Source organism: Haemaphysalis longicornis, unplaced genomic scaffold, assembly GCF_048455015.1.
Source record: "Haemaphysalis longicornis isolate Haplotype H1 unplaced genomic scaffold, Haemaphysalis longicornis Haplotype H1 scaffold_9, whole genome shotgun sequence".
NCBI classification, from domain to species: Eukaryota; Metazoa; Arthropoda; class Arachnida; order Ixodida; family Ixodidae; genus Haemaphysalis; species Haemaphysalis longicornis.
Genome location: NW_027526460.1, coordinates 149607967 through 149715452, shown reverse-complemented (window position 1 = coordinate 149715452; position 107486 = coordinate 149607967). Strand labels below are relative to the sequence as shown.

General features: G+C 46.8%; 1 protein-coding gene across 1 annotated transcript; it reads left to right on the top strand.

Annotated features, from left to right (window-relative positions):
- The first annotated feature begins 11903 nt into the window (after positions 1-11903).
- Positions 11904-83163, top strand: LOC144151860 (luciferin 4-monooxygenase-like). Its single transcript, XM_077683017.1, has 10 exons — positions 11904-11990; positions 30833-31012; positions 35582-35783; positions 38193-38296; positions 53830-54035; positions 57108-57276; positions 58146-58421; positions 78922-79066; positions 82331-82588; positions 82972-83163. Exons 2-10 carry the CDS (start codon positions 30890-30892, stop codon positions 83097-83099), a joined length of 1611 nt encoding a protein of 536 aa, XP_077539143.1. The 5' UTR covers positions 11904-11990; positions 30833-30889; the 3' UTR covers positions 83100-83163.
- The last annotated feature ends 24323 nt before the right edge of the window (positions 83164-107486 follow it).

The following is a 107486-nucleotide window of genomic DNA, read 5'->3' as shown; positions in this document are numbered from 1 at the left end:
ACAGGTCATCCCTTTCAAACAGTTTACCGCCTTGGCAAGTTCGTCCTGTGTCGTGCGACCTTTCTTTTATGAAACTTGACAAAAATCGGGTACCGCAGGCTGCAATACTGCAGCACTTTCTGTCTCTGCAGTTTAAATACGCACTTGCAGAATTTTACAGTGACGCGTCTAAAACCTCCACTATGGTCTCCTGCGCTGCTCATGGTCCGAATTTCTGTGCAGCCAGAACCATGAGCGTCCACACAACAATTTTTTCAGCAGAGGCGTATGGGATTTTGCTGATTGTACGGCACATACTTGAAAATCAAATTCCAAAGTCTATCATCTACACAGATTCCTTGAGTGTTGTTCGCGCACTGTCATCGCATACACCCCCCAAAAACCACATAGTTAATCTTGTATTTAACACTATCATGTCTGTGTATGCAAAGAAGCATCAGCTGCTCCTTTGCTGGGTTCCAGGACACGCTGGGATCGCTGGGAATGAGTTGGCAGACGAGAGGGCTGCTGCTGCTGCACTCAGGAACACTGTAGACATAACAACCGTACCCTACACAGACCTCAAGCCACACATAAGACAACACCTGCGGAGAACATGGCAAACACACTGGGACGAACAGACAGACAACAAACTACACGTAATAAAGCCACACTTGGGACGGTACACAGCTGACTCACGCAACAGACACACGGAAGTCGCCTTGGGTAGGCTGCGGATAGGGCACACCCATGCGACGCACTCGTATCTGCTGACGGGATCTTCTAGACCCCAGTGCAGCAGGTGCGGAGATGCCCTATCCGTGGTGCACATACTAATCACATGCAAGGCACTTCACACCACACGACGCAAACACTTCCCACAGCTATACAGACTGCACGTCCCACCACACCCAGCGTTTTTCCTCTCTGATGATCCCATGTTTTCGATCAAGTGCGTTTTTAAATATTTAGAAGAAGTTCAATTTTTATACCTCATTTCATACCACGCGTGATCACTCCCTGGCCCTATACACCAGCCATGCTCATTGTCGTTTTGTGATTTTACTTTTGTTTTTGCTGACTGTTCGTAGTGTTTAAGGTTTCACCCTCATATATGACTATTGTTTTGGCGCTCTTTGCCCTAGTTGGCCTTGCGCCATAAACATCCAACCATCATCATCATCAGAACATTTTCCTTTAAATATATGCCCAGGAATATACCATATGCCACCCGAGACTTTCAAGTGCAAGGCATCACCATCCGCATCGTCTGGTCCCCGGGACACAAGCCTGGGGCACTAGCCAACAACAGAGCTCACACCGCCGCCAGGGATTGACTTGACACATCTCCAGTGGTTTTCAGTGCTGCGTTACAACATCTAGCCCGACCAGACTGGCAACTTTATCTGCAGACGTTCAAGGCAGACAGTCGCAAGAGGCTGCAATATACCACGCCGTTGGCTGCAGTAGGCCCGCTCAAGACGCTCACACGCTCGGCGGAGGTGATAGCTAATAAGATCTATGCTTACACGGCACTAACCCCTCGTGTAGTACTTACATGGACCCCCGGAGCCAGCTCGCACATCCAACGACGCCCGTATTTTGACGAGACGTGCATCCCTAACCTGTTTCTTTAATGTGGCACTGTGCACACTTTACGGCTTGTAGCGAGATACTATATTGGCGCTCGGTTCCCAACCACCCCATGAAGAAGCGCATTTGCAACGTAATCGAGCGGACGCCTCAGCGCTAGAAAAAACTCTAGAATACTCACTGACCAGTGGTCACTACAGGTTCGTGTGATAACCTGGACCGACCCCGGTCATAAACGTAGCACCCATCTCTACACGAGACCTACGAACTATATTGTCACGGAACCATCGACTTTAAAATGCCATCTACCATTTCAAGAGATTGAACATTAAACTGTGCTAGCTTTTCTATTATTCCCTTCCTTCCTCCGCTTCTCGCTTCTTCCCTACCAGGGCATTCATGCCACCTCTGACAATGAAACTATTCCTCCTCCTTTCATACATGGAAATAAAAACAAGCATGTGTAAAAGGGCCGTTCAAATATTTATCCATCAACTGAGCGAATCACTACCCCATTTATGTAGCACTACACCTACGACAAGTTGGAGACAAGACAAGACTCACTCAAACACAGGTTCTGCATAAAAAAAGTGCAATTTTGCCCAAAAGCAGCCCACCGCAAGTATTCCATCTCTGCATCGCGTTTAGACGCACATATTTCTTGTAGTTTTTTACAAATAAAACCAAAAAGTGAAGGGGTTGCAATAAAGGCTGACGATCAACATACTATAGATTTATACCATAGATATTATAGATTTATACATTTACACAGCCTTAAACTATAGGTTTTCCTCGCGCTCGCCTTTTCACGAGAGCTAAATTTAACGGCTACAGGAGCATAAGTGCGGGAGGTTGTGGGCACTGCCGACAGTATGGCGGGTTTTACTTATGACCTTACGAATCTGATTGCATCAATTTGAAATAAAATTTTTAACTTTGTTTTATCCCTCACGGCAGCGTTTCGTATAAGTCTAATACTTAACAAGGGATCAGCGCCATTTTTCTCTGCTCGACTTGAAGTGTCTCGCTACATGTGTACCGTAAAGATGTCTCAACAAATTATAGAAACCATGGATGTTTATAGCATCCTTAATTCACTTTTGACGAACGGTATAAGCAGTGTCATACTTGTGGTCCCGCTTTTTTATATTCCTATTCAGCTGCTTTCACTCTACTTCAAACTACACAATGAAGAATATCGAGTGTATCTACTTATACAGGAACATATCGTGTAAAGAACAAAAGTTACAGACTTCCTACCGGTCTTGTAAAACTGGTGATCATGATGTTTAGATTTTTATGGCACAAGGTCGACTGAGGGCAAAGAGCGCCAGAGAATGATTAGTTCATTTCAGTGAGGAGAGTAATAAAAACATTTCAGTAAAAGTAAACGTAAAATCAAACCAAAGTTAATAAAGATGAATAGTATAAAGCGCCAGGTTGTCATGATGCATGATGAGCAACGGAAGTCTCCTGAAACTGTTTCGGGAAAAACTTTGTCCTCGACCACAGCATCAAAAGGTTATGCTAAGTGGCTGTTCTTGCATTATAGCCATTGGGAAACGGCCATTCGATAGGGCTTTCTAAAGTATTATCGTCGTTAATCTTAACTTTGCGTCTTTCAAATTAGTCTTCAAAGCAATGCACCCACTCACCATATCTCGCAGATACTTGAGCATTTTAACTAATCTCTTTCTGACTGATTAAACAGAACTGTAAGCAAAGGAAGTACATTGTAAAGGGAACGCCACGTCACATGATAGAAATAAATCAACATTGATGTTTAACTAAGCATAAATTCCCCCGCAACGTTACAAAGTACTGATGCCGATTTAGAGATCTGTCCAAGCATATAAACCCGCCGATGTTCGTGAGGTAGGTAGAAACGCAATGTAGTTTTTACGGCGAAGCTGTATATGGCGTTTCCCACCCGCTTCCCCCCGCCGCTTCGGTTTTCATTTCGGGGAAGCCGCTCTGCTTGGTACCGCTTCTGTGCTCTTCCTGGCCACCACCGACGCCTCTTTCACAAGCTTCGTACCACTGTTTACCAGCTACGACGATTGCACCATTTTCGGAATGCGGTCATAACGTTGTTAGTACAGTCATCAGTAGTTGCACTTCGAACCCCCTTTGGGACGAATGCCTATCGTCCGCTCGCGCGAAAAAGAGAGGGAACTCAAGGAGTGTCGGCACGCACAGAGGCGGGAATGGGCCCAAAAACAACAGAAAACTGACGACGTAGAACATGCACTGACCGTCGTCGCCGCCTTAAGTTCCCCCTCGTTGAGTAGAGGGGAGTTCCACCCGCATAAAAAGCAGCTTGCCGCGTGGAACGCCTTAGGTAAGTCCGTTCGGAACGACATTGTTAACACCAGTTCGACATCAGTGCACGGGTGTTGGGGGCGGGGATGATGGGAGTGGAGGGTGCGCGGACCCGCATCTAGGCCACATACCGGCACTAACGCCACGGCCGTTGCGGTAGTGAAAGAGTTTAAACGTGGAAATTTGACGGCCCACTGCAGCCTATCTGATGTCCTACATGGTGGAGCGGTTTGGGCTATCGTGTTACACAGACAGTAACAGGTGTACGTCGTGGGACGGAAACAGACAGCTCATCGGTGGCCCCTGACTAAAACTCTAGCCGTTCCAAGTTTCATTTAGCTAAGTAGCTAGATAGTGTGCTAAAGCAAATAACAAACAAAAAGTGTTTTGTTTTGGGCACTCTTTGGAATGCGCCCAGTTTGGCTGGTGAAAGGCCAGAGCATATATTTTTTACTGCTGCCGGACTTGGAACTTGAGACGCTATCGCACATCCTTTCGCACGCTTTTTCTAGGCTTCATTACGTGGTCAATTTGCCAAACATTGATCATGTTTATAGCAAACTGAATCATGTATAAAAAGTTGCCGTTATTGTTTGAAAGGCATGCTTAGAATTTTATTCGCTATGTTTTAATTTTTAAAATTATAAAAAGACGAGTATGACGTAGAACATGTCGCATTGGGGGGGGGGGGGGGGGGGCGTGTTGATAGCTGCATCTAGAAAGATATAATCATGTCTAGCTGCTATTTCCTCACCACCTAAAGTTCTATGAATACGTATTAGCCATAGCCGTTTAATGTTCGCTGTCTCCTATCTCCCACCTAGTGCTGGGAACTCTTTTTGCAATGGCTTACATGGCTGTCTAAACAACGCGACTGTTGGGATTCCAAATGCATCTTGATTTCTGCTGGGTGATACCAACTTTCCCAGAAATTTGTGGCAAGATTCGGGCTCTAGCACCTCAACTGGGTCAGCCTAATCCCTATCTTTTGCTGATATATGCTCAATTTTTAACTTCTCCCAACTCGTTTAAAAAACCCACTTGTATAACTATCTCCACCACCAACATCGTTGACCTACTCTTAACGCTACCTGAAACTGATTTGAAGCTGTTCAGTCACTAACTGTTCGTCCCGGATTGGGCGATCACTCTGCTGTTCATTTCACAATGCCATGTCGCCTATAGTACACACTTTCTCGAAACTACAAAGAAGGGCGTTTTTAGGCCATCGTTGGTGAGCTAGGTGCTTTCTCAGATGAATTTTTCTAGTATTTCGTGACCGCTATCTTCATGAAAATTGGACGCTCTTCAAAACAAACGTTAACACAGTTACGGACAAATATATCCCCTTGATTCGAGTGACGTCACAGAGAGCTGGCATCCTTGGCTCAATATGTTTTTGCAGCGTATGCTCAACAAGGAAAAACGTATCTCTCGCAAATGTAAAGCAATCCAACTCCCATGAAACATAGACGGTTTATCCTTCTGCAGCTTAAAAATACACGCTTGCTTTTTTTGTAGCGAAAGAAAGTTGTTTTCATAACACACTTCCCTCACTGTTATCGAGTAATCGAACTAAATTTTGGCGTGTCTTCAAAAAAGTACTGGACGCAATATTTTTTTACATACTGCTAGCCTACGAAAGGCTTCGACAGGGAAGGGTGCAGTTGTGAAAAACAACAACGTACATTATCATCGGCACATTGTTCGAAACGTGTTGCAAGAGGCCTTGGCCTTGATTTCAATAATCATCAGGATACATATACAATGCGACAGCTTCACTAGAACAAACATCAGAAGCAAATGGCAAGCGTACATTATTGCGTACTTAAAATAATAGATTAGACAACCCTGACAGAAAAGTGTCAAGGAACGCACAATCAACAAGTTTTTGGGGTAACATATTTCACTCACTGATGGCTTGCAGAATGTAGGAGTACCTGAAAGTGTCGGAGGGAAATTGGCATTCGGGTATTCTTCATTGTGTTTAAAACTGATTGGGATTCTTCGGCACCACGTTACGAGTGTTGCGTACTTCTAAATAACACTTTTACTGTTATTTTTACTTCAGGGCAAAGGACTCTCCAACAGATCTCCAATTACCCCGCCCCGTACCAACTGCGACCACTTTATCCCCGCAAACGTCTTGATCTCACCTGGCCACCTACCTTTGGGCTGCCCCCCGCCACGCTTGCCTTCTTTAGGAATCCACTCTGTACTCTAATGACCAACAGTTATCTTGCCTTCGCAATACATGCCCTGCCCACACCAATTTCTTCTAATTTCTACTAATATATCCTGAACGCTTTCTCAACACGCGTTTCTTTACTCACCCACACCGCTCTCTTCTTGTTCCTTAACGTTGCACCTACCATCCTCCGCGCCATTTTAAGTGAAACCCTAAATTTAAGTCGTCCTCAATTTAAGTACAACCATTTTAGTGAGCCTCCAGTTTCTGTCTCGTAGGTGAGTACCGGTACGATGCAGTTGTCATACACTTTCTCCTTCAGGTACAATGGTACGCTGCCATTCATTATCTGAGAATGACTGCCGAATGCGCTCCACCCCAAATCCAGCGTTATAACAAAATGACTCCACTCGAAATATCGCTTTTTTCGAAATTTCTTCTGGTCCCAACCCAAGCCCACGCATTTTAGGCCGCAGTACTCGAAACGCACGAATAACGTGACCCGCTTAGATCGAAGTGGCGAGAGGAGGCTTCGTCGAATGGCAGCGACCCAGCGGTGAGTCCGGCTAAAAACAAGCTGGTGGTTCCCCGGCGATTTTGTCGAGCCCGTAATTCTCGATTCACGCCGCCCGACTTTAGTCCAATGGTCCAATGTTGTTCCTAGGCATTGAACATTGTCGTGGCCGCGATGGTGCACAAACACGGGCATTCGAACCGTTTACTTAGCAGCGTCGTTATTACGGGCCTCCGAAAAACTCTTTTTTTGCACACTTCAATGCTGCACACCTCGGGAACAAATTGCCCAGTGATCTTGCAAAGCCCCTAGTGCAAAACCAGCCAGTTTTCATGATTGCGCTGTGTACCCACAATGAGCGGGTAATCGTGTTTTTGAGCTCGACAAACGCAACCTCAGACTCGCGCAACAGCATTTGCGGAGCCTTCCAGCGCGAAACTCTCGTATCGCTCCGTGGCTTGCAAAGAGGTAGACGTTCTGCCAGTAGGTATAAGGTGACTTCAAGACAATTGCGTTGGCTGACGCTGCGGCTCCTGTGGTCGTCCCAGCGACGGATACGGAGATAGTTGACACTGTTTTTGGTGGCCCTGACGAGGACGTAGAGCCGGAGGACGTTGGTCCAGGTGGAGTGCCAACGGTGGAACAGACGCGGGAGTACCTAGACCTACAGCGAAATAATGTTGAATGCATGTGCGGCGGGTCAAATTGCATGTGCGGGTCATGTGAATGCATGTGAATGCATATGCGGGTCAAATTGGAGCAACAACGTGAAACATCGAAAGCTCACTGCCTTTTTTCCACCAGAATAATTTTTTGTTTCACAGAACACCTTGTGTTCTCGTTTCTCGCAGTTGTGGCGAAATTAAAGCAGAAATTGCTCCGCTTTTCTGGAGTGTTTCTTTATATCGAAATAACCCTTGTAACGAAATTTTTGGACATCCGATTGACTTCATTTTAACGAGGGAGTACTGTATCTCGGCCTTATGGTGGGGATCCGGGGTCATTTGGCCTAAGCAGATGTGTTTGGTTACCACTTCCACTGCCTGGCTACGTATCTCAAACGACTGTGATTGCTTGAGGCTACTGACCATTAATCTAGCTTTCTGCATATTATTTTAAAGCCCGCAATCCTACTCTGCTTATCCAGTGCGGTAATCATGCTTAGCAATTGGTCCCCCGAGTTACTTACTCAGGCAATGTGATAGCAATTCTAACCCCGCTGACCAAATCAGCAGGCAGAGATGGTGTGAATTACACATTTTCGACAAGTACCCAAGAAAACTCCTCCTTAATCTTGTCCTATATCTTTTCGGAATCATTGATGTGTGCCGCGGTGCCCATCAATTACGGAGGGGGAAAAGTCCCAGTCCACAATGACGGTGATACTCAGTCCCCTTGCAACTACGGGCCAGTTTGCTTAAACTTGATACCTTTCAAAGTTTTAGAACATAATATTTATGCTGATCTCGCAGACATCTTGAAGAGTAACTCTTTTTTCTCCAACACCAACAAGGTTTTCGTAAACAATACCCGTGCGAAGCTCAACTGCAGCCATTTACTCATGACATCATTTCTTCTCTCCATCGCTGATCATTTGATTGCATTTTAATAGACTTTGCGAAAGAATCTGACATTGTTCCTCACCAGTTTAGTTTTCTGAAACTAAGTAAATTGAACCTTAAAACCAGTGTCTTAAAACGGTTCGAACACTTGTATAATCGCACCCTGTACATTAGAGCTAACGGATACGATTCGGACCTTTGCCCATTAAATAGGAATAACGCAGGGCTCCGCACTTGCACCTGTTGTTTTCCTGGTGTATATGAATGATCTTCCTGACTTTAACACTTCGCATATAAGACTTTTTGGCGATGATTGCAGGCTCTACAGAGAAATCATAACCCTTCTGAGATTTCTGCTCTTTTACATGATCCTATAATAATGTGTCTAATTTATAAAAAATTGCTTAATGAAACTTAACATTGATAAGTGTCAACCAATGAGAACAAGAAAAACTAGCACAACAGGCCCAACGTACGTTTATAACCCAGTACCATCCGTTTCATAGGCAGTTACGAATACCTTGGCGTTAACATTACTAACGACCTCTCCTGGCATACGCACGTCGAACATATTACAAGTAACGCAAATCGCATGCTTGTTTTTCTTCGCCCCAACTTCCCACTTACACCAAGCTCACCAAAACTCCTCCTCTACAAAGCACCAGTTCCGTCCCCCTCGTCTGTGTAGGATCTGCAAACTGCGCCATTTATCCAAAACCAAGAAGCTGTACAGAATTCCATTGAACGATTTATTCTGTCCAATTACTACCGAACAGCTTGCACTCACTGTCAAAAAAACTTTAAAGCTTCCATTTTTAACTATTCGACGCCCCATTTCACGATTGTGTCTCTTCAACAAATTTTTTAGAACAAAATTCCAAAATAATCTCTTTTGCCCCCTTACATACCTTCGTGGGACCTTGACCATCATTTAAAAGTACGTGCGTCAAGCAGCAACACCAAACTTTATTTTGGCTCATTCCTCCCAAAAACCAGTGCTGAATGGCACAGCCTTCCTGCCGGCATCGTTCTCAATAATCTTACAAAAGAACGGGAAACAGCCGACTGTGCACTTCATATCATTTTTATTGAACCGTGCATTGTTTGCTATCTACATTTCTTTTTTTACCGCACTCCTCCCTGTAATGCCTGAGCAGCCCTGAGAGGATAATAAATGAAATGAATTATGAGGAACGCCACGTAATTCCCCTACTCTTTCAGCATTGCACGTAAAACATAACACCGCAAATTGCTTTGGAAATAACCCATTAGCACATTGGCTACACTAGACACTTAGCTAGCCTATAGCAGCAGCATCATGATCACTACTGCAACGTCTAATGTCGTCAGCATACGCGCCCCTCCATAATTATTAGCCAGCGCGCTGTTCTCGCGGGCGGCCCAGCCATGCCCACAGAATAAATCAGGCTTCGGTACCGGAAGGACGCAGGTTCGCCCCTCTTTTGCCTGTCATGCGGTCTACAAGAATAACAGATGAATGGTTTGGGAATTGAAGACAACTTGGAGTATTTAAGCAGAAGTTGTCGCGCTGGAAAAGGGTGCGCTTACAAGTTGTATTACGGTATTTAGAAAAAGCAATGTCGGGCGGCTTTTCCAAATGCCCCAGGAAGTCAAGCCACAACGGAACTTCGCCTTGCATTTAGGGGAATGAAATTCGCCGCGTATTACGCCAAAGCGGGTGCCTGTGCACCACCCCAACAATTACGAAGCTGCAAATATTGGGGTTTTGTCCGAGGGGAACTCTCACCATAGTTAACCGTCCATGTTCGGCGTGCTGTGTAATTCGAGTTAATATTGCGATAACACTCCGTGTTTATATGTTGTTAAGCCGGGAATTTTCGCATAAGCTTTGCTATAAATAAGTGCGAGATCTTGCTTATTGACGAGGTGTCCTAACGGCTAGCTTGACTTGTTTAAAGTGGCAATTGGCTTAAAAAAACCTTTTTTTAAATCAGCGAGCAATAATTTTTAAACCTTTTAATAGTTCAACCTAAGAGCTGTGACAGAGGGCTAGTTTTTTCCTTACTTAAACTCATCAGCACTGTCTTATGGCACGTGACGCCATCTCCGTTAGGTCAGGGAACTGTTGTACTGAGTAAAAGAAAGTTTGCTTCGAACAGCTTTCCGCCAATTTCACTCACGTCAAATTAAGAATGCAAATTATCCCTCGCTGGCGTTTTTATATGTTCCGCTTTTCAGCCGCGCCGGAGCACACTTTTTACTACAGATAGCTCTGGTCAAAAACCAACAGCGGGCGTATAAACATAAGGCTGTTTTATTGAGCGGCTTTTCGCACCACTTCTATGGTGTCCCCTGATTAGGCGTCTTGTCCTAGCAATTTCTGCTAATTCATACTCGCACCAGTTGGTTGTACAATTCCAGGGGAAATATTTTACGCCAATCAGTGGGCCATCGCAAAACAAGCAATGCTTTGTTCGAACATTAGCATGAGTTCAGTCCCATGCCGTCACACCAAACGCTGTTTTTCAAACTTGCAACTTAATTACAAGTGCGTCAGTAGTGAGTCAGTTTTAACTCGCAACTTACTTACAACACTTCACCCCGATGCAATATCTGTAGGTCTTCGAAAAGCAGGTGGTCGCGTGCACAACAATCCCCTAAGAATACAAGTAAAACCTAATATAAAAAAAATTCTCCCTACATACTACACGCGAAGCTATTCTTCTTCATTTGTTATTTTGCAATAACAACGTGTTTTCCTGCAAGTGAGATCAGCCCTGCATTATAGACCTGTTTGGACCCCGTTTAATCCGCAGCATTTTTTTGCCTAGTACCACCATTACCGGGACGGTGTAACGCCTTGCATTTCCACAATATTGCAGATTTCCCAAAAGCTCCAACTGTAATTGTTTTAATAGGGTAAATGGAGATGCATGTTCGAAAGAAATGTTGAAAAATGAGAAAATTAGAAAAAATACAAAAATTGACGCGAAACTGCCAACCGTAGAGCTTTGAATTTTCGCAATAATGCAAATTTTGCGAAAGTTCTACCTGTAATCGTTGTAATAGCGTAAATGGAGATAACTCGTTGGACGAAAGTTTATAAAACTGAAAAAAAGAAAACTTTAGAAACATTACGAAAAATGGAGAACCATGTAACGCCTCTGCAGTTCCACAGAAGTCGATATTTGGCGCAATTAACACCTGTAATCGCTATAGTGCGTAACTGGCGATAACTGGTCAGACAAAGTTTTAAAAAACAAAAAATTGCTGTAAAGAACCCACCGTCAAGGAAACGGCGCGAGTATGCTACGCTATAGTGGAAAATTCGGTGCACTTCTGGAGATTTTTTCGCTTTATCTTTCACGGCCATCGGAACAATGAGATGTCTATCTACAGGAGAGCCTGTCCATGATAGTGCAAAAACAATCTGACAGCCATTTGAAATTCCCGGGATTAAATGGGTCGAAAGATGAAACAGCTGTGTAGTTTTTATTCCTTCGAAGCATACGAGTGCTGTCACATCAGGGCCACCGCTGTTCAATGGGAACAGCTAAAGTGTATTTTAGATCTTTGTACAAAAACTATTTACTTTCCCTCCGTTCTGTCTGCTGTATTTCGCTCTGGAAAATGCTCTGCGGCATGAGTGACGTGCAGCGAGGCGCGCTTGAAGCGCGCGGATCACGGTTATCTCGTCAAGCGGGAGGGGGCGGGGAGAGGGGGGGGGGGGCTGATATTTGTATAAATAAAGGACAAGAATCGTTTCGTACGCCTTAATTGTCTCTACCTCTTCTGGAGTGCCACCTGCTTACCTGTTCAGTCACGTCCCTTGCCGGAGAAATTCACTCAGGTAAGTTTGTCACAAATTTCTTGCCCGTCTGTTTTACTGCAACATCAGGGTCATCGGATAATAATAATTGCCGCTCGAAAATCAGCATGGATTGAGGTAAAAGCGAATGTGCAGAACGCAGTGGCTTAAATTAGTAACTCATCTAAATGTACCATACCTAATGACTTTATGGTAACGGGAGATCTAGCGATCTTTCAAAAGCGCGTCGTTATCTGCAGCATGAACGCCTAACAAATTGTTTACAGGCCTAATCTGCAGAGAAACCGCACAGTCGAGAAATGCGTTGGAGGTGATTGTTTTCGGCCGTTATTTGCAAAGAGCAACGTGTGACTTGCATGCAAAGTGCAGCCGTTATTTGCAAAGGAAGGCTGACCGCAAGGCCGCTCTACCCCGGTTTCACTGTATATCATGTACGCAGTATATCGCCCCGCGTAACTCTTTTTTTTCGTTTATAACAAAAATATCTTTCGCAAACAACACGGGTGTTTGTCAACGATTGTGAAATTCATGTCAAATAAAAAATTTGAAACGAAAGTTATCACTACGCTGGGTAGGATGTCACTTTTTTAAGATTACAAATAATAGGGCAAAAGCCTTAAGTGGGGGACCGCGTAAAAAAGTTCGGGTTGTCCGGTCACAAAAATGGCCACCGTTGTATATGACAACCAAAATAAAGGACACACGTGTGATCTGGTGGGATTTGCGCCTGTAACTGCACAGTTTCATGGCAGCGCTGTACAAACTTTGCCAGCTATGATATACTCCACCTAATGATTCCAGTTTAGAACCGCCAACCAGACTGGGTGCGCAAGACTACTAAGAGCGCCATAAGTTGCAATGCTACTAAACTCAAGCAGACGCTCGCTTTTGCCCAAATTATATCTGATACAGTTGATTGTGCAACATAAAAATCTGAGCAATATAGGGAGACACCGTCATCGCGTCAATGTCTCAGTGCCTTGCAGTCATTCCGCTTCGTCATATTCCATACAGGCCCAGTAGCGCTACAAGGTAATTATATATTTTGGTAATTCTACGGCAGGAGCCGCAACTATGTTCCATGTGCCAAAAATCGCTTTTTTAAAGTCCTGTGCAGGACCTTCTAAAAAATGGCATTTTACCAGTTCATGAAGAGGTGTGGGTTCTTACAGTGGAGGGAATTGGGGAACAAAGTTACGAAAAATTGCTAGTTTTCATCCAAGTTTAACGGGTTGTGTTTCTGTGTGTAGTTAAAAACTTCACTGAGGCTGTAACTATGATCTTCTTTAGCTCTCAACGAACCCCTTTGACAGGGCCCGCAGTTTACACAGATTGATAAAATGGCACAAGGACAGCGTCTCTTTCAGGAGGGTAATTAAGGATTTTCTTTCAACCGATAACCAATATAGAATAGAAACCACACGCTCAAACGCCTAACAACCCTAGACTATTTTTGAATTATACTTTATAATGACAAAATTGCCATCACTTGACGATGCAAACAAGATGTAGTTTTAAAGAAGTAATATCTACCACCAGGCTTTCGCCTTCGGCACACGTAGTCACCTAGATGCTGAGGGATTTTAACAGAAACCTCCCACTTCATATTTTCTTCGCTTTAAAACCCTTTATTTAGGTTCTGCACGCTGCAGAGAGTGGGCATTGAACGCCCTTCTCGGTTTTGTTTGGTGGTATGTCCAGTTTGGAGTTTAGGCCACGTACATCGACTTCATTGCTAATAATGAGCTAAAAGCATTGTCGTCGAAACATGCCGTTCAATGCCTGCAAAGAGCAATACAAAGCTCCAGCCGTGCACTTCTCTAATCTTAACCAATCTCATTGCGCACAGATGGTTTGGTGCTTTTGTTGGTGACTGGTTGCGTTAGTTCCACTCAAAATGAGGGCCCCAGTGTGTTTTCACACTTCCTCCCTCGCGAAAAGGCAAGGGGAATAATTTTTACTCCAGCCTTCAGAGTCGTGGCATTAGACGGAACTGTTTTTGTCTCTAGTTAATGCGAGAGTTCTAGCAGTGCCACTTGTGAAGGCCCTGTGTGCAATGCCAGCGGGAATGAAAAGCCAAGCGACTGGCACAGAGAAGAGGGCCTCTCTACTGTTAAATGTCTCTTGTACGCAAATGGACTGGCTGCTAATGCCCGTAGCATGCGACGGGCTCAATAATGAAAAAGGCAAGTTATCCTCTTTGACAGAACCGTTCCTACCACTTCGTGAGCCGCCTCCTGCTAAATTCATTCGGTTTTTCCACAGCATAATGCTGAGCTCTGCGGCCGCACAGGGTCCCGGTCGTCAATAAATAGTGGGGATCCTGTAATCGATCCTGGACTATGTCTTCCACGTCTTCCATGCGGGTTCTTTTTTGTTCGGTCGGACATCTGCACCCACTCAAGTTTTCCAACCATTTTTCTGGACTTTAAGACCGTGGCATAATAAAGAATGGTGGTTCTCGAGATGGCTGCGGGGTTCCAGCGTTAGCCGTAGTGACATTCTGAGTTTCATTCATTAAGGCTGAAGTGAATTACATCGAAAACAAGATAGAAGAGACGATTATAAAATATTTGTTCTGTGGCCGGCGCATGAAAGAGACGTCCACGACAAAACAAGCAATGGCCCCATACCCTCGTTTCTCAGCTCAATGTAGAGGCATGCGGAGTTGCCGGCAGCCGTTCTGACAACTGTCATATTTGTACACACATTGGCAATAGCACTGCGCTATTGGCGAGGAGATCGTCCTATAGGTGGCGCCGCTTAAGTTAGGGGGCGCCACGGTAAAATTTCTTTAGAGGGGAAACAAACGACAAAAATACCTGGGTTTTTATAGGGGACTAGGCCGTCAAACAAGCTTCCTTTTGTACGGGGAAATTATGCGCAGTGGAGCAGTGGAAATCTACGAAATACACGTAAGCCATTAGCCTGCATTGCTTTCCGCTGCCGGAAACCCAACGCAAGCTCGGTCTGTAGCACACTTCAGCGCAGAGTGTTTCAAGAACATCTCAGACAGAAATGATAATAACAGCAGAGAAATCGCCACAGGCATGAAAAGCCGACCCAAAAGGCTTTAGAATCATTCGCGCTGGTGAAAAGACAGTGACTTAAAACAACAGCTGTTCTGTCAGACATCCTACCCTTAAGTACAACGCCAAACACGCTCCCAGTGCGGACGATCGACGACACGTAATCCGCACACATTAGGCAGCGCTACCCGTACCACGCACACTGTTGTGTGAATTCGTATCCATTACCTTGGTCATTACGTAGTCATGTCATTACGATCAAATTACGTCGTCGCACGAAGAGCAAGCAGCGCATATCAGACGGGCGAGCTGACACGCAGACCGTGATGGAGCAAGCACAGGGAATTGAAGGCAAACTGCGAGGTGGACCCACCATAGAGTTTCAAAACTCTATGGGACACGCGAGCTAACTCAAGGAGCGATAAGCGCACATTTCCCGCGCAGCCTTAGCACGTCGAGAAAACCAGTACATTTCAAAAAGCTGTCGCCGCGACACCAACACTCATTGGTCTAAACAATCACGCGACCCATGGCTGTCTCCAAATAAATACCTACAAAGAAAAAAAGACACGCTTGACATTAATGCAGAGAACGATACGGAGGGGGAAGCTGGCCGCCGCCTCCACCTCCACATATTGCTATTCTTTCCCCAGAACTCTGCGCTTATTGGATTGTAGGATTCAATACAAACACACAAACATGCGGGAGGTCACTGTTCTTTGTGTTTCCCTCTCCTGGAGGGCAGAACACGAAGAAAGCGCGGGCAGCCGTTACGGCACTTCGGTGGCTCCTACAGCAGCGCGCGATTAGCGAACTTGGCGAAGCTTTTCATGCGTATATAACCAGAGGTGCTATTCTATAAGGTCAGAGTTTCAGTAAAACTCGGCCAAGGCGGAGCAGTGGTGATAATAACAAGATCATGATAATATTTCGGAGCTGGGTTAAACACTTTAAAAATGCGATTCATGCTATTTTCTGATTATTGAGGTAGTCGGTGCAGGGCAGCGCACTCCAAGGATGCGCGACGAGGGTGTGGTGCATCTTTCAGAGCGTTCTCTCGATCCTCTGCGGCGCTGATGGCTAGTGGGGGCAAGCAAATCCAACTCCTCCGGAATGCAATTAAAATAGCTAAGCAATACCGATTAGTAGTCCTCGGCGACTTTCATGCACCGCACACTGCATGGGGCTACGCGCGCAATGCGAAATCATGAACGACCCTCTGGGATGCAGCACACCGTCACCGATTTACTCTCTGCAACATTCCCCTCATCCCGACCCGCCTTGGCTACAGCGTCACCTGGGATACTACCCCGGACCGCACATTTGTTCGCAACGTCTCTCAATACAGATGGCAATGCCTCCCCCATACTCTCGGAAGTGATCACGGCATCGGTAACCTCACCATTTCCGGCATAACCAAGACCCGACTAGGCGTCGCCCGCCGCACAGACTGGAAAGCCTTCCGAGATACTCTAAAAGCTACTCCACCCGCCAATTCGGACCTCGATGAATAGATGACCACAATTGAACGTGCTCTTAAAAAACACACCAAACGAATCCCGCTCACGACCGAGTAACCCGCCGTAGATCCGCACCTCGATCACCTCTGCACAGCCAGGAACAGCCTGGTAACACGCTGGAGACGTAACAAAACGAGCTGGCGCCTCAAATTACGCATAGCTCGCCTCACACAGCAACCGGAACACTACGCCAAACAACTCAGTCAGCAGAATTAGCATCAATTTTGCACCCAGTTACAAGGAACGCTTAGTACGCGCAAAACCTGGCACCTACTTCGATCGCTCATGGGTAGCCGAGAGAAGGAGACCAGCACTCAACACCACATCCGCAGACTCATGCATGCCTTCCCAGGAGATGAACAAAGCCTCCTCAACACCTTACGACAAAAGTACGAACTTTCTTCCCAGACTCATGTGCCTTCTTTTTCAAAGTATGCTGGTAACCCAAACGCAACGTTGGGCACGCATTTTACCTACAAGAACTCAAGGCAGCGATCCGCAACCTCACGCTGAACACAGCATTAGGATATGACAAAATCACGAATCGTCTAATACGCAACCTTCCTCCTGCGAGCTTCGACCAACTCCTGAATCTCAATAATGAACATTAGACACAAGGGACGCTTCCGCCAGCGTGGAAACACGCGGACATCTCACTGATCCCCAAACCTGGCTAACCAATCGAGAAACCCAACCTGCGTCCCAACTCACTGACTTCGTTCCTCGGGAAGCTGCTTGAACACATCGTTCACAATCGCCTTACGGCGTACATAGAAGATAACAACCTCTTCTCAGCGACGATGTACGGCTTCCGAGCTCAACTGTCTACCCAAGACGTACTCCTGCAACTCAAAGAAGACCTTCTCACTAACCTTCCGAAGCATGACAAGCCCTGTATCCTCGCTCTTGACATCAAGACCATGTTTGATAACGTTTCCCACGACGCCCTACTAAACAGCCTGGCCACTCTCCATGTTGGTAAATGACTATACAACTATGAGAGCTTTCCTTACCAACCGCACCGAATTAAGCTACCTGCACACTAAGTTAGTGCGATGGCCAGTTAAACAAGATAAACCCCGAAAATTATGAGAGCCGCGAAACCACATGTTCGATAAAACAGAAGTAGGTGGTTCTATCAAACGGCATTCGATAAAACTGCGTTCGATAAACTGTCTGGGAACCTACTAGTTGTCGTTTATTTCCTGTGCACTTTTTTTCTGAATCGCGACATTTGTCTCCAGATTTTTGTTTCTGTTTTTTGCGCAGGTAGTACTGCCATAACGAATCTCTTTGTGTCTCTAGTCCCCTCTCTGATCCGAAAGATATCACGCCATAGTGGCTTATAGACTAGAATGCCTCGATATGCTTCGTACTTTTTTGTGTAAACCGCTTTTGTGTCGGCAGGCGATCTAATTATTTCAGCCCGTGTGTTGTAGATCAGTAAGGCATTTCTTGGCGCTTGTGGGTTCAATGTCAAAAACCTAACTGGAAAGCTACCAACAGTCTCTCCCGATTTCTTCATTAGTAATTCATAATGGGCACTGAGCTCAGTTGCTAACAGATTACCAAGCCTTGTCCTGCTATTCTCGATGCTTCGCTTAGAACGAACGAACAAAAGTTAGTTACAAAATTAGTCATCATACTACCTTTAGAAGAAAGCAGCTGAACAGGGAATCAACGGACTAAATGTTCACAAAAAATGACAGAGACAATGCTGGACTAGCAACTGAACGTTCATTACAAAGTTCAAACATATATACGAGTTGTGAATGCTTATCACATAAGAAGATAGAAATCACCTGCTGCGTCATACATGTCCATTCAAGGCTGAAAAACGATATCGTGGACATGAGTCCTTGTCGCCCGATGAACTAAGTCTCGGCACATATCTGCCCAAGGTACAGCTTTTCCTTTTCGTTCAGCTGTACTGACGGGCTGCTCACGCACGCGCTGCCTTTTGCGTCTATCATAATCGCTTCCATTATTTCTCTCGACAGCTTGGGTTTGTTTTTTCCTGTGATAGCAATATCAAACAGGTTTGCGCTGCATCTGCACGTCGGCAATGCATACTCAGATTTCCTGAGGTGGCCGTCGTTTTCAATATTGCTGCGTGTTCTCTGGCCCTATCGTTCAGGCACCGGCCTGTCTGTCCAGCATATTCTCTTCCACAGGGTATCAGCGGTATGCTGTAAACAAGGCCTTCGACGCACTCACAATATCTTGTCTGGTGATTCGTCTTGCATATGCGCTCGTCTGAGGCGTTGTTTATTTGGCGGCACATGGTGTATGATTTCATGGGAGCTGAGCACACCACCTTTACACCCTGTCTTGCTGCAATTTTCTTTATATTGTGGGACAGGCCGTGCACGTACGGAACCACGGCGACCTTCTTTCTTTCTTCAGTGGGGTTCGTCGAGTCTTCAACCCTGCTCTCGCGCTTTAGTCTTTGCAGGATGGACTCGCACACAGCTGTTTTCAATTCGTCGGGGTATCCAGCCTGTCTTATCGGGCCAATAGACCCTATGCAAAATGCGCCCCGCCATCTCACGTCGACTCCAGTAACTAGGTCCGCCATTTTGGTACGGTCGTTTGAAACCGAAACCAATTAGCAAAACATAGAAGGCGGGCATTGACCGCTCTTGGTGATGGACTACAATGCCGGAGCATTGCTTCGTGCCGCAGAGCACGCAATGCGGAAATACCGGTTCAAATGGAGAAAAGGTACGTTAAGTTCCACGCTTTTGAACGAACTTTGTGACGCGAACTGTGCCGGCGCGAGCAACCTTTGTGACACGCTGGGCGCGGTGCGCTTGGAGCGAATATTTGTCGTTGGTTCGCTAAGCGCGGGGTTCCGTAGTCGCTGTCCGTATGAAAAATACAGCTGCGTTGGAATTCTGTTGTCCAGCCTTTGTATTCTAAATGAAGCCTGAGCGTGCGCAGCCTATTCACGTGACTGACAGCGGCGCTCGACCGTGAAAACAGTACCACACGTTGCCAAAATTAGGCTGTTTCTTTACTCGTCCCTGTGGCTCTGCGCCCTCTTCATTTCATTGTTAAATGGTACCGCTTAGCCCCTACACGAGCTTTTATCTTACCTAGGGCTGTAAACAAACTTTTCTTGCCGCACTACGCCGTCACGGCGCGGTTGAAAATTTCCTCTGTGGCGGGCGCGCACGGTATGGGAGTGTGTTGTTGGTTTCTTTACGTTGCATGTAGCCGCGTGTCGTTGCAGAAATGGCGAACACTGTTTTATGATGATCTAACGGTGGAAAATTCGAGCTTTTGCACTTGGTTCCTGATTTGCCGGGCTGAAAGGTTTGTTGTTACGCCTAGTTAACTTGGTGCCCATTGTCATTCAAGCAACGATGTATTTACTGTCGAATACTTTGCGACTAAAATACACACTCACTCCTCTAGTTTTGTCACATGCTGCATGCACGCCTCCGACGTAATGATAGTGGCCATTGATGTAGGTAGCTGAGACAATTTTCAAGTTTTATTCAAAAAGAAAAAAAGAAAACGGCCACAGTTGCACCAGGCCGCCGCGCATCAGCTTGCGTGCTTTTGCGTTTTTTGTACCCACAGTGAAAATCCCAGTAAATTAAACTACTTCACTGATTTATAGCGCCTGCAGTATAGCAAACTGTGGATATAAATGGAACAAAAAGAAGCATTGGCGCACCCCTGCATGTCGCGGTCTAGTAAACACGACGTTGCCCAGCCTCTGCGTGCTCGCGAGATGACCACGGCGAAATGTGCATGAATGCTTGCTGGTAGCTCATAGGTGACCCTTCAGGTGCCATGCCAGTCCTTGTTTCTGTCACTAAGGCGGGGGGGGGGGGGGCGGGGGGGAGGAGGAGCGGGAGGCCAGCACAACTGGGGCAAAAAACTCATTCCCAAGGCTACCAAGTTTTCTCCCAAGCGCCTTCACAGCACTTTGTTGCTGCTCGCATTGCTCCTGTACTCGACGTGCATCGAACAGACGCATTGGCAAGGGGAGGGAGGGGCCATTTTATCGCGGGCTTCTCCAGTCAATGTTTTGGACACTCGCTAGCTTGATGCCCTGCTGTCTCGGACATCCCCACTGTTGTGGCAGCTCAGTGCACGCAAGCTTTGGTGGCGCCTCTTAAAACCTTCGGCTTGCAAGATGGCGAGTAGGTGCACAGCAGCCTGGATGTGACTCCATGCTCCACTGCAACCCGCCGGGCACTCGCACGATGCCTCCCCGATCGCCCCACTGTCCGTCTCAAAGGTGAAGCACACAACACAGGGCCGGCCACTTTTCTTCTGGGAGCGAAAGCAGCTGCTGAGCACATGGATGAGGCCCAACCTGCAAGAACAGAGAGAGTATCAGTAAATAACACTCAGGGAAGAACAGGACTCGTCCGCTACTGTTTATGGTAAAGGGACAGAGCAGAAAGAAGTGGCCGCAAGTAACAGACTCAAAATGACCAGATTTTGTGTCTTGCTTAACACTGTTGCAAGGGCAATAATCTACACCCCAAACAGCAATAATGTCAAAATTGTTCGTCAAGTTTGAGCGTGCAAGTATCTCTGCATGCTTTGTTAATGCATTTTTCAAAAGAAGGAAGTTTAACATTTAAAAACCTGAGCGTGAGTAATGATACCAGTACCCGCATAATCGTGTTCGTCATAACTTAAGCAAGCAATGATATGATTATCTGGAACTCACATCCAGAATCTTTCGAGATAAAGAGGTAAACATTCGGGCTATACCGATGACCCATCGAATTAAAAAAAATCTTCTAGTTCAGCGAGTTCGAGCTAACGAGGTTTTACTGTATTATCTATTCGTGCACACCAAAAACATGCGCTTTAGAAACAAACACAACCACCCCACCGCCAAAAAAGGAGAAGACACACAAACAGATTTTTGCGCAGAACATGCGCAATAAATAATGAAAACACACAAAAAAAAGAAAATTCAAGGCGTATTCGCGCTTTTGTAGTTGACTTCGCCGCAAAGCACAATTGCTTTGCGGCAAACGCGCGGGCGGACGACCGTCACTGAAAACGGCCGCAACCTTTCCGTAAACATCTTCGCCAAAACTCATCCCGTAAATTCCATGTACAGCATTTGAAAATACCTAATCCACCCACTAGCGGTACGGTCTGGCGATTGTCGCTCTCCTCTTTCAGGGTTACTGCAACAGGGTCGCCGCTACGCATTTGCGTGGTAAACAACGGTGAACAAAGTGCTCTACAAATGCTCATACCGGTTAACTCACGTCAAGTAAAAACAAAGGATTTACTTACTGCGAGTCGCACGTGTTTGTCCGCACCGATGAAGGCGAGCAATGCGCCTCGGTGGCTAGGCGGCATGCCCTGCTCCGCTGCTGCTCGGATGGGTCTTTGGCGCGGCACCCCGAGTGGTATGAGTCTTCAGACACAGTCGGCAGCGCAGACAAGTCCTTCGTCCACAATCCGCAGTCGAGAGCTGGAAAACACCGTCCAGTTTGAGCCATACCACGTTACCGTCACCTACTCTTCCACAGTAAACAAAACGAGACTTACCGATCGGCGCCCGTACCAATATGGCCGACGGTCTCGTTTACATCAGTGTTGCTAGATCACCAAGCAATTTCGCATAGGGTCTATTGCTTGCCGAAGCTGACGCGCATCTGGTGGGGACAGGACCTTGGAACAGCTGACTTGAGGGCCGTGAAAACTAGGCCCCTCTTCACGTTCTATGAATGGGCGGAATCGTACGGGAGAAACCCTTTGCTTGAGCGGGTGTCGTATTGCCAGAAAACATGCCCAGGTCTGAATTCAAGCGTCAGGTCAAGAAACCTGATAGTGTCTCCATGTGGTAGTTCGTGCGTAAACACCAGCGACTTGCAACTGTCCTTGAAAGTGCGCAGCACACCGTCCTTGCAGTCATCAGATTGGTTCGATACGTTTGTACTGCAGAGGACTAAAAAGTCGTCCACATACCTGAACAGAGCTAGGACCCTCTCATCTTCCTGGCTGTCTTTAACCTTCCAGTTGCATGCTGCCATAAAGGCGTCGCTTAGGTATGGCGCCACACGGGATACAATACAAACGCCGCTCGATTGGATGATGTACTCACCTTGATAGCACAGGATCGTTGATTTCAAGTATGCGACAAGTAGCTCCAAGAAGGTGTCACTGGAAGTACCAGCCCAGCTTTGGAATGCCACCGCGCCTTGTTCTTCTATCATCGTGCGGAGAATATGCATGAGCTCTTCTTGTGGTATGGAGAAATACATGTCCTTTACGTCGATGGAAAAACCCGATACGAAGTCGGCACCCTTGTCGTTCAGAAAGGCGATTACCTCCTCAGAGTTCCGTATGCTGTATGGGTCTTCCACACTCAACTGAAATGACTGCCTCGCCAGGAATCCCTACAGATGTGCTTGCCTAGTTCCCTTCTCTGAGATTATGGTGCGGATAGGCACATCCAACTTGTGTGTCTTTGCGGACTTTCAAGGACAGTTGCAAGTCGCTGGTGTTTAGGCACAAACTACCACATGGACACAATATCAGGTTTCTTGACCTGACGCTTGAATTCAGACCTGGGCATGTTTCCTGGCAATATGACACCCACTCAAGCTGAGGGTTTCTCCCGCACGATTATTCCCATTCATAGAACGTGAAGAGGGCCTAGTTTTCACGGCCCTCAAGTCAGCCGTTCAAAGGTCCTGTGCCCACCAGATGTGCGTCAGCTTCGGCAAGCAATTGGCCCGATTAAGGCAGGCTGAATACCCCGACCAATTGATCACAGCTGTGTGCGAGTCCATCCTGCAAAGACTAAAGCGCGAAAGCAGGGTAGAAGACTTTACGAACACCACTGAAGAAAGAAAGAAGGTCGCCGTGGTTCCATATGTGCACGGCCTGTCCCACAATATAAAGAAAATTGCGGCAAGACAGGGTCTGAAGGTGGTGTGCTCAGCCCCCATGAAAGCATACACCATGTGCCACCAAGTAAACAACGCCTCAGACGAGCGCATATGCAAGACGAATCACCAGACAAGATATTGTGGTTGCGTCGAAGGCGTTGTTTACAGCATACCGCTGATACCCTGTGGGAAAGAATATGTGGGACAGACAGGCCGGTGCATGAACGATAGGGCCAGAGAGCACGCAGCAATATTAAAATGGTACGCTGTCATTCACTATATGAGAATGCCTGCCGAATGCACTCCACGCAATTCTTATTCTTCGAATTATCTCTGCCTCATGCTTGGGATCCGGGGTCACAACTTGGCCTAAGTAGATATATTCGCTTACCACTTCCACGGCCTTGCCACCTATCTCAAACCGCTGTGCTGTCTCGAGGTTATTAATCATTACTTTAGTTTTCTGCATATTGATTTTCAGGCCAACGGTTCTACTCTGTGTGTCCAGTGCGGTGGGCATGCTTTTCAATTCCTCCCCCGAGTTAGTTACTTAACAATGCAACGTCACCAGCAAATCTGGGGTTACTGAGGTATTCTCCATTAACCCTTGCTCCCACCTGTTTCCAATCCAATCTTCTGAATACGTATTGTAAACATGCTGTGAATAACATTGGAGATATTGTGTCTCCTTGTCTGACACCCTTCCGTATACGTATTTTACTGCTCTGCTTATGAAGGATAATGGTAGCTGTGGACCCATTGCAGATATCCTCTGGCATACTCATGTAATGCTCGTCTACACCCCGTTTCCGAAATGCCTGAATGATTGCTGAGGTTTCGACAGATTCAAATGCTTTATCATAACCTACGAAGGCTATATATAGCGAATGAGTATGCTCTGCGCATTTCTCTATCACCTGAGTGATCCTGTGCATGTGGTCCCTCGTTGAAGAGCCTTTGCGAAACCCTGCCTGTTCATTGGGTTGATTGAAATCTAAGGAGCCAGAAATTCCCTTAGCGATTACCTTGGTAAGTGCCGTGTAGACTACTGAAGTAGGCTGATGCTCCTGTAATTTTTCAAATATTTCATGTCACCTTTCTTTTAAATTACGATGATGATCGCGTTCTTCCTACATTCCGCTACGCTCGCAGGCATTAGGCATTGCGTATAAAGGTTTTGTCTGTTATTCTAGTACAATTTCGCCGCCATCCTTCAAGAGGTCTCCTGTTATCTGACCCTCACCAGGTGCTTTGACCCCTTTCATTTCTTTCGAAGCCTTACGTACTTCTTCTGTCGTTACTGGTGGAATGTCTATCTCCTCTGAACTACTTTCTTTTTCGGCAATATTCTGGATGTCCCGGCTACTGTTCAGATCTCAATGGAACTCCTCGGCTACTTCGACTATTTTATCCCTATTTTTGATGACACTGCCTTGCTTGTTTTTAAGTGCATGCATCTGATTTCTCCCCACACCTAGACGCCTCTTCACTGCTTTCAGGCTGCTTCCGTTCGTTACAGCATATTCGATCCTCTCCATAATAAACTTCCGTAGGTCACCTGTCTTACTCTTATTGATTAACTTCGAAAGCTCCGCTAGTTCAATTCTGTCAGCTGGGGTGGAGATCGTCATGCTTTGCAGTTTCCTAATTAGATCTTTCGTCTTCTGGGAAAGTTCGCGAGTATTCTGTCTTGCCATCATGCCCCGACGTCTAATGCACACTCTGTGATGATGCGTGTTAGAATGTAACTCTCTTTCTGTTTAACAACGTATGGGTATCGCAAGCTCTGTATCGCAAGCTCTGCTTCCTCGGCAAGAGCGGAATTTTGGTTCTGCAGCGTGATTCTGAACACTTCGACTTTACGCCTTACTGTTAGCTCATTGATCGGCTTCTTTCGTACTAGCTTGTTGCGGTCCCTCCTCAAATCTAGCCTAATTCGAGATCTCACCATAAGGTGGTCACTGCCCCTTACCCTTCCGAGCACTTCCACATCCTTCACGACGCCAGGGTTATCGCCTAATATGAAGTCAATTTCATTTTTGTGCTCCCCATTCGGGCTTCTCCACGTCCACTTCCGGCTCTCCCATTTGCAGAAGAAGGTATGTATGATGCGTAGAATATTCCGTTCTGCGAACTCGACTAGTTGGTACCCCCCCCCCCCCCCCCCGCTATTTCTACAGCCCAGACCGTAGTACCCAGCGGCCTTGTTTCAGCGGCCTGATTCTTGCCTACTTTGCCATTGAAGGCTCCCATAACTACGGTATACGGCGTTTTTACTTTAGCAATTGCCGATTCCACATCTTCGTAGAAGCGTTCAACTAGCTGGTCGTTATGGCTGGATGTAGGCGCGTAGCCCTGTACCACCTTGAGTTTGTACCTCTTATTAAGCCTAATCACAAAACCGGCTACATTTCTTTAATGCTATAGTATTCGTCTATGTTGCCAGCTATACTTTTATTGACTAGAAATCCACTCCCAGTTCTCTTCTGTAAACTACACAACGGTAACAGAGCACGTGCCCATTTTTCAGCACCGTAAGGGCTTCACCTGACCTCCTAACCTCACTAATCCGTAAGACATCGCATTTATTGCCCTTTAATTTCTCGAACAACACCTCTAGACATGCCTCGCTAGATAAAGTTCTCTCGTTAAACGTTGCCAGATTCAGCTTCCAATGGTGGCCTGTCAGGTTCCAGGGATTCTTAACACCCTCTGCTGCGTCACAGGTGTGACCGCCGCAGTGGTCAGTTGCTTCGCGGCGACTGGAGACAACAATACATATCTAAGGAATATTGTGCATGGGTTAGGGTGGGTACTATAGTGGTAAATTCCGTAGTATAAAGGAGGGGGACATGCATGCGTGAGTGCGATAAATGAAGACGAACAAAAATTCTAATAAAACAAAGGTGATCGAACGCACGGGAAAGAGGCCTTAACATATATATGCAGACTCCTGCCCGTAATTCACGGCCGAGGCAATGCCGAATGAAACTAACTGAAGATTAGGTTAGCGCAAAATCCAGTTAAACGAAATAACAACTGAAAATTACAGTGAAAACAGAAAAAGCACACTTTCGATAAAAAGGACATAGGCGGTGCGATAAAACGGCATTGGATAAAACGGCGTTCAATAAAACGGGAATTTTTTCGATAAAATGGCGTTCTATAAACTGTCTGGGAACCGTTCATAACAAATCAAAGCACGAAAGATGGGATAGGCAGAATAACCAAAGGACAGGCACTGACTCTCCTGTGGTTATTGTCTGTCCCGTCCTTCGCGCTGCCATTATTTATAAAATGAGGGCCATGAAGACCGAAGTTTGAAGTATGGCAAAAAGGTTTATGTGCACTTATTTACATTCGTACAATATAATAAAAAGGGGGGAAAGCATTGGGATGGACTACCAGGGAACGAATTCCTCTTCGGCGAAGCCGATGGGGCAGCGCACCGTACACAGAAATACTCAAATATTCGTCCTCTCGAAGGGACCAAGGCTACCCATATAGGTTGCCTTGGCTTGCTGAAGCTGCACGAATTGCAGCGGGGACCCGATCCAAGGGCGAGCGTTTCAGGCCAGCTTCCACGAAAGCAGGCGCCATGCACGTTCTTTCTCTACTTCCCTTTCGTCGAGAGGAATTCGGGGAAGACAGGTGGCTGACCCCCAGGGTGAACGTCCGCGCGGACTCCGCAGACCCTTCCGTGCAAAATATCGGTTCAGAATAAAAAAAACTACGGGTTTTAAGGAATTTTCAGTCCACGAACATATCAGTTTGTTTTTGTTTTGATTTGTCTTTGGACAGGATCTTTGGGATCTATTTTTTTTACAGACAGCATCTGTGCTCTTATTTGTGAATATTCAAGGCCTACTTATGAATCCGCATTCTTTTCAAGCGATTTCGCGTGTAAGTAATTGTTGAGGATAGTTCCTTGATCCTTGATCCCCTTTCATTTGTTTAATTTTCGCATAAATGTTCTTCGCATTGATTATTCAAGCATTTAAAAGATATTCCTTCACATTTTTCTGAGTAGCGAAGTTCTTTTTCACAATAGTACCGAATGCGAGCTTCAGAGGTACCAATCAGCCACGATCCAACCTCGTTCCTATTTGGGGACACTGCTTTGACATGATCAGGGGCGGGTCCAAGTTTTTTCTGAGGGGGCTCAGCTTCCATCAGTGATGATGATGATAATGGGGCGAAGAAGGAGAAAAAGCAGGAGGAGCCTTGTTTATTCACCGATATTTCGGAAAAGCAAAAATTCAATAAACAGAAAAAAATCATGAACGAGACCTTTTCTACGACCTGAGGAGTCATCATCTTGGGGGTATAAAGCCAAAAATTGAGGGAGGGGTCAGGACATCCGGACCCTCCCTCTGGATCCGTCAATGTGCATATTTGCTGCGGAAAATATTTCTTACGCACTAATCGCTCTTCCGTGCTGTTAAACTAAGTAAACGCCTATGTCATAAATAAGAACGAAATGGTTTAACCTGCAGTTACAAACAAATTATCAGTAGGAATAGTGGCGCTAAAGTGTTACACTGGATTTTTCCCTTATATCATCGCACACGCTTTTAGTTGCAGCGGCTCAATATAACCTGCAGCATGCCTGTTGCAGTTGGTACTTGTTTTTTTTATATCACGTATTATGTCGCGGGTACATCTGCTTCTGTGAACATCATTTTAATGGGTAATGTTGTGCGGCTAAAAAAAAGCAGTGATGATGTGGAGCTGCAGGTGACATTGGTCCTGAATAAATTCACCGGCCATTGAATGCGCGTTACCATAGAGGCCGCCACACTTTCAAAAAGGACATTGGTCTCAGATCACGAGCATATTATGGGAATTATACTCTGCGGCAAAACGCCAAGAATTACAGATGTGCAGTCTTTGCGAAGATGAATAACTGTATGCATGCTGCCAAAAACATTCCAGAGTGATTTAAACGTCATTACAAAGCATTTCCAACTTTTGATCAACAAACACAATAAAGCCGTCGTAGTCCCTGCTAACGACGAATAAGTCGGGACGGAAGCGTGCGGCAATCTACAATGGGTGCATTCCGTAATGCATTGTTAGTAACGCCTCAAGTACTTGCGTTATCAGAAGAAAGCAACGCACACAAATTCAGAATGCCAAGAAATTGCAACCTCTTCGTCATTACTTTATAAAATCACAGGTTCCTTTCCCCATGCGGTGGCAATCATTTGCGCAGCCGTTGTCGTAGAGACTCCGCCAAGTGAGAAAAGAAAATAGCTACTCCCACTGATTTCAGAAAAAAATGATAAGTCGTCAAGAAACGAGTGCGAAACACCATACTGGCACTGATTTGTTATTCGCAACTTCCCCCAACAGTGGCGCCGCCGCGCGGTGGCCGCCGGAACCACTCAAAAGATTACACGTCGCTGCGTCGGCTGCAAACGCTGTACACAAACATTGGTTCTTCTTTCTATATGTTTACGTTTAGTTGAGTGTGGCTTCGGGCTAGTTGTTGTCGATGGTCCAGGGTCTTCGTTAGCGAAAAAAGCATAAAAACAGGCGAGAGACGCAGGAACACAAGAAGCACAAACGTTGCGCGTGCGGTCAGTTGATGATAGTAAAAGTTCTGCATACCATAGTGCCGTGGCACGGCAAACCGTACTCGTTTCCGATTGATGTCCGCCTCAAGAAGGAATGGATTCTTATAAGATTCAAATTAGGAAGCCTATCAAGCACACATAAAAAAAAGGCCACGCTACGTTGGCAGGCACTGAGAAAGCTTGCCGTACTCGTCGCGCGCTGCATCGCATCGAACCCGGCACGAATGGATGCGCTGTGAAAGTGCCGTATTCGTGTGATGAAAGTGTATCGTAATGTTACACTTATAATTGTCGCACCATGCAAGCGAATCGCTAGTTGTCTCGCCGCATGCTGCGGTCCTCTCGTCGATGCCACCACGAAGGTAGGGACCGTGAAATGCTGCAGTCGCCGCAAACTGCCATTGTCGCGTGGGCCACGTCACAAAGGCAGGCGTCATGAGACGGCACCGTAGTCGTCACGCGTTCTCAGCACCAGACAAAGTTACCGTAGTAGTCGCAAGCTGCAGTCGTAAAGTCAAACCCGTCACGAGGGCAGGCTTCGTGGTCGCGCAGTGAAAGCTTAGCACAATATATGGTACCCTAGTCGTCGCGAACTGCCTTAGTCACGCCGATTCCGCCGCGAAGGCAGGCGCTGAGAAAAGCACCACAATATCACGACGTCTGCCTTCGTGGTGGGGTGGACGCGAAGTAAAAACACGAAGCGATACGGTGTCAGCGCGCGGGAAAGACAGGCAGTGTGGGCGGCACGCTCCACGGAATTTCTGTGCGACAAACCACGGCGAGAACAAATAAATAATGCGTATCCGCAACCAGAAGAAGTGAGCCTCCAAATAATAAATAACAACGCAAAGAAGCAGCGATACTTTGGCGGAGTGTGCGAAAAAATCAGGCATCTCCACACTCCGTTGCGGTAAAGGGTAGAAATCACGATGCAAGCCAGGGCACTGCCGACTTTCAGTCAGCAACATATGTAGCACCCAGCGTCACAAACGGTTCGTCCTCTTCAGGGCAGCGTTTACTTTTATCCGTCATATAGGCGTTAGTCGTGCGCCGCTACGGTGAATCGGTGGCACACCACTCTGTGCACGTCTAGCATACACTGCATACACTCCGTTCAGCCTTACAATCTCTCGAACGGCCATATTGGATTTCTCGGGGCGCCTTCTATAGCCGCTGAAATTGGCGAATATAAAATAGTGGTGATAACATGTCGCTAAAAACAAAATACTGAACGCTTAGGTTTTATAAATGCTATAAATATACCAGCTAATATTCAACACATAAACCGACGTTTTTCAGGCAAGGCCCTATGACCATCCCTTTTCTTGAAATAACGCATAATTGCGAACAAGAACATAACGCGCACAGCCTAACGAGCTCGCCAGAATACGTCTTTGTACAGAAACGCCCGTGTACCGAAACGCCCGTGTCCCGAAAGGTCCGTGCACCGAAACGCCCTGTGCCGAAACGTCCTGTACCGAAAACACCGGATCCGGCCCACGCGATCACTTCGTGAGACGCAGTAGATATGCGCCGTGACCGCGAAGACTGCAGTTCGCGCTGCGCAGAAATTTCGCACTGGGGAGTATAATAATCGTCCGCCATTTTCTGTTCTATTAAGTAAACTAGCGCGGTTTTCGAAAATTCCGGGCAATCATGGTAACGCGAATAAACACGTAAAAACCTGCTTTCAGATTTTGCGCATTATAAGTACAAGAATTAAGCTTTTATCTATACCTTTATCTCTTGAACAGTAGGTAGGCTACAACAGTTGAGCTTGTTTTTTTTTTACCATTTTACCATTCTTTCATACTGCATTGCGTGCTTATCTTGCTCTCCTTTTTTCTTCAGCTTCGAACTTCCTGTACTGACTGCTTCTTCCGATCACTAAAAAAACCTACTGGCAAAATGAAGGCGACCATCAAGGACGGTATTGTGTACTCGCCATACCCGAAGGTGGATTTTCCTTCGTGTTCGATCTACACAGCCATGAAGACGTTCCTCTCTTATGCACCTGACCAGTTGGCAGTGGTAAGAAAGACATGAACAACCAAAGCTTTAAATTGTATAACGCCATCGCCGTGCATTGTTAGCCAGCCTGAGCACCTAGTAAATGTTTTTTTTTTTTTTGTGTAGCAAGGCACCCACAGCGGTGTCTCAGTGTATAAGGCGTTGTGCTGCTGCGCACGAGGTCGCGGGTTCGATTCGCGGCGCAGCGGCCGCTTTTCTGGTGGAGGCGAAAAGCAAAAACGCCCGTGTGTACGAGATTTCGGAGCACGTTAAAGATCCCCAGGTGGTAAAAATTACTCCAGGGCACCTCCCCAACGGTGCGCCTCATCGCCTGCATTGCATCGGCGCGTTAAACCCTACAACCAATCAGTCAATCAATCAATCAATCAATCAATCAATCAATCAATCAATCAATCAATCAATCAATCAATCAATCAATCAATCAATCAATCAATCAACCAAGGCAGGTGGGAGAACTGTGTTGTCATTTGAAAAAGAACGCCGTCAGTTGATTAGCATATTTTCTTGTATCAGGAAAAATGTCCGTAACAAACGCTTACAGATCACAGCATGGCACAGAATATGGTAGTTTCCATCGGTTATGTCGAAAGCGTCGTACTTAGTACACAGGCATAGTGCCAAGGGAACAAAGGGAATAAATTACTCGCCGTGGTGGCTCACTGTCTTTGGCGCTCTGCTGTTTAGCCAAAGGATACGGGTCTGACTCCGGCCGCGTTACCTGCTTTTGAGATGGAGAAAAAACGCGAAAACGCCGGAGTGTGAAGATTTTGGCGCACGTTAAAGATGCCATGGTGGTAACAATTACGCCGGAAGCGTAAACCCAAACCATATCCAGTAGGGGCCCAGGCCGCCCCCCCCCCCTTCCTTTCCACCCAAGCAGCGACGCAGCGTGGTGACGTCACTTCCTCTATGTGCGCGACTTCATGCGACGCGGATTTTTTTTTTCCCTTTCCCTCGTCGTTTCAGCTGCTTTGCGGGCGGCCGATGGTTCCGCGCCATGCGCGGAGCTAGAGCACTGCATGGGCGTGATTTTAAGGCCCGAGCCAGGCCCGGACCCGCTTTGTGAAGCCCGAGCCCAACCCGGGCCCGTGACACCGAGCCCGGGCCCGGCCCGGGCCCAGGCATTCATAAGTGAACCTAGCCGGGCACAGCGCGGGCCCGCCGTCTCAAGCCCAGGCCCGGCCCTGGCCCGGTCATTTATTTTTGAGCCTAGGGAGGGCCCGCGTGTGTGTGACCAGGCCCGGTCTTAGACACTGAAGAAAATTTGTTTATTATATTTGGACCAGTGTTTTCGTAGCGGGAAATCAGACGGAGCATCTAGTCTGTACAAGCACGTCCTGAATTGAAACGCAAAAAATAAGGGTTTAAAAGTGCACGTAGTTTAGCTTACACCCTCTGCAGTTCACGCCACATAGGCGTAATAATAGCTCGTATTCTTAAACGAGAGGCACCATCACCTTTGATGACCAGACTCTTGGCAATTTCACGTGGTTGTCTCGGTCTCAAGTTCGTATTGCTGAGATTTCTTGCTCCCCATTTGAATCCACGAGTACGTGCGTGCGTTGAAATATTTTCCCTGCAGTGGTCGTTAAGCGGTGGCGCTTCTCTAGCACGCGAGTTTGATTTCCAGCCATGGCAACCGCATTTAGATTGGTTCGACATGGTAGAACACACGTACATAGACATAGGTGTACAGCTCCAGGGTGTCTTAATTCCTTCCCCGCTAGGGCATTCCTTGCAACCATATCGTTGATACGTTATACACCCAAATATAAAATGTGTATGCAGTACATAAAATGTGTATAAAATTACAGTATAGTGACTATCAGACCCAGCAAAACATGTTTTTAAAACAATGTGTACAACTAACATCAAGAAGCGGGTGAAAGTAAACTCAGAATATTCAATTTTATGCTCTTTTCTACACTTCATGTCGGAAATATTAATAGCCGGGCTACGAATTCAAGCCCGAGCCCGGCCCGGGCCTGTGGCACTGAGCCCGGGCCTGGCCCGGGCCCGCCAATAATCGACTTCGGGCGGCCCGACCCGGCCCGAGGGCCGGGTTGGGTGCGGGCTTTCGGGCCGGCCCAGGCCCGTGCAGTGCTCTACGCGGAGCTGGCCTGCGCCGCAGGGGACGCTGACGCACATGTGGTAGAAGCTAACCTTTTGTACCTGAGTCACTGAGCTCTCCACGCTCTTCTTGCGAGCCTGCAAGTTGACACTGATCGCGCCTCGTGTTCCTAGATAAGCGCTCGGCCTGGTGCTCTAAGTGCGCGCGCTCGGATGGACGCTTTCACGTACAGTGCTCACGGATAGAAACGCGACTCTGCGAGCGCGTGGCCGCTGGTACGTGCAGCACCGCCCGTGGACGCCCGTGGAAGCTAGGTGTTGCATTGTGGTATACCGCGAGGATGAGAACGTGTTGACCGTAGGCTTACTCCTTCCGGTTGCCAAGGAGCGGGACTGTGGTTCCCCGCAGCGACAGCGGGGTGCTGCGAGCCTGGAGCCCTGGAACGCGTTTGTGCGCCGACAGTAGCAGCCCGGCTGTGCGCGCAGCCCATTTCGCGACATCATGTGCGCGCGCTCTTCTTACGCGCGTGCCCTTCCAATGCGGCACAGTAATGTCCATGTAATGCACAGTCATGGTCATTAGATTATAAGAAACTTCTCTACGAAGAAACAGCACATTTTATTCCAGGATGTAAACTAAAAAAAATGAAAGACGCCTTTGCAGGTACGTTCGCGTGTGGTGCAGTGCATTAGTACTTCGTCGGCTGTCCCCTTTTTTTAGTTTATATCATGGAATAAAGTTGGCTGTTCCTTCGTGCAGACGCTCATTTTATTAAATAAAGGGTGACCGTGCCTACACGCACATTATCTGTTTCGCATCAGAAGGGCACGCGTAAGAAGAGCGTCCGAGCAGGCGATATCGCGAAATTGGCTGCGCGGACCGCCGGCCGGCTACCACCGGCGCACAAACGCGCTCCAGGCTCTCAGCGCACCGCTGTCGCTGCGGGGAACCACATACCCCCTTATTGGCAACCGGAAGCAGCAAGCCTACTGTTAAAACACCCTCACCCTCGTGCTACACCACAATGCAACACCTAGCTTCCACGGGCGTGCACGGGCGGCGCTGCATGTACCGCAGGCCACGCGCTCGCAGCGTCGCGTTTCAATCCGTGAGTACTGTACATGTGGCTATTATATACGCTCTGGAAAATACGCTCATTAAAGTGAAGGCAAAAATTTGTTTTGGTCTTTTGTGTTCGCACTGGTTCGTGGTGGCTGGTGGTATCCCGGCCGCCGCGAAGCAGAGAAAAAAAATATGTCGCATGAAGTCGCGCACATAGAGGAAGTGACTTCACAGTGCTGCGTCGCTGCTTGGGGGGGGGGTGTGGTCGGCCTGGGCCTCTACGGGATATTGTTTGGAAATACGCAATTCGGACCCTTTCACAATGGTGTGCATCATACCCGAGGTGCAGCTTCAGTTTGTTAAACCCTACAATCAATCAATAAATCAATCAATCAATCAATCGATCAATCAATCCGTCAATCAATCAATCAGGGTGAATGATTTTGTACACTCCGTTTAGTTGAAGGCAATCAAAGTAACACAAACAAGCATACGCTTGGCTATGAGCGCCAGCTTTATTTTTAAGGAACTAAAGGACTCGGCAACAAACGTTTTGTGTGATACACGAACAAGCAAGTCGCGCCGCAGTACGTGGTCTTGTTTCGATGGCGCCACTTGCAAGAGGTTTCGAAAGAAAAGCTGACATCCCACCTTGCTGGCGAAACACAGGCAACGGGAATTTGTTGAAAGGCTTTTTTAAATGGCATTTTTAGCTTTACACGTGTAAAATTTCTGCCTGACCACGACATTACGAGCGAAGTTCTGCTTTCGGACGAAGTAGAACTATTCGAAAAGTTTGCGAATTTCCTTCTCAGAACAGCGGCAATAGAGGCAATGGGTTAAAAAGAAATTCAAGTACAAAAATAAAAATGTAAAAAGCACAAACAAGTTACGCCCAAATAATATATCTTATACACCGCATTAATAAAATGAGCAAAAAAAAATGAAAAGCCGCGCAAAAAGAAACCGAAGCAAGCAAGAATAAAAATTGGGAGGTTGTAGTAACATTTGCATCTGCGCAAAAATACACAATCATTGAAGTTGCTAGGCCCCTTGTGGCGATAATAGTGGGAGTGTACATTATTTAGAATGAAGAAGAAAGAGAACACCATGAAAAAGTAGAATACCACAACATATGAGGCTACGCGTTGCCAAATGTGGCTTTAAAAATTTTAGATCCCAACGTAGACGACATGCCTAAAAATGGGGTTGCATTAGAAGAGAAATACGAAAATTCCTGGGCATTTTCTTTCTTTTACGTAAAGATCGCCATTGCTTTTCCTTTCCGAAGCGCAGCACCGGCAAGGGATCACAGAAATAGACGCTCATGCCAGCATTGCTTCTTCTGGTTTCACATTCTGCACATTGTTGCAAGCAGAATATTGAGTGTAAAAACCAGAAATGACTCCAGGATTTTTTTTTGTTTTTTTTCTCAGATGGACGAAACAGTGCGGCTTACCAGGGGAGAGCTCTTTTCACGCATGAAGAGTTTTGCTGCAGGCTTCCAGGCTCATGATGTGGGGCTCGGTGACCGCGTGTGCGTTCACGTTGAGAACAGCGTGGACAGCATGGTGGCTCTGTTCAGTTTGACCTTTACGGGCGCCTCGGTAGTTCTCTCAAATCCGGTGCTCAATGAAGGTGAGACAAAACACACCTATTTCCCGCCTCGAGTTATATAATATTGGTGCATGGATGCATTGTGTGAACCAGATGTCATGAGTGTGCAACGGCAACATGATCTCAAATTTTATGCGCCCAGCTGCGAGAACGTCAGTATATGGCTTCTCCAGAGCAGTTCTGGGGCTTTTATATCAACTGCGCGGTCAGCTTTATTATTTTCAGGGTCTTGGTGAAGAAATACCTGACCCTTTGGTTGGAACGCATGTTTTTAATTTTTATTTATTTATTTTCGGGTACTGTTGGCCGATTGGGCCGTTACAGGGGTGGGGTAAAAAACTGACATAACAACCGCTATGTCAAGCGTAAAGAAGAAATGCATAGCCGATACAAAAAGAATACATCACTATAGTACATTCTACCACTTACATGCTACATCACATACATCACAAAATACACTTCACAATACTACGTCCTACAACGTACATGAGACAAGTTACAGCAAATACATTCAAATTTACAATAGAACGCAGGCACACACACGCAAAAAAAGCAATCACCGTTCACAAAGATTCACTTAAAAAATATTCTGTAACATTTTTTTCAAAATGTTCTGCAGTTTGAGCATCACGTATAGCACCCGGTAATACATTCCAGTCTTTTATTGTTCAAGGAAAAAAAGAGCATGACACACGACATTCAGGAGCTAGATATTTTCCGTGGTGGTCAGTTCGGTACTGCGTGTGGTGGTCACTAGGTACTGCTTCTGTGGTGGTCACTAGGTACTGCTCTGCATCAAAGTTAAACATATTTTGGGAGAGCTATACAGTCAAACGCGATTATAACAAACCCGGATAGACCAAATTATGCCATATATCAAACATAAACAACTCAGTTATAAAAATACATGCGAAATATATTCCTGATATCGAAGTTCACATCGAATATATTGAGATCGGTGGACCTAAAATTGCGGGTGAAATGCATGGTCTCACAGCGCTAATTGAGATGTTGATTGGCCGTGGCTGAGACATTGAGTCTCACATGTAGCGACGTTACGCCCTACGCTTCTCGTAAACGAATCACAGTGGCAAGCCGCGCTAGTCGAAAATGGTTCATGGCTGCAACTGCGCACAACTATACCATAGAATTCCTTGGGGGTTTCCTGAGTTTCGTCAACGACCAGTTTGCGGTCACTGTGAACCTCTCTGTGAGCACCGTCGTCGATGTCATGGCAGCCGGTGCTGTTTAAAGATTCAAAGAGGCAGAGGATATCACGAGTGAAAGCCGTCCGATGATTAATGAAGCGCTTCCGGCAGTTTGATATGCTGAGACATTATTGCTTCGATATTGAAGGACAGGGACTAGAATGCTGGGCTAGTTGACTTTGCCAAAATGAAAGTGAAAACTAGAGTCATTTCTTTTTTGTGAAGTAGGCAGTTGCGGTGGAAAGAAGCCTTGTTGATGAAATAAATGGATTATTTTGTGTATGGTAATGACATACTTCTTTTAGTATTGGTGTTCGCATGCGGGAAGAGCGGGGGGGGGGGGGGGGTGTCCAGCACATTGCGAACTCGTAACAAAAACTCGTTACCGTTGGGTTTTGCTATATCGAACTACTGAATATATCTAACTGATTGCGGCGCATATTACGGTTCGCAATAACCACGTTTCACTGTAGTACTTAAATGTGCTCTTTCACGGGGCCGTTTGTAAGTTCCGGGAGGTTTGGGCTTTCGGTGGAAAAATGCAACCTTCACCACTGTCTCTTCACAAGGCTGGCCTTCTTCAGAAAATATGTGTTTGCTATATTACAATTTTATTGCATTGCAAAGATACGACACATCTCAGCTGCCAAACCTCAGCACGCTGTGTTTGTGAGCGAGCAGTCAAACCAGTGACGAAGCAGTCGTGCAATAAGCAAAAGAATATAAAAACGATAGAATGCACGCGCACATAAGGTGTGCGTCTAAACGGCATTCTCTCCTTCCGCACACACTGGTGCGGAGTCAATCAAAAAATAGTTATGCTTGCACAGCTGTGCCTCACCCATATTATATGATACCGTAATGCCACGACACCAACACACAACAGCTAAGAGCAGGAATAACACCTTTATTGTGCAGAACGAAATTACTCTCCCCATGCTCCCACATTGCTCCTGTCATCACTGCGTAAAGTAAGCTAATGAGTTGTCTCCATAACCCGAATCTCAACCGTGCCCTTTCATAAGACCGTGAGCTGTGATAGGGCCTTCCTCCTACCTATGACCGTGCCTACCGGGAACACGCCGTCAGTCGCGCCTAGTTGGCAGTCACAACATAATGGTACCGGGATTGCGGCCTTCAAACAAGAACTGGTGTATCATCTCCTTTTGGTGATATTAACTGTTTACTTTCTCTCTTCTCAGCATGCTTCCTTTCTTGGCAGGTGAACTGCTCTTTCAGGTCGAGCACAGCGGGGCAACCCACATCCTAACCACTGCAAAGAATGCTGACAAAGTACTTGCTGTCCAAAAGAAGAGAAACCTTAAGGTAGTAAAATTTCAACATATACAAAGAATGCGATGTTATTTTATCTGGTTGTCACTTTTATGTAGTATCGGATTTGAGTATTTACTTTGAATGAGCATAACCTAACATTTGAACACATCAACACAACAATTGCACGCCAGTTTAAGCGCTGCCAACATGTTTAGTGGAACGTACAGCCGGTAAAAGGCTTGTCTATAACACAGCGTTTGAACTCTCAGCCCTATCCTGCCCCGCCGGAGCGGGATTTGAATAAAACTACTGCGGAATTCTGAAGTCTTAGCCCTTCGCTTTTGCCTCCGGCATGTTTGGAACGAGTACGTTTCGGAAGTTTTTGGATGTAGCTGGTTGAAGTTGAAATCGCTGTTATAGACAAGCGTTTTACCGGCTGTACAACATTTTACAACAAGTTACGCGACATTCGTGGAAGAAAAAGAGTATTTCTGTAAATCTGTTTTTCATGCCTGTCGACGAGAATACCAAAACACCACTTTACTACACGCAGTGCCTTCGTGCTCAAGGCTCGTGCCAAATTTGAGACGTTGAAACCACGCTGCCGGAATTCGCACGCTTAAAACACTGAATGGCCGCAAAATTTAAGGGTAGCCAGCGTTCTAGAATTACTTGTGTTTGCCTGTGAACGCTTGTGTGTCCTGAACTAATACGGTGTAAGTCATCAAAAACATTACTATAAATATAATGCCGATAATATTTACGGCACAGGACTGAATGGAATCAAAAAGGACCTCGTTGTTTGATCAAAGAGAGAGTGTGCGGACGCTGAAGACATAAAAACACGCACTAAAATATCGAACACTGTGCAGGGCATGGTGTCCCTATACGTTTCACTAACAATGCGAAGCAAAATGACTACTTCACTCAATACAGTTTTTAGTTGTTAAAGTAGACTTAAGGTTTACACTCCATAGGAAGCATACACACGCCATAACAAATCCTGGTCTAAAGACAGGGTTTTACTCAGATAGATAAGAAACTCTGTCATGACTAAAATATTTGGTGACAACATGCCCGGAATTTTATAGTCAAGCAAAAAGTGTTTCTTAACCTCCCCTTGGAAAGTCTTCTCTAAAAATCAGCCGCTAGGAATTGACTTTTAAAAGCAATTTCTCGCAATGTGCTTTTGCATAAACTATGCTCTTCTATGTACACTTATACTCAATGCAAGTACTTGCGTAGAGGTATTTTACTGTGACCTCAGTGGTGCGAGAGGTAAAATTTAAATGCCTCTTGTCTAACGACGGCAGCACATTGCTGATTAGATGAGTACATGCACCTAGGAATGCTCAACTTAATTATTTGTATAACTTAACTATTAGCCGCAATAACTAGCCTAAGTTTAAATGCAGACTTTTGTATGTATACCGTACCTGTCGTAGTAATCTCAGGTTTCTAACCTGCGGAAGGTTGCGGCTAGGCTAAGAAAAGAATAACGTGGACTGCCAAATGAACACTCGTGATTAGTGCCTTTACGCGAACCACGCCGTATGTACCAAAACTGCAAACGCTTTCAGTACTGGATAATGCGTGAAAAAACATATATCAAGGCACACAGAAAAATGTATTTCATCAGCCCCGTAATGAGTAATGGTTAATGAGTAATGAGTAACTGAGGCGCTGGTTAAGAAACTGCAGTCATAATAACTATGTAAGTCTATCTTGGGGCGCGGGAAGTTGCCGCGTTCTAAGGGTGTCAGTGTACATTTGGGAACTGTCTAGATTGAGCTCACACGACCTTGGCAAGTACAACAAACACCATTTGAGTTCAGTTTGACGAAACCCAAATTGGGTAAAGTAGAACGGCGTTGACACGTTTTCGGTGCATGCGATTTCCTGGTTACTACGCTCTCAATTGTGAAGACTAAAAATGTCCCTTAATACGTTCTTTACCGGATAGTACAGGTGCCACAAAAAGTGCACGGAGCACGGGTGGCAGATTTTGAGCGGATTTTTCCGGCATGTGCCTAGCCGGCAACCTATATGTGACTTTTCGAGAAAGTCATTGCACAAAAAAATCGGGCCGCACATATTGCCGCGAACCATACATTGGGTTTGTTTATTTGTGTTTTGCTTTTACCGCCCGGCTGCGCCGGTCTGTGTTATCTCCGTGCCAAGGGAAGCGCGTGTTCCATTCCTTCTTTCTGTGCCGCATGTGTTATCTGTTGTGATAGGGAGAGCATTCCGATTTACGTGAACAGCCCGGAATAATCTTCTTGCATCTACAATGTTCTCGATGCGAATGGATGGTTCCCGAACCACGCGCGCCGAAAGATAAAAAGCCTGCAGAGCAGACGCCCGGGCATTCGATTCTGCGACGCTCGCCGACGCACGTACGTCACTTTGTTGACCACTGCTTCGCCGCCTCTGTATTCTTTTCAGTTGTTAGGGGAGCACAAGTTCGCTCCAATAAAGTTGTTTCTTTTCCAAACAACTGCTTCGTCCTTGGCTACGTGACATCTGGTGGAGGTGCGGGGTACGCACCCTTCATGCCCACTACAACCTCGAAAAGCCGCCAAGCCAGTCCAACAAGAGCCAGCCCTCGCCTGCAAGATTTACCGCCCGAGTTCGGTCTTCTGCCAGAAGGGCCCAAGAGAAGGAACGCTGCAACCAACACCATGGTGCAAGAAACAACGTCGCCAATCATCCTGCAGCAGCCCCGAGAACCGCCATCGTTCCGGGGAGCCCCCGCTGAAGACCCCGAAGAATGGTTGGAGAAGTTGGAGCGCGTCCGCATCTTCAACAGGTGGGACGACGAAGAAACTTTCCGGCATGTCTTCTTTTACTTAGAAGATGCTGCTCGAACTTGGTTCGAGAACCATGAGAGCTCTTTGACCAACTGGACTCAATTCAAGAGCGAGTTCCTTAAGACCTTCACTACCGTGGTGAGAAAAGAGCGAGCTGCGCTTTTGCTTGAAACTCGAACGCAGCACCCCAACGAAGGAGTCGTGATTTTCGTTGAGGAGATGAAGCGACTTTTTCGTCGTGCGGACCCTGAAATGACCGAGGAAAAGAAGCTCAGGTTTCTAATGCGAGGAGTGAAGCAAGAGCTTTTTGCTTGTCTAGTCCGTAACCCTCCGAAGACAGTGGCCGAATTCGCGTCTGAGGCGGCCGCGATGGAGAAGACGCTAGAAATTCGAACGAGGCAGTACGACCGCCCTGTCAACGCGCTGTTCTCGGAGACCATCGGTGCTGCAGATGGAAGCTCCGATACATTGCGAGAGACCATCCGAGCAGTGGTCAGGGAGGAGCTTCGGAAGCTTTTTCCAACGACGCCGCAACCTCAAGTGGCTTCCCTGACCGACGTAATCCGAGAAGAAGTCCAAAACGCACTGGGAACTTCTACGCCGTCGGAAGCACCCCGCGAACCACAAGCCATGACCTACTCCTCGGCTGTTCGTCAACCCCGCCCTGCTCCAACCCGTCGTCAAGAGGCTGAGCCATACCGCCGTCCAACGCCGCCCGCCCGACGCCCTGTAGACCAATACCAGACGCCAAGGAAGACCGACGTGTGGCGAACGCCCGATAATCGCCCGCTGTGCTACCACTGCGGAGAGGCCGACCACATCTACCGTCGCTGTCCCTACAAGAGGCTCGGTTTGCGAGGGTTCTCCGTCGACGCCCCACGCCCCCGATACGGCCAGCGCCCTGCTGAGATCGAAGAATACCTCTCCAACACCAACCGAGGACCAGCCCGCTTCAACCGTTCACCGTCGCCCTACCCGTCTCAGTCACCAAACCGCCGCAGCACTGCTGACTTCTCACGTGGAAGGTCCCCCAGCCCACGCGGGGGAAACTAAAAGCAGCAACTTCGGGAGGTAAAGTTGCACAACGGCGGAAAAATGAAAACCCTCCAACGACGCAGCGACTCGCTGAAGACCATCATTCACGACATGCCCTCATCCCGACGACCCGACCCAGCCCTGACGAGACTCCTGAACACGACGACAGCTACACGGCGCGACGCGTACCCGACCTGACCGAGACGTCCGTTGAGAAGACGACGACAACGACGATGCACAGTACCCGACCGTCAACACGTACAAGCAGAGATACGACTCCCCGACGAACCCGGAACTCGAGGAAGACTGCATCTGACGTCAAGGTGTCCATCGACGGCTTTGACGTAGTCGCCCTCGTAGACACGGGAGCTGACTATTCGGTAATGAGCGGACCATTTGCGTCTAAACTGAAGAAAGTTATGACCAGATGGGACGGTCCGCACATACGCACAGCAGGAGGCCACCTCGTGACGCCAAGTGGAACGTGCACATCGCGCGTCACCATAGACGGCACAACGTACCCTGCGGCGTTCGTCGTTCTGCCTAACTGCTCCCGCGACGTGATTCTCGGAATGGACTTTTTGACGGACAACGGCGCAATAATTGACCTGCAGACCAAGTCGATAACATTTTCCTCCGATCACTCCACGACGCCGCAGCCGAACCCCGATCACCTTGCTGCTGTCAGGATCGCCGACGATCACATCACCCTGCCACCCCGCGCAAGCTTGATGATCGCCGTCTACTGTGAGGATGCTGCTCCTGACGTTGACGCTATCGTGGAGAGTGACCAAAGGTTGCTTCTCGACCGCGGTGTGTCTGTCGCAAGAGGCATTGCGCGCTTCAAGGAACACCAATCCCACATTTTGGTTACTAATTTCACCGAGGAGTACCAGCATTTAAACAAGGGCGCGGCAATTGCATTCCTCGAAGAAACGCAAGAAGCAAGTGACGTGATCGCGGTCGCCGACTTTGAACGCACCCCCGTAGAAACCTTCAAGCTCCCGCAGCCCTTCGACGTGAATCCGGCGCTACCGCAAGAACAACGGAACAAATTATTGGCTTTGCTGCGTCGCTATAGCGAATGTTTTTCGTCGAGCGCAAAACTACGTCAGACCCCTCTAGCGAAGCACCGAATAATAACCGAAGATGGAGCCCGCCCTACCCGACAGTCACCGTACCGCGTCTCTTCACACGAACGGGAAGCCATCCGGACTCAAGTCGACGACATGCTCAGCGACGACATTATACAGCCATCGAAAAGCCCCTGGGCTGCGCCCGTCGTGCTCGTAAAGAAAAAAGACGGCACATTAAGGTTTTGTGTTGACTACCGACGACTGAACAAAATCACGAAAAAGGACGTGTACCCCCTCCCCCGAATCGACGACGCCCTCGACCACCTCTGCCACGCGAAGTACTTCTCATCGATGGACCTGAAGACCGGCTACTGGCAAATTGAAGTGGACGAGAGAGACCGAGAGAAGACGGCATTTATAACCCCAGACGGCCTATACGAGTTCAAGGTGATGCCGTTTGGGCTGTGCACAGCACCAGCGACGTTTCAAAGAGTCATGGACACTGTGCTAGCTGGCCTTAAGTGGCACACCTGCCTCGTATACCTCGACGACGTAGTGGTATTCGCTCGGACTTTCGACGAACACCTTGCAAGGTTGGAGTCTGTACTCGAGGCCATTCGTACGTCGGGGTTGACGCTGAAGCCTGAAAAGTGCCGTTTCGCATACGAGGAACTCAAGTTCTTGGGCCACGTCGTCAACGCCGCGGGAGTCCTACCTGACCCGGCAAAAACTTCAGCTATCGCGAACTTCCCTAGGCCGAAAGACAAGAAGGCCGTGCGAAGATTTCTCGGGCTGTGCGCATACTACCGGCGCTTCGTCGCAAACTTCGCACGCATTGCAGAGCCACTCACGCGCTTGACGAAAGACAGCACCCCTTTCAGCTGGGCAAACGACCAAGAAAAAGCATTCTGCGAGCTGCAAAAACGCCTGCAAAGCCCGCCCGTGCTCGCTCATTTCGACGAAAATGCCGAAACGGAAATGCACACGGACGCCAGTGATATAGGCTTGGGTGCCGTCCTTGTCCAAAAGCAAAGCGGCTGCGAAAGGGTAATCGCCTATGCCAGCCGTGGTCTGTCGAAGGAGGAGAAAAACTATTCTGCCTCTGAGAAAGAGTGTCTGGCTATTATATGGGCGATTTCAAAATTTCGCCCATACGTGTATGGAAGGCCATTCAAGGTTGTAACAGACCACCATGCGCTGTGTTGGCTCGCCAATTTGAAGGACCCCTCTGGCCGTCTTGGGCGGTGGAGCTTGCGCCTGCAGGAGTTCGACGTTACAGTCGTTTATAAATCCGGCAGGAAACACTCCGACGCCGACTGCCTGTCCCGCGCCCCCGTCGACCCACCACCACAAGACTCTGATGAAGACAGCGCGTTCTTCGGGATCGTGACGGAGAGCGACCTAGCCGCCCAGCAGCGTGCCGACCCCGACTTACGCGTCATAATCGAGTACCTCGAGGGATGCGACGTTGCCGTTCCTAGGACCTTCAAACGCAGCTTACCAGCATTCAGCCTGACTAACTCCGTCCTCGTGAAGAAGAATTTCAGCCCCGGAACAAGAGCGAATTACCTTCTCGTCATCCCCGCGGACCTTCGTGACGAAATTTTGGAAGCGTGCCACGACGACCCGTCTTCCGGACATCTCGGCACAGCCCGCACTATTGGAAAAATCAAGGCGAGGTACTACTGGCCCGGCCTTACCTCTGACGTCACCCACTACGTCCGGAGCTGCCGTGACTGCCAGCGACGAAAAACGCCGCCGACAAGACCCGCCGGACTTCTACAACCGATCGCCGTCCCATCGAGACCATTTCAACAGATTGGAATGGACCTTTTAGGCCCGTTCCCTACGTCACGATCACAGAACAAGTGGATTGTCGTAGCGACAGACTACATGACGCGCTACGCAGAGACCGCCGCTCTTCCGAGGGGGACTGCACAAGAAGTGGCAAAGTTTTTTATAAGCCAAGTTGTGCTGCGACATGGAGCCCCGGAAGTCCTAATCACAGACCGCGGAACGGCATTTACTGCGGAGCTGATGCAAGGAGTATTACGCTACAGCAACACGGATCACCGAAGAACGACGGCGTACCACCCCCAAACGAACGGACTAACGGAACGTCTGAACAAGACGATTGCGGATATGCTGTCCATGTACGTCGACGTTGAACATAAGACTTGGGACGAAGTCCTCCCGTATGTCACGTTTGCGTACAATACAGCGACGCAGGAAACTACGCAGATGACACCGTTCGAGCTTGTCTACGGAAGACGACCGACTACGATGCTCGACGCCATGCTTCCTCATCTAGAAGACGACGACCTCAACGCCGACGTCCAAGGATACCTTCAACGTGCGGAGGAGGCCCGCCAGCTCGCTCGAGTTCGTATAAGGGACCAGCAGCTGGTGGATGCCGGCCGCTACAACCTCCGACGCCGAGACGCCGAGTACCGCCCAGGGGACCGTGTGTGGGTTTGGACTCCCATCCGACGACGCGGACTCAGTGAGAAGCTCCTGCGACGGTATTTCGGACCCTACAAGATTCTACGACGTGTTGGCCAACTTACCTACGAAGTGATCCCCGATGGTGACTCCGGCACATCACGACGACGTACGCGGCCCGAAGTCGTCCACGTGGTTCGCTTAAAACCTTTCTACGGACGATGACGAACTTTTATTTTTATTTTCGGACTGTCGCTTATGTTAGCATCGGGTCGATGCACTCTTAGAGGGGGGGTAATGCCGCGAACCATACATTGGGTTTGTTTATTTGTGTTTTGCTTTTACCGCCCGGCTGCGCCGGTCTGTGTTATCTCCGTGCCAAGGGAAGCGCGTGTTCCATTCCTTCTTTCTGTGCCGCATGTGTTATCTGTTGTGATAGGGAGAGCATTCCGATTTACGTGAACAGCCCGGAATAATCTTCTTGCATCTACAATGTTCTCGATGCGAATGGATGGTTCCCGAACCACGCGCGCCGAAAGATAAAAAGCCTGCAGAGCAGACGCCCGGGCATTCGATTCTGCGACGCTCGCCGACGCACGTACGTCACTTTGTTGACCACTGCTTCGCCGCCTCTGTATTCTTTTCAGTTGTTAGGGGAGCACAAGTTCGCTCCAATAAAGTTGTTTCTTTTCCAAACAACTGCTTCGTCCTTGGCTACGTGACAATATGCTATTTATGCTGGCAGCTGCATGAAATAGGAATCATTGTAATTTCCTAAAGCCATGTTCCCTTTACTTTTAGGGGCACCTGTAGGTTTTCCTGTTTTGTACGTTTCTTCATCGCCTTTGTTTTAAAAACGTATCAACGAGTTCCGACTGAGGTTTGAGAAACTAAGAATTGAGAAAATGTTTTATTGATGTTTCAAGGAAGCATGTTCACTGTTCAGTGCTTCTCAGAGGATATAAAATAATTTTTTGAATCTTAGACCACATTCCGCATGCGGTGGTGGGAGTATTATCATTACAAATTTAAAGTTTGCTGAAATGACGGAACGACACAAAGACTTTAAAAAACACCCTTAGACGTCGGTAAGCCTCGTAAGCATTTGCCAGGAATTGTCTCCAAACACGCACAACGCGAGCTTAATTTAAGATGAATATTCTTACTTGATAGCAGCATAAAAGGCCTTAAAAACTAACAGCAATTATTGATCGCTAATTTTAATGACAGTTACAAAAAAAATTGGGGCGTTGTGCTGGTCTAGGAGAAAGTGTTGTGATTTTCTGAAAGTAGGATTTCGACATCCACCATAATGCCACCTTTACCTGCAAGCTCCTGTTTAACAATCCTTTGACGTCTTGCATTAAAACGTTGACGGCATTCAGGCAAAAGTTGACGGCATTCAGGCATTCAGTCATTCAGGCAAACGCATATTTTGTGCGTTTAAGTGGCCCTAAGTTGCAGGCAATTTATGACAATTTGGTCAGAAACGAACAATAATAAACAGAAGAAGACACTTTTCTTCTGCAAACACGAATTGAAGTACTTTGTAGTTATCTTAGTTTCCCGTCAGCTCCTCCCCTCCGTCTTGGTAATAAGTGATTATACCTTCAGTTACAAAATTCTCCTATTACTTTCCGAGTTAATACGTCACAATAAACTTAATAATAATTGTATAGCGGCGCCTACGAATGGTCGGTAGGATTTACTGTACTGTATCGTCCTCTGTGAACCTCCAGGCCAGGTAACTATTAGAGTCCTAGTTAAATCTCAAGCGATCTCCCCGCTAACCAAACTCTTCAATCGGCATGCAAGTTCCAGTCCTCCGTTAATTGAAACTTTTCAACAAATATTTAGCTACGCATAGCATTCCGGATGATGTAGGCGGAGGGCCGTCGGGCAGGAAGGACACCGGTGATTGCGTGACATTCAAATTACACGCGCGTGGTGTTGCTACAAACGCGGTCATTGTCGGGCCACAGTGCTGACAATGATATAAGCCGCGCAAATAGAACTTCCGCTGTTGCCATTCGAGACAGTCAGTTCTAGTCCCGCCGTTCGCAAACTGAACGCCTCGGGAATCTTTTTATGGGCTTTAAACATTTGTAAAGAGTGCCTCAGGTTATCAGGCTCCGGACCTGATTTGCGGATTCATCAAAACGATGCAAACAGTATATTCTTACTTGGTAGCAGCAAAAAAAGGCCTTAAACACTAATAGGAATTATTGTTGGCTTACTTTAACATTTACAAAAAAATTCGGGCGTTGTGTTGGTTTAGGAGAAAGTGTTGTTTTCTGAAAGGAGGAATTCGACATCTACCATAATGCCACCTTTACCTCCAAGCTCCTGATGATACTACTTGTTCATATTACTCGTTTTGATGCGATGTTCCGTCACTTTTTCCTGCAGAAAGTCACAATTCCTCCTCTTATTGCGACGTCCCTTTCGTAAACCTTTTTTTTTTGGTACTACAAGGGTTTCAGTAGTAGGTTTCAATTTGGCGTCTATGCCACGCTTGATAGCAAAGGGAAAACTTGTACCCGCCTGTTCTTGACAGAATGTTCGCCCTTATAGCGTTCGCCCAGCCGGAGCCATCTTGAAAGAGAATAAGCCGTGAGCTATGAAACCGCGACCATTAGTTTCATTGCTCGTGCATTGCCTAAATTAATTATTATCGGTTTGAGTTTGCGTGACGCACTTCTCATTCCAGCTAAATATTCCTCTCTTGCTGCATGTAAGAACAACGTGTGAACTTCGGAAATGCAGACAAAGCACTGAAAGTGTCCCGAATTGAACTTCGGAAATGCAGAAAAAGCACTGAAAGTGCCCCGCATTACTTTCTTTCGGGAATGTCACATAACCATTTTGTTTCACAAAAATTAAGTAAACTTGATACGAGGGAAACGTAATTGTGAATCCACCTTCGGTGTCTGTATGGGGCGTCCACTAAGAAGTCACCATAGGCCTGAATTGGGCTAAAATGAAGGAATATTTTTCGAAGGAAGGTAAAAAACTCCTATTGTGAACGCCATTCGGGTAATGAAGTGTTAGAATTTGTCCTGCAGAAAAAAAAAAAACTCGCTAACTACAAGTGCGTTGGAATTGTCGGCGACATCGTCTTAGAAGCCATGGTATGTAGCTGATATCAATTTGTCTTATGACATTCTTCACGCCCCAGCATTGAGAGCGTTGTAAGAAAGATGACCTAGCAGAAATGCAGGATAAAGAGCGTCAGTGCTAGAACGTCTGTAGCGGTGCCAAGCGTAGTCTCTGTAGTTTCCCATTAAGCGCTGAACATTTGACGTGCATTGCGGCCTAGTAAAGGTGGTACAAGCAATAACTAGGTAAATTGTAGCATCTGATAAAAATTCTATGGTAGTGTCACACCCACATTGAGCAAATTAAAATCAACTGCTTGTCTCCTGGCGTTATATGCGCTCTTGCAACAGTGGGCCTAGAATCGAATGGCCAAACAGTGAATTGTGCTAGGAAGTCTGCAAAGATAATTACATCGATGATATTGTCTAGTGAAAATTAGCAGCCCTTCAATGCACGGAATAGCGTTGGCCGCGCCCGTAGCAACTGCACGTGCCCACATAACTATCAAGGCTTCGTGAAGAAATGGCGCTGTGGATGAGTTTCAGAATACGTAAGTGTCTCTTATTATGCGAGGGTCCTACTTTCAGTTTAGAGCTCTCAAAGCAGCGATTTCAAATGCGAAGCATTCTCACGTGCACTCAACAAGAAAAACCGTCAATCATGGAGTAACGCTTCATTTGTCACACTTTCGCAGCCCAAGACAATGCTTTATAACTTTTTTTAAGCGATTGGTATTCAAACTTGTGTGTGCTCGTGGGAATTCACGCGCTTATACCCTTTTACTGCAGACTCATTCTTGAAAGAGCAAGCAATACTGCCCAGCCTGAATAGTGTTTGAGTAGAATAACAAGGCTGCAACCATGTAAAAGAAATCATACAAACATGCGCCAATTCGAAGCACAGCATTCATCACGCACTCCCGCGCTCCTGTCACATAAGACAGTGGGGCAGACTGGTTAAGTTGTCAGCACACCTTTCAAAGCATTTCACCCAAGGGACCTATTCCGCAATGAAGTTGTGTACAGCAGCTCGCTGAATACCTGCGGGTGTCAATAAAATGCGGCGGAAATACCAGGCACTGACGATGCCTCGTTCAACAAATATAAATTTACAGGATCGCTTAGGTTCGACGGAGCAGTAACTCGCGGCGATGGCATTTAGCCTTGCCATCCCAGATATGAGAAACATCTACGCGGAAGGCATGGGGGCTGAGGCGTTTCGTCGTCGGCTTCGGCCTGGTCACCATGGCACATAGAAGTACGTTACAGGGGTCCCATCTTGGAAGAGTGCGGTGAGAGTGGTACGAACGTGAAGGAGCTATCAGGCAGGCGAAGTGCAGATGTTGGAGACGAGCGATATTATGTGGTGGGGAAATCATGGAGCTGCACTGGTGGCAATGTAGCGAGCGTCTAAGCATGCAGCCTTGGGGAAGCGAACGAAGAGCGCCTCTTTCCGGTGGTTGATGAGCAGCCGAAAGGGTTAGGGTGCACGCTCGGGCAGCGAGAAAGGGCCGTTGTACGGTGGCGTCATGCACGCCGCCGTTGCAAATAAACACGTGCATGCTGCTCAGAACGCCAGTAGTGACGTGCACAGGACCAGAAGACTACTGTCATAATGAGAAACGGCACGCCTAGCATTGCGTTGACGTCCGCAGGGGCGTTTGGCTATCGTTCGAAGAATCAGCTAGGAAATCTAAGACTGGTGCGAAACCTAAGCTTGCAGCGCTGGAGGAAACTACACTGCGAAGAGCTAACCAGATGCCACGCATAACAAATGAGGGCGCTCGATTCATGGAGAAGAAAAAGCTGAGGGAAGACCTAGAGCCAAAAGAGAACCCTGCCGGCAGTTGTGAAAACGTTTGATAAAATGTTTTTGTTATTGAGAGGTAACCGCCTCCTTGATTTTCGTTGCGCCGATGACTCAAGGTAAGAAACGAACATGCGGGATTGGAACTAAAGACCTCAGTTCGTTGTGATGGAACACTGGCCGCCACAGCGTGGGGTAAACCTACCGACTGAGAGGTGACGTGCAGGAGTTGCATCGCGCGAGGCAATCTGTCAAGCCTCCCAGTGTACGTTACCTTGCTGCGATGTGTTTCGCATGAAAAAGGAAAGGGCGTAATGCAGATGGCCAGAAACGGTACAGGGGACGTAGCTTTGCAGTACAAGCAATACAAACCTGAGTGATTGCTATTTAATATCATCAGGAAAAAAATAGCTCACTTCGACGAAAACAGAGCACGAGTCATGCGATTGCAACATCGAAAACCTCAACGCAAACGGAGACATCAAATGAATAGCGCACATGGCCGGGCAATACGCGCCCATTACAAGGAATGCCGATGTGGTGGCGTGACTACGCTAGTAGTACTTAACCAAAGTGAGAAGACCCTCGCTTGGCCTGACTAAGGAAAGAGTCATCTGAAGGCGAACTTGGGCACTTCTGTACCGAAGGGGACAGATAGTAGTTTGAGCCAGATGTATGGCAAAAAGCCGTGAAATTACTTCGACACGCTACGTGAAGCCTTTCGCGGCCAAATAGGGAAAAATATCAGGTGCACAATATTAACGAAAAACACTAGATTAAACAAAATTTAAACGTTGTAAGTGCTAACATACCGAAATCCCTATCGCTATTAAGCACGCAAGGTTTCTGGAAATAATAATGACGAAAAATTATTGCTACCAACAAAAATTTCTTTAGTCTGTCGTGCTGGCATAGTTGTATTTCGTCGTTGTAACCGGGTTTCTCAGTTTCTGAAATTCTTCGTTGGTGTTTCCCTTGCTTAACCATAATGAGCTCAGCATCAGGCGACGAACACCAACCGATTACTAGCAAAGGCTATCTACCATTCAGATATTCAAAACAAGTTCTTGGTTGATGTTTTTTTTTCATTTCCAATATCAAGCCGGTCCGTCTACGTCGCCGCGCGCGTATACGTGTATGTCAATTTGGTTACAATGTTCTCATAAAAAGTCGCAATTCGTTGGCTGCTCCACTTATATGGTCTATGGGTACGCCAGCAGACGGCGCTGCTTTTCACTTATATATACAAGTAACTTGCACATTAATGTTACAGGGAGCGCTGCAGAAAACCAGCTTCTCGCTATCTACCTTAAATGATGCATGTCAGTATTCTCAACAATTGTGATTGGTGGGAATTTTGAATTAGGTAGCTGGCTAAGAAGTGATTCATTAACCTCAACTGGACTATTTTTAGTGTTGCATATGAGTTAGTAACACTAAATACCGATGAAAACAATGCTCTGTTTACACGGCAGCTGAATCTGTTACTGGTTGATAACAAGAAATCGGCATAAAAATGAAGAAAGAATGACGTGAAACCGACATTTGGAGTGGAAGGCTCAGCGTGATAACTACGAGGAATGTTCTCAATTCACTCCGAGAAGCCTTTGCTTTAAGAAGGCATCCGGATATGGATTTTTAAATCTTCATTACTCACACTGCTGATACAGCGCAACGTCAGTCCCTCCAAGAGTAACTCACTCACTCACTCACTCACTCACTCACTCACTCACTCACTCACTCACTCACTCACTCACTCACTCACTCACTCACTCACTCACTCACTCACTCACTCACTCACTCACTCACTCACTCACTCACTCACTCACTCACTCACTCACTCACTCCCGTACGACTAATAAACTAAACGAAAACGCTAAAAGCAGTGCATTTGAAATGTAAATTGAATACCCTTGTAGTTTTGTAATAATAATCTAAAAAAATTGTTTCAGAGTACCTAATTGCCGTAGTCTTTTGTGTGGTGACAGATACGCAGAGGTGGTCACACTGAGAAAACCGGTTTAAGCTCCCGTAACTACGTTAGCTCCAATGTTTTGATGCTAGCGGCCTCCAGTGTGAGCACGTCGTAGTTTTGAATGCTGGCTGTTACTGAGCGTTGTTTCTTACAGCACTATGAATAGAATAACTGTTTTTTTTAGGTGCGCTGACAACCCCATGGCGAACATATTAGCTCGTATTGCTCTTTCTTTCTCTTTATTAATTCAGACTGTCTTCGCAACATAAGAGCATCACCAAATGGCTCCACTTCCAAAGAACTAGACCATTTTCACAAATGGAATTCAGGAGACCTCCTGTTTGGTACAAGCACTCATGGCTAAAATGCACTTGGTTTTGTTTCGTAGCATTACTGAAGAACGTCATCGCGTTTGCATCAACCCTATACTTCTTTTATATGTCTGTGAAGGGCTTGAGAAGAGCTGGTAGGTACTTTGGCCTGGACCTTTGCGTAAAATTACAGAATAATGAAACAAATGTTGGAGCTGCGTGAACACGAAAATAAACAGACCAACATTCCCTTTCTATCAAAATATGCTGCGGCGATTCATTTCATGCACATCTATCTTAATTTCGGCGGATTGGGCCAAATAGGCTTACAAACGTATATTTAAAGATGTGAAAACAACGTGAAAATTGATTCTGAGTACGCAGCCATTGCAATTTCGTGGCGCCATGGCCTCCTGTATTTTACAATGCCTACCGCATCGCCGGATTTCCAATGGGAGTGAATGGTACGCCTGCAGTGTCCATATGTCGCAAGGTTGAGCCCCAAGCTGAACCGGGAGCACCCTACTGTAACTAAATTTGAGATCCGCTTGTGCCTGGTTGCCATGGCAACCGATGTTTGAGGTTGTCGGAGTAACGATGCTCTCGCTAGCGTTAGAAAACTTAGACCGGCGGCGGATCCCCTTTTGCTAACGTTGCCGCTTTCCACCACGCGTCGCCCAAGATGAACTGGTCACAGGAAAAAAGCGCTGGGAAGGCTAGCGATTGGGGGAGAGTGGCTAGAGTAGAAGGAGAGGGCTTGGTTAGCCAGTGCCGGCTGATGCATTTGGCATTGTAAAAATACAGGAGGCGATGGAGGTGCCAATATTGCACGTAGTCCATACAGTCGACGATTTAGTATTTTGTATACGTTTTGTTGGCGTGTGCACAGCGTTTGATTACGGTAATAGTGTCGGGTGTGCTCGGCAGAAATTTAGTATGCAGAGAACGGTAATTTCAGTTCACGTTTTCTTTTGTCGTCTGAAGATTCCGCAAGAATGAAATTTCGAAAAAATGCAAACAATTCTCGCAGAAATTATTTGTTACGGGGAACGACATCGCTGGCTTCGTCTCAACTTCTGGCTTTGTGGAAGAGAGTGAAGATGGGTTCAGGGAAGTACCCATTGAGGATCCTCAAAACGCCATCGTCGCTTTGTTTTACACCTCGGGAACTACGGGAGACGCAAAGGGAATAGAGATAACGCACCAGAGCGTTGTCGCAACCTTCTACGTGCAAGCGTGAGTGATTTCAATTTTCCGTAGCAGTTGCAAACCATTTATACTGAAAATGTTGTTGCGCCCTAGGCGATCTAGTCTCTCTCTCGGCCTCACAGCGTAAACGTGGCCTGTGGGAAAAACTTCCCGCCCATTGCGCTGGCTCTCTTGTTGGTGTTAAACTGAGCTACGTTAATTACGTGCGGTCACGCCTCACAACTAGTGGTCGGCCCTCGCAGACGACACAAGTGTACACGTGGAGCACCTTAAACGCTGCAGCTTTAGTACCGCATAGAGATTTTCCCAGAGGGCTTCGTCTGCGACACGGAAAGTGTTACGCTGCACCAATTCTTCTACGTTCCCTGTATTAAGGAGTTCGCTCGCTCCTAATTGGCAGAGCTGAAAAAGTGAAAGTGGATGCGAAAGCTGAGGCCTCTGGGAGAAGAGAAAAAAATGCCGGGATTCTGTCCTTGTTGTGCCCGTCAGCGCACCACCTTTTCTGCCTTCAGAGACTGCGCTCTTGTCTATGTAAATACTTCCCGGACGAAACAATATTACCCTTTTGTGCGATTTTCAAGACAACCATTTAAAATTGGGGTATATACATCGCTACCAGCAAACAAGTAGGACCTTCATGGTCCGCCCTTCATGGCCACCGCGAAGAGAATTGGTTAGTTTAGGAGATACAGCGGTGTAAAATAAATAATTCCGAGAGCTTCACCACATCAAGACCTCAGTGTAGATACACCAATTTGTGGCTCGTGCGAGGTCGCTTTACCCAAAGGAAAGGACAAGCTTTACCAAAAGGAAAAGACAATATCATGAACTTTGGATGCAGTCGAGAAACACGCGGCTCAGTAATATTTCTAATTACTTTGCGTCGAGTGTTTTTGTAAGCTGTGAGTAGAAGCGAAACTCTACGCGAAAAACACACAAGGGAATGCTGGCGGCACCTTATTTTTGCGCTCCAGTTTTCTGCGAGTGTACGGTATCACAGTCTTTTGTCAGCCATTGAAGTGAATGGCTATATTTTCCAGGCTTTTAAAGTTCCGTATGAATAGGCTTGTCTTATGACCTCAGCTTGTGGTGGCATTTATGAAACGTCAAATGCGTATGGCAAGTATTCTCAGCCTACTGGGCTTAAGTAATACCAACCACCTAACATAAGAAATCTGGCTGGCACACCATTGTGTGCAGAGACGAGCAATTTTCAAAGCGACAAATAAAATACAATTTAGAACGCACATTTTCGTAGTGTTAAACTTTTGCGCTATTGATGCCTCCATATGGGAGCAGTGGACAGTACCATAAAGCAATCCTACAAAACCAAATGTGGTTTTCAGGTACAAATGTGATTCAAAGACGTTCCTTATTATCGTTAGCTATATGAGTGACGCAGGTACTTGCAAAATATTCTATGTTCGTTCTGAGGGTGTGAGTGCTAAAATATTACTCAAAAGCAAAATATTCTAACATCAGCAAAAGAGGAAATCTCTGGGTTTTTCTCAATTTTCGTACTATTAGTTCAACGTGCACGGAACTATTTGTATGTCACATTTATTTCAGAGGTTATGAGAATACGATCCCTAATTACACGAAGGTTGATTACAACCTGCCATTCTATAATGGAATGAGAGCAGTCAAAAGACCTTTTTCGTGAGGCAAGCAATTCTGTCGAAGACGAACAAAAACTTCCATTGAACCCTTCAATTCCATTCAAACTTGTGACATGCGTTTGATGGACCGATCCCGCTTGGAATTTTGTGTACAATATCCTGCCCCTGCTGCTTCTTTGCACTGCTTGGAAGATGTAGAACGCAAAAGTAGAGGTTCTTTTGAGGAAAACTATTGGCGCAACATATGAGGAAGTCGACGTGCGATGGAGGCATGGTTTGGTCGCAGCCTTTCTGGGTGGTATTTGACGGGAAAATTAAGCAAGGTTTGTAGTCATTTGCCTAAGCAGCGCCACCCGGTTATAAAGGGCAATATTTATATTTTCTATATCGGTAAGCGCCGGGAACAATTTTAGTCTTATGACACCCAACTGTTACTTTTGAACATTTGCTGAGTGTATTTCGCCTAATTGACAAAGCGTAGCTTCTGTTTCTGTTCTTTAGCTCTAAACTATTTCCGGATGTTATTAGGTGGGGAACCATAGAGTCTCACTACGAGGTCAGAGGTATAAGAAAATTAGTTTCATCCGTGGTAAGTGGGAGAGTCGAATGACCAGCTTCAACCCGGATCACCAACAACATCTGGTAGACCAGGTGAGACAGGCCGCCAAGACCCAGGGTATCCTGGACTAAGACGGTCCCCCAGCTTGTCGTAACAAAATCGCATTGACTGCTCTATTATTTATTCCTCCTCCGACTTTATTTCCAGGTTATTGAAAAGGATGCAGGCGTAATACTTGGGGTTCTTTTTATACATATTGAAACAGATAAATATTTCGCCGTGGGCCGTCTTTCAGTTATTTCGGTGTTCAGACAACAGGTGTTGTCACCTCCTAAATTCGCAATGAGCACTGAAGGCCCTTCAACGAAAGATGCAAATTGAACCGGAAGAAATTTCGTAGAACAAATGTAGCTTTCCCTAATTAGCACTGAAAGCGTGGAGGTCTGAAAACACAGAAAACTAGTTTACGCTGACAAAGGCATAATGTCGTGCTCGCTGGTACTGGCATATAAATAACTTCGGATTAAAAAAGCATGTGTAATGTGTAACATTTCAATTTTCATGAATAGCGAGAGAAATCTGCAAAGATAGCTTTGTAGCTCGCAAGGCAAGTCGTTACAAAGCTAACTTCAAAGAAAGCTACGCCACAAGCTGTCGTGGCGAAAAATTGAAGCCCAGCTGTTTTGAAAAATGTGCAATTGAAATCACAAGTACGACGAGGTTTAAAAATACAACACAATATTTTCGCAAGTGCGAGGGCTCAAAATTCTTTGCCATAGCGTTGATTGCATTTGAGCTTGTAAAGCAGGATGTTATTCAAAGATGTTTCATATTGTGGGTAAATATAGTGCGCAGAACGAAAGTTTGACGCTGAAAAAAAAAACAGCACATTAATCATGTCCAATTCAATTACATTTTTAGATCGCTCACGAATAACGAACCCGGTGATGTCCTGCTTGCGTGGTACCCATTAACGTATCCATCTGGGTTTATGGCCATACCCGCGGCGGCATGCGCTGGATCGACAGCTGTAGTTGTTCACCCCGGGTTGTCACCGGATGAATTTGTCCACATCGTCAACAAGTATCAAGTGAGTATCTCGTACCCTGCATCTGTGTCGGGGCCGGGTCATGCGCTGCACTCCATTACCTTGCTACCACGGGCCATACTAGCAAACGTGTCTTTCATGTATCTAAAAGGTTACTCATCTAACAACAATTTTTAGCAATACAAAACCTCAAACAACGCTGTATAGAAAACGTCGCTTTTAGTGATGACACTTTTTTAAAGCTAAAACACTATGACAAACCATAGTTTGGCATAAAACATCCCGCATGTATATGGAGTTTGAAGCGTTCGCACAAGCAAAGGAGAAAGTGCCGATGGGAAGAGCTTACATGCGGCGCTAGCCTTGACAATTCTATGACATAGCTTCTTTGTTACAGCGTCATTATTGTGAGAATTGGGGGCAAAAAAATCAAGTGGGGCACAAAAATCAAGAATTGGGGGCAAAAAAATCAAGACAGCACACTGTGCGGTGGTCTTCTCATATAATTTTCGATGGAAGTAAAGTTTCAAGGTGGTGTGCCAAGTTACTCCCCGAAGATTGCATTAATGTAGAAAGGTAATATTTCACGGCAAACATTTTCAAGCAAGTGCTTGCAACAGTTAGCCGAAGTGGCTCCTCGTGAACGTCGACACTCCTGCTGAGCGAACATCACAACTTCCATGAGCTTATATTCTCACGGAATCGCTGTGGAGGTTGTCCCACGCTTCCCGTCGATGCGAACGCTGCGTTGTAGGTGATTCTGTACTCTGCGCATACATTATGAAGCTGCCACGCAGCAATTTCTGTGGTACCCAAAGAAATGTTTGCTATCTTTCTCGTAAACGGGAAATTTTGCAAACCCCGACAAAATATACTTTAAAAATATTCCGGTTTACCGTTTTTTCTACCAGATAACAATTTTGGGCACCGTCCCTACACGGCTGTATTACTATGTTGCGGACATGATGCGCAAGGGGAAAAAGCTGCCCTCTGTGAGGAAGATCAGCGTGGCTGGAACAGTGCTCACCGAAGCGTTCGCCGAGCAGATCGGGGCTGCCTTCGATGGCCTGCGCTCCATGCGTAATGTTTATTCGTTGGCCGAATCTTGCAGCGCCGTCTGCGCGACACCCTACGGCGAGCTGAAACCTAAAGGCGTTGGTTTTCCTGCACCGATGGTGGAGCTAAAGGTGAGTTTTGGCTCTGTTTGTAGGATCTGCACCTATGCAAAGAAGCGGCATTCTATAAATCACTTCTGCATGCTCGGCTCGCGTGAGAATGGCGTGGGCAATCGGGAGAAGAGGAAGGAACAACTTAACAGTGTGTTCCCAAGAACGCAGTTTCCGAAAACTAAAAGGTTTTGTTGCGCTCTCCAGTAAACTTGAGCCGCTTATTGTCTACGACGAACACAAATACCTCACTTTGTATTGTGCAAATAGTTTGCATATAATAAAATATGCACTAATGTTATATGAGAACCATAAGCAATTTCAAAGCTAACAATGTACATAAACAGTTTTATATGATACATTTTTTATTATTGTGATTGTTTGAGTAAAATATGGCAACGATTTACATTTGGGTTTTAGCATGCCGCGGCACTTCACCAAGGCACTTAGTAACATAACTTGCAGATGTTACCACGTCTTTCAGATAGATGCCAGAGGTTGCTGAACACGGTTGCACAGTATGAATTTCAGCTTCCGCACCCCGCAGCATAATCATCTAAAATATCAGATAAGGTCAACGTAAAACTTTTAGTTTTGTATAGCGGTCGCCAAAAATTATTAACAGCGGAGATGTTGTACGAGCCGTAAGTTCGGGGTTGCAGGAGAAAACAGCAAGAAAATGCGCAGTGCTCATGAGCGCGTCCGTGCGGAGACCGCCGAGCATTCCCGGTACGCGCAGTGGCTTTAGCAAAAAAGAAACTATCGAGAATTACAAAGGGCGTGAAAATGACGAGAGCTCGGGAGCGCGTGCCTCGCGGCGACCACCGAGTCCCCGGCTTACGCAGTGGCTTTACCAAGAAAGAAAGCTTCAGCGCTGTCATGAAGTTTTATATTGGCAAGAAGAACGCAACTATATCGATGCATATGACGTTGACTTCGACTAGCACACTACAATGCAATGACATAACATCTAAATAAACAATTTTAATCTTGTACAAGTCGGTTCTGTTCGATGGTGCTTTATTCATTACGAAGAAACAACATACAATGGGTATATACAGGAGGAGGTCCCGAGGTCAAAGAATGCAGGGGGACCTCCTATAATACAAGCATCAACAAGAAAATGTTTTAACAAACAGTGGTTACAGTCACATTTTGAAACAGAGAAAAAAGACATTACAAAACTGAGATTGCACATTTGTAATAAAAAAGCAAACAAAACATGTAATAAAAGCAAACAAAATTAACTCAAATGAACTGAAGGTGAGCACGTAAGCTATTCTTGAAGGAATAAATATTTGAAGCATTTCTAGTCAAGTGAGTCAAACAGTTCCATTTGTAAGCATCAGAAAAATGCACAGCTTGTTTACTGTTTAAAATTCCCCGCGATAAAGCACTAGCGGGATGCGCCATGCGCCTCGCAGCTCAACCAGAGAACAGGACGAAGAGGGCGGGCAGCGGGGTTAAGCGCGTGAGCACGCAAAAAAAAAAGACGAGAACCAGGAGGTGTTCGAACAGGTAACGCGGGTGTCGATCTTTTCGCTGTCTCTACATTTCCGTTCCCGTAAAAGCTGGGAGACGGCCGGAATCCCTCGCACCGATACGTTACCGAGAATGGAAAATCTGTGCAGGCAGCAAGGCATCTTTCGCGGTTCTACCACCCGACTTTTATTCGTAGCCAGCGATATCCTGCGGGAGGGCACTCAACCGTCATTGGGCGACCTCCAGGAAATTATCGACGGGCTTCGCTCTAAAGAGTTTGCTCTCGCTGAGATGGACAGCCAGATCGCCGACTCCCTTGACGGTCAGGCGTTTGATGAAGAAGTCGCGGGTGCCATAGATTACCGTGGGAAGATCGGCAACGCGATAAGCAGGCTTCGGTTCGCCATGAACGCGCGCGCGAAGGCTGGTGCTTCTGTCACTGAAGGCCAGCTAGAGAGGCTTGCGGGGACTATCAACGAGTCCAGCAATACCATCGGAGCTGCTCACACTGAGCTCATCAGCAAAAATGCCGCCGCTCACGTTAGGCCACGAGCACCGGGTCTTCATTTAAATTTGCCAAAGCTTCAAATACCCGTCTTTGCTTGTGAGAGCCGTGAATGGCAGGGCTTTTGGGAGCACTATGAGGCCACCATACATGCTCATACCGATCTCACCGACGTTGAAAAGTTCCAGTATTTGAAGACTTACCTGGCCGGCGCTGCAAAGCGGTCAATCGAAGGTATACGCCTGCCTGACGCAAATTATAAGATTGCTGTCAAGGAGCTCTCCGAAGGCTATGACCGAATAGATCTCCTCATCGACTGGCTGTTTGGATAGCCTTGGCATGCCGTCTGTATATTACGCGGTTGTTCTGCACCGGGTGCTGATGCGCTCATTGCCAGAGGATCTGGCAGTCCTGTACAGCAAACGCACAAAGATCGACACGGCCGGAGCGGTCGCTGCAGCGGACTCACGAAAACACCAAGTTAAGGGCATCCTGAACTTCCTGCATGTGGAGATTGACAGCAGAGAGGAGAGTCGAGTGTCACGCGAAAAACCCACTTCTAGAAAGTTGCCAGCTAGCCGCAACGTGACACCGCATCGAATACCATCCGCGCTAGCACTGGCAGCACGGTCCGCATTGCCAGGTACCGATCCGTCCATGGCTGCGCAGACTAAGTGCTCCCTCTGCGACGTTCCAGGACACGCGACGCGCAGGTGCCAGGCCACACTATCAGCGGAGGGAAAGCGCCGATGGCTGTCCATAAATCATTGCTGTTTCAGGTGTGGGAAGGAGGGCCATACTGCCCGTAATTTCCGAGCCGCAGCATGGCTCAGGTGCGATCACTGCTCGGGGCGCCATATTTCTACACTGTGCGGCATTTGGGGATGAGCAGCAAGGGGCACTCCACGACCACCTACTCCTATCGGAGCTGATACCCGAGAGGTGGAAACACAACGAGGAAGGCGGATGACAACAGCTACTGCAAGCAGCACGTCCTCGTCACCCGTGTTTCTCCAAACCGCCACGGTGTGGGCGTCGGGAAACCGCGACCACGTACCGGTATGGATACTGCTGGATACTGCTTGATACCGGAAGCCAACGGTCCTTCGTCCGTCAAGACGTGTCGCAGCAACTGTCTCTATCCAGCACTGGAACTGAGGATTTGGCAGTGTTCACATTCGGCAAGTGCAGTACAAATGCCGAAGGGTAAACATACCTCTCTGTGGCCGCTTTAAATCAAATGAACTGACCCTCCAGGCTCTGGAAATGCCAGAGGTCTGTACAGGAAGGAGCCCGGCCATAGGGAGCACTGTTATTGCAATGCTGTCTGACCGGAATTTACCATTGGCTGAAGAGCCACAAGACGATAAACCTCAGGACTCCGCTATAAGCGTGTTGATCGGCTCTGACAATTACTGGAGGATTGCAACCGGAAGTGTCGAGCGCTTCACCGAACCTCTTGGCGCCGTGGAAACAATATTCGGCTGGGTCGTTCAAGGAACCTACACTGATGTCTGCCATCGTCTGACACCACCTAAGACCAGTGCAACTGCATTGTTCCTGGTTTGTACTGACGATTGGCGCATGGAGTTCCGACCGGAAAACTCGTCGGAAATGTGGCGGTTGGACGCCATCGGTATTGGCGGTGAGATCTTTGAGTGGCGCCCCCTGGCTCTGACGTCGGCTTAGGGATTCGTGCCGCTGTCGTCTGCTACACTCCGCTTGTGAGGGGCAACAGTGCCTGGGCTAGGAATCGCCCGCTTCGTTGTTGTTGTGCGTTAAAAAGCCTGTTTCTAGCGACTCAGTTATTTTGCCAGCTTCTGACGCATCTGAATAATTTGAAGTTGTATCCCCCACAAGTTTGCAACACACGAAGAGATAGAGAACAACTTTCTTCAGAGTATCGGTCAGAAGATCGTGTGTAACTCGTCCTTTCTTGCTTATTCGCGAGAATCAGCGATCAGAGCTTCTCGATAAGTATTCAAAATGCGTAGGCTTCCCTGCAGTATTTTTGAGATGCTCCTATGAAGACTCAACAGTCTAATACTACGTACCAAGCAGCGGCCTCTCCATGCTCATCGCACAGCAGGAAATAAAGAGGCTTTCTTCTGTTTCTTTCGTTGTTCTTGTATCGGATTAATGTTTCTTGCTTTTTTTTCTGCCCAACGCATTAATTTTTCTGCGCCTTCACCAACTTCTTATTAGGAGGTTTCGGGATGTTTGGGAGCCTCACAAAGGACGTGTGGATATTTCCTTCATTTTATATGGCATACATTCCCTTCTTCACAAATTGGCTTTCATTACGGCTGCGGGCAAGAAGGTGCATATCCGCAGCGTGCTTTGTTTATTCACATGCAAATACAATGAGAAGGTTTGTGCTACGCCACCGCGATCGCGCCCTAAACAACGTGGTCCACAGTACTCGAAGGCGGCTTTTGTGCTCCGAATTTCTATCGTAATTATATCGTTATCATAACGAACTGACTCTCAACTCGAACAATGATGACATGATTACAGTGCTGAAGGCATGATATACTCGCTAACTAACGTAATAAATAGTATACCTGCATATATCAAAAGACTCGAAACCGAAGAAGAATTCCAAGTAGCTCTTTATTGCTTTTCAACCCTTCCAGGCGCGAAGAACAAATCCTATTCTACTCGGGATAGTGTTCTATGATTTGAAGAAAATTACTTTTACTCTCTTGTCCTGGACTGAGGACCCGGCCCACTAACCAGATCGATTTAATTGTTAAACAAAGTTTTCCCCTCCTCCCCTTACTTGTCCTCCTCCTCTTGAGTGCAGTTTTCCTATAACGCATATCCGGATATCGGGAAGATATGGCTGTGCAAAATGTTCCGAAATATCCATCCAGGTCTCAACAAACATATATGTGTTACTATAAATTTAACGAAGACGTGACTCGTTTTGCTCAATAAACCTCCATATACTGGTTAGATGCCTGGTATAGAATCAGCACGCGCGTATATACACACTGGGTTATCTGGAACTCAACCTACAGTTTTTGCAGTCTATAGTGCATGTCGGCAAACTTTCATGCCTTGGCAATGTAAAGTGATGTGACAAAACGCGTTCGAGCGTTCGGCAAGGTTGCAAAAACTGTTTTACCTTACATATGATTACCGGGAATCGTGATGCCTTCTGCCAAAGCCGACAGCCCTGAAGGCCTAGAATTTGTTTTGGTCTTCCATTTTCGCCGTTGTCGGTTATTAGCAGCTGACTGTTCCTTTTGTTCGAATGCTTACATGAGAAGCTGACGCCTAGCTCCGACTCTTCGCGCTCCGCACAGGAACGGCTTCGCAAGGAATGGGGTGGCGCCGGCAATGTTTCTCCCGTAGCGGTATCCAAAATTATGCTTTAATTGACACCATGAGCTAGTGTATGCGATTTTAAGCCTACTATTATGATAAAAAGTTACCCACACGCCAATTCTGGTGCGGACAAGCATCAGAAGTTGACCGAGAGCAAAGAAACAGCAGGGAGAGCGAAGCGAGCCTGAGTGAAGCAGACGACAAATGCGAGAATCCCTAAGCTGACGTCACGGAGGCGCGCTTCGCAGCGCCGCCTGTGTTCGCGCTCACCGCCAATAAGCGACACATACGTCAACAAACAGCCAGAGCTCATACAGTTTCATAGCGCAGTACACAACAGTGCAGGTCGCTACTTAGTACCACTCATGATCAAAACACCTGGGCTCACGTCATCCACGAACCGAACTGTAGCCGAATGCAGGCTAGAAAGGCAGCTTCAGTGGTTTGAGCATCAGCCAGAACTGCTGCAGGAGTACGACACCGCCATCAGCGAGTACTTCAAGGAAGGCCATGCTGAGAGCAGTGCCTTCTGAAACCACCTGACAGACTGTCTACTACCTACCTCCACATGCGGTAGTCAGACGCGAAGCCGTTACTACCAAGGTACGCGCCGTGTTTGATGTATGATCGCATGAGTACAGGAAACCGCTTTTAAATGAAACGCTTGATAAGGCATCAAAGTTGCTCGTGATCTCCTACAGCTTCTCCAGTTTAGCTGCAGACCCATCGTTCATACCGCGGATTTACGGAAGGCCTTCTTCCAGATAAGCATTCAACCGGAAGACAGAGACGCTCTCCGTTTCCTATGGATTAACTGATTACTGACCTGTGACCGTACCACCCCGACAATCGTCGAATGGCGCATGACCAGGGTTTCTTTCGGAGCGTTGTCTAGCTCGTTCTTGCTGTCAGGGACTCTTCAGCACCACCTCGAACCGTGGAAGACAACACACCCGGACATTGAAGCTCGCCTATAATGGCCATTCGACGTGGACGACTTAGTCATTGGCGCGTCTTCGGAAGAGGAGGCATTAGAGATTTGCAGGGAAGCAAATGCCGTTATTACGGATGCAGGAATGGAGCTTACAAAAGGGTGTTCAAATTCACCCTTGCTCTTCACCCAATTCTTCAACGACGGGCTCTCACTTGAGAACGTTACTGAGCAGAGCTCCAAATTCAAAGTACTTGGTTTCCTATGGGACTGCTCATGAGATGATATCGTCATCACCACGCAATGCGTTTTGTCGTACCTTTCAACCCAACCACCGACGAAGCGAACCATTTTGCAAGCCTTCGCCAGGCTCTTCGATCCGTTGGGCTTCATCGCTTCGTTTCACGTGAGAGCTAGACTGCTGTTCCAACGGCTCTGGCGACAGGGATCGCTTGGGACGAGTCTCTCTCACAAGGCATCGAGGAATTGTGGACGGACTGGGTATCAGAGCTCCCGGTCCTATCTGCCCTCCGCTTTCAACGTTGCTTGTTACTGGCACCGCAAGGTCATGACAGTGCGACGATACATTTGTTCGCTGAAGCCAGCCCTCATGCTCAGGGAGTCGCAGTGTTCGTACGTCAACCCGTAGTCGATGGCAGCTTTACCGTTCGGCTACTTATGAGCAAGACACGCATTGCACCCCTGAAGACGGTTTCTCTACCGCGTTTAGAACTTCTCGCATGCCTTCCAGCGGTGAGGTTATGGCCCTACATTCCTAAAATGCCAGAGTTCCAGAGTTCTCATCCTGTGTCGCCTATTTTTGGATTGACTCAACCATAACACTGCATTGAATTGCTGGCGACGAAAACCGCTGGGAGACTTTTGTGAGGAACCGTGTTTCTGAAATTCAGCAGTTGACTCAAGGCTTCACCTGGCCGCACTGATCGAGTGCGGACAACGCGGTGGACCTTTTGACGCGCGCAGTACCAGCAGTAGTTCTAACACAAAAACCGACGTGGTGGACTGGACCTCTGTGGTTGGCGGAACCAGACCTTCGACCTCTTCGACATCTTGCCTTCGACCTCTTGCGCTGCGATAACAGTAATTGAACTGACCACCGAACTTGCGTCCGTGTGCCCAACCGCAATCTCGCAGCAATCTGCACGTCGACCCACACCACTGCTGGACTTCAAAAACTACGGCCCGCTCTCTAAACTCCTCAAAGTAACCGCCTGAATTTTGAGGTTTGTTTGCAACGCTACCGGAAGGCAACTAACCTTTTTTGGGCCACTGATGTCACTTGAACTAAATCAGACGGAGCGGTATTGGCTCCAGCTGGTTCAGAAAACCGCCTTCCCATCCAAGATCGCAGCATGCAAGGCTGGCCAGCCGCAGCCATCATGCGCTAGCGTTCTGACCCTACGGCCAGATGTTGGCCTGGATGGCTTGCTTAAAGTTGGAGCCTGCTTACAGGAACTTGACGGGTCAGAAGAAGATAAGCATCCAATCTTCTTGGCAATGACCACGTCTTTACGCGACTCTTGGTAGCCGCGACACATGTCCGTCTTCTGCACGCCGGAGTTCAAGTTACGCTTCTGGACCTTCGGCCAAGGTTTTGGATCTTAAAAGGAAGGCGAACCGTCAGGAAGGTGCTACCGTCGTGCTTACGTGTCGCCGTCGACGTTTACTCCGCGCGTCTGCCCCGGTGACACCATTACCGAAAGGCCGCTTAGCAGGGACATCACCGTTCGACGTCTTGGGAGTAACCTTCTGCGGACCCCTTTACTGCCGCTCTACGCACCAGTCTGTGAAGCTTAACATCACCGTTTTTTTTCCTGTGCAGTGACGCAAGCAGTTCATTTAGAACTAACTACAGACATGACGGCACGAGTATTGATCCTCGCCTTTCGTCGTTTTACGTGCAGACGGGCATCCCGCCTACAGCCTATTCTGATTACGCCAAGGCATTACGCAGCTGTTCGAAACAGTTGCGCTCGCTGCTCACGGACACCGTCCAGGACCACACAAGTTCTCGCCGCATCAACTAAAAATTCATCGCTTAATGAGCTCCGTGGTGGGGTGGCTTCTGGGAGCGCATCATCCGGACAGTCAGGGATGCGTTGAAGCGCTGCATTGGACAAAGCAGCCTGAGTTACGAAGAGCTGATCACTCTACTGGCCGAGGTAGCAGCGATTGTCAACTGCCGCCCTTTAACACAACTGTGCAAGGATTGCGATGATGCAGTTGCGCTCACGCCATCGCACTTTTTAACGGTCAATCGCACTGTGGGACTACCCACCACGAACTGCTGGCTGTTTGCCTAGCTCCGCCGCGGATGACTTGCGACGAAGGACGAAGCGCAGAGGTCAGCTTTTGCGCCGACTATATAAGCGTTGAAAGGAAGAATATTTGCTTTTTCTACGCTCCGTTCATCACTGCCCGCCTTCGTCATCATCCCGACTACGTGTTGGCGACTTGGGATCGTCAAGGACGACAACGTGCCTGTACTGCAATAGAACCTCGGCAGAGTGGTTGAGGCGTTTACTGGTAGGAACGGCATCGACAGATACTTTACAGTCACCTTCCCGAACGGCCAACAAGTACGGCGGACTGCTCAGCGGTTATACCCCTTGGAGGCGGACGACCACTCCGCGGCCCCGGGAGGAGGTTGAGTTTCCCGCGAGAAAGCAGTGGCGGGATGCGCCACGCGCTTCGCAGCTCAACCAGAGAAGAGGACGAAGAGGGCGGGCAGCGGGGTTATGCGTGTGAGCACGCAAAAAAGAAAGACGAGAACCAGGAGGTGCTCGAACAGGTAACGCGGGTGTCGGTCTCTTCGTTGTCTCTACATTCACCATAAATAGTTTGAGCTTTGGGAAGTAAAACATTGTAATGCAGGGCAAAATGAGTGCAGCTCTGAAGTGGAAGCTGGTTAGCAGTGGTAATTTCGATAGGAAGCCTACCGCTGAAGATTTTAATAACTATGATGCAAAGAGAATACATCACCAAAGTAGAAACCGACCACATGTTATGCGCACGAAGATGTTGCGGACGAACTGGGTGGCGATGTGTCCTTCAGGGCTCACGATAAAGAAATCCCGAAGCTTCGCTATGGTTCAAGCCAGGCTGGACTTGCTGCAAGCTTCGCCAGTTGACTGGTATAAGGCTACAATGCTGAGGATGACTTTGCATCCACCACTCACCGCAAAGAGGAGGACAACCTCTTTGATGCATACGACGATGATTACTAGCACGGCAACTGTGCAAATAAACAATGATACTGAAACTTAACTATTTGCCCATCAATGCTCACATACAATTGCTTTGCCCTTTAACACTTGCGTGTGAGTACAGGCGTATCTGAATTTTGTTTCTAAATACTGGTCCTCTAGAGGAGCTATTCCGGACGCTAAGCGGTTTCCACAAATGCTGCACATTCTAGCGATAGTTTTCCTTTAGGCGCACTGGCAAGAGTTTTCTAAGAAGTACAGTAAAGTGCACGGTTCTCTGTGCAGTTTGTTCTACTCCTCACACACAGTGTAATTCGACTTTGAGGGCCCTTACAATAGTCGCCCACTGAAGGAACCGTTACGCGGAGGAACTGCTCACGTGGCCATGCTATCAAAATGAGAAGGAATGGTAGAGAGTATACCGGAAAGACATAGAAAAACGTCTTACTAGAAATGCAACCTTACTGCTAGTTTGGCAAATGCGGGCGTAGGCTTTATAATACAACTATAGTTGATACAACTATAGTTACAAATCAGTTTCAAATCAGTTGATAAAAATCAGTTGATACATGATACAACTATAGCAAAATTCAAGGGAAAAAAACGCGCCGCGCTTAGTCAGTGTGATCAAAATATGGTTATAAAAATAATGACAGAGCAAACAGAGCAGTCGAAAAAAAAGTTAATTGCATTAGGATTTGAATGTGAGTACTACAGAACGCGAGACAGATAGCCTCCACGACAAGCACGGGAAATCCTTGGCTTAACAAATGAAAAGCGCCCAAATTGATTTCTCTGTGCCCTTCGGCTCAGTTTGTCAGATACATGCATGCACTGAGGCCGCCAGACATAATCTGAACATGCCAATTTTGTAATTAGCGAAGCACGGTTCGGCTAAAAGCACACATGAAGTGGTTACAAAGACAATGAAGAAGGAAATCAAGCAAAGGAAACCATTTTTTCTGTGAGGACGTTTCAAAAACGCAAAGAATACGACAAGCAAACAAGCACGACGAATAAGGATGGAAAACTTGAGGTAAATATTGGGCATGACTGGTTTTTTTACGGCACCAGGAAGACTTTGCGCCGAGGGCACCAAAGGTATTCGAGATTAGCGTAACTACGTACGGCGCTGCGAAGCGCATCTCCGTGAGTTCAGCTTAGGGGTTCTCGAATTTGTCGTCTCCTGCAGTGGGGCTCGTTCTCCTTCATGTTTGTTTGCGCAAGGTTGACTTTTAATGCCTGTCCGCCCCAGATGTTTCGTGTGCGCAAATTGTTATTTTAATAAAAGCCTTAGATTCGCGTACACCAGATCAAGGCGTAATTTAAAAAAAACAGTTTTTGATACCACTCTGGAAGAAAGTTTGCCGGCCCTACTTTATTCCTTGCGAAGCCGGTCCTGTACGCAGCGCGAAGAGCTAGAGCATGCCTTCACCTTCTGTACCGAGAAATCTTTCAAGCAAAGGTAACAGCCAGCTGCTAATAACCGATAACAACGAATATAGAAGACGAAAGCAAATTCCAGGCTCGGTGTTGTCGGATTTGGCAGGCATTGCGACTCCCGGTAGTTGCTTGTGAGGAGATGGTAAAGCACTGTTTGTAACTTTGCCAAACGCTCAAAAGTATTGTATCACAACACTTTATGTTGTGGCGGCATGCACTATGTGCAGAACAACTGCAGGTTGAGTTCCATATACCCTACTGTTTGTATAGGCACCTGCTGGTTTTATACCAGGCGTCTAACCAGTATTCAGGTTGATTGAGCAAAACGTTAGCCATTGAGCGCGATACCAATAGCATGGTCCGTTCAAGCTAGCGCCATAACCGCTTCATCCACAAGCCATTCAACGTCGTCTGATGTTTATAGGTTTTAAACACAATCATAGAGACTGAGGAATGACACAACCATTTTAAGTGCAATGCACTTCTTAAGCGACCCTGAACCTGCGTCCACCGGCGATGTCCGCATCACATACCCACGTGGGGGATTGGCCAGGAATATCCTCGTCTTCCTTGGCAACGGGGGGAGATGGGCGCGCGCTGCCTGGCCGCTGACATGGCACATACCCACGTGGGGGATTGGCCAGGAACCGCTTAAAGGAGTAATGACACGAAATTTCAAAGCTGAGATCCGCTCTAGCAATCAAGTACAACGACAACACAAATAGGTGTCTGTGAATAAATGCATCTTTCTTTCTTTGTAGTTGTGTGTGTGTGTGTGAGCTCTCTTTCGCGAACATTACCGAACCGCGCAAATTCAACTCGTGCATTCGCACTTTCACATTCTTCCCCTCGGGGAAATGCGGGGATTTTTTTTCCTTTCTTTTATGTCCTCATGAGAAGTCAGTACGTATAGGATCTAGTGGTCGGCGGTTTCTATCATTTCTGCAGGTACTCCGCGAGACATGTTTCCGCCATAACACACATGCACATACGCAAAAAAAACCTGCGCGCATTGACATACACACACGCACGCGCACGTATACGCACGCATAAACACATGCGCCCAGGTACACACGTGACACGCACGGGCATGCACGCCACACACAAACGCATGTTCACACGCGCACGCACGAACAAGCACAGCCACACGCATGCCCTCATGCTAATCACGTATACGTAAAAATACAGTAACCCTATGTTTGTCCAGACCAGGTGGTATATTTACCGCCCACAGTCATATCTTCCCCATATTCAGATATGCATTATAATTGAAGTGCACTGAACAGGAGGAGGGGCTTGAGGAGAAAATTTTATTTAACTGTGAAATCGAGCTGCTTGGTTGGCGGGGACCTAAGCCCAGGACACGAGGGCTAGAGCATTCTTGGTTGATTTATTGATGGATTGATTGACTCACTGATGGATTGATTTATTGATTGATGGATTGATTGATGGATTGATTGATGGATTGATTTATTGATTGATGGATTGATTTATTGATTGATGGATTGATTGATGGATGGATTGATTCATTGATTGATTGATTGATTGATTGATTGATTGATTGATTGATTGATTGATTGATTGATTGATTGATGGATTGATTGATTGATGGATTGATTGATTGATGGATTGATTGAACGCTTGATGGATTTATTGATTGAACGCTTGATTGATTGGTTGATTGAACGCTTGATTGATTGATTGATTGAACGCTTGAACGCTTGAACGCTTGAACGATTGATTGAACGATTGATTGAACTATTGATTGAACGATTGATTGAACGATTGAACGATTGAACGATTGATTGATTGATTGATTGATTGATTGATTGATTGATTGATTGATTGATTGATTGATTGATTGATTGATTGATTGATTGATTGATTGATTGACTGACTGACTGTGGGGCGTAACGCGCCGACGCTAGACAGCCGAATAGGCGCACCGTAGTGGAGGGCTCCGGATTCATATTGACCATATTTCTAACCTGGGCCAAAACCATGAACATACGGCCATTTTCGCTGTTCGTCTCCATCAGACCCAGAGTCATTCTTTTTTATTTGTTGAACGCCGTCCTGAGTACCCCAGGATTTGGTCTTTACGCCTGAAGCGGTTGAAAAACAATAAAGAGCTACCTGTGCGTATCCATCGGTTTCAATTTCTGTTGTACGGAAAACAAGCGCGTATACTACGTATTGAGTTTTTTAGCGAGTATACCAAGTCTTTAAAACCGTAATCAAGTTATACCCGTTCGAGTTTAGTATAAGTCCATTACGATAACGATGGTTACGATAGAAACTTGAGGCACAAAGGCTTCCTTCAAGTATTGTGGACAACGGTTTCTGTGCCATTACGCGTTGGCATAGCACAAACATTTCATTGCATGTGCATATGAACATACAAGGCAGGCTGCGGATATGCATCATCATGCACGCCGCCAAAACGAAAGCCCATTTGTGATGCCGTAGAGCCTGAGGAAAATATCCACACCAATCTTGTGAGCCTCCCAAACATCCCCCCTAATGCGATGTTTGTGACGGTGCAGGAAAATAGAGCGTTGGGCACGAAAAAAACATTCATGTGGTACAAGTCAACAACAACGAAAGAACAGCGAACGGGGCCCACTGCTTGGTGCGCAGAATTACAGACTTTTGAGTCTTCACAAGAGCATCTCAAAAATACTCTAGTGAAGCCAACCCATTTGAAATACTTATCGAGGAGCTCTGAGCACGCAACCTCCAAAGAAGCTAGAAAGGACGAGAGACCCGCGGTCTTCTGACCAATGCTCGTAAGAAAGTTGTTCTCTCTGTCCTAATTTGTCGCAAGCTTGTGTGGGATACAGCTTGAACATGTTCCGAGGTGTCAGAAGCTTGCAACATAAACGAATTATTGTGAATACGCTTTCCAATGCACTAAACTTTATAACAGGCGAATATTATCACAAGCATAGCTGCCCCTCACACGCGGAGTGTAGTAGGCGACAGCGTTGCGGGTCAGTCCCAAAGATGAAGGTCGGGTGGGCCACTCAAACATTTTACCGCCAAAAGTTACTTAGCAATTTTTGAAATAGTAAAACCTGTGAGCAAAAGCAAAGTGACTCATATAAAAGGCAGTGAAGGTGATTGACGCTTTAGGGCAAGGTAAGGCTATTGTGTAATTCTGTGTAAAAATTTCAACTCTATCAGAAAACGTAGCAACACACCTAACGCAAAACAAGAGGCCATCGGCTACAAGGTACAATGTGTATAGAGGCCAATCTTGCCTGTCAAGTTCCAGGAAGTGTTTGCTTTCTGTTGTACCGAGTGCATTGCGTTGGATGAGAATGTGAATTACTGATGGGCCCTCTCCACACCTTCTAGACATGGATCTTGAAGAAGAACTGAGCAGCTGTGTGTGTGTGCTAAATCAGGGTGGGCAACCCGCAAACTTGCTTAGGCAACTTCCATGTGTCTGTTGTAGCAGTCAGTAGTGTTTCGTCTCAAAAATTCTTTTATTATGCGTAGTTGTTGTTTGTCTATTCGCTCCAGTGTGCTTGCATGTTTTACGAAGTTATCTTATATGTGCCATGAGGTCTGTGTGAGGTAGCTTTGTTATATCTACTTTGTTATGAAGCGCAGCCTGGGCTGCCACTTGATCCGCCGCCTTGTTTCCGGTTATTCCCGAGTGGCCTGCTACCCAGGAGACACTCAATCCAAGATTTGAGGAACATTCAGAAATAATAGTGTTCAGAACCTGATCCATGTTGCGTTTTTTGGTGACTGCTCATGACAATGGCCACACTCATTGAATCTGGGTAAATGTCGCTCAACAATAATTTGAACCAAGAAAAAATGTCGTACGCCTCCATTGTGAAAATACCAGTATTTACATTCAAGGCTCTACCTGCATGATAGTTCGGGCCGGTGGGCAGCACAAGAGACGGTTGCGGCAGTTACTGACGCGCGCCTGTGAAGTTCGGCACAGTTGTATTTCTCCTGCAAGGACGGGAAGATCATGCGGGAAGATCAAACTTTTAGATCCAGCACGGAGGTTTCATGGTGCTAAAAAATAATGTAAAATATTTAAAAGGTGGCTCAGAATGAGACATGATATTGAGACCTATGAATGAGAGTGAAAGCCGCTTCGTCTTTCACTCTCTGTGACAAAAGAACAGAAAGACTGGAGGTATAGGTCGGTCGTTCACGGCTGAATTAAAGGTGTGGCGAGTCCTTCATCAAATTTTAAAACCGTATAACAGGCTAATGTACGAACATTGGCCGGTGCTTTTCACACCATTATGCGCGGTCCATGCACAAGCATTGCAGTTGGCTAGAGCGGAAAGCACCCGATGCAACGCAAACACCAAAGTGCAGCACTAGATCGATCATTTAATTGCGTAGCAGTCTTTCTGACTACCCGCAAAGCCAGGACGGTGAATTTGCACAAAAATGCAGAAATGGCGGAAGAAAGACAGTAAACTTGTAATAGCGTAATTGGCGAGATTTGATGTAACAGATTTCTCAAAAAAGAAAAATAAAAAGAGTAAAAGAATTGTGCAAACGTGATCTGACAAAATAAAACGTTTTCATCTGGTACACCTCCCCGAAAAACGAAGACTAAATTGAGAAGTCCCGGAAAAAGCTTTTGCAAATACGAATGAAACATACCAAAAATTGGCAGACCCTGTAACCCCCTCTATTTCCGCAAAAATGCAGAAACTGCGGTATTTACACATTTAACCATTATAGTAGCATAACCGAAGATTTGGTCCACCACAAGTTTTAAAAACCATAAACTGGGAAAAATTGAAAAAAGAAAAATATTACGATAATGAACTCACAAAATAAAAAATATATACACATCTTATACATCTGTTGCATCTTATATACATCTTATACATCTTACACATATAGATCTTATACATCTTATACATCTATACATACACATAGGACTAATCTAAAAGAATTAGTGCTCTTTCATTGTGTGAAGATAGATAGCCTGCGAATCTGGACGCAGCTGACGGTGTGCGCAAAACGAACCACCTTTATTCGTTATTTGTGACTGAGCATGCTTCCTAGCTATTTAGCTGAATGAAACTTGGAAGGAAGGACTCGATATTTATCCCAGCGAACAAACATGTAGCTGTATGTTTCCCTGCCAGGTTATAGTCATCTTACCGTCTGTATAACTCCGGCCTACCTCTGTTGGCCCCAGACAGGCCATATTCCTCTGTTTGACCTCCCCGTGTAAGCTCCCGGCAGCACAACGCACATGTAATAAGTGAGTACATGAACCCTATAGCTTCCCGTGCACTCCCTCCACGCACCATTCTCCCTCCACTCCCCGCACGTGCATGCATAAACCGCTCATGCGTAGTTTCCAACGTGAAACACACTGGTAAATAGCAGTTATGAAAGAGGGGTGTGTGGTGGCGAAAAGAAACGCCGGAGTGGAGCCGAATAGAGACAGCTCACCGGAATGCAAGCTCGAGGGCGTTAGTCACATGCTGCTTCGCAGTAGATATCCTCTAAAGGAACGCTGAAAAAAATAGCGGAAATGGCGGAACTGTGTAACTCACTGCACTTCCCCAAAAAATTCAGAATTGTCGGACGTAACACATTTATTCGTCAATATTACCCTACACGGAGGTAATTGGTCGAACAGATCTCGGAAAAAAACAGAAAACAAGAATAGTGGGGAAAAAATTTACGGTCAATAAAGGCCGAGATAAAAATGTGCGAGGTTTATAGAACCCAAAAGGCAAGGGATACACAACGGACCGTGATAAACAAGCGGAAGATGGGGAACTGCGGCAAGGCGGCACAGAAAACGGTAAAGTTCTCAACCAAAAAGGGGGGCGGAGATCAAAGCCGAGAAACTAAAACTGAATTAGAGCAGCTCCGTACTGGTGGCGTGAAGACTTGCCCGAAAGCAAAGCTGGCCGCCCCACCTAGATTGTTCTTTTTCGGTTAAGTTATGCGTTGTGTTGCTTGGAGACTCGGTCAAGCGTTCGCGCGTGGTTACGCTTGAGAATCGGTCTCGTTTTCTGCGTGTTGTTGTTGTTAGACACCTAAAGAGCATTGAACACTCGGTCATTAAAATATATACAATTAGTGTTTTATTTCCAGTACAATTTGCTTCGGATATGGACTGGAGTTATCTCATTCGTTTTCGAGTAGCGGGGCAGTGGCTTTTTCGCCGCGCTCCACCTTTCTCGGTAGTGACACTGTTCTTCCCATATTTCACGCCGTCGGAAAGCCGGCTGCGGCGCCTCACATGAATTTCCGAATTTCACGCTGAAAGTTCTCTATGAGTTGCAGGAGCGGACCGTCTTGTACGCAGGCATCTCTTCCATATCTCTTGCAAAGCGGACAGTGAAACCACGGCTTAGAACCGGCGGCAACCAGCTTCAGGAACTCGGCGTCTGTGGCGTGACCTGTTCTATAATTTCATTTGAGACGCGAGCATGCGGGAACTTGCGAGGACAAGGGCACTCAAGATATCATGCTACCAATACTGAGGTAGATTCTCACAGAACGACCGAGCCCGGCGCGCGCGATGACGTCATCGCTGGGCGGGGTCATTCGCCGGCTCAACACCAGTGTAGGCAGCATCGGTGTAAAAACAATTGGCTGTGTATCTGCTTCTTGTGTTGAAAATGTCAACAAAAGACGATAGTCTCTCGTAGACATTTACAAAGTAAATGCCTGCCTTCTCTTTCATGCTCACCACTCACGGTGTGTCTCTTCCGTCGTGCTCTTGCCAAGGTAAACACGCTAGAGGTTTGCTAAAGGCAATTTAAATTTACCGCGTGCAACCGCTCCAGGCCGGGTGCTTCGATGTCAGTGCTGCCGTACCGCGGAGACGTGCGTGAACAGAGGCGCCCTACTTCAACGTTTAAGAAGAACGCTGCTCTACTCCACCTGCAGAATGTAGAACCTATCTAGTGGAACCTTTCGTTGCTGTTGCCGTTTGATTTCTTACATGCCACAATAGCTATGAGCGCTGGCAACAGAAGTGACGACTTTCTGCAGTTGATGTAGTATTTCATTTGCTTTCGGGAAAACCAGGCCTCCACAATTTTTTTATTAAAGGAACACCGCAAATATAGCTTAGGTATTGTTTTTCTGCCTTATATTGGCGTAATGTCTTGGTCTTGTTCAACAATGTCGACAAGAATGAACGTTGCCACCGGACTTTGACGTTCAGATCTGGCTGTGGGTATATAAGAATATTGCGCAGCTTCTGTTTCACTTTGGCCGGGTGGCTGAATCGAGTCACAGAGCGACAGACCGGCCCACAGAGAAACAGACCAAAATTTCTGTGTTGAAGTAGCCCAGGAAAGACTATCGCCTTTAAAACACACATTCCGTGTTTTGACCAGCATGGTTCCATCGCACATCGCGTCTCGGGAGCACAGCCGCGGCGTGAGGGTGTTCCGCGGTCAGGTCACAAGTTGGCATCCACGGCGGTACGGTGTTATTGCACGTTGCGAGCTCGAAGCTACGTCCCGACGGCACGTCGCCACACTGTTTGGACACCACCAGACTAGACAAGTGGTTTCGGGGATAGAGCGCCCACTCGCGTGCATAATCGCCTTGCGTCCCGATCGCTCTCCTAATGGCCTCTCTTCTCCTTCCTTGCCAAAACACCTCTCACGGCGACCGGCTGTTTCTGGCGGGCGCTCATTAGTCGGCGCCATCGTGCGCTCGGTCAAATACCGGGAGCGCCCCGCGCCGTAGCCAGAGTGAACGACCTTTGCGCCCAGTGCATTGCGCCATCTTCGTTTTGTTTTCCTTTTTTCTTCTGGTGGTTTTCTCATTTTGGTGGGCCTTCGTGTGCACGAGATTTGTCCGCGTGACAACGGCCCATCTGGGCCCATACTCTATTCGCAATAATTTTTCCGCACATTCTGCCGCGAAACATTCGCGGGCATGGACCCTCCCCCTCAACTTTTTTATTTTCAAAATGCCACCGAGAAAATTTCCGCAAGCGGGAATAGTTCTCTGCATGCCCTACTGCGGTTGCCACCATAATTTGTACCTAGATAACAATGACGTTGCGCCATCTGGTTACGGAAAGGTATACGTCATTATTCTTGTTGACGTCTTCTTAGACGTGCTGTTTTGCTCCGCACACTTTGGTAGCTGCTATGGGAAACCAAGTATATTTGTCCTCCATACATTTTGGCTCCTCCAGCAAGTTTTTAGAACCTACAATTTCATGGTTGAAAAAGTCATTTGCAACTATTTGCATTTTGACAATTACCGCGTTTTACCCCACGATTCAGCAATACTGCTGACCATAACGACCAAGCACGTGTAAAACAATACAACAACGGCGCACACGCAGCCACAAATAAAGCCTCTTTCGTGACGCGTATATAAGCGAGGTACAAGCAAAGAATGGATCACAGCTTGAGCTGCAGGCATCCACCACAATACGGCAAATGTTTTTCTCTTGTTTTTATTTTCAGGTTAGTTTTACTGTTAGTTTCTGTTAGTTCAATTTAGTCATCACACATATAACCTAAGTTTACTATCTCCCGAGGGAAGCATTATCAAAATTTTAACAGTGGACCTGTTGTTACTCGCCGTAATTTCTGTGCTTCAGGAAACAATACCAAGAAAATGCCTAGTGCTCCTCAGCGCGTGTCTCGCGGTAACGCCCGACCGTCCCCGGCACGCGCAGTGGCTTTAGAAAAAAGAAAAACTTCCAAAGCCCCAGGAGCAAGAAAATGCTGAGCGCTCGTGAGTGCGTGCCTCGTGGATACCGCCGAATCCGCGGCTCGTGAAGTGGCTTAAGGAAAAAAAAAAGCTCAAGGGTTAGGAGTAATTGCGGCAACACTTGCTCGGAACGAGAAATTTACGTCATAGCGTAAGCCCCTCGCTCATTGGACCACGCGTCGTCGTGCACATGCACCCGGTACCGTAGAAGGGCCCTCCGAGCGGCACCGTCTAAAAGACACTCTGCTCAATAGAGGTCACCGCCGTCACCAGATCCTCTAGAAGCCATTGTGGATAATTGGAGACTTCAAGTGTACCATTCCTTTGCGAAACGACTTGCAGATCACACCGCCGCTGCCTCAAGTCGATGACGAAGAGCTACTCGAAGTAAACAATACAGATTAAGATTCATGGTGGAAGAACAGCGCAAGGAAATTGCGGACAAAAAGAAGAGAGGACAACGCACAGCGCTGAAGTGTCGTCCAGCGCTGTGTGTCGTCCACTATTCTTTTTGTCCCCGTGTTTTTCGCGCTGTTTTTTCACCATGAATCTTAATCTGCCTCAACTAGCCCAACTTGCCATCTTACTTCAGTACAATAGAGAAGGTGACTTTGCATCTACCACCCGCCGCGAAGATGGCTACGACCACTTTCATGCATATGACGATGATTACCTGCACCGCAACTATGCAAATAAGCAATGATACCGATACTTAACCTTGTGTCGGGCACTGCTTCCCTTCAACATCTTCGCCATTGCAGTCTTGCGCGTGCGTGCAATCTTCCTTGAGTTATTTTTATTTCGTGCTTCAAATATTGATCTTCGAACGCTTACGAACAGACTTGTATTGCTGCTGTTGCGTTGGAACACATAACTGCCATTGGTATTCCGCAGTTTCTCGACCTAGACACCGGAAGGAAGGTCGGACCAATGCAGTACGGCGAAGTGTACTTTCGCAGTCCAAGTGTCATGAAGGGTTATTACAAGAATCCGGAGCTCACGAGAGAGTTCATAGACTCAGAAGGCTGGTGTAAATCAGGTAAGCACAGGGGTTGGCTTGTGTTAGTGGCCGCTTACAGACAAGGCAGAATTAAAATACTACGTAACACCCGACAATAGCTCTAAATGGCATGCAGAGTTGTCATGTTGCGTTCTGCAACATTGCACGCGTTGGTCAGGTAAAATGGCATGCAGGGACCTCGATAAGAGCGTATTTGCCCCACAAGCTATTTTAATTCCTACAAAACGTACATCGTTGGTGCATTTAGTGTAAAAGTGCCTTTTTTAGAACTATGTTGGCATTCGTATGAAGATTAGTAAGTTATTTTACCTCCCGGCAATGGATGCGAGCGGCCTTCTCCTAAGCACATCATGGCGGGCAACAGCCAAGGGGACTTCAAAGGGGCAATTGTGCACCACATACCGGGAAACTTCGGGAACTTTCATTCCGGCAACCATGCAGGAATATAAATTGCGCAAAGATCGTTAGCAATTGCGGAAAAAATGTGCGACTGCTTAGCACAAGGACTTTCGGTATATTAGTTGATTTACGCTATTTTGTCGGGGTGCCACACGCAACATGAATCAATCTATGAATTTGAAGTAATTTTTCAGACTTCAACTTGGAATGTTCCACTATCAACTTTAGAATGATATTTAAACGTTCCTATAGGGTCAAAAGATAGTCCTGTGGGGCCCCTGCCACGTTACTTCTCGTCCCCACCCGCCTGTCACCCTCTTCCTCTCCTGTCTTACCCCTTCAAGGATAAAAGTAATTAAAGGTTTGATGAATTCAATTCAGTTATCTCGCGCTCGCACGGCTGGCGCGTCGACTGTTGCAACCTTTTCCTACTGTTGGGCCTGCTCAGCGTCTGGAGCTCGAGGCAGGAGAGAGAGTCGTTTTGCATTGTTATGTTGAAGTAGTATTGTCGCTGGCTTTTTATGGGCTATCAAAAAAATAGGCCAACGTCTTTTTTATGTACAGGAACATTGCTTCTATAAGGTACCCATTTAAGGGTTTGCCTCAATTATGCTTATTGTCCTTTTTTACTGAACATAACCAGTACAATCTACGTTACCAGACTTTTTTATTCGGTAATACTTTTTTGCCTATATATACTTCTCGGTCAAGAATTTCTTAACTTTTAACTGGGCGGAGGAACTGAGGGGCAGATAGACAGACCATAAATTTTCTCGTTTATGAAATGATAGAAAAATTATCGTCTATAAAACGTGACCTGCGCTACACCAAAGTAAAATGGAGAACTTGAAGCTTGAATTTTATGATGACACATCGCCAACAGAACAAGTAGATAACGCGTGTGTTCGACATCATCATTCGCAAAAAGATTGTTGTCAGCGGTGTCAATTCCTCATTCGAGTGTATTCAAATGAAGCGTATCCACGGGAATGTTTTTGCTTTCTGTTCAAGAAAATGGGGAAGAATCGACGCAGATGAAGGAGAGAGTCACGACACGTACAGGCGCCGGAAGACACATGGAGGCTCGTTCGTCTTCGTCCTCTTAGCGCACTCTTCTTTCCAGCGAAACAAAGAACCAACTATCTCAAAAAGATTTGTTAATACAAGTGGCAGATTATTTATGATTAGGTGGTCACGGCTGGATATGAATAATAAGGTGCAGGCAGTTTTACATGCCTATCAAATTGGCAGAGGAAAGTAAAACTTTCACTACTTTATCATTATAGAGAATTTCCGTACAGAAAAAACGGTAAAACAAACAGAACAACAAGGCGTAGGAATCGTTGGGCTGCGTACTAGAAACAGCTGAGATGACAGTCGGATTTGCCTTACACCAAAAGGCAAATTATCATAATGAACCCACTCTCCGCTAAACGTCGCAACAGGGAATGAACGGAAAGCCCAGGAGTAAAACCAAAGTGAAATTGATTTTGTTTCACCAGCCAATACGGCTATATTCTAGATGTGCAGGTTATTGGCAGGGGTAAAAACCGTTGATCACCGAATGATTAAAAGCATAGTTCGCTGCTAATGTAAAGCAAAACAAATACGCCGGCACCGCAGAGGAAAGCCAACTTGCTACAAACAAAAACGAGGGTGATCACATTCCGACCGTGGCTTGAGAACGAATTCCTAGGCCCAAGTGAGGTTGAGCGCAGTGCGGACATGTTGAATGAGAAGGTGATCAGAATACTCATCAAGTCACCACTGACTTTGCGAGGGAGGGAACCAAATACTGTTTCTGGTGGTCCTATACGAATGGCTGTATTATAAAATACGAGTGGAGACAGGGCTAGAGTAGCTTCCAGTGAATAACCGAGGCTGTAAACGAATGGGTAGTGCGAAATCATGTTGGTCGACATATGGGAGGTTCATTGCCCAGTTTGGAATAACAACGTTTTGTGCACCGCTTCAGGCAACAAGGGTCACACTCTGGATGGCCATATTATTATATGTCGGCCGAACAAAACACTTGGTCCATCGCTGAAAGTATGCTATCTGTTTACAGGGCGGGCATGAAGAAAAGCTGTCTGCAATGCGCTTCCGTTTCTTTGCCAAAGTTTTATAACCCTTTTCATACGGGCCACTGCGCCATCTTTTATTTCTTCTTCTTGTAGCCCATCCCCCCCATTCTTCTTGTAGCCCAGCGATCCCCATTTTGTGGAATGGGGATCGCTGCTAAGGCGGCACGATGAGGAAAGGCGGTATAAAGATGAGATGAACTGAGAAGAAAGAGTGAATGCTTGCAACCATAGATGACGATTATTAGTTTTGCGAAGGCTGCCCTGTAATAGCGACGCCCTCAAGGCCAAGAAAATACGGTGAAGGTGCTTCGAACCACATCGGTCGAGAGGGTGGGGGAGAAGGAATAATCTTCCAGTCTCGGCTGGACATGACCGTCGCATGCGCACAGACTAGGACGTGGGCAGGGAACAACTTCGCGCATTGGTTGCAGCGGGGCTGGGGCTGCCACACAAAATTTAGTGACCTCCACGACTGCGGCCACACAAAAGGGTGCGAATCTGGCTCCCTCGGGTGTCAGGATGACGCCGTCAGCTCTGCAAAAGATGCTACGTGGCGATAGCGTAAGCGATGCCCTTTGTTGGAAGTGAACGATGTATTTACATGGTGGGTGTGCTGTCCAGAGCAAAGCTACGTGCTTCGCACTGCCTTTTCTTGCTTGTAAGCAGATGTGGTCGGGCGTGATACCACTGTTTACGTTGCTTTCCCTTCGTAACAACATCTTCGCATGCTTTCGACTGCACTTGTTTGGGCACGACAAGAAACAATTGACTCGACGTGTTCAATGGTCTTTACCTGCAGGTGACATCGCGTACTACGACGAGGATGGCCGAGTCTATTTTGTGGACCGCATCAAGGACATGATCAAGTGCCTGGACCAGCAGGTGTCGTCATTTGAGCTGGAATCCTTACTGCAGAGCCACGGCAGTATCGTGGATGCTGCTGTCATCGGCGTACAGGACATTAAATATGGAGACGCCCCGGCTGCCTTTGTGGTTGCGAAAAAGGGCACCGGAACCCCAACTGAAGTAGCCGCTGAGCTGAAAGCCTTCATAGCGGGTGAGTCACGTGTTCTATCAGTCGTCTATTTTATTGCCTATTTCAATCATCCAGATCCCTGGAACAAGCGACACGCTGATCAAGAATGTCACCAGGCATATTTCTAGAAGAAGCGTGTATGAATGTTTTCACCTTGGAGTGGCATAGACGTCATGGACACAAAAAGTTTGTTTCCCGCTTCAGAAATAAATAATGGAACCAAATCAATCGCAACTCTGCTGCGGGAGTGTGCGCGTGGTACTCGTTACGCACGGTAATTTTTGTAGCGTTTGCAAACCTAAAACAAAAATTAATCTTGATTATTGTCCGTTTTTAAACACAGCAGACCACAAAACACTTCTTCCTCGAATAAGTGATCTCGTTTCAAACTTTTTTGGTTGCAGAAAAAACGGAAACGTTCAAGCATCTCTACGGTGGAGTTGTATTCATCGATCGCTTGCCTAGAAACACCCATGGAAAGGTCCTGAAACGTCAACTGACCAGCCTATACGAAAAGTCCAAGGTATACTGAGCTAGATACGCGTCGTAGTATGTGTAGACGTAACCGAAACAATAAAATCATTTCGCACCAATGCGACAGCTGTGGCACTCTTGCTACGCTACCGGCCTGTTTGTTTTACTTTTGCATATGCAATAATGAGCGCAGTAGGAGGCTTCGGGCTGCTCTTAGTTCATTGTGTGAGACGTCATGATTCCGCTTAGAGTACGCTATATACGCTATCATGAATGATCCTGGCCTGCACATTGCCGTCTGCCGGAAAGGAAACTGAGAACTTGAAACTCTCGCGCAGAAGCCTATCAAAACAAAGTAAATTAATCACAACCACATCATCCGTCCTATAGCCCTCACGTGCGTAACCTGGTGCCTTCATCGCGCCCTACCGGAGGATCCGCGTGGTTTGCCAACTGAAGCGAGCCCGAGCTCACAGAGCGCGGTAGAGAAGTGGAACATTGTTGAGTTTATAGCTGTCTATTATCGCAATTCTGCACGTGCGCCGCCTGTTAGGTTTCTGGGACGTTACTGCAGCAATAGGTGAAAATGCTGCTGGATTCGAAGAAACATCGTGTGCAACAAGGCCGAGGTTGAGTTCGCCAGCTTCCTACCAAGCCATCCCGAGGGTATGATGATGATGGTTGGTGTTTTATTGCGCAAGGCCAACGAGGGCAAAGAGCGCCAAAACGGTGGTTAGGTATGAAGGATGTAACCGTAAACGCTAAAACCGTTCAACAAAAACCAAAGTGAATTCAGTAAAAGACAATGAGGATGGCTGGTGTAAAAGGCCAGGTTGTGGTGGTGCGTGGCATGAGATCGGGTTTAAAAGCAACTACACGTGATAGGAAACCCGGTGTAAAAACTTGATGTCACTAAGAAACTTAAACGTGCGTTGTACAGGAACCATGGGGGTCATCCGCTAAAAACAATGCTGGGTGTAGTGGAATGTGCTGTCTGTAGAGGTCGGCGAAGTGTTTCTGTCGTGTTGTGTGGAGTGCTTTGCATTGAAGTAGCACATGGATCACGGATAGGCCGTCTCCACACCTGCCACACAAGGGTCTTGGAGATCCCGTGAGTAGGTATGAGTGTGTTGCATGCGTGTGGCCTATCCGTAATCGAGCCAGGGTACCTTCATTGTGCCTGTTGTGTGTGTCAGTGGTTTATGCTCCCAAGAGTGTCTTTATAACGTGTAGCTTGTTGTGTGCCTGTTCATTCCAGTGTGCTTGCCATGTATTGCGAAGGTGTTGTCGGATGTGTGACTTAAGGTCAGTGTACGGTATTGTTGTTATGTCCACCGTGTTCATCCCGAGGGTAGCTTCCTACCAAGCCATCCCGAAGCTCATCGGCCTCGATACCAAACAAATTAGCCGCGACCACGTATATAAATGATAGCAATTTTTAATGAGTCGCGGTATGGTCAACAGCATACGACGCTGCTGGACCGCATGACTGTAGGCTTGCATCCTATCTTCTCCGCCTTACATAGGGCGTGCAGTTGTTGCATCTCAGTAATTTCCTTTACTAACACAAGCTTCCTGCCTGTTCCCAGCCGCTAAACATGATGAAGCAATAGCTATAAGCGTGAATCGAATAAATAGCTTGCACTGTTTGGTCGGCAAATGATGGATTATGGTTGCCTTTTAGCGTGTATTCAACAACATTCAGGAAATGTGTGTGTTTCATCGCTACATGCATGCTTCGCTATATGCATGCTTTTACGTGAGTGTAAAACGCCTACCGTATTGCAAGCTTCGTATATCGAGAACCAAGACAACACTTGTACTTTCTGCGCGCTCTCAAACTGACAATGGAGACTTGCTCAAAACATTTGTGGGGTATACACAAATTTCACGCAGTATGAAACTGCCCTGCCATGTGTTGCGTACTTCGATTTTCCACTGGTGCAGGAGACTTTAGTTCCCCAGTGTTAGCTAATTGATGTATTCTGATTCTTGCCTTTTACAGCCATTTTATGCTGTATCGCTTGTTGCTGTGCAGCCCCTGACCGAGCTACATCTGCAATAACATTTTAGAAGCACTATAGTAAAAAACGAAGGGACATAAGAGCAATTTTGTGCCTTCTTTAATGAAGGAGTAGCGCCCACCGATCATGCGTGGTTTTGAGTGTTCATATTTTATTGTTATTTTAAGTGACTTCTTCTGTAATTTCGATAGGGCCCAAAATGGTGCGTTTAAGGAGGGATGTGCATGTCGTGTAGTGTTGCGCTTCATTCCAACTTCATCATGGTTCATAACTGTAACTTTTGCGCACACAAAAAACGAGGACTAAACGGAGACACGGAGACAGCGCAGTCCCGAAGACCCGATGCTGAAGATCACTGCCAACAGGGTCCGAAGCCAGAATGGCCGTGAAGTCGGCTTAGCGAGAAACATACGGTTTCAAACGCACTAAATGGACCGTCTCTGGTCGAGATCGACGACGACCGGCAACACCAGAATTCTCGGGTACCACCTCGTAAGTTACTTCGCTAAGTTGACGAAGCACCTTGTACGGCCCGAAATAATTGCTCAGAAGCATCGTCGATAACCCCCAACGTCGAACGGGTATCCAAACCTAAACAGGTCACCCGGTGCAAATGCCGCGTGTCGGCGGGGAAGGTCGTAGCGGGAGGCGTCCAGGTGCTGGTGTTCGGTGATACGGAGGCGGGCAAGCTGCCGGGCTTCCTCAGCGCGTTGTATGAATTGCTGGGAGGAGATGTCATATTCGTCGGTGATGTCGTGAAGCAGCATGGCGTCGAGCATTGTTGTAGCTTCTCTGCCATAGAGGAGGGTGAACGATGTCATTCGAGTCGTTTCCTGCTGGGACGTATTGTACGCGAAGGTGATGCAGGGGAGGACTGCATCCCAGGTCCGGTGTTCAACATCAGCGTACATGCTGAGCATGTCGGCGATGGTTTTGTTGAGCCGTTCCGTCAAACCGTTCGTCTGAGGGTGGTACGCAATGGCTTTTCGTTGAGACATGCCGCTGAGCGTGAGTACTTCGTGCAGAAGTTTCGCGGTAAATGCGATTCCATGGTCCGTAATAACTGGGAGCCCCGTGTCGGAGAACAATCCTTGTGAGGAAAAACTGTGCCACTTCAAGCGCGGTGGCCTTTGGAAGAGCTTTTGTTTCTGCGCACTTGGTCAAGTAGTCAGTGGCGACTGCTATCCACCTGTTTCCCGCTGTAGAGGTGGGAAAGGGGCCCAGCAGGTCCATTGCCGCTTGCTGGAACGGCACTTCGGGAATTTGAATTGGTTGGAGAAATCCGGCTGGTCTGCCGGGCTGCGCCTTGCGTCTCTGGCAGTCGCGACAAGTTCGGACGTACTCCCTCACGCTCGCCGAGAGCTTGGGCCAGTAATACGCCTTCTTGATTCTTGCAAGCGTGCGTGCGTAACCAAGGTGGCCAGCGGAGGGCTCATCATGACAAGCCTGCAAGATGTCGTTTCGTAAAGGTCACGGAACGACGAGGAGGTGACGCCGGCCATTCGGGGCGAAGTTTCGTTTGTATAACACGCCGCTGCGAAGGCAGAATGTTGGCAGACCTCTAATAAAAGACCAAAAGTTACAGATATGAATGGTCACCAAGTAGCCCGCCTTTCAGTGTTATTGCAATTCATCATGGTGTATTTCAAAGCATGTTTACAATTCGGGGTGTGCTTTCTTTTATATAGGTGCAAGTGTCGCAAAGTGGCCGTCGTGATTACTTTTCGGCGACGACTGGATCCCACAGCCCCGGCCTACTCCAACCAACCCCTCTGATATTGGCGGTTGTGGCGTTCGCGGCTGATAAATTATTTCCCTCTTGGTGCTGTGCAGGGGTGAAAGATTGCCTGTTACCGCGGCCTAAAAAACTGAGCGGGGTTTTCGTTCTTTCATCTACTGTCACACATTTTGCGCTAAAATTTAAGGACCTTCGTTGTTGGTGTGCTTTTCCTATCCTTGAACTCTTTCCTGGGGAGTGTCCGTGTGTTTGTGGCAGAAGAGACTACGCAGGGTTATCGACACAACCGACCGGTCGTGTTGGATGCGCTAAGCGATGTGAACGCCATATCTTGTTGAGATTTGTGGTGTTTTCTTTGAAACGTGTATTGTGGTATCCCAGTTTACATTAAAGCAAAGCCTTGCTACTTTCGTCCTGCCTTTCCGCGGAGGATACGCAAGTTAAGCTTTTGACCGGAGACACAACCCTTCGAGGGGGTCGCGTGATTCGCCGGACCCGCGGTCGGCGCTGCGGACAAGGCCCGGTTTAAGTTGTTTTTCCACTTAGCGGGGGCGGCTGCTACGGGAGCGGCCGCTCAGCTGATCAGCAGCCGACAAAAACCGCTGCCTTCCACGCGTGCGCCGCTGCCTCGTCTCGTGACTCATCTTCCGCCGCGTTTGCCGTGAAACAGAAACGCAGTGTTTGTCGAAAACGAAAGCGTGGCCGGGCCTCCTTCTGTGAGCCTTGCACGGGACCGAACGACCTTGAGCTTTGGTCGGCAATACAGCTGCATCAAAGGTTAACTAAGCAAACCAACACACACGCAGACTGAGTCAAGCTTTTCCTTTTCATGTTCAAGATTACCTGAACTAAGCCGGAACCATCTTTTTTTTCATGATCACCTTTAGCAGTATAAAACCCTCCTAGTCCCTGTGTACTTCTGGGGTCATCTGCCTCACTTTGAACGGTTTGTAGTGAATACTTTAAATGAATAGTGAACGAATGGTTTGTGAATGAGTAGTGAATGAATAGTTTGGGATTATGTAGTGTAAAAAAAGAAAGAATGCTTGACAAATATGTCTCCAAGCCCAGCTTCGACTAAATGAATAAAGCCTAAATTCGTGCACCCGCGAAGATTACATTTAAGTTGAATTAGCTCCCGCTGTATACATTTACACCTAACGTTCCAGGCCCGCTAGTCCACTAGAAGCTCGATAGTGAAGAAACGGCGGCTTAACGTTATTTCTCGTTCACACAGGCGTTGTTGCTTTTCGCCTTCATCAGAAAAACGGACGCCGCGGCCGGGAAACGAACCCGCGTCCTCGTTCTGGGCAGCGCGACGCCTTAGCCTCTGCGGGCTGGTTCACTGTAAGATTCGCATTACTTGCGCAACTCTTCGAAGTATGCTACCTCTATTGCCTTCCGCGGGCTGAATATACTGCAAACAAACTTGGCAAAGATGCGCCGAACATGGCGAAATATTACAATTGGCTTTCACGTGGTGATACATTCTTCTTTCTTATGTTCACAGCGGTCGTCAGAGCTTGCCTAGGGTCATCGCTGAGGTTGTTTTATGGACATATTTACCATTGGTTAATTGGAGACCAGGGCGGGACAGAAGTCTTTTTGCCATTGCAGCTTCATTTGCAATTACACAAAAATAGTCAAATTCTTAGTACCAGCGTAATAACGCAAGAGAACAAAATTGTCGGTTACAAGCGATGACCTAGAAAAAAAAAACGTTGATTTGCTCAAAGAACGAAAGACATATCACATGACAACATCCCAGCTGTTCTACGCAAGGGCAAGCTATATCTGCCTGGAATATCGGTCAGTTTGCCTGTGTTGTTTCGCTCCAATTTTCTCCCGCAGGACGTTAATTGAGTAGCCTGTTCCGCCTTGACGGCCATCGCGGATCGGTATTGTTTACGATGCCACTTGATTCATGCCCTGTTCTTCACCGGTCTGCATTGAAGTCTAGTGGAAGTGGACGATGTCACCTGGTGGAATGAACAGGCGGCGTCGGGCACGCAGACGTGTCCTCATTTCATACTTTCATTGGCCACGAATGCCGGAAAGGTAAGCCGGCGCTAAGGATTTTAAGTATATTGAATCGCCACAACCAATTTTTTTAGTTTCTTTAAACCTGTTCTCTTACACTGTGGAATGCACCTTCGTCGAACGAAGAGAAACGGTGCTTTCATTGTGCAGGGCTATAAATGCGCAATAAAACGCACAGTTGAAGTGTTTCAACGTACAAAAAGCATCGCCACTCTCTGTAAGCCTTAAGAAACCCCGAAATATGCAGCTCAGAACCGTGGTTGCCAGGTATCATCGCAACTGCTTTGGCACTGGCATGGGCTTCCACTCGAAAAACGAGGGCGTGATCGATGCCACGGCCCTGTTTCTACAATTTAGGCTCCAAATGTAAAAATAGTTTGATTGGAAACTAACCAGAACTCATTGCTCATTGTAAATATTTCGACAATTACTAAAAACAAGACCCCGAGGACACGCCCACTTCCTTTGAGGTGTAAATTCTGAAGCAATATTGCTCACCTAAATGCCGCGTAATATTACTAGCTGGCTGGGTTGCCGGCGTGACCAATATAAAGTGTCGAATCAGCCGAGAGTGCCTGACGACATGCATACCGAGAAAATCAGCCCACAAAATCATGGACAACTGGAGGGCAGGGACAAAGAAGGCGCTTTGTGTTTCCCTTCTCTCCTCTTGTGCGAGTTTTCGAGCGCTCATTTTAAATGCAGAGCATTTCTTTAACTCACATGTAGCGTCCGCCGTGCGTCCGCAACAGCTCAGCGCGCATGTGCGCCCTCTCCCACACTCCTCCTCTCCCGCATCACGCTACCCTCCTCGCTCTCAACAACAGGTCCGCACCCCTCCCCCTACACTATATAAAAAAATAATACTTACCGGCGCCTGGTTTCGATCCCACGACCCTGCGGGCGGAACGCAAGGTACATGGTGCTCTACCCACTTCGCCACAAAGCCGACACAGAATGGAAGGCTACGAACGCGCCCTATATCCTTGACTCATTCAAACTACGTCAAGAAGCTGCTGATACAACGCATTCACTACCTGTGGGCGGAACGCGAGGTAAATGGTGCTCTTCCCACTGCGCCACAAAACCGACACACAATGAAATGCTACGAACGCGCCTTATATCCTTGACTCCTTCAAACTACGTCAAGAAGCTGCTGATACGACGCATTCACTACCACCAACTCCCCAAACACTAAACGTTAACGCAATACACCCACCCCCTATGCGACGCATTTACTCGAGTCCCCCTCGCGGGGAGATGGGCCCTTTGTTTGAATTCAACTTTATGCCGTTTGGATTATGCAACGCTCCGCCAACGATCGAAAGGTTCATGGACATGATTCTGCGTTGATTGAAGTGGGAAATTTGTTTGTGTTACCTTGATGATGAAGTAATTTTTGGGCGAACGTTCGATGGGCACAACTGCCGCGTGAATACCGTCCTGAACTGCCTACAGAGTGCCGGCCTCGTGCCTAATTTGAAGTGCCGTTTTGGCGAGCATCAAGCGCTGGTTCTTGGCCACATGGTTGACAAGGATGGCGTCCGACCTTATCCTCGGAAGACAGAAGCTGTCGGGAACTTCAAACAACCACGCGTAGTGCGCGAGCTCCGCAGCTTCCTGGGGTTGTGCTCATACTTTCGTCACTTAGTTCCTCGTTTCGCGGACTTGGCATCGCCACTTACGCCCCTTTTACATGACAACGTCCCACCCACTCCATTGAACACCAGAATGTGAGGCGTCGTTTTCTCAGCTGAAATTTCTTCTGACATCAGGCCCTATTATGCATCACTTCGACCCTTCCAAGCCCCCTGACATACACGCTGACGCGAGTGGAATCTGTGTTGGCGCGGTGCTTGCTGAAAAACATAATCGTGTCCCGCATGTTGTCGCCTATGCTAGCCGATGCCTGAGGAAAGCCGAGCGAAATTACACTGTAACGGAGCAAGAGTTTTTGGCAGTTATTTTTGCTGTCCAGAAGTTTCGCTCATACATATAAGGACGCCGATTTAGTGTGGTCACTGACCACCACACTTTATGTTGGCTCACTGGGCTTCGCGATGCAGTTGGTCGTCTATCCCGATGGGCCTCGCATCTACAAGAATATGACTTTGTTGTGCGCTACAGGAGCGGCTGCCAACACGCGGACGCCGACTGCTTATCTTGGCTTCCGGCCTCTGAACCAAAAGAAGACGCTGACAACTTCGACGATTACCTGGCAGTGGTTAGCTCCAACTTTCCTGATGCTAAATCTTTTAGCGTGGAGCAGCAAAATGACTCCAGCCTACGACCGCTGTTTGCAGCTGATCATGATTCAAATCGTCTCGCCGCTTCGTTATGCGCGACCGGCCGCTTTGGAAGACGAACTATCTGCCGTGGGGTGCCCGTTTTCTTTTTGTTGTGCCAACACGCTTGCGTTCGGAAGTTCTGTGCACAATGAACGACGACGCTACTTCCGGTCATTTGAAAATGGCGCGAACCTTGCATCGCAGAAAAGAACGCTTCTTGTAGCCGAATATGCATCGCACTGTAGTACAGTACGTAGCCAGTTGTCAAGAGTGCAAAAAAAACCTATGTTTTAATTGATTGATTGTGGGGTTTAACGCGCCGACGCAACGCAGGCGATGAGGCGCGCCGTAGTGGAGGGCTCCGGATTAATTTTGACCACCTGGGGGTCTTTATCGTGCGCCGAAATCTCGTACACACGGGCGTTTTTGCTTTTCGCCTCCATCAGAAAAGCGGCCGCCGCGGCCGGGAATCGAACCCGCGACCTCGTGCTCAGCAGCGCAACGCCTTAGCCACTGAGCCACCGCGGCGGGTACCTATGTTTTATCCAGACTTATTTATCCAGTTGCACCTCCAAGTTCTCCGTTTGAACAAGTTGGCATCGACCTGCTAGGTCCGTTTCCGCGCTCTTCAACTGGTAATCGATGGGTCATCGTTTGCGTCGGCCATCTTTCGCGATACGCGGAAACCGCGGGTGTTCCGACCACCACCGCTGCTCAAGTGGCTCTATTTATGATGAACTTTCTCATTCTTAGGCGCGGTGCTCCTCGGGTGATAATGAATGTCCGCGGTGGCCAATTTGTTGCAGACGTCATTGGAGAGCTTCTCCGTCTTTGTACTTCCCGTTTACGTCACTCAACACCGTACCACCCTCAGACAAACGGCATGGCCGAACGCACAAACAGAACTCTTACTAACATGCTCGCCATGTACGTCGGTTCGGACGAAAAGAATTAGGACGAGCTGTTGCCTTTTTTCACGTATGCATACAACACGGCGACGCATGAAACCACGGGTTATAGTCCGTTCTTCTTGCTGTACGATCGTGTTCCTCGTAATACTCTGGACTAAATCTTGCCGTTTCGCTGCATTGCGAGCCCTCGGTTGCGAAGACGCTGTGCTTTGCCGAAGAGGCTCGCCGCCTTGCTAGACTCCGTACTGTTAAATTTTTTTCTAGAACAGTAAGGACGTAAACGCTACTGTTTAAGTTCATGTGAAGGGCCAAGATTACGCTCAATATCTCCATCCAGCAGTACAAGCTTCGTACAACTTCCGCAGGCAAATATAGAAGCCACAGAAAAAACGGGATTCGGAAAGAGCAGCTGGTTGACATTACTGGTTATCTATCAGTTTATTGAAGGACAGGAACCAGCCTACAGAAGAAGACAGAAAAAAATTGATGCGCCTGCATCGTTGCCACTCTTGCATGAACACTCATACGAAGCACTACCTTTTGTCATTAGGATAACCTAGAAGTAATGTGTATTTCTCAATTTTTCATTATAGTATATGTGAGAGCTGATATAAAAGCCAGAAAAGTGGTGAGTATTATTGTCCTAGAAAGTAGATTTAATTATTTCTTTGGTGAGATTAAACATGCGTTTGTTTCTAAAAACTTCATACAGGGAAATTATGTGGGTTTGAATCGCGCACGGAAAGGAATTGCAATGATACTATGAAATGGCATTTCACAATGTATAAATTTATCCGGAGCGAACGTGTTCTGGCAATGACGCGAATGAAAATTCTATTTAGAGTTTGCGTATAGCTGATTATTTATGGATACATAAAACAACCTGATGCAAAAGAGGCTAAACATTACAAGTCAAATAAAATGATATCACAGCTCCGTTCGCTACAGTCTCTAAGTGGCAAGGAGCCGTTAGAAAGCTTAACGCAATTTCTACATGAGGGCATAAAGCGCAACACTACTGTCGCTTAGTGATTTTGAGTTCGATCATATGCTTGTGCGTGCGCTATCGAATATTGTATTCATAGTGTAGATCTTTTTTTGTTGGGGCTCAGCCCTAAAACATGTTAACAGGAGCAGAATCCATTCTGCAGACAGGTAAATAATAAAGCTCAAATATACAGTAGAACCCCGCTGTTTCGTTCCTCACTGTTGTGTTTCCCTGGCTGTTAGTTGTTTTTAATCGGTCCCGGCATAGCTCCCATGTGACAATGTATTGCGAACCCCGCTGTAGCGTCGCAACTGTGGGCCCGTTCCCGTATGGTGCGTCGCAACCTGACACTCCGAAGCTGCTTGGGAACCGCAATTTTTGCGTTTGAGGAGTCTAGGCCAGGCTACGCTACTGAACTGGCTACACGAAGCCGAAAGCGATCTGGAGGGGCCGTCACTAGTTTGTCATTCGTTCAAATTGCTATCACCATTATCACTGTGCTTACAACTCAAGTTTCACTTCAAAACGCCGTAAGTGCGTCAAGTTAGCGCCGCCGCACTGTTGTAATGCTCCCGTGCAGCGTTTTTAGATTAGGTCAGTTGGCAAAGAGCGCGGCCTTCCAGTACCGCGGCGCGGGCCGGTGTTGCCGCCGACTAGGCGTGGCGCTGCGGTAGCGTTGAGATCGGTCTCAGCGCGTCGTCTGGTGTTCCTTCCTTGCTACTCTCGGCACTTTCTACCCCACCCATACTATCGCCTGCGCCAGTTGCTCCAAATCTAGTAGTATCTGAGAACCTGCCAGACACTACAACCTTTGAAGAAGCCGTCGCGGCAATGGACCTCCTTTCCAGATTTGTCGCACCTGAAAGTGACGCTAAAAGCAATGCGGCCTTTCAGGTTATTGAGAAACGAGTGGTGCTTACGAGCTGGCGATAGAAACGGCAAGTTTCTATTCTCGATTATTTGAAGCGTTAGGCTCGCATTGCAGAAACCAATCCTTTTTATGCAGAAATAAATCGTGTTTGCGACGCGAACATGCCGCCCGTGTAAGCGCCGCCAGACGGTCGGAACGGCGAGCGAGTGCTACGATGATTTCACGACGCCCGATTTTGTTGTCGACCTTCACGAGGATGGTGACGGCGAGCGAGTAGTACAGTAATTTTACGACGACCAACATGACTGGACGCCCGTCTTAATTTCTCTTGGCAACACTAAATGTTCGCACAGAAAATGCAAAAAAAAACCTCTACATTTGGCGGAACGGTGAGAAACAAAGTTGGCAACAATGGAGCTCCAGATAGTAGTGATTTAATGACGCCAGTTAGACGCCGGCCCCTTTTCGTGGCTTTGCCTCAATCTTACGTTCTCCCGGCTGTTACGTTCTTTTTTCGCATTCTGGTGAAAAACGTGTTAACGGTGTTCCACTGCACACAAAAAGAATGTCATCAGAATTATTACGAAGCTGGTTTCTATTGACCAACTCACCAACGTCAAAAGTATGGTATTATTCATTACGAACTCTGCAGTTCTGACTTATCGCTACAAGCAGGCGGCCGAATAGAGTCTGCTAAAATCCCTGCTGCATGTTCCCCACATTCTAATCCTCATGTGAAGGTCCCACCAACTTGAGCGTAAAAGTCATTTTCTTTTACAAGCAGTAGTTATTCATTTTGTAAAGGGCGATACAATTTACCTAACTTCGGTTCGCACACTTTCAAATGTATTTCATAGTGTTTGGATGTTTTAAACTGACAACTTTAAACTAACAACAATGCTTTCAGAAGCAACCTCAGAAACGATCGTTAAACCCATTTTACGCGCTTTATATTTTAGCCATACAAAAAATGTTCGATAAACGAAAATGCGATTCCGCGGCATGCGAGGCTACAAGTTGCTGCAGAAAAAATTTGCACCGAGCCGAATCAGGTCATCAGGTCATTCAGCACTTTTATTCTGACAACCTTAACGTTTTCGTTTTCGTTTTTTGTACTATTTTATTGTCAACCTCAGCCGTCAATCCAGTCCTACAGGCCTCACTTTTCTCTGTGTCGTCTAACGTCATGTATGCGACGACGCCGCAAGGGCATCACTGTGTAGTTGTTTCTGCCCGTCACTCTCTGGTACTACGGTCCATGCGGTGATACATGCGAACAAGGAAAAAATATGTTTCGCTCGTCCGATGTTCCAGAGTTCGAACAAATGCCCATGTGGTTCTGCGGCGGAAATGACAACTGCTTGGGAAGTTTTATTTTTCAACGACAATAAAAGAAATTAAAAGAAACCTAAAACATCCTACCAGAACTACTTGCAATTACCCTGACGCCTGTATACAATTTCTCTAAATTCCATGTACAATGTTATTCAAAAACGCGCATGGAAAAAATTATATCAGTGGTTCCGAAAGGACGTTGCGGTCGTTACTCCGCCGCCTCCCCCCACCCACCCCCCCTTCCCGTTATTCCAGTTTTCTGATAAAGAAATGGCTGAGGATAACGGTACTCCATAACGCAAAATTTCAGCTCAGCTATTCGCCGTCTCGAATTTGCACCAAGTTGAGGGAAGCAATTTTAGACATCTATGTATTTTTACAGACCACCCATATTCCACTTTTGCGGCCGGGGCTCTAAGATTCTGCTTCGGCAGCACTCACTCCTGCGATCCCTCAACCTTGGCAGCGGTAAACCTGTGCGTCTGCGCCGCAATCTGCATATTCAATTCGGGGATCTATTCTTGCAGCGCATTATTTCCATTGATAATATCCGCACACGTGCTCGCCGCATGCCTTCGTGGAGGCGTTTCGGCAAACCCACGACGGCGGGCGCTACTGTGGCGTCATCTCGTAGCGGGGAGCCGCCGCAGAAAACGCCTGGTGCTGCACCCGCGGCACTCCACTTTCTTCGTCGCACTTTCGCCATACTCTCCTTCTCCTCTTTTCTCCTCACTCTCACTTCGGTTTCCTCCGTGTAATCTCGGTTACATTGAAGGACGACGGCGATGGATGGCGGGAAACCAAGGAACAGCCGCATTTTTTGGTTTTATTTATTTATTTATTCCAAATACCTACAGCGCCCGTTCGGGGATTTTCGTATGGGAGTTAATTATTAATCACAAAAACAACAAGCAATCGTACAAATGCAAGCTATAGAATAGGAATACAGGTTTGCTCGGTAATCAGAACACAGCAGAACATTGCGACAGAACATAATTCAAAACATAGCAACAATATACGGTCAAAAGCAGTAAAATCAAACGTTAGCATTAAGGAAACACTTCCAATACCAGTCAAAACATTCGGTGAGTGCACAACATTATTCGGGAGCACGTTAAAATCGTTAATGGGTTCGGGAAAAAGGAATACTTCAATACATTCATGCCGCACTAGTACGGTTTAATTTTTTCAAAATTGTCTCTTCGTGCTGACAAGTAATTCGGCGTTTTCAGGTGATTTTTTGTTTTTGTTAATTCCACTTGATCCTATCCTAATGTTATAGAGAAGCTTTACACTACAAATGTTTCTACGCGAGCATAATGTTTGCCACCCTAAGTTATCTCAGATGACAGAGCTTCTTATATCGAAGTTGATTACAGCTGCGCTCTAAAAATGTCTGCCACATTCTTACTGGTAAACATGGTTCTCTATCAATGTAACTATTATTGATTTATTTCTCTTTCGCACCCTTTTGCGTGAAAAGCGAATTCAATAGCTGCAGGTGCGTTAGCGTGGACGATGTGGACATATTGGCAGCATGGTCGATTTCATTGATAACCTTATGGTAGGGATATGATCGATTTCTGGTAAATGCCAACTGCGTTTTGTCCTTTCACTGCGATGTTAACTATCGGGATATTTATAGATATAATGATCACCACAATTTGCCCGAGCCCCGCTTGAGCTTTCTTCTTGCCTTCAGTCAGTCAGTCAGTTTGAGGAACACAACTGTATACCGGTGGAAATGATGAAAAGTGGGTGGTGTTATATGAATAGCTTCAGCTAATAAAAATACGTAAACAGTGCACTTGCATTTAGAAGAACTCGTATTTTAGGTTAACAAAGAAGGGGAGGCATTTCCTTAATAAAAAGCTACACGAGTATTTCTGAATATCGTCACGTGCAAACGAATGCACTTAATAACCAAAGGACGTTTATTAGGGACGAACTTGTGCCCAAAACAAGACAAGAAATTGGCCGCGTATCTACTTCTTTCTTTGCAAATGTCGACAAAAGACGATAGCCTTTGTCGACATTTGCCAAGTAAATGCCTCCCTTCGTTTTCCCGCTCACCTCTGATGTTGTTCCTCTTGCGTCGCGCTCCTCCCAAGCGAAACACGCTAAAGGTTTGTTCAAGCCTATTTAAATTTACCGCGTTCCACTGCTCCACGCCGGGTGCCTCCATGCGAGCGCTGCCGTACGGCGCAGACGCGCGTAAATTGAAACGGCCTACTTCAATGTTTATACTACCGCGTTTCCATAGCCCACGTGCGTTCCTAGCAGAACGTGCAACCTATCCAGTGGAACCTTTTGTAACTGTTGCCACTTGATTTCTTAAAATGCCGCCAGAAGCTATATGGCGCGGGCGACAGCAGGCGACGGCGGAGTGCATTTTTTTTCTGCAGTTGATGAAGTATTTATTCTCGCACAAATGAAACATGCACAATGTTTTATAAAGGAACGCTGCAAATATAACTTCTGTATTACTTTGTTGTCTTATATTTGCGTAATGTCTTGTTGTTCTTCACCAATATTGACAAGCATGAACATTACACCGGACTTAGACGGGCACATCTAGCTGAGATTACATAAGACTATTGCGCAGGCCTTGCTCTACTTTGGCCGGGTGTCTTAATCGAGACACAGACAGACAGACGGACAGACAGACAGACATACAGACAGACCAAAATTTCTGGGTTTAAGTAGCCCAAGAAAGACACGTTCCGAAGCACTGCCCAACTGCACCCGCGTGATCCTCCTCTTCTTCTTCTCGTAGAGATCTCATCGCGTGCTCACGCGACCCCTTCACCTCAAAGCGCTCGCCTTAAGCGGCTCGCATTACGCCAGTGCATGTGTCAATATACTTGGAAGAAACAATAAAAATTACGCACTGAATTAGCAGCCTTAAGGATAAAAATATAATTTTGTTTTCTCTACACAACAAAGATCGCGCAAAAACACCTTACAATGTAGGTTATTGCAAAGAAATGAACGCGATATTTTATGCATAATAATAAACGCTGCCAGAAACCTGTTGGCACCAAAGAGACAGCAGTTACAAAGCATGACCAACACCTACAAATGGGTTGGCTGCTGGGAAACCAATGTCACTTTTCAGGAATGTCCCTTAATGTTTCAATACGGGCCTGCAAAAGTTTCCCGGCCATGAGCAGAGAAAAGTACGAATTGTTTACAGAACAGTCTCTCACCTCTGTTTTAAGGTAGTAATTTTTCGGTATTGACCATTTAGAGGTGACCTTTCTGGACGAAAATTGTTATTGAAAATAACAAAATGTACCTTGAGCAGCGTTCAGGAACAAATAGTTACAAACAAGTGCGGCATTTTACATGTCCGGTCGAGTTTCTCAGATTTATACAAGGCAAAGACAAAAATTTTTTTCAGCTCTGCTGTGAGTGTGCGTATGCTTTAGGGTAGCGTCTGTAAAATATTTCGCGCGCTCAACGCTGTGAAGAAACAGAGGTCAAAATGGACAGCTTAAGGACGGTGCTGTCCAAAGCACATGTCTTATATTAAATGCAGAGCATTTCAGTAACTCACGATGTCACCCGCGTTGACGTCCGTAGTCGTAGTCCGCACCCCTTCCCCTACACTATATAAAAGAAAATACTATCCGGCGCCTGGTTTCGATCCCTCGACCCTGCGGGCGGAACGCAATGTACATGGTGCTCTACCCACTGCGCCACAAAGTCGACACAGAATGGGAGGCTACGAACGCGCCTAATATCCTTGACTCATTCAAACTACGTCAAGAAGCTGCTGATACAACGCATTCACTACCACCAACTCCCCAAACACTAAACGTTAACGCAATACACCCACCCCCTATGCGACGCATTTACTCGAGTCCCCCTCGCGGGGAGATGGCCCAATTTTTTTTAGTTCGTTCTGTTTTATTATATTACAGACTCAGTTTCATTCTCAAATCACATTATAAATTTTTGTTTAACTTTGTAACGAAACTTAATCATTTTGCATTGCAAATTGTATTTCGATGTTTTATTCATGCGAGTACCTCCGCGCAGTGATTGGATGAGTATACGCCTGGAACGCTGCCTGTAGGCGCCACTGAAATCCCCCTAGCGGCCCGTTTCGAAAGCAGCCGCGAAAGTCTCCGTCACGCTCCCCACTGTCTTCGCTGGTTTTTCACCACGTTAATTAACGACTGAGATTTACCGTTTGTGGTCGTTGGGAATCCATGCTTATGTGCGGTAGTCACTCTGTTCGCAAATGGGGTGTGTGTACGAGAGTGTAAATGTTTCTGACGGGATCTCAGTGCGGTACATTCGGCCTGCATAACCCCAGGAGTGTTTCAAAGGCCAGCCTCGCGGAACCGGCGTATGCACGGAGCTGATTGTAGTTACACTGCCCTGAAATTTACTAACAGTGTCGTCGTAAGCTGCGTTTACCCACATGTTTATGCTACGGGTATACACTACGATATAAATCGGTTTTGTGCGCTTACATAACCTAGAAGGGAACTTTTACCTTACAGCACGCCAGTTACCTTTGCCAATTTCATGCCTCATGTGTTGATCACCACCGTTTACAAGCCAGTGTGTTTATTTCGTGAACATTCAACGAAAGTACGATGAATAATGGAGAATTATACTCGGAGATTAGCTCACGACAAAGGGTCGTCTTGTTGGGAAGTGAGCGCCTGTAAACATTCATCTGCTACATATATCCTCCGCGAGCAGCGCGGGGACGGGCTTGGAATTTAATCGGCGTCCGCGACTAAATGCTTCTACAAAATATCGTCATATGGCACACGGGGCCTGCAGAATAAAGCGCAAATTGAAATCCGAGGGCCTTGTCAGATACCAAACTCTTCCAACGACACTTCTCATCGCTTGTGAACTGCATACCCTGTATACCGGCAAAAATGCGTGAGCCGAATGATTCGTCGAAGTTCTTTGAAGTCGAAAAACAAAAGGAAATTGAACGCGACATCAGTGTGTGTGATTACTAAAACGTTCACTGCTTGATTTCGCTCCGCATTTGTACACAGCATCCCCTTCTCTCCCACCGCCCGTCTCTCGCGAAATAGCGGCGCATTTCACGTCTAGCCGGTCTGCTGAGTCCGACCCGGATTGAGCTTCGACGATCGTCTTTATCATATCAGAAGCTGCACTGGTTTTTTTTTTTTCATTCCCGTTAGGGCTATTATGTTTCTCCCGGACTTGCAAAGCGTTTATATTTACGTACTTTCATTAAAATTCGTCGGTTTTTGCTATAAGGCGTGAGTAGGCACATATTAAACAAAGCACAGCCTTGTAATATACCTAACATTTTCGCATGGCTTATATTCTTTTAAAAGGCAGAAATTATTGTGAGGTATTCCGTACTCACATCCCCGAAAGATCTTTAAGCGACGGTAGAATTCACTTGTGCCTGACGTATTAAAATGTGATAGTGGTGATATGGTGCTGCTGTCGCGAACAAACGGAAGAGCGGCGACAAAGCGCGCATAACCGCGTCTTTGGGGTAGCTCTTGTTGGCGTTCGAGTACTCCACGAAGGCGCAGCTGCTTTTTAAGTGACCTAAATGTACTCTTTGCTTGTAGACGTCACAATAAGTTTTTTTGGGGGCGGAAATGCGAAAAGAAGCGAAACAGAACCAAAAGACTGCACGAACCCCTATCAGCCACGCAGCGCAAGTCCTGTAAACGCCGCGGAGAAGCGGCGGCAGGCGGCTCAGCGATCGCGAAGCTCGAGGCGTATAGCGCACAGACGCATTACGCGTTAGGAATATTGCCTGGTTTGTAGGATTGATCATGTAATCTACAAATTTTACAAGGAAAATTTTATTTTGCGCTTCTCGGCCATGATTGTTTGACATATTCATAAGCTCCCTTTTTTGAGAATTAGTATATCTGACTCGTCCAGGAAACGTGCCCAGTTTATTGGTCTGGGGCATCAGAGTATCGCTAATATTTTGTCACACTAATTTAGAGGTAATGCCGCACACTGCATTTCGAAATTATCATAAAATTAGCTGATATTGTAGTTGAAACATATACCGAGTAGCGCATAACTAGTGAACTACTACGAGCTTGAAGATGATGCAGATGATTGAACCAGTGGTGTCACAACTTTAAATTGAAAAAAAAATCAATCCGTAAGATGGCCGAACGGGAAGCTGCACTGCCACTGCGAGTTAGGTTCTTGCAACGGAAGTCGCCGGAAGCTCATAACGGCGCATAGCCCTTACTTAGTGGGCGAAGTTACGCAGTGTCTACAGCAGACAAGTACAAGTAATTGGGTGTCTGAACAGCACACAAATATTTATATTTTGACCCTATTGCCCCAGGAGAGAACTACACAAAGTCGTGTGCCGCTTGGACGTAGGATGTAATTAGATCTTCGCGTGTGGATATTGCGACACCATTCCGTTTTGAAATATGCTCACATTGTAAAATGTTCTACGAGCTTGTCGTTACTGCCAAGTCCGAAGTTTTGCTGTACAGTCAGGATTGTTCGTACTACAATGGAAATGCCATAAAGTACTTCCTTTTTTTTTTCTAAAACAGAGGGCGTGGTACATTTACAACACATATGGTTCATGGTACAAGTTAAGAGAAGAGGTAAGCTTTCGTTACGCTTGAACTTATCACAGCTCGCTTGTGACAGGCGCCACTGAAATGTATGTCAAGGCACCCATGACCCTCAGTGCATAGTCCCTTTGGAAGACCTTTGCGCATATTGTGACCTTGTCAAATACCGGGGTAATCTCTAGTCCGTTTTCGTGTTGTATTCTGCGCTTGCCCGAAACGTGTTTGTAGAGTCTGTGCCGGAGGATAGAATCCGTCTGAAACGTGTGAAATGTTAGCCTTGTCTTTTGTGCTAACCGTTTAACAATACCAGACGTTTCCTTGTTTGTAGTGTGCCCTCAAAAATTGTAATGGGATTCACGGAGAAATTTCAGGATCCTGGGTAATCCAGCAGCATGTACCAGAAACTGCCTTTTACACTGATTCCTACTCCTCACCATCAGTTTCTTTTACACCGCGCAGTGTTAAGCTGTCCCTATTTTTATCTGCAAACCATCAATGCTTATTGTACTGCCCTTATCTATCTTTCAGATCACCTGCTTTCACTTTCTTGAAGCGTCAAGTTTTACATATATCAAGGAGTGTTCCTTCAAGAGATGTTTGTGCAACATTCACGTCGTGTAGCAATTCCTTAGTTTGTTCACGTTTTAAAATACTTTCTAACATTGTTTATAACGTGTACCCTGTACCCAGGCTCTGAGGGCTTATGGGCTCTACGCGACATAATCACAACTAGAAAGTAGGTGAAACATGCCGTCCTATGTGAAATAAACACATAGGTAGCTGTTGGTGCGCCTGAGAAACCATATCTTCCAAAGACGTCGCTAACGAATGTTGCACAAGCTCCGATGCCGTAAGCTGTATAAATAAGAGGGTGTGCTTTGGGAGCTTTATGTTTCTCGTATTTTTAAGCAAATCCTTCTACTTCTACCGGTCCACGGTTCTTTTGTGACGTGTGGGACAACAAAGTCGCAAAGCAGCGGAGGCGGCGACGAGGAGAGGGGGGCGGGGCGGAGGCTTTTACTCACGGAGCACACTAGAGATGGCGCGGCGAATTTACCCAGCGTTCCCCGCGCGGAAGTAATTGCTCGCCGGCGGCGGTGGCGGCGGTAGGGCTTTATCGTCTGCTTTAGCGACGGTTGTTTTCGGCCTGTTTTGCGCAGCTTTGCACCCATTGCGCGGTGCCTTCGCACAGCTCGATTAAGTAGTTCGACAGCACCTCCGAGGTAACTCGCACCCGGCGGAATTAAGTGGTCGCAAAGCAAACATACGCTAAGGATTGGCTTGCAGGGCGGGAGAAAAACATGTACGAACCACATACAGACAACTGGCCGCTAAAGAAACGCTACCTTTCACGCACTGCTTGCCACGAATGGGACTCCGTTTTCTAAATTGGGAAATACCAATTCGGCTGACCTTTAAGAGGTATTACAAATAGGGAAGGTAGCAATTTTTCTAAATTGGGAAATACCAATTCGGCTGACCTTTAAGAGGTATTACAAATAGGGAAGGTAGCAAGTTGTTCTGATAAAGAGCGATTATAGAAGTTCCCTCAGCTTTCTCGCAATTCTCAAACTCACTAAACTAACTAGTTTAAATCGGTGTAAATGGGAATCACCAAGCTCGCATGCCGAATAGTTTCGGTGTCTAGGCTTGTGTCGCACGGTGGTGTAGCCCCCAACTAGCAGATCACGATGGCTAGGTTCCGCCGTCTCACCCTTGGAAAGACGCTCCTCCCCGGTTTCTTTCTCCCGACTCACGGCCGGGCTACAGCGGCGGCGTCAACCGCTCTAGCCCGGCCGTGGCCTACGCTGCTGCTGCGTTCGGGACGCCGCCCCCGCAAATTCAATGTAACGGCTGGCGGAATCTTTGGTTTCACTATTTGTAAACCCACGTGTTTTAATTCAAGTGACGTCGCTTGGGCAATTGCTGCGGGTGCTGTTTAAAGCTTGGCTTTCCAACCACCTTCACAGCGTGGACTGGAGCCAATGTTTTTCTCGTGCTTTGACCTACGGCAGACTAAAGAGCATCTTCTAACCAAGAACTGCGATGACGTATACAGTCTTTTTGCAGCACAAGAGTGGTTCCGAGATTGCAATGCCGTAGTATCGCTGTTGCTCGCATTGCCTAAATTGCTGGTGCACAAGGCTGGCCTGTGCATGATTCCAGAGACATATAACTACTGCGAAATGCCAGCAGCTTGGCTATAATACCTAAAATTGTTTTGTGACGATTATGTTCTTTCCCTTTCTGTAGAGCCCGCCGGTACGCCATACGGTTTAGCAATCGCTGCCGAGTTTCACTCACGCCAGTTTGTCGCGGACTGCTGGAGTATTTATTTTATTAGCACTGATGATTCACCCTAACTGTTTAATTTGTTTGTCAAAAATCACCTTAGGTTCCCAAAGAAGCGGTCTTTCCAAACACAGTTCTCACAAGTATTTAGTCACATTTATGGACCCTTGCAAACTCGTTCACATTGACGCATTGCCTACTGATATTTCGAAAGCTTGCAAGGCGAAATGAAAGCTAAACAGCCGAAGCCTGGGAAGCACTTCTGAGAACATAAATAAGTTGATGGGTGTCACTTTCAGTGGTTAAATGTAAATTAAATTGTGTGCTTTCCCCGGTGGTATATCCGCCTCACCTCCGGTGTCCATCGTAACCCCATTTATTGGCGACATCTTTGGTGTATATGAGAAAAATGTCCTAAATATAAGAGCAACATTTTATAATCTCATTCCCATGATTACTGAACTGATAAGCATATAACAGAACCTCCTAGCCCACATTTATAATTCAAATACATTTTATTCTAACTTGCGTGTGCACGATCGAAATTGGCCGTACAACCGGCTACTGACATTCTATCAACATATTTATTGATTTTGTGGTCTAATTTTATTGATATGTTAAGCTGGTTTCGGCTATGACAGGAGTAGAGCAGGGTGGCACGCCTGGATATGAAAAAAGATACGAATAAATTTCATCCATGCAAACGCAAAGTATAGTTGAGAAATGCAACAGGAATGAAATTTAAACTAGCGATACAAGAGACACGTGATCAGAACGAGTCACTATTGATCAGTCATCACTACTCACCAGCGACGACATTTACGTTATTGAAAGCGTACACACGTGCCTTCAATAATTAAAACGAGGTTATAGTTGCAGTCCATCCCAATTTCGACTGCTTTGGGGAGAAGGGTGAATGGCAAGCAGTGATTTCCCGGAGTAGAAGGCGCGATATGCATTCCCTGATAGCACGAAAATTGTTACGCGAGATTGTAAAATAGTAATATTAATTATTTTATTTAAGCCGTGAATAGTGAAAAATGCGATCGGCCATTCTCAGGTCAGACTACCCGAGAGAGAAATTCAGCAAGTGCACATTATTGGGCAGGACAGTGGCAATGACAATATTACTTATAATAAAATTTTGCAGAAGGCCGTTGTAATTACGCGGATTTTAATGTATAAAAAGTGTGCGGCTACTTCATAGCATTAGCCTACCCGATAACTTGTCATATTAAAAATTTATACGCTGGACATTTCAATTTAGTCGCATAATTTTTTCAAAAGTTTGGTTTCAGTGAGAAGAATGATTTTCGTGTTTTGTCATTTATAACCGCTATATTGAATTAACATGAGGTTGACTTCCATTGAAGCAGTAAGGAGGCGTCATGAGTCTACGTTGGCTTCACTGCGGGCGGCACAAACAGCCTTTGGGCCAGCCGAAGTTGGTCATCCACGCTGATGCCGGCCAGGGCTCTCCCAAAATGTGATAGTGGAAAGGTACATGTTTGGGGCAATGAAACCCGCCTACCAGTTTTATCGTTCTGGTTATTCGTAAAACTGGCCAAACGGCGAGTCTTGACTGTTGAAAGTTAGAGCCCGGTAAAGAAGGGAATGTTTTTACGGGTAGTACGTATACGTGCCATTGCTCTCTGGAGGTAGAGATTTGTGTGGGATAGCTAGCGCCTGACGACAGTCTGTAGTGTTGGGTGATGTCTGAGTGAGAGTTCAAGGTATGCATGCGCTCTTATCTACCACGCTGCTTCCGGCAGTCGTTCGGTATGTCAATTCTCGAGTGATGGCATCAGCCGCCTTGTTTCCACAGATGCCGTGATAGGCGGAGCCCAAAAAATCTTGATTGGTCTCCTCGGAGGCTGCTGTTGGATTATGCATAGTATTTGTTGTGGAGACATCCCTTAGCCAAATTCCAGGAATATCGACAGGTAATACCGGTAGCAATAATGACCTGGTAATAATGACCGGTGACAATGAAAGCCGATGGTGATGGTCATTTTCTCCGCTTCTGTATAGAATGAAACCGTACCCCTTGCGTTGGGTGGCGGCGTCGACTCAGGCCAATTTCAGAAACTTTCGGCCTCCGACGTAGCAAAAAAAAGGGGGATAATAGCCGGCCAGCGGAGGACTCTCAGGACTGTCTTAGCAGTTTTGGTTACTTTAACACATTTCTTTGTTTCCTTTAAGTTGTCAGTGCACATAAAGATGATGCTTTCTGAAAGGATGGAGTAATGCCACACTACGTGCGGTAATTACCCGTAAAGGTACGCACGACTAATTGGACACCAAGCGGTGCGAGTTACCTACTTCAGAAGAGCGAGAGAATCTTCCCTCTCGGCTCTCACCCACAAGCTCCCCTGTCTTATGAACCGATCTCTGGCTTCCGCTACTCTCTCTCTCTCCCCCCCCCTTCTTTCTCTCCTGAAAATTAGGTAGCCATCAGGGGTTTTCGCTAATAAAATTGGGCAACCGGGCGTGTTGTTACATAATTCAACCGCAGTTTTTGTCGTCCTCTGTCTGCCTTTGTCGTTTTGGCGCTGTTTTGCTCGTGTTCGCTAATATATTTACATAATATACCCCAAACAAAATTATGTTAATAATGAACGTGTTGATTGATTGATTGATTGATTGATTGATTGATTGATTGATTGATTGATTGATTAAGCCATTCATTGTTTGAATGACTGATTGCGGGATTTACCGCGCCAACGCTTCACAGGCGATTAGGCGTACCGTAGTGGAGGGCTACGGATTACTTTTCTAAGGCGTTGCGCTGCTGAGCCCGAGGTCGCGGGTTCGATTCCAGGCCGCGACGTTCGCGTTTCTGATGGAGGCAAAAAGCAAAAACGCCCGTGTGTACGAGATTTCGGTGCACGGTGAGGGTCCCCAGGAGGTCAAAATAATCCGGAGCCCTCCACTAGGGCGCGCCTCATCGCTTGCGTTGCATCGCCGCTATCAACATCAGAATCATCCGGATTTCTTTTTACTTCGTGGGGATCTTTAACGTGCGCCAAAACCTCGACCACACGGGTGTTTCTGGTTTTCGCGTGCGTCAGAATCAATGAAAACGTGGAAATTTGCATTTTCACAACCACTTCATGACAACCAATCGTTGGTTCACAAAAATCGCAAAAAAGGAGCACCCCACCGTTCTCCGATACTCTGGAATTAACCGCGTGAAACTAAGAATATTTTTGCTACTCCCACTAATATACCCCTTTACCTTTTCGATCAAGCAAGCGTGAATCGTATTGACGTCACTAAAATTGTCAGAACGATGCCTTCTAAAGAGAAATGAAACTATGGAGATGGTCGAGAACACAAGAAAGCAAAACATTGAACTAGGTAGCAGCCTCAGAGGTTTCCCA

Coding starts and splice junctions, on each gene's coding strand:
- LOC144151860 (XM_077683017.1), top strand. CDS start 30,890: ATGAAGGCGACCATCAAGGACGGTATTGTGTACTCGCCATACCCGAAG. Junction 31,013..35,581: donor CACCTGACCAGTTGGCAGTG/GTAAGAAAGACA, acceptor TTTTTTTCTCAG/ATGGACGAAACAGTGCGGCT. Junction 57,277..58,145: donor ACATCGTCAACAAGTATCAA/GTGAGTATCTCG, acceptor TTTTTCTACCAG/ATAACAATTTTGGGCACCGT.